Genomic DNA, 144,179 nt, shown 5'->3' with positions numbered 1-144,179 from the left:
AGCCAGGAGAAAGCTTGTGAATCTACTCTCTGCAGCAGGGTGGACCCATGCTGCAGTGCAGAGAGGCATATTGCAAGTCAGCATGCCTTAATTGAAGTGACTTATCTGTCTTCATCATAGATGGTTTCTAGATGTCTTTTCTTTAATGTCCCATTTGGTACCAGGAAGAGAAGAGGGCAGCCGTGGATGTGAGAAATTTCCAGGAAAGCATGACAATCTTTCTAGCCACTCTCTGCTACCTGACATTACAGAGTCTGGTGTTCATAAACAGACCTCATTACCTAACAGTCATTTGTTAGGTAAATCTACAGAGAGACCAAAGCTACCCGTTAGGAAAATCCCCACATACCCAATGAGAGGCATGCCAGCCAGATCTCTCTGCGTGGAGGATGACCATGGCCTGATCATTTTGGCAGTCCATTTAACACTGCTATCTGTTCTCTAACGGGATTCTGCAATGAGTAACGTAAGTGTCTGAAGGATGGGCATTTATAAACAACACATCTGCCAGGACAGCACCATCCCTATTCAGAACCAGTAATAAAGACATAAAGGTTTCTGTGTCTCTTAATTTATGTAGGTTATCAAGTCAGCATACAAATGTCCTTATCATCTATGTAAATATCCAGTTCCTTCTTCAGTGATTATAAAATCTTAGGTTTCACAGGTTTTCACAGTACACCAGATTTCATAGATTCACTTTAGTTTCCTTTAAAAGATTCTTCTACAAGAAGTTATGGCCTTTAATGCATTGTGTGTCATTTTTTGATAAGATAGTTTCCCTGTATTAATCAAAACTCCAGAGCATCTTCCAAGAGCTACCAAGCTTCCAATTTGCCACAAAAGCAAATTTTCAAAATGGGTCTCCATTGTAGATTCTCAGTTTAGGCCAGTGGAGTGCTGAAATTCAGATCTAATGCCTGTGTGCAATTATTCCGTGAAATGAGTTTCTGGGAGGCACTTAGTCAAGGCAAGAGAGCTCCAAGCAAAAATCAGGGCTTCAGTCCTGTACTAAATTCCTGCATTTCTTGTGTTACTGAATTTATAAAAGTGAAATACTCAACTTTTCCACATGACCAAAACTTCATTGCATTTTTAATTCAGATGTAGCCTAGTGTTTTATTTTCAGCTCTCTCTAGGAACAAGAATCCTCAACATTTCTAAATCCGAACACTTTGTTGCAATGACTCAAGTGTGTCTTTCATTAAATTGTATTTCCTTTTGGTGCTGTAGTGATGAAGATATTTTCTAGAGTGGGAGGAGAATGTATGTCTTGCACATGTGTTTGCTCTCATCAGCTACACACACTGCAGTTTTCTCAATACTGCTTTTTTTGGTTGCCAAATAATGTTGATTGAAAATTTCTTCTCAGATCTTCTAGTGTGGTGGCCGAGTGACCTGTGGTACAAGAGACAGAGAGAGCTCTTGGTAAGACAGTCTCTGGTGCCAAAGACTTACCGGTTATGGTGAGGGAAAGAAGCTTCTCCCCAGAATGCCATGTTCAGTTATGGCAATGTACCCCAGTGCTGTTTCCCCGGTTGGCTCCTGGTGTTAGCCACCCCCTGTACTTAAGCCTGAGCTGTCACACGCTCGGGGTCATTTGCCTCTAGAACCCTTCACAAGTTGTAGCAATAAACTGCTTTCTGTGGAACGCTGTGCAAGGACCCTTCTCAACTCCTTGCCGTCGGCTTAATATTACTGAAGCCATCCCTGTGTCTGTGTGTTCATGCATGTGAGCCACAGAACTGTAGGGGACTCAGTAATATTCTAGATACTCTTTTTTTCCAATCAGGTCTCCACTGCAATTCATGCTAATTGTCACCTCTGTGGTCAGTTTCAGCAACGAAGGTGATGATTAAGTGGTCAAGAAAGATCAACTCTCAGCTTTTGTGAGGATCACAGTGGGTTTGGGCTCAGGGGGACAGGTACATCTGAGTGGTCAAACTGAATCGTGATTCGAGAGCCTGAGATTTAAGTGGCTTGTCAGGAAGAAAGAAGTGCAGAAAGAAGTAAAAAAATGAGTTAAGCAGGGAATTACTAGTAGGATAAAAACAATAACAAAACCCCCAGCCCATAAATATGGTTCAAGGATTGAGGGATGAGACACAGGGAGCTACATTTATATGGCCTCAGAAAGAAATAATACAGCTAAAAGACAACAGTCTATATATACCTTTATCAGATCCATGAATATTTGCACTATCAAATCATTAAGGAGAGGTTAATAGGTTTAATGGAAAACATGTCAGCTGCTGGGAAATACTACAGAGGAATGTCTGTATAAGCTTGATCATGGAAAGCATTAAATCTAATATCCTCAAATGTTTTTACCTGTGCCCCTTCCACCCCCATCCCCCCTTCCCCAATTCTGTGAAAACATGAAGTGCTGATACAACTGCTTTATAATGCTGTTGTCCTCTTCTGAACATCCTGGCTTTATTGTTTAAATACACAAGCCTGGCTTATACTGTCTAGATCAAATACAAACAGATGCTAACCAGAGATGCAATTTTGTCCTTCAAAACCCTTTCCTGCTGCTTTCCCTTAAGACCAGAGATGTAGTGCAGGATCATTTGCCCCATGTAAACTAAGTTTGAAGTTACCTTTTTCCCTCTGGAAATTTTTATTTACCATTAGAAATATTTGTGATTTAAACTTCCCTGTGTTTATGATTTACCTAAACAGATTGAAGTACCATTTTTAAGCTGTTAATAGCATCAACAGAAAGGAGTTGAAGAATGGACAGCCCTGACACCTACAGGATTCAGGGAGGTGAAAATCTTCTGATCTTTCCTACCCATGCCCAAAGAAGTGTAAAGACAATTTGAGAAACCTAAGCACTCAGTGTAAAGTCTGAATCTGCAGGTGTACTTTACATAAGTTCTTTTAAGATTCAGGGTTCATACAACAAAGGGATAATACTCCTCAATTCTGCAAGACCGCATAACTTGTGGTTTTTAAAATCAGTACATCAGGAGACTGAACCGGGATCACGGCCACCACATAAAATTGACTTCACTTGCCTATTTTAAGACAGAACGGCTGGAGAAGCTGATCTATACAGACTAAGGGATATTAAAGCTGGAAGGGATTGTTGCTAAGTCCATCTGACTTGACTTTTTGCACAGTACAAACCATATGGTTCACTTGTTAAATTCTGTATCAATTCCTTAACTCCTACTTGAGATAAAAAATATTTCAATAACAAAATATAATTTTAGAAATATCACTGAGTGTGGGGACAGGATTCATCCATGACTCAGAAGTTGGGGCTGTCATCAGAAATGAGGGACAGATGGATTTCTGGCTAAAGCAATGATGTGCAGTATCGTTATCAGGCCTGTCCCACCTCTCAGTTCTTACAGCTTTTCTCCTGACTCATAATTTCTCCTTTTGTGCAGATATTTTCCTAGTTATGCACAAACGTACTGCTTTGTTTTTGCTATTTACATTATTCTTCCACTGGTTACATTCTCCATGGTTTGGGTTAATTCTATTGCTTAAAGTCTCATGACAAAGATGATGCTTTTGAAGGACTTCTCTGTTTTCCTTTCTGATTTCCCTTGTTTCCAATATTCACAAACTTCCTGTATTTTATGTTTTAACAATTTGGTAACGACTCACTAATTACTAACTAGACTTTATTGCAAAATGGATCAGAGTATTGATTCCTCTATGGATTAAACTTTAGCCAAAACCCAGCATAAACCCTGCCATTTGCATATCCATGCAACAGTTTGCTGTTTTGTGCTAAGTGAGAACTGACAGCTCGTAATGAGAAGCAGGAAATGAGTATCCCTTGCATTGTCTGACTTGGCTTTTATGGGTAAAAGCTTTTCAGACTTGGATTGTCTCCATGTTCTCAAGGTGAGGTTTCTTCAGAAATAGTTACCTTTTATTTGGTGAGCAATTAAGGTTTTTCTTCTAAGTGCATGCTTAAAAATTATTTCTAAGTCTCCGTCAGCATTTTTGTTGCACCTGGATACCCTCAACACAGGCATCAGAGGTGTTAAAGGTACCACCCTTCAACAGCTCCTCTGGTTAGACTGAGATATTACTTTTGGAAGGGAAATGCAAATTTTTAGATTTTAAGAATCTTTGATGGAGTGACATTTCTTTGGCTTTTAATTTTGTCTGAAGACTCAGCACCAAGGATCAGCGCATCAGGTGCCAATTGCAAAAGATTTTACATGGTTTGATAGGAAGCAGGATAAATGCCCAAGCTGCCTAGAATAGAAAAATATTCTGTACTAATTTTAAATGAAAAAGAAAGAAATTGCACTTTGGTTTGTGTCAGTTTTCCTCCTCTTCCTACCTGATAGAGCTTTATCTGGCAATGGTCTTCAGCCTCAAAGTTTGCCTTTTCACTGTTGGATTGCTGCATTATGCTAAGTTTCCAAGTTTTGAAGTACTCCTATTCCATCTCCAATATGTTAATTTTGCACAACTTGAATCTGGCAAAAATGACATCTTCAGCCCTCATGTCAAAGCTTCAGATGATATAGTGTTTATCTCACACTAACCTTTTCTATATTACTATTGAACATTTGATCTTGGATTTATGGGGCTTTTTTTTTCCGAAAATACTTATCTTAACTCTGCTGACCAAACATGGTACTTTATGTTTATAAACCATAGGATTCAGTATTTCTGCTTCTTGATCAGATAGCCTTGCAGAACAATGTGTATGGCAGCTCCTCCTTCTCTGGCCCAGAGCTGGAGAGGTATGTCAGTGTTCTGCCTCATTGTAATTATTGTCTTCCAAGTAACTTTGGTTTCACTACATCTCAAGTACTTCAGCTGTGGCTCTAAAATGTGGTGGAAGAGCACTGACTGCAAGAGTTTTTTCTTTTATTCCTTTTAGTTTATGCTCTCATGGAATCTCCATCTGCAATTTTGGAAAAGATTTCCATGCAAATTTTAAGCATGCCTTTGAACTTTCTACATTAAAAAGAAGGACTCTTCTACTTTATCACAAGAAATAAAATCTGGAACTGTTGACAGAAATTTCTTTCTTTTTCATTCAAACCCACTGCTGCAGTGGAATGTGGGACACTTAGCCAGGAAGTTATAAAAAATTTAGTGTTTTTCTCCTTCATGGCTTTCTCAGCAAATTATGAAGTTTAAGACATTTGTCTTAAAAACACATGTCAAGTTTCTTGGATTTTGGAATAACTAAATTTTGGTCTCCAACCTTGATGGTAGTGAGGTAAAGATGCTGTATCAAGTCCAGGTGTAGTCAATGGGAAATCTGCTGAGTTGTAGTACAAAACCAGAAGCTGGACTAGAGGTTTCTGTGTGAGAAAGGTTAAGCACGGTAGGGTTTTCAGCTTGCAGAACAGATGTTCAAAGAGGGGTTTGTTAGAGCTCTACACATTCTCCAATAGTGTAGAGGAAGTAGTGTGAAGTGAAAAAATCAGGTGGATGTTTATAAATTAAGAAATTAAAAGGAGAGTATTTTTCATACAATGAAACTGAAAAATATACTACTCGTTGTGGGGGCCCAAATTATAAGTTGCTTCAGAAAAAAATAGACATATTCATGGAAGACAAGTCCACTGAAGTCTACAAAGTTCAAGGATGCGTGTACAATCTCTGTCTCAGGAATTTCTAAACTAGAGATTGCTAAAATCTTGGACGTTATAGTAAGGAACTGTCACTGTAGACTAATCTTATATATTTTTGCAAGTTTGTAATATTGGCCAGTGATTTGTCATGGTTCATTATGGTCATATTGATTTTCTGAAAAAATATGAGAAGGGTGATTTTTTACCGGCTGATTCAGTGTAGCTGGGGTTATGCTCTGCTGTACTGTTTTATTTCCTGAATCATGAGCAGATTGACAAGATTGCCTACAAAATAAAACTAGTGAAAACTTTTTTTTCTAAAGAAACATGTTGAAAAAAAACCCCCAAAAACAGAAAGCAAGAAAGCAAGAAAGAATAAAATAAAGAAAAAAACACGAGTGAAATTCAGCACCAGAAGCAGCAGTAAGTCCAGCATGTTACCAGGGAAGCTTCATGATGTGAATAATAAATCCAGAATACAGAATGAGAGAGATACAGGGGAAGTGCTGTATTGAACAGTCTGACTGCTGATGCTCTAAAAAACATAAAAGTCTGCTCAGCAGTGGCTTTGGCAGTCTGTTGCCAAAATTTAGAATCAGATAGGACAGGAGATCACATCCATTTGATGTGTGATTTTAACCCTTCTCTGCTTGCCCCTTAAACACTGATTTCTCTAAACTTAAAAAAAAAAAAAATCTTGCTTATGGTTTAGAGGCATGGACGTGCAAGACACTTATGATTTTAACTGATTGTAGTTGAGAATTACCTCAAGGTATCTTGCTTGGTATTAAGGGTTGTCTAATAGTTTAGATGTATGAACAAAGTAACACAGCTAACAGGTTATTGTGTATCAACTACTGCAGTAATTGCTTCTATGCTCCCTTTTAGCCTGGAGTGGATGAAAAATAGTTCAACTTAGCTGAGATTCTGGTGAAATAAAGTTAAAATAGCTCTTAACCCAACACTAGAAGATAACATCACGCAAAAAGCCTGTTCCATATTCCACCCATAGCACCCACGTGTTCCAGTCACAGCCTGGAGCTGGGCAGCAGGTCTCAAAAGAACAGAGACACAGCTATTGAAAGCTCTACCATTCCCATCAATTTGATGGCCAAGGAATGGGATTCAGTTATCCTGATTACGTATCTACTCATATAATAAAGTCTTACTCGTAAGATCTATAGGACCAGGGTTCTAAGATAAGGAGGGAGGGTATTCTGGAAAAGAAATCTATCTCTGCAATTAGCTTCTATCAGAAATACTTTAGAGTATATTTGGGAGTTCTCAAGGACTGTAATTGCACTTTTGTAGGCTGATCTGAAGCAACAAGCTTCTGCTTTTCAATCTGGCTGACCAAAAGCACCCCCTTTGCCTTTCAGCTGCAAAGGTTCTGGGGTACTGCAGAGCAGGATGGTGCATTTTTTTCTTCTCTCTTTTTAGCTATTAATGACTTAATACAAACTATAAAAAGTGCATCCAGATATCAGGGTGATAAGTGCCTTAAAAGCTCCTGTAGTGATAAATAATTCAGATCATGATGTTTTTCATGAAGCCTTTAAAGTATATTGACTAGAAGCTTACATAAGCAATGAAACCTACATTACACATGCATATGCATATGCAAAAAGTAATGACTAGATGAAGAAACACATCTGCAAGAACAGAAAAAAAATTAACTTCTACATTCTCCATATTCCGTCATTTGTTCACCACCCTCCACTCCCCTCACCCCAACCAAAGCCTGTCAAATCAAAGCTCCAATTCAGTTTAGCAAACAAGTTTTCATGTATGGTAATAGTACATAATAGCAATGTTTGGTGGTAAATGCTGCTTATGGCTGAGGATATTCCATTTAGCAGATTTTTAGACAAACTGGCCATTTTTAAGGGTCAAGAACATGTATGTTGTAACAGAGTGCTTATATTAAAAAAAAAACAAAACCAAAGCAACCAAAAACACAAGCTGAAACCCAAATCTCAACCAATCAAACAAAACCCCAAAAAAACCCCATCCCAAAACCCCCAAAAACGCAACCCAAATCTCTTGTGTTCTTTGGATGTAGTGTTCATCTGAGGGAATCAGAGCTCTTGGACAGTGAAAGGAGTTGCCATTCCAAGGGGCTTTGTAATCTTCAGCTGGATTGGGTAAGAGAAACATCCCTAATTGATGTACTACTGAAGTCCCGTGCCTACCTACAAAGTGTTTAAATTACAGAACTCTTTGGTTAAAATTAGGCTCCTAAACTCACATCCTGGCCATTAGGAATGGATTACTGACTATTACTTTGTGCTCATCTCTTTCTGTGTCCATTTAGACACATGAACATTTCTGTGTGTCTCCACGTGTATGGAAAAACTGCACTTTGCATAAATCATTAAATATTCACTAAGCCTGAAAGCAACAACACTTAATTCCACAGATAGAAATCTGTGTGATTTATGAGAGTACAGATGTTCAGGTCCTGGATCTAGTGATTTTCTTTCTACGCTGTACTGGGAAAATAGAGTGTATATGGATGAGGGTTTTCCAAACAACACAAAACATCCTTTGAGAATGCTTTTCCTTTCTGTGTGCCTCTGTTCACTATCTATGTATCAAGCTCATTCCTACAAACTCTTTACATCTATTATCTCTAAGCAACATATTTTTCTGACTGCCAACTAGTAAATGTATATTTGCAGCAGCTTGAAAAAATGTCCCCTCTCAGCCTTAATACAGTTAATTCTGATTAAAAAGATTGTACATGCTATGCAGGGAAGAAAGATACCCCTATATGCACATGCAAACTCACTCCTTTTTGAGTTGCTGGAATTCCGCAGGGACTGAGTTCTGAATTTGTGGAGGAGTCTGTGACACACCTTCAGCCTACGATGAAGTGGAAGTGAGACCATCTCCTGCCAGAGCCTGGTAAATAGCTGCAGATGCCTTTACAACTATGCTGTGTCTCCATTGCAGATTACAAGCAGGAATGAACAAGAAGTACTCCAGGCATCCTTCACCATCACCTTGCAGGTTTCTGGACATCCTGTATTGCTTGAAAGATGGCTGATGTGATTCTTACTCATGTTTTGGTTTGTTTGGGTTTTTTTATTTTTTTATTTTTACATTGCTTGGAAAATTTACACTGCAGAAAGCCCTCAAAGAGTTTGGCAGCTATTCAACACAAAGGCTGGGATACAACCTCTGTCTCAGGAGGTCTTTAAACTGTGGTGCTGGGATGGAAAGATGTAACAGGGGAATGTTTAACATAGGCATGGTCTTGAGGGCTTGAGGAACATGTGATAGTCCTTGTATTCTAAAGAGGTTTAAATTGCACTTACACTCACTTGAAATCTCCATCAGACATGTGGAGCTGTGAAACAGACAACACCTTTAAACATGAAATAGGTTACAGAGTTACTTGCTGCATTGTCTGAGTTTCCAGGAACTAACTGATGAAAATGGACAACAAAACCCCCGTTGTACACAGTTGCTGTGCTGACTGGCACTGTACATCAGGCTGAAACAGTTAGTCTGCAAAAGAAGTTGAGTAGTTCCTAGTGCTGTACATAGTTCTGACTCTCCTGGTAATTCATATGACTTTTTCCCCATGTTAAGTGTGTTTCTCTTTTATCATATTATGAGCAGACTGTAAGAAGTAATAAAAGTCCAGATGGTGACTTAGATGTCTTGTATGCATGAAGAAACTTTGGAATAATCCTAAACATATACCTGCAGCTTGAAGTACCTGAATTCCAACGAACATATGGCCTCAGCACACTAATGTTCATCAGTTTCCCAGAACAGACATTTTGTTAACATGCTACAAAAAGGATGCCTGTCACTAGAACAGCTTTTTGTGGAAATAAAAGTAGCAGAGAAAGGATGGGTGCAGTGAGAGGGTGGAAGATGTGACGTACACTCAGGCCTGGGTGCGTGGGGCCCCAGCTCTGGACTAAACCCAGCATTCACAGGGCAGCAGACACTTCTCTTGCTCTATTCTTGTGCTGTGTCTAACACGGGGGATTATGGTTGGTGGCTGTGTTCTTACATGAAATGGTAATACACACATTTAAAGGGAAGAGCAACAACAATAATAGAGCCTGTTCTGACCCTTTGAAGCACTTTTTCTCAGACCCTAATTTTTCTGTCTTGATGCGCTTTGCTTTCAACAGTGAAGTTTGAATAAATTAGGACTATTTTCCTCATTCAGGTTTTCTTCCTTTTTCCTCTAGAAAACTACTCCTCCTGCAGTTACTTAGTTTTTTCTTCCTTATTCCTTCCTCCACCATTCTCTTGTTTGTTGTTGGGGGCAGTTGGTCTGTTTGTTTGGGGTTTTTTTTGGTTCTGGTGGGTTTTTTTTTTTGGTAGTGAATGGATTAATTCAGAATTTTTATGTGCAGAGTTCACAGAGTTCCTAGGTCGTTGCACAAGAATATTTCCTGCTCATGCAGTAGTCACTGTATGCACAGAGATGCTGGTATCGTGGCTGTCCTCCTGGGGATATATTTTCTGTAGGAATACTTACTAAACGTAAATTTACTTTTGCTTCACATACTCCCTTGCAGTGTTCCCCAGCATTTATGATTTTAATCAAGATTTTTAGTTTAATAAAAAATAATGATACAATGGGAGACTAAGGGTTCGTTTCAGCACGTGAACTTCCAAATCTAAGCAGTTTTGCTCTTCAGAGCTTATGATTTGATAATTTCTTAGAAGCATCTCTTAGATTCATATTGTCTTCTTGCAGATCATGTCTTAGTCTTTTAGCTTAAATGTTTGTCTGGTGCATCTGTTTTGCACAAGGACTCTTTATAGCTCTTAGAATCTAAGCTATAAAAGGATGTTCTTCTTGAGTAGTTATGTGGACCAATAAATGGAACATTACACAACACAACATTTATTCCTTGTATGAAATAAGTTTAAATTTTTCCTCTTTTTGTTATTTAAAATTTTTACAGCAATTATCTTGCAGCCCAGGAAAGACCTGGACCTGTTGGAGAGAGTCCAGAGGAGGGCCACAAGAATTCTCTGAGCATTTTCTGAGCAAGCTTCAGTGGAAGACTTCAGCAGGCTGTAATTTAATGAGTCAAATCTATGTTTTACCTTTTTGTAAGATTCATCTTTTCACAGTGGTGTGGTCAGAGACACATTTGTTCCAAAAGCATCAGGGCAAAGATCTGACTCATGCTGTTCATGCAGATGCATGACAGAAGAAACCAGCTCAGAGATCTGACAGAAAATGCTAGATGCAGTGTGTTGTGACCATTTCACTTGCACTGCATGATCTGCATGTAGGATCAGTCATGCCGTTCACTTCCCATTTCTTTTTCCCTGAAACTTTCTCAAGATTCATTCTTTTCCTGAAAGAAAAAAGGTATTTAATAATTATTCAGTTCTCCTCCTAGAGTTTATTTCTAGCTTTTTATTAGGAAATTTATTAGTCCCCAGGATCACTGTCCAGTATTCTAGGCACGTTCTCCCTCAGCTGAGTAAAAGCTTGTGGGGTCAATTCACTTAAGAGCATTAACATGACAATTTGAATCCTTCTTCAAGCCACAATCAAAACTAATGTAAGAATTTTTCTGTTGTTAAATGGGGACAAGTAGAGCTTCCCTGCTGACATTAAATTGTGAAATGTTTTGTGATCAGTGTGTGAGTGTGGATTATGTGTCAAGCCCTGTTTTAATAAAAAGTTGTAGAAACTATATTTCAGGCTGTGTAAAGGACTCCTGTAAGGTCACATCAAACTTACTCAAACCAACAGGGATAAGGACAGGTATTTGGAGATGAAGTGACCCTAGACAAATGTGTCTGTGGGTATTTTTTATTGCAGATGGTGCAGTCCTCCAACTGTAGAATAAGAATAATGGACTCAAACCAAGATTAAAATAATATTGCCTGTGTTCAAAACATTAGGATTTTACAGAGAACCATATGATAATATAATACTGCCCTCAGGTCACATTCTGGGGGGAAGGGAATGTGCAAAAAACAAACACAGACTAGATAGCTGTTTTTAGTCACGAGATTCATCTAGTTTAATTTAAATCTCCTAAAAGTTCTGTGTCTAGGCTAGTCATCCAAGGCAGGACTCAACTAAGCAGCTGCTAACTCCTACACTCTGCTATAAAGGGAACATGGGCTGACTAGCTCAGAAATGAACACCTACACTGTAGACTTCCAAAGGTAGGCAAGGTAAATCTTAATGCTAGTCTTTCTATGAAATCAGTGGAAAGAGAGAAGCACATTTTCAGGTAGCTTTCTTGGTAACTTCTAACTTTTTCCCACCACTTCACTTTGAGAAGAGATTTACAAAGTTTTCTGTCTTGAATGTGTTTCAATGGAACAGCAAAAGGAACATCCTCAACACAGAGTTTTCTTGGGAATGAATGAAGTCTCCTGACAGAAACTTTAAAAAATGAGTTTATCATGGAATTCAGGTTAGAAGGAACTTCAGGAGATCTTTAGTCTAACCTCCTGCTTCAAGGAAAGTCAGCCATTAGATCAGGCTGGTTTACTCAGGGTTTTTTCAATCAATGTGAGATTGCATAACCTCTTCTCTGGTCGGTTGTCCTCATTTTGGAAAAGTTTACTTACATCCAATTTGGATTTCCCGTGTTTAAATTTGTACCTATTGTCTGTCATCCTCTCACCATCCACCACTGTGGAAAAGTTATATATATATATATGATGATATCTCCTACTCATAGGTAATAGGGGGATGCTGCCACCTGCCCACAAAGTCTTCTCTTCTGCACACTGAACAAGTGCCCCCACAGGATGACCACTCCCACTCCTGAACCTCTTGGTGGCCCCAGTGAACTTCCTTCAGTTTCTTGGTATCTGTCCTGTATTGGGGGTCCAAAGTTTGATGCAGTAGCATAGATACAATATTTTGACAAGTAAGGAAAAAAAATTGCATCCTCAACCCCCTGGCTGTGCTGTTAATACAGCCCAGGGTCCTATTGGCCTTCTTTGCTGCCAAGGCACACTGCAGGCTCCTACCCAGCTCATTCTCTGTCTGAATAGCCTGATCAGCAGAGCTGATCCCCAGCCTGTCAGTCCCTAGCCTGTACCACTACAGGTGTCTTTCCTTCCCTGCTGCAAGACTTTGCATTTGTCCTTACTGAATTTCCTGTGTGGCCATTCCTCCAGACTCTCTATGTCCCTCTGAATGGAAGTCCTGCCCTCATTCTCTTAAACTGTTCCCACCAACCTTATGTCACTTAAAAATCCCATGACTGTTATCCCCCTCACTTCCTCCAAGACACTGATAAAGCTTGGGGCAAATGTTCAGGATAACAAATTACAGTCTTGACTGTCAAAGTTCACAGTGAGAAACTGGGTCTCAGCATCAAGCAAATCTAATTTTTTAAGATATGTCCAGACATCCCTATTTTTGCTTAATGCCTATTTTTACTTCATGCCTCCACCCAAGATTTTCATTGCAGGCACGTGAAAGCATAGCATCTTTCAAAACAATATAACTTCCCAAAGAAGAAATTGGATTTTTTCTGTGGAAGACAAAAATCTAATATGAATTATGGCAGTTAATAACATAGAATGGTATAGGAGATACAAAGGGTGTACAAATACATAGGAACAATTGATGACTACCACACCTAATAGAAAATAAAAGAATAATATTATATATAGAAGAAATTTCCTTCTTCTTATACAGGGTTATTTTTCCTGTTGAGGAAATATGTTTGCTTTGGTCAACACTTTGGTGTTTTAATGACAAGTAATCAGTCACAGCCTTCCCCTTGCTGGCTTAGAGCCCTGGTTCATTAGGCAGTGTTCCACTGCTCTCTCTTTGTTGGACACTTCTACCTGCAAGTGCTAGTGCTACTTCCTTCCCTAGGCTGTCTTCAGGGTTTTGTCAGCCAAACCATAAACAAGCTTAACACCATTTGTTTGGTAAGTTATTGTATGGAATCACAGTGCTGTGTACTGATACATCACTAACAAACTTTTTAAAGCATGCGTTTTTGGAAGGAAACGTTGCTAACGGGTCGAAAAGGTCCCAGACTATGGATCTGTCCACTGAAGAGATGAAAATCCTGTCCGAGTTTGACAGTAACACCAAGGAGTTACCAAGAAGCCAAATTTGGTGCAATAAGTAGGTATTGGAAAGATAAGAGATATAATGCATATATAGCCCTAGACAAAATCTATTAAGATTTCTCCTTTTATTCTTATTTTCTCCTAGTACTCAGGCTGTCACTACCAACTAAAGACTGATTGCCATGACTCTTCTCCATCCATCCTTCTCTCTGTCTAGTCAGAGAGGTAAGGCATCTGTGACCTAGTTAACTTTCTCAGAGCAAAAGATTTGCACCACTATCCTTGCTTTGAAATCAAGTCCTTGGGTATGTTAGGTCACTTTCTTGGTACCTCTCAGATGAGTATTGGCTTACTGGGAATCAAATCATCTCCCTTCTCATTAAAATGAATTCTCTGAGAATTCATTTTATGCTTTCCCTCCGAACAAAATATCAGAGCAGAGCAGGTGATTTTATCATACACAAGTTGCTTGTTTCCTAGGAGACCTTCAGTCTAAAGGACAGAAAAGAAGATCAAGGCTGCCTGGCCCAGGTGGCACTTGCCTTTTGTGCTATCAGAGACTGTAGATCCAACAGGATTGACCAGAGGTTTGCTATGGCTGTTCTGCTGCAGATCCTACCCTCTATCTTGAAGACTCAAGGCTGAGAAGCTACATGAGCCACATCAGTATTGTGCCTGGGACCACTGAGTGCTGAGGACCCCTTTCTCCTGAAATGAGACCCTCTGCTGGAAAATGACAAAGGTCTCAGCATGGACTAGGACACGATTGCTTTCCTTAGTTCTTTTGTATGTCTTGGGGCAGACAAGATGATCTGGGGCAGGCGAGGCATGTTAGGGAGCATGCCAGGTTGCATTTAACCATGTGGAGTCAGGCTTGGGAACTTTCATATTTTAGATTGACCCTTGGTACACCAGTAGCTATGGTTATTCTCAGAAAAATATTTCAATGATTGAAAATTACTTGGATTTCTTGTCTTCTATGCTTTATTATTATGGAGCAGACCAAAGGAGAGGACGTAGGAGAAAGGTAGGGCTTGCAAATACTTGGATATTATATCCTGCAATTTAGCTTAAATTGGCAATTTACCAATGTGAATACCCCCAAGTGGGCCTTAATGCTGGAGTGGGTGGTTTAATTAGCACTATGCTCCCATTTATAATTAGATTTCTGTTAGCTCAGTTTGAAGCATGATTTCATAATACAAAATTATTTTTAAAAATCCTGTGGGGATATTCCTGGTAAATTAATACTGTGGACTTTGATGAACTGATGCTTTTAATAGACTGTGGTATTTGCAAAGAATCTAAATCAAAGCAATAATACTACCATCCTATAAAAGTCACTTCCACAGGATAATAAATCCACATGCAAGAGGGAAGAAAAGTCATAGGATTAATCCAAGGAGAATCTGGACTGTGTGCTTCTCTATTTCAATTTGGAAAACTTGAAAAATTTAAATCTGGTCAGTAATTTTATTTTTTTAATAGAGTAGTGTTAACCTCAAAACAAAATTTTGTGTTCACATTCTTCAAATAAATTTTTAATACCAAATTAAGATATGTCTGTGAATTTAAAACATAGAAACTAGGACTAAAAATGAGAAGTGGGCTAAATTCTATACATTTTAACATACTGTTTATCTTCAACAAACTGATTGTGGTTAAAACCTTCTTAATCTGTTCTATACAATTGGAATATTTTCCTTTTTATTTTCATCTGATTTTATCACAGTTGCAGGACAAGGGTAAACTGTAGAATGATAAATCTTTGCAGAAGGACCACAGAAAAGCGAACCATGATTTTACTAGAGTGCAAGGGCAAATTCATCCTTGTGCAAGGGGCAGTGATGGAGTGAACTCCTCTCAGATAAAATGAGCTGAAGAAGAAGCAATAGCTGCAGTATGCACCAGTGAATGTTTGATGGGAGGTCTGTGCTCAGTTTGAGGTGCTGCATCTGGAGGAGATACTGCCTTACTTTACTTGTAAACACATGGATCTGGGCCAGGAATGATACAGCCAGCTGCTTTGCTTCAAGAGGAAAAGGAAGTGACTTGCAGCTTTCCTCTGCACCCCAAGGACAAACTGAAGACTTAGGAATCTCATGAAGAGAAGTTGGGGCTTAACCTTTTCTTCCAGAAAGAACCCAGGTCAGAGGTGAGGTCTAATGGGAAAAGCTCAAAGACGGACAAGTCTTGAGTCTACTTTACTCCACTTTTCCCAGAAAAAGGACTGTTGAAAGCCATCTTCTCTGTAGATTGGATTCCTTCTCCAAAGCAAGAAAACTTAAAAGCACAGCCAGGTTCCTGCCATCCAGGCACTCTCCACCTGGTCATCCTTGCTAACATCACCACCATGGACAGGCAAGCATTACCTGTAGCTCTGTGTCAATCTGAAAGCGAGACAAACATGTTTTTGGTAGGAAAAGCAGTCATTAAGATTTTATTTTTGGTTGCTTTCAGCCTTGAGTAGATTTAGCAGTATGAACGATCACATGGCATTTCATGAGGTAAATTAGTCTGTATTTCATTTTTTGGAGAGAGAAAAGAAGAAAATGTCAAGGAGAAGAGAAAGTATAGAAGAGAAATCTCTATTGTGTATTTTTATCACCTATTAACTGTTTACCTGACTTTTTTTAAAGCTTTTGTAGAGACTCAATGAGAAAAACAGACACAGCCAAGACAATGGGAGACTGAACATTTTCTATCGCTTGGTTTTTTTATCAAAATAATCTTAGTTTAAAGGAGCAGTGGGAGCCATTTCTTACTCTGGCATGAAAAAAAGAGGACTGAGTAGCCCTTGGAGATTAGATGGTCACAAATAGTAATATAAATGCTAACTAGTTATTTAAGAAATAGTAAAACAAATGTTGAATTATTCTCCGTGTTCTTTATCCTCCAGAAGAAAAACCTTACCCCTTGTTTCTTCCCTTCTTACTGAATGGTTAGATTAAATATGTATTCCCAGTGCCATCATATATATTTGAGCCATTGCTGCTAAACTGATGATGTTTTAATGAACATAGCCATTTTGAAGACCATCACTACTTTCTGCAGCCACACTGGGGCTATGACGTGGTCCAAAAGACTTAGACAAACATTAGAGAGCACTTCAGACTTGCAGAAGCCATTCTTAATTATGTTACAACCTCTGTCATATTAATGACAACAGAAGATACTGGCCAATACAGGCTTGAACTGAGTGGCAGATGCTCAGCTGGCATAAATTCTGACTCATACCTGCAAAAGTGTCTGCATCAGAGCTGTTTTATTACTTCAGCCTTTTGCTGACCTGACTGCTGGGTCACTAACATATATTTAAAACTCAAAGTGCAATTTCATGTACAGCTGGTACAGTAAGTCCATGCAGACCAGGTAAATTAAGCTTTCATCTCAGTGCCTTGGAGCAATAAAATCCCCACTTACATGGGCCTAATTAATAGATAAATAAATTACAAGACCTGAAAGGATATTATGATTATTTCACCTCATCTTCTGTCTGTAAGAGGCCTTGTGGATTTCTAGAGTTAATTGTTTATTTCCCAGATGTTTTGAAATTTTAACTCCCTGTTTGATCATCTGTTTTCATGCAAAACCCTATGGTAATTTCTTAACCTTAGAATTTCTTAACCTTAAATACTTCATAAGACTTTGCCGCCATTTATTTCTTAAACGTCTCTCCCAGTTTTCTACAAGAAAGTTAGCCAATTCTTAATTACTGTAGTGGATGCCTCCTTGATATTTTATAGCAGTAATTTGATTTCAAAAGTTCAATGTCATATCATACCTTTTGAAATCAAATTGAAATACATCTTATGTACTGTGCTTATGAGCTTTTAAAGTTTTGTAAGTTCTGATGAACAAAATGTGTCATTTTGTTTAAGTACCCTCTCTAAATCTGCCAGTTTCCCAGGATTCATTAAAAATCAACAAAGAGAAAACTTCTTAATTTTCAAATCCTGTGCATAAAAATTATATAGGTGTGCTGATTTAAATATATTTAGTAGTAGTAGCTCTCTATATCCTCTTGCATTGCTGGGAGAAAGGAAGGTACTGAAGGACCACCAGGTGCTGAGAACAGAATACATTATCTGTTTTTTCCAAGCAGAGGATAGAGAAATATCTATTGAACTTATATGTCCCTTTCATCTTTTTATCAGTGGTCCTACTTTTATTGGGTAGGAATAAGCCAGGGCTACATTCATGTTCTTTTTGTTGTTAAAAGCTCTTTCTGATCTGCTAAATTTCTCCGTCTAGAAATTATTCCCTTGATATCCTTTTCCTCCCCCTATCATTTTTCTGTAATTGCTAGTATCTATCTGAGTTACATTCATTGTTATCAACTTTTATTCTTTCTGTATTCATTTCATCCTTGTAGCCCCTTCATCTAAGTCAGATTTGCATTAATTTCTTTTAAACTATGGTCAATAGAAACATCACTGTGACAGAGACTAATAGTTCAGGAAAAGTGTTGGATTAGATTTTGGTTAAAATTAGCTGTACAAATGTGGATTCTGCTGAAATCGCAACAAAACAGTAACATTTCATTCTTTTCTCCCTATGATTCATTCTTGTGTTTTAAGCTTTTAACTACCAGGGCACACATGGAACAGTGCACCCAGGAAATCGTTATTTTGTGGTGTTTTCCAAAGACATGGCTTGCTAATTCAAAGCATACCACAGTGAGCTTTTTCAGCTCCCTGCTATAAGTTCATTTGCTTAGAATTCAATGGATTAATATTTTCTGAAAACTAATTAATATTTTGCCACCTGACCAAACAGGTCAATTCCACTAGGACACCTTCACTTCTAGTGACAAGGTAGAAGAAGAAATTAAATGGTGTTCTACTGTGTGACCTTATGAAAAATAAATAAATATTGAAACTGCTGGCATTAAGACCATACACTTAATACATATCTCACCATCATGTTTACTGCTCTGTGGCAATGTAAACTTTATTTAAATATCCCCCTGAATTGCTGGTGAAATATTGGCATTCTGTTTGTGGGAAGGAGCTGCTTGCTTTATTCCACAGATGTTTTCATGTATGGAATTCACAACTGAAGTTTCTGATTCAGTTTGTCACTCTCATTCAGACTGTACTCATAGGCAGAGGCTGTGTTTCCTACACATTGCCATAATGGGCTTTGTTTCTGTTGAACATTTGAATGGTAGTTATCAATGAATAACTATTGCAATATCCTTTAACATGTCTCACAAGTGACAAAATTGGGAAGGTTCCAAGTTTCAAATAGTAATAATAACAATAAAAATAAAAATGAAAAATAATAATAATAATAATAATGTGCCTAGGTATGAAGCAGAGATGTTGTCTATCAGTTTTAAAATGGTGAATAATGATGGTGAGAGTTTTTAGGTGAGTGGACATCCAAGCTGTGGCATTCAGAACCACACTGTAGGTCTGAAGAGGTTCCAGGGATAGAAAGAATCTCTCTACAGATACTGTGTAGATGGTGTACTTAAATTTAGCTACTCCAAATGTCAGATGTTTATCTGGTAAAAAATAATCATATCTTCTGGAAAGATGTAATCCTTTCTGGAGACAGCAATTCAAAATGTTGACAAAAATGTCAGTGATGTTTTAAGCGTTTTTTGACAGATTATTTTCATCTGGGTTTTTTATGCATCTTTAGCCTAATGCAGTTCTTCCCAGCAGAGTTTCTCTCTGTATATTTGCAAATTAAACCTGAAAATATTGAGACTGTGCTCAAGTTGAGTGCAATGAAAGACTGTGGGGGAAACAGCTAATGCAAAGTAACTTAGTGCAAAGTAATTTGGGGAGCAAAGCTTTGCTGGCTAAGAAAAAGATAAAAGGAAAAAGCAAGAAATCTTATTTCAGCCAAGCTCATTTCTCTGTCCATAATTTAAATCCAGCATAATGTTAGAGAATCATAATAGATAACCAATACCTGCTCTGCACTCCCTCAGTACTTGTAAATGGCTCACACATTATTCCATGTCCTGAAACCTAAATCTGAAATTCAGACAGTGAATGACTCAGGCTTTGGGGATTGACTATTGGTGGGGGAAGAAAGGAGATTCAGTGGGGATATAAGTGCATGGTTGTAGAACCAGTATGCCTTTTCCTCAAGGATTAGTACTTACAAAAGTAAAGTAAAATAATGCAATATAGCCAGAAATGGAACCAGAATCTCTCCATGTGCTTGGTTTAGTTCAGACACTTCCCAAATAATTCTAAAAGACTTCCTGTGAACAGTGGACTGCTCTTTGTCTTGCCATCCCATTGGAAAGATGTATGATGCAGAGGCTACTATGAAGCATGCAGTTTTAAGGAGGGTAAGTGATCTGTGTCAGGGTTGAAGACCATCTTTTCTGTCCATTTTTAACACTTTCTGCATGAGGCTTGTTCAAGTAGAGAATAGATTTTATGAGTAAAAGCTAACACTTTTTCCTTCTTGAAATTCCTGTTATCACCATTGTATTTCTCTGGGTGTGGATGCAAGTCATGTCTTCATCTTGCGTAGTCAATGGCTGAGGACAATCTCACTGATGTAATGGGAAAAGAACAAGGTCCTCTGTTTGTAGAAAAAGTATTTATTTGCATTCATTCATTCTTTTAAGGCTGGTAGGAGTCTTTATTCTCTTAGCAACTGGCACTGGGCTGGGATGTAGCAATAGGGCAGCAAAGTAACTCATTATTTCTACAACCTATGGAGTTATCCCTTTAGAAAAAAAATACTACAGTAGGACAGAAAACTACATTCCTGTTCTTCACAAATTTTGCATTATCTGAAACATTTTCATCTTCAGAAAGAGAGACCAAAATTTAAAGATGTATGTCAAAATGAAATTCCAGAGTACACAATTTCAGAAATGCTGTAAATTGATATTCCTAAAAAAAAATCTGCTTCTCCAAATTCTTGAAACCTACTGACTCAAAGTGGGGCTTTTTTCTGACCAACTTCATGGTGCTCAGCCATGAAGTTACAGGGGTGGATGACTGTTGTTACCTTCAGAGTAATTATCTCCCCATGCTGCAGTGGTCACATAGCCAGGGCCATGTGAGGCAACTAGTGCCTGGCCAGTAGCCAGGCTGAAGAATGGAAACACAGAGTTCCTTGTACTTTGTTCTGGATGGTGGCTTGCAGGGTGACCAGGAGCCCATCCCCAGGGCTCTGAACACAGTGGCAGCAAGACTGGCAACCCTGTACAATAAACTCATCTCACTGCTGATGAAAACATATTTCCTGAGCATAAAAGGTGTGCAGCAGTTCTGGGAGGCAGATATCCTAGAAGTTTAAAAGCCCTGGACATCTGAGCTGTGCTGCAGTCCTTCAGGGAGCATCTCAGCAGCTGGGTGGATGAGTGAAGGAGAGGCAGAGAGCTGGTGAGTTTTGCTGGTAGAGTTGTTCAACTTGGCACATTTCTGCAGGACACTTCACTTTCAGTACACTTCACTTTCAATGGACTGTCATTTTTCTGACTGAAGTCGATTTTTTTGAAACATTTCTGACCATCACCAGTCAAATCATCATGAAACTCCAGTCAAATCATGAAACCCCAGGAGACTCAAAAGCGTGGCTTTTTGCTTTGTGGGAGAGGTTTATGCATCTTGCTTGAATCAGAATGACCTTTCTTACTTGAACTTGCTATGCTGCAGATCCTCTGGGTCCTATTTGTACCTTCCTGGGACTGCTCTGCCACATGCTATTTTTCACAGAACTTTGTACTAGAGCTTGTATCTGCTTTGGGGATTTATGAACCATCTTGCAGCTCTGACCACACAGCTGTGCAGAGAAGTTGATGCTTTGAACAGTTGCCCCCAGACAGAAAGCAGCTCTTTCAATGGCTGGTGATCGCAGAATAAAAGAGAAGAAAGCTGAGAGAGGGCCAGCAGAGGGAGAAGTATTAAAGCAATGAGGAGAAAGTAGAATTTTGCTTTCAACACATCCACATTACTATTCACTTAAGAGAAAAAACAAAACAGAAGAAAACAAAAAAACCAAAATCCAATCATTAATTCATCCTTTGGTAATTTGGATGTCTTACACCAGAACTCAAAACTGATCTCTGAAAGAAGACAGTGTTCTTCTAGCCCCAAAGCACATATTATACTAGTGCCAAAAGGGTAAACACATTCCTTTTGAGCTTTCTGCTTTTGTTTTCAGTAAAAGAAGACCCACAGAGTGACCTACAGTGTAAGTTTTCTTCCCTTCTCAGCTATTTCTGAAGTTCCATTTCCACTGTGAAGCCAAATAACAAGATCTTTTGCCCTGTTTTAGGACATAAAAAGAATAAGCAAAAAAAAGAGCAATGAAAATTTTCTCTGAAAATAATGAATTTTCATTCTGTCTGATCCAGATCCATCACTCTGAAAGCAACAAGTAGATTTTGTCTGTGCTTTACAGAGCTCCCAAACATGTGACTCCTCCAGAACCCTTTAGAAAATGCCATATATCTTTCTTAATTAGGGAATGGAAACTGCAATACCGTAGTTCCTGGGTACTCTGCTTGAGTAGAGGGTCTGGTTGGCCTCATATTCTGCTTTCTCTTGAATAAATTTCAATCAAATAAATCTAATTAAAAGCTGAATTTCCTGCTCTGCACCTGGCAGCTAAAAATATAAGATACCAGGGACTCAGTTTCAAATATTAGCTAGATTTAGTGTTGCTTTTAATCTGAAAGAAGATCTGGAACTGGTCTCATCCTCATCAGAGTGTGTTAACTACTAAGTCACCCATGTCTGGACATTTTGGCCACTCTTCTCACATCAGAACTGAAGCTTTCTGTTTGGAACTAGAAACTTTTCTGCAACTGCTCTGTTTTTAAAAAGTTAACAATAACCACTCATTTATGAAAGGATTTATTTTTGTTTCAGGTATGAACAGGGACACACTCTGAAAGATTTTCACAAATGAGAATTCTCAGCCACAGCTCTGTCACAGCATAGAGAGGCCACTTGATCTAAAGTACCACTCAGACCAGCTTTATGCAGTATAAAAGTACCACAGACAATGATGAAACAAGGCACAGTTAGCAAGGAGGATGCTAAAAGGGTTGAACTGAAAGAAATAAGCCACCCTGCTGCAATCACATTTCTATTCCTGGATTAGAGAGGGGGTAAAGAAACAATAATTCACCCTGACTGGTTGTGTAACCTACCTGAGATGATTTCAGGGATCTTCACAAAGTTGTATGGGCATTGCTTGTAACCGTCTTTAAGTATAGGACACACTACAGCACAGAGTATATGTTAGACTAACAAGCACTCAATATCACTGAATGATGCCAATTTCAGTGTCATAAGTTAACATCAAAGTTTCACCTGTGAAATAATAAAAGTTGCACTGCTTATTTCTTTTAGTGCAATAAAAAATACTTTTGAAAACTCTGAAAAAAGAAGTGAATTCCAGTAAAATAAAATAATATTTCAAGTGAGTTTGATCAGCTAGTCCATTTGGAATTGTTTTCCTCTTAAAAATATGTAGCTGAGAAGATGGAATATTTCTGAAGATCGTATTAGTTAAATAAACATTAATGAGATCAGTGTTGTTTCCAACACTGGTATTCATTCAGCTCAAGAACAAATACATGATGTGGGATACATGCAAGGAACATAAAGGAGCAGTAATTTTAAATGAACAACATACTCAAGAAAATAGTGATTTCCTCACAGATAATGCCCAAACAGAGAAAGGGAAATTGAAAATACATTACTGAAATCACTCAGCCACTTCACTCTTTAAATTATTTAGAAGTTCTATAGATTTGTTTTTCAATTACCTTTTGCAATCCTGAAAAGCACACATAAAGGTATATTTATCCCCTTCTTTTTAGTCAAGAGTAGATTTTATTCTGCAAGTCTCTTTTGTATTGGTTTATTTATTGATTTATTTATTTGGGTGGCTGGTTATTTACCTATAGGTAACAGTGGAAACCCGTGCTGAAGAGCTAGTTTTGCAGTTTTGAAGAGGTTTATATATATTAGTCATTTATGCATCCTTTACACCCAAGCTCCATATTTATCAAGTAGCTGCTAAAGTGACTATACCCCCTTCACAGAGATTACCTGCATCTCTTTCTCTGGATGTTGCTCATGCCACTATAACATCCTAAGACCCAGAGATAGATTTCTTAGGTCCTCTGGCAGGACTTCAGGTACTTACTTTCTTCCTTCCCATAGCACAATGAATGAGTAAGGCTATCAGATGGACCGTAAGACAATTGCCATGGCATTAAACAGTCCCTGGGGTTCAGGATCCAAAAAATACTGATCATTTCCAGGTATCCTGGGCCAGACTTCTGAAAAGCTGTGAGAAGGATGAAAAGATTTTAAACACTTTGTGAAGAATGCTGACATGAATGAACATAAACACATTTAAAGATTCACAGCGCCCTTTGTAAAGTGGATGCTGCTTTTGGAAAATGAAAGAAGACACAGATATTTACAAACATAGATGGAGTATTATCTGAAAACAGTATCTTTGTTACTGGCACCTTTGGCTTCCTGAAGTCATACCCCTGTGTGTCATTCATCATATCTAATTCCAAGGCCGCTTCTGTGCTGCCTAGAAAAAGTGAAAAGAAATCCCTTACTTTGTAATTAGTGTGTGAAAATGCATTGGAAAATATTATAAATGCCAGTCAGATCTCCTTTATAATAAAAAAGATCTACAGGTTAGAACATGGGCAGAAAACAACATGTAAACTAAATTATCTGGAGAATAACATTTCAAATCCACACCATTCAAGTGAAGACCAAAAAGTGAAAGAGAAGCAAGACTGAAAGACTCCTAGAGATGGCCACAGAGAATAAATTAAATTACTTTGTATTGAAACAAAATGGCATTTAGAATCCATGTGTTTGGAGGGAAAGGAAGAAGGAAAGCATAAGCTGAATTTGCAGATTAATCCTTGCCTGCTCTTTGCTGCACAGCGTTTGTGGAACAATTAAGTCCCACCTTGTTTTCAACTCTAAACCTGAGAATATCAGAAAAAGATCAGCAGACTGGGCAAAGAATAAGAAAGAATAAGCAGAGACATTTAATCACTTCAAGTTTGTTAATCCTCTTCTGCTTTATTCACTCTGAAATCTATGCTTTAATTAAGTTCTTCCTATGCACAGATTTCCAGGCAGCCTGACTTTTAAGTACTTAAAAAGGCATGAAAGAGAGGGTCAGTGCAAGGAGGCTGCATCACCCTTGGTACTGAGGGTATTCTTGTGCAGTAATTTCTTCGTTGTTCGCTGTCTGTTTTACCACGGATGGTGTTTGTAAGCCCTCATTCACACTGCTTGGAAAGGAAGACCTCTTGCCAGAGGAGGCAGTGCAGGGGTTTATTGCTGCTGTCACAGCTCCTTCACCCCGGTAGGATCTCCATCTTCCCTGTGGACCATAGCCTTCTTTTGGGGGAGGAATTATATCAATATGGAAGCTCTGTGGACCTGTACAAAATGATCCCTTTATTTTTAGAGCCTCCTATGATGCTTAATTTTTTGTGTATCTGAGTATTTGCGAAGCATTCTGAGCCCCTTGGGTTGAGATTTTTGCTGGAAGTAATAAAGAATTTTCCATGCTGTCTCTATCTCACAGTGTGCCAAAAAATCCTCTGTGGTTTCCTGTGGTCTGCAACACAGATTTTGAGATAGGCACATTACCCAGAGTGGGGTAAGGTGGAGGCACAGTGGCATCATACCAGTAGAGTGGGAAAGTGCAAGAGAAAGCCTTTGGCACTGTGGTTAAAAAGGTCATGTTAAGTAACCCCAGGAGACAGATGCACAGCACCATGTCAAGAAAATTACAGCCAATGGTGCCCGCTGGTGTTACCTTTATTGTTTATAAGGACACTGTCAGTTTGTGTTTATGTTCTTGTCTCTCAGTTTTGTTCCAGCATATGGGTCCCATTTTAAAACTAACATTAAAGAAGCCCAGAAACGAGAGGTGACACTCCCATACACGTGTACACACACACACAAAATAAAACCTGGCAGATCATGACACATGGAGTGTCAGCTCTTAGTTATCAGTTTTCCGGCTTTTTATTGGTTGTAATAAGACCTTCAGATAACTTAAAATGTGAACTTCTAATCTTCCTTTATGTGTGTCTCTGTTTTCATGCTTGCATAAATAAGATTCAGACTAAAAAGCAACACATTATGTATGGCAGTGATAAATAAACACAGATACATCTTTTCCACAATAAGGATTCAAAATCAGTTGGCTTCCTAAAATATCAGACACATGTGACTTTTAAATAAGAAGTTGTTAGTTGCATGTGGACATCTTCACTTTCTCTGTGTCACTGATGGAATTACTCATGCTAAGGAAGGGACACACACATGTAAAGCACATGTTAATGTGTCATAAGTTAAATTATACTAGAAAACAGAACAGCTAATGTCTGTTTAAATCCGTCCTTGGTCATAGATACAGATGGTGGGAGCTAAATAGCTTTGACCAACATATAATGAACTCAAAATGTCATTTTCCTAGCTATTCATAGTCTTTTTGTGTGGGCTTAGAGTGCTGGGCAGTCTTGCTGTCAGCTTTGTGACACAGAAGCTGACTTAGGCGTAGTGATGAGAAGGGCTAAGGAACGAGCATAAATCTCATAGGGTAAAATAGTGGCAAAATGTAGTATGAAATTCAAGTCTTAACTTGTAGGATTAGTGTCAGATCTTATCTTGTGTTCACTTTACAAACAAAAAATATGTGCCATGGGAATAAAAACAAGGGTTTGATAGCTGAAGCAGGGGCTCCTGCCTGTGGAGTACTTGGAAGTTACAGCCCAGGGTGCTATAGCTCAGTGTGTGATAAGATCATAAGACCCACCAAGAGAGTAAAGTGTGTTTCTCCAAGCAGATTAAATAGAGCAGATGTGCAGCTTGAGAAAGAAGGTAGCAGCTGCTTTGCATTCTCTCACTTCTTCAGAGAAGACACTATGTTAGCTCTTTCTGTTTAATTGATTAAGTGGGCAACACTGGAGTTTTGGGGAGAGAAATCCTCAGAGGCTCACCTGTGTTGATCACGAATTACCTGTTCCTGTGTCTTCATTGGCATCTCTGCAAATGGACTCCACGGGTTCCAGGGGAACTCTGCATTCTGGCACAATCCATTACTTCTGCCAAAACAGTGATCTGTGATTTAGAATAGATGCAGTCCTAGGATGGCAAAAATGCTGAGGGATGATGTAGGAGCAGAGCACCTGCTGTTCTTCATGTAAGTTCTGAAAATCTCATCTCTTCTACCTTGTGAAAGGCAGAATGTACAGTTTCTGTGGGATGTTTCTCTGACCAGGAAGAGCAAATATTTCCTAAAGCTTCTAAACATTGAAGGAACCATGAAGATCCAAATTTTGTCCCTCAGAGCAGTCATGGTTAATTCTACATTAAATCTGAATCTTTGGCACAAAACCTGGGTGTGTTCAGGGCCCAGTGTGAATGCCTCAGCAGAGCTTGCATGGTTTTTTTCTTGGTTCAGTGCACGGGATTTTTTGTTTTCCAGAGGCTGGCCTAGTGAATCAGAAAAGCCTTCTCTTAGTGCATCTAGTAGATTTGCTCTGTTGGGTCAAATGGTGAGGATTTATGCCTTTCATGCCAGATTTTGCATCTCATTGATGACCTTGCTGTCCCTGTATAGGTATCATACACACTCTAATGTAAATATGAGGAGCAGGAGTAACACTGACCTTTATTTCTTATTCCAAACCATACAATCCTGGTTAGAGCTTTTTGTCAAAACTGGCTGATGACTCACTGCTGGGTTTGCTATTACATGTCAAACGGGCTTAGACAGCTTACATCTAAACTATGGGATACAGGAATATTTCCCAGATCATAGGTTCAGGACCTCTGTTTTCACACCTTTATTTTGGAAAAATAATACTTTGTGTGTTCAGGAGGACAGTAAGGATGCTCCTGCAGGTCTCCCCATCTGTGTTGTCAGAGGACGTTCTGGATGAAGGATTTTTTTAATGAAATATAATCAGCTCAATCCTATAAACTTTGCCTTGAAAGATCTTGGAGGCTTTACCTTCAAATGGCACACAGCATGGTAACTTTCAAAGCTGTAGCAGTTTTCAGTCACCCCAAGCTCAGTCAGGAATTATTGAATAGGAATTCATAATAAATGGAAATAATCTGTTCATTTCACACCCTTTAATTAGCTCATGAGATCAGGAGACAGCTGATCTGAAATGCAAGTTGTGGTGTAACAGGAAAATCAGTCTGGTATTTGCATGTTGTAATAACTTTGGGAGGGAGCTAAAATATCCAAAGGATTAAAAGATCTTATAATAGTTTAGTCAAATACAAGAGATGGTACCTGGAAATTGATGCAGCCAGTTATTATAGTGAGAGATAGGGAGGTGGAGAGATGAAAAAGAGCTTTCAATTCCTGTTATTAACTTTTGCTCAGAGTTAATAATTATTTGAAAAGAAACTGCCTTGAATCAGTGCATTCTGCACTGCTGGCTCTGGAGCTTTTAAAGTCTGGCATTTGGCATCACTGGTACAAAGCTCTATAACATTTAGCCAAAGGATTAAAAAAAACCCTCGAACACTCAGAGAAGTGAGGAGAAGGAGTATGCCTTCCATTGGACAGTATTAACCAGAAAGACTCTTCACATATGGCAGAGAGGAGTCTAATTGAACTCCAAAGATTTTGATGGATTTTACAACATTTTTATAAATCAAGATTATGAGACAACACTCATAGACAGACCAGATAAAGTATTCTGTTATGTGGTTTTGCCCTGTCCTTTTCTTTGGCCAGTAGTACAAACTTAAACACCTCTTGTTTTTAAAGAAGAAAAAAAGGTTTGTAAAGTGAAATGTCAACCATAGGTATATCTCCAAATACTTCACTCCAAGAAGAAAGTCAGTATTAGAGGATAGAAATGTCCATTGATTTTACTGTGCAAAGTCCAACTTAGTTATGTGGGAGAGGGTGTGGGAATACTACTAAAACATGGATTAAATCCTTCAGCAACCAACAGTGCATGGAGTTTACATCTTTATCACTTAGATGCTTCATTTCAAAAGCAATATAAGATCATAGAATGGTTTGGGTTGGAAGCGACCTGGAAGATCATAAAGATCCAAACTCCCTGCCATGGACAGGGACACCTTTGACTAGGGTTGCTCAAAGCCCCACCCAACCCAGCCTTGAACAATTCCAGAGATGGAGCATCTACCAATTCTCTGGGCAACCTGTTCCTGTGTCTCACCATACTCTCAGTAAAAAATTTCTTCCTAAAATCAAATTTCTTCATCAAAGCAAAATAATTGGTGTCCAGCATCTTTTAAATTTATGGGTTGAGTTACAAGCTTCATCAGAGTAATCTGAAAAATAGTCTGACCCTGTGTTTCTTCTGCTGGTTCCATGTTTGCAGGATAGGCTCTACCTCCTTTCATCAGGGTTGAATTCTTTCCCTCGCTACGTCTTTCTTTACATGAATCAATTACAGTCTTCTCAATGGATGGTCAGTCATTCCAATTTATCTTTGAAAGAGATGATTATTACGTTTTTTTGAGGATAAAAATAAATACTAGGCATCCATTTATATCTAACATCTTCATCTCATTATTCACACTGTCTTGAAACAACACATTGTAAGTTATGAATTTAGTGCAAGGGAATTCGGCATTGATGAAAGATACTAAAGTGACATCTTAATTTCTTTCTCCAGGAGACATTCATGTCAGGACAGGTTTTTCTTATAACTTTTGCTGATATATTTCTCATTTGGATATCTACAAGACTTGAAGCCTCTTCCCATTTATATAAGCGTTAGGAGGCTACAAGAGGAGCACCATTGTGCTTGGGGCTCTCTGATGTGAACAGACAGTGAAAGACAATCCTACAAGAGATAATGACAAGTAAAGGAAGGCAAGAACATCTTATACTGAATCCTTATAATCTACTCTGTGTTCCTGTGCCCTACTCTTGTTCCTGGGTCAGTGTTTTAACCACTCCATGTTTACCTCTTCATCTCTGGAACTTGAATGCTTTCAGGTTGATAGCACTGCTCCCTCATTGCACACATTAACTGCCTCTTTCATTCCTCTTAGTTATTACTTTTATTTTATCACTGAGTACTATTTACTTGGACATGTTCAAAAATGCTGGTGATGCCATCAGTTTTCAGTGACTGTCATCAGCTGCATCAGCTGAATGTAGGGAAGAAGTCCATGGAAAAAAGTAGAGCTGTACCTCCTTTCTCATTGTACATACAGTCCTCTGTAACCGTAAACTGTCTTCCTTCCTTCCTTCCCTCCTTCCAGTGAACTGAATTTACCTTATATGTTATAGGTCAAGGCCAACCTTGCAAAAAATGAATGTGATTATGGATTTGCATCATGAATTGGTCTTGCAGCCCTGCACATTTGAAACTATGATAGAAGGTTATATAAATCTGGGGATATGGGGAAAAGGAGGGTTGCAATTTCTCTGATGCAGGTGACAAAATAAGAACATAGAGCGGCAAGCTGTGTCACGAGGGTTTTCCTCTCTGCTTTTGGATTAGTTCTCAAACAATATTAGCTGTGTAGCGCATTAGATTGATATGGAGTGACATTCTCTCCATGGGCATAATGTTAGGTTTCAGGAATCATTAATAATAATTGTGAAAGAAACATGAAAGCAACCAATCCACTTATTTATAATCTGGTTGTTTATAGCTTCCTCTGTCCCGATCTCTTTGATCAGTCTTTTGCTGTATCATGGAATTGACTCTGTTCCTTGAGGCAGGGGTTACAAACCAAAGCCAATGTTGGCATGACTGTACTGGGCCTGATGATATTGTATGATCTGAGAATCTGATGGAAGGAGTTATTTATAAACTGCCTGGAATACTTTGCAGTACTTCAAGCAGGATGATTAATTTATCATTGAAAAGGTTGAGCATTGATGTGAAATCAGCAAGGGTATAGGCTTAGTAATATATTATAAATATTGATGTGGAAGCCAGTGCGTTCCTGACAATGGGATTCCTTATCACATTGTGCTGTCTGCCTCAAACTTCCATTAACATTCTAAAAAAAAAAAAAAAAAAAGGGAATTCTAAGAAGCACCCAGAACCTCTCTACTTTCCTTTTCCAGAATTGGCCATGTTTTCAGCAGTGTCCTGAATGAGAGAAAACTAACTCAGATTTTAATTGTTATTTATGTTTATTTATGCTCTTTATGTTTATTTCTGTAGTTTGTGAGGTGAAGTGAAGATTTGGCTGAAAGTCAGTTTGCTTTTGATGAAATGCTGCACTTTTGCCGATATTAGGTATTATTATTTAGACTCTCTTCATTACCTCTCAGAGATGTAGCCTTCCAGAATCCATGTCTCATTGATCTCTTGGTCTTACAGAAGTGGAAACAAAACCACAGGGTAACTAGGAGGTTTGTGGAAAATCTCAAAGTGAAGATTGTGTGGAAAGAACTCCTTCCTTATTTAGACCCTTGTCTTCCAGCACTTCGACTTGGTCAAAACTTATTGTTTAGGCACTCTCAGGATACTGCCCGGTTTGTTGTTGGTTTGATTGATTTATTTTTATAGTTTCAGCAGTGTGAAGTACTTTTCCTTTTTTCAGCAGCTTTTGTTAGAACTCCAGATGTTTGAAGAACTTAGTGCACAGACCTTTTGCCATTTTGTCATGATGACTAGTCATTCCTTTCCCAGAACCCTAATGAATACCAGTGCAGTTTATAGGGGTTAAAGTCATCTCTCAGTTTCCTACACAATATCATCATTCATTTCTTTCAACTATAAGCAACTCTGATTTTTAAAGAGGCATTAAGAAATGCCTTGATCTCCTGTGTCAGACTACAAACTAATCTGCTACCTAGGTTATTTACACCTGGGGGTACAAGAAGTTACCTTTCTCTGTTGCCACCCTTTTAGAACCTACTTATTCCTCTAGATTCCTCCAACCAGCTTCTTAGTCTGAGATTTATTTTCCATTTTGTTGACTTCTACTGGAGCTTAGGACAGGAAGAGAATTCAGCGGAATTCCTGGTTTTCTTCTTGCCTGTTACTAACCTGGGGAATGATCCTGGTTAAGACTGAATTAGGTCCCTCGCTGTGCAAACCTTAGAGATCCTGATTAATTAATTTGTTTGTTGTACAGCTTCTGGTTGGATGGTTGGTATCTGAAAGTAGAGTCCAGCTGCAGCATTTCCCCCAGCAGTTGTTAGAGGCTACAACTCAGTGTTTTAGCGCTAGAAACTCCTCAGATTTCAGTGTGTCAGAATGAGGTGAATCAGCAGGAAAGGCAAATGTGGGAAAATGAGGTGTTGACTGTTATTTCCAACTTGAGATGAAACTGTCTTGGTCAAACAAAGCATAGGTGGAGAGGAATATTCATTAAGAGAAAGAGACAGCAGGCAGACCACAGACCTGATTTATTTTGACCTTATGCATTTTGAAGTCAAACAGCAGGAAATCCACTGATGTGAGGAATCTCTTTTAGCATCAAATCAGTTTATGGGGCCAAGAGCATGCAGGACAAAAGTAAACATATAAATTCTCTTTCTGTTGAGTAAGTCTCCGTACATTCAGCCTTTTCGAGGATTTCTCAGGTCTTTGGAGAACCAGATGTTAAATATAGAGTAATTTAAAACTTCCAAACAATGCCAACCAGTTTGTGTCATGATTTAGTTAAAGGGATAATGTACGGCTACTTGACCTGTCAGCTAAGCATCTGTGATGTGTTCACACTGTTGCAAAAATTGGGATATGTAAAATTTTCTTAAGAAAGGATGTTCTGTAACATTTGATCTTTGTGTAATCAACAAGAACAGAGATTTAATCTGTGAAACAGATAGCAGCTAACAAGCTCTAAGTGATGTGCATGTGTTAGAAAAGCAAATTGCTTGTTGGCAGTATTGCCTTGTTAAGGTTTAGGCCTGGATGTGCTTCAATGATCTGGGACCTAGGGAGAGGTAAAGGAAGCTTGGGAAGAAGGATGCCCACTGATTGTGGACACAAAGAATGCAGAATTTACAGGTTGCAAGGACATCTGGCAGAACTCACAAGATAAGAAAGAAACTCATAAAGCAAACTCAGCAACTGTGCTGGAATCAGCTCCAACTGGGTAAAAGGTAATTCCAGCAGGGGCAGATTGTGACTACCCACTCACAGACAACCAGTCCAAGAAACCCCCTGACCCAAAAGAAGAGAAAAACTGAGCATGTGGATTAGTTAGCATGAGAAGTGAGAGAATCATTAACCAATAGAAGAGAGAATACTAATTAATAAGAGAACTATCTATGTAATTTGTAGCCAATGAGCACTAATTCCTAAAGTGTCTAAATAGTAAAAATTTTGAGAGTTGGCATGCTTGATTTGTGGAATACCACCAAGCACCCAGGACTGCACAACTCTGAAATAAATAATCAGTGTCACTCTTGAGTGTGTAATTATTGTCTTGTTGCACACTGGGTAATAAATTCAATTCTTGAGAACAACAACACTACCCACAGGAATGATACCAAGCATGAGATAATTCTCCAAAGGACTTATTTCAGAAACAAGCCAAGTTCCTGACAATCACAACAGACAGTCACTGAGGATGCCTGGGAGAGTTTGAGCCTAAGTGCAAACTCACTAGTCTGATTAGTGCAGAATACAGACAGTACCTGTCTTTTGAGGCACCTGGTCTGAATCTTTGTAAAGTGGGTGTCCTGGAAAGAATTAATGATAGGTGAAATAGTAAAAGATTTATTATGTTCCCATTAATTTTTGGGTCTTAGCATCTATTTAAAACCTGGCCAATTATTAGCTAATTTGCATGCACAAATGCCTATTTTCTAGGACACAAACAGGTGAATTTTTTTAAAGCATAATCACTTTATTAATGAAAGCACAGAACTCACAAGGTGCTTAGAAAGCTTAAAGTTGGAACAGGCAAAGAAGAAACTGATAACTAGCTCAGACATGAGAGTAGCTCTGAGGGAGAGGGATTTCATTGTATAATTTATGGGCAGCAAAATGAAGAGGGGCTAAAAAAGCAGTGAGAACTTTTGGCTCAATTCCTGCTGAAAACTTAGAAACTATACTCCCCATCTTATTATGGCAAAACAAAACCAACCTAACCATTTAATAGATGATCCCCTTGCTATAAAAAAGCTGCCAGCTTGTATCATTTTGGCTCATGTATTTGGCTTGGAGATAGGAACAGCTGGAGCAAAACTAAAGGAAAAACCCCAAAGCTCTTTTTTCTTCTTTTTGCTCATGGACACTGAGTTTAATTAACTTCATCATCCTCTTATTAAAATCAAGCTCTTCTAATGGGGCTTCTCCTCTTTCCCAGACCTTTTATTCATGCTGTGTTGATACCAAGGAATTTTTCTTTTGGAGGCTGAAGTTATCTGGAGATCTCTCAAAGCACTCAGCTTAAGATTGCCTCTGAGAAAGCTAATACTAAGATCCCATAGAGAAAGAAGCAAAGTCTTAAAAATGATCTTGAATGGAAAAGCTATTTTTCACCTTTAGATAATCTTCCTCTGTTAATTATATGGAAACACTATTAACAGTGTCGACAGGCCAAGGAATAGCATTTTGGGAGTGCACAAGAGCTCAGGAGGCAAAAAGAAACCAGTGGTTTATCTCCACCATCCAAAGCATTATACCCTGCAAGGGGGAGCACCTCTCCTTGCAGCCTGTGTTAGTGACCTGCTCCCAAAGACCTTGGGCATACCTGTGGGTAATGTGTGCTGCCATTCCATGCTTTATTGCTCCCGAAGTGAGGTCACCCAGAAGACACCCTCAGATATCCACGTCACTGCCCCAATATCTGAACAAAACCTGCAAAATATCAACGGGCACTATGAGTAGCACTGAGTATTTGCACAGGGAATTGTATGGACAGTATAAGCTCTCAAATTCTAAATTGGCATTTAAGCTACCAATCATCCTGTAGGGTGATGAGCTCAGTGGATATGCCTATTTCAGTGTCACAGGATAACACAAAAAGGAAATAGTCAAGTTGTTTTCTTATTTATTGTTTAGAAATTCTTCTATTCCTTTTTACTCCCTGAATACAAATCTTCTATTTGTGGTCTTCTACCTGCAAATGAACATGGTTTATTCTTCTTGCTTGCTTGCTTGCTTTTTTTTTCAGACTTTGCTTTATTTGGGAAAAACAGTGTTTCAGCACTAAAATGAGTCTTACATTGGGCCATAAATTCTGTCAAGACTGTGCACTTTTATTGCTTCTGCTCCTCTCTACCTGAGCATTAGCTGGTCTCTAACTGGGATTAATGACATGGCAGGGTCAAGATTAAAATAGAAATCTTCACCTTTCCTAAGTTTTGCTACCTCTATGGATACCTCATGTCTGACTGTGTGCACATGATGCTAATCTGATAAACCATGACCTTTAAAAATTAGCTTTTCAATGATTCCAAAGTGAATAAAAATTTAAATGAGAAAAGGCTGTTCTGACTTTAAAGTCATTGATGTAAAAGGGAATTAACCCTGGGAAGGTTGACTGTAGAAAAAGTGGAGCTGGGCAAAAAATCTCTGACTTACTCTCATACTCAAATCTTTTTAGGTATCTGCAAGGGAGTACCTCGTGCATTTTTTTCTATTCCAAATATGTCAGCAGAAGTATTTGAGATATTTTTAGAGAACTGGCATGCACTCCTATGCCTGTAAAAGCAGGTGCCTTCACTATCTGGTCCAAGTTTTTAAACATTATCAAGTCTCAGGACATTTGTGAGTATTTAGCACTTTGTGAAAAAATCACACCATTTAGGTTTGCATTCAGTCTTCCCACACATATCTGTACCTGCTGTATTTCGATGCACTCTGCATCATGCAACTGTTAAAAATCAGTGTGTCAGTTCCAGTCACACTGTGATCCCTGGTGAACAGGGGAGGTACTGTGAAGCTCATCTTTTGATTATAAATACCTCACACTTAAGACTGTTCCCATATGTTTTGGTGATGTCTGACCTACTTGCTTCCAGAAATGTCTCAACTGGCTGACATGTCTGTTTATTTTCATATTTTCTAGTCACATTCTTGAGCTATTTTCTTTTTTAAATAAGTGTGCCCTGATGTTCCTTCACTTATTTTTGACTGAGCAAACTTGCTATGCTTTTTCTGTACCAATCAACCCATTATAATTCAATATGAAATCGAAGTAAACGCCCTTCTTTTTAAGAATTTGTATTTTGGCACAGTCTTTGACACAGTAATCAAGATTTCAGTTTTGTAGGAATTATAAGAGAATGAACCAACATAACTCCCACTTAAGGTAGGAAAAGTTTTGGAGATTGAACATTTTGCCAGATGGGACCCCATTTCAATATTTTTTTGGCACCTCTAAACTAGGGTTAGACTTGTTGGTTCATTGCACATACTTTAACTTTACTAAAATCATGTGCATTTGACAAATCTCTATAAAACCGAACACTGTCATCCAGAAACTGTAGAAATATTTCTATTATAGAATTAATGCTATTAGAAGTTTATATCCATATTTTGAAAGAAAATGAACTGAAAGTTTAAAAATACATAGAAACAAACTTTTTCTTTATAGCAGCTAAGAGAGTTTTAGCATACGCCAATGGAAACGTCATAGCTGTATGTGAACTACATTCTGTAGTGGTTCTCCCTCAAGATCACATACCATCCAGTGCATATCATTGGGAAATCCTTACTTGGTCTGGAGCAGACAAGTCAGTTGTTTCATTAACTTGGAATATAAAAAATGTACACTTTAATTTTTGTCTTCCATCACTTCCCATCCTGTCTCTACTCCTTTTGTGTTAGGGACGCCACCAAAGCGATTCAGACGCTGTTTGGAAATGGAGACAACGTGTAAATGTGTTTAGATTCAAAACAGACATAGCACATACAAGCTTGTTATAGGACCTGACTAGAAGACTCTTGAAATGAAATGAGTACATGGTCTTCACTAAAGTAGAATTTGTATTTTAAAGGACATGCCAATTCTGCCATGATATTTTCCCGCTTTGCATAAATTACAAATTTTGAAGTGAAGAATTCACAAGCAGATTAATACTGAAACGTTAGAAGGTCTGTATTAAAACCAGATGTCTGACTACTAAATCTTAATAATTGATTTTTCTGAGGTAACATCTATTCTAAATATGTTCACTTTTCTCTAAAAATAAAAAAAGACAGCAGAGAACCAAGTGAGAAAATCAATATGAAATACCTAATATTTTCATCAAATCACTGCAAAATTCTTTTAGAGGAAGAATGAAGTCAAAATCAAAACATTCTAGAACAGACAAGACAGCATTTTCCCAGTGAAATACTACTGAACATTTTCTGATTAGCACTTGTATGCAGCCTCACTTCAGTTACAAGAACAGCAGAAGTGATTTAGCTCAGTTTTGTTCCTCTGTAGCACAATGTGTCTTATACCTTTAGAAAACCCAACCAACAACCCAAACAAAAAACCCCTCGAAACTAGGCTTTCTTTTGTTTAAGAGATCAATTGTCCTGGGAGTGATTTCATCAATTTTCATTTCCAGGCTCTGTAAGTAACTTTCTTAAGTCCTAAAATAATACTTGACTTTTGGAAATAGAATGGACTGAGTTTGTTAATGTTTGCAAATCAGATTGAGACTTCAAACCAAAATCACTTTCTAAGCACTAAGTATTATATTTGACCGGAGTCAAAGTTAGAGCTGAGGTTAGATCAAGTGGAAAGTGAATAAGCAAAGCTGAGAATACAATTTTCAGAGAAAATGCAGGGTTTATTTTTAGGATAAGTAAGTGGAGAAGATTGAAATAAACTGCAGGATTAAGTAGTTACTGAAGGAATTATCTTTGTGCTATGACTGCTTTTGATCTCTTCTCATTTTAACACGGACAAAAAAAATGACAATTCTTTTTAGCCATCTACTGTAACAATCCTTTACCTTCTGAACCAGCTGCTTGGAAAAGGCAAAACACATCACAGGCTGGAAGCTTTTGCAGAAGCACCCAATGAAACTGAGAAAGTTGCTTTGGACACAGCCATGATTGACTGTGGTTGGAGACTTATCCAGAGGCTTCCTTTTGGCACTTTGCTCCTTGATATCCAAGTATCAGTGCCACACATACTGACTGCTGAAAATTACCATACTCAGTCTGAACACACCTGAGCTAGGCTGATCCTAATTTACTCATTGGCACAACTGGGTGGAGGAGATTATGTTACATTTTACATTTCCCCTACTCCTGAGCTAATCCAGGAAGGGAAATTGACATTCAAAGAAACTGATTTCTGATTTTGGTATCAGCTAGAGCAGTCTCTGCACGGAAGATCACAGAATCTTCATTTCTGACCCCTTCCCAATTTTGTTAATTGCCTCAACTCAGATGGTTACTCAAGTTCTCTACCAGAATTTGTTAATATTGGGAATCTTCCATCAGCTCTTTTCTGTTGTACCTAGTGCCTTTGTGTAGTGTTGGAATTGTAGACCTTAGAATATTGACAGGTATGGATATGAAATTCAGTCTATGCCTATACTGCGAGTGAAGGTGTGGTTACGCAGTGGGTGGGAGCTTCCAGTTCATTTTACCATGACTTTGAAAATCTGTATGTCATCTAACCATCAGTCTATTTAATAATTTCATTTACAGATGCATCAGTTAGCAACTGTTTGTTTTTATTTCTTTAACAATACAGTTTGAATGCCTTTATAGTCTGACTCCTTCTTAATGAACAAAATAAATGCTCTAGAGCTTTAAAAGTCATGGGGCCAACAATTTTCCTTTTTTTTTAATATGTGTGGATATATGAGTGTATTACAAAAACCAATTCATTCTTTGGATTTGGCATACAGTGAGATGATTTGATTTGTTTTTATTGCCACACGCTACAGGCAAAAAAAAAAAAAAATTAAAAAAAAAAGGAATGTATTGTTCCTGGGATAGGAGAATGCATTTAAGTAACAGGTAGACCATTTGATCAGGGCTGGCATAATTCCAAGCAGGTGTTATCTCAAAAATTGAACGTTTTCATGTTTGCTGCTTGTCACTCTCCTCAAAACAAAACAAAAAAAACAAAATAGAAAAATTAATTTCATTACCTCAATGCATTTTTTTGTTTGCTTGTGGTTTTGGGTTTTTTGCTTGCACTCCAGGGCTGCCAAAGTACAGTTGCCTAGGAAATGTCAGTTGAATTTAAGTTATAAGTCTAAAACTGTCAAGATCTGTTGGAGAGATATTTCTAGAAGACACACACAACAACCAGTTGTTGTGTGTGAACCAGTGGTTCTTGCCCGATGCTGTAAGACTCAATGATACTGGACTCTGGTGGATATTATGGTACCTTCCCCTTGCCCAACTGAATCCTGTGATTTTTTAGCAGCTCTAAGGCCTCAGGATCTGAAATTGTGAAAGGGACAAAGGGGCTTGAAAAATGAAAATTACTTTCTTGGCTGAATTTTAAAAACATTCTTAGAGTTGTGTTTAAGACAAGATACCTTGTCAGAGATCTAAAACCAGTGAAACAAATATGTTGACAGGTGGGATTATTAGAGAACCACTGTGAGTACCAACCTGAAATCTTTGAGGCATGAAGAGGCCTGAAAGCTGCCTTTTTTGGGGGGGCTTTATGGCTTTGACTGACACTGTTGAAAGGTTTTTCTTAACCCATTTAATCATCCATTATTCCTAAAACTCTTATTATGACAGTAGTTTCTCAAGTGTGGACAAGGCATGCAGGAACAGATGGTGTGCATGTCAAAATGCTTATAACCTAAGTGTGAATATGCTGTTGTGAATCATCTCAATAATAAGCCACTGTCTTTTTAGAGCTGTGACTGTCACCTGTTATTGAGTGTGCAGCTGATTTCTGCCTGGGCTACTTAATTTATTATCACAATAACAGTGGGAAGATTAACACTAGAGCAAAATCCACAGTTTTCCAGAGGCTTAGAAGCTGGAGTCAAACCTTCCCCTACTACCACTCCAGAACACAAGCAAAATTTTGTCACTAGTATTTGATGTATTGGGATAGTGAAGGCTTCAGAAATTTCAGAGCAAACCCATCAAATCCACAGCCAAGCTTCAACAACATGAACTCCAAAAGAATACAACTCATGCCAGAGTTCCAGAGCCTGTCTATGACTGGGTCTTTGGAAGTTGATGAATTGTTCCATGAAGTACAACCCCTTCTGCTCCTTCAACTTCCTTTACATTACATACTTCCTTCTCTGCATTTTTTTTTAATCCAAAGCATCATAAAGATATTGAACATTTTTGAAGGCAGTCTTCTCTGCATTCGTCTCACCTCTGAATAATTTATTAGACTCTGATAAAAAGACAGGCAGTTACAGTGCCATTTTACATGCATTAGTGACACACAAATAGTAAAAAGATAATGAATCTAGAGACTCTTCACTGAGTTTGATGATACCCTTTCTCATCTGTTTCAACCTTGCCAGATGTTTTTCCTTTCCTTACACTTGAAAAATAGGAAGTACTTGCAAGTCTGTGTGTTTTCCAGTTTAGACTCCAGTTATTCTTTGTTTTTGTCTTCTTTCAGCCAACAGAACAGAACCTTTTTATGGTTTCTTATGCTGAAAACAAATAATTTGAAACTAATTTTGAAAATCCATTATAATTGTTTCTACCAAAATATGCACAAAGTACACAAAGGCACACAAGCTGTACTCTGAAGATGTGCTCAGACCCAGAAGAGACCTCTAAAAAGCAGCACTGTGAAGAATGCAAATGTGCAGATAAAAATATTAGGTAAGTGCCTTAACAAAGCAGATTCAGTGTTTCAGAGGTTGCCTTATTTCCCAGCTGAAGGACTGCAATCAATGAGCTTCGACAAGAGAGTTAAGACTCAGAACATCAATACTGATCAAAACATGTGAAAGGATAAAAGTTCTTTTGAAGCTACTTTTCAATTGATTTTAATCTAGACTGCAAGAGAACAGAATGAACAGCTGATGGCATGTGTAGGAGACTTCTCTGAACTATGGTGACTTCTTTACTGCAGCATATGGCTTATTTAGCCATTTTTGTTTGGTTAGTTATACTTACTGAATGCACATCCATATTATTTCACCCAATGCAGGTGTCAATCCTATGTGTTTAATAACAGGTCAGGACACAAACAACATCCAGTATATTTTGTGGCAATTGAACGTGAAAAAAAAAAGACAGCCTGCTTCATTTAAGCCTTTGATCTATTCCCAACTTCCATATCTCTTTTGATTTTTTCAGGAAAGATTTAATACACTTATCTTTGAAAAAATATGAGGCTCCAAGAGAAAGGAAACAGACAAATGACCTACTATACAGACTCACTGAAAAACACTCAGTCTGCATCTACTTTATATTGAAATGCAAACAGAACGCAAGATAACACTATTCCAACCGATAAAATCTTTGCACCACAAAAGTGCAGTTTGAATCTTGAGTTAACTGAGAGTTTTCAGCACCCCATCTCATTTTCTTGCTGTCCATCCTGATCTTTGGTCACCACAGTGGCCTTTCACCATTTTCACTTTCCTAAGATCTGAAGGATTTCTTGAAGCTCCCTGAAATGAATGGGTCTGACATCCCCAATAACTTGACTGAGTTACTGTTATCTAAGTTTTAGACCTTTGTAAGTTTGATGCCTCTGCAGGAAAATTGTTCTATAGAGAAAAGAAAGACAGGTATAAGGGCTAAGCAGGGCTGGCTTTAATCTCATTGAATTCACAGTGAGTGCATTAAGATCAAGATAAATCAGACGTAGCCCTCCCCTTGTAATATCCAAGACAATTGTGGCATTAAGGGTGAACACAAATCTCAAATCCTGACTATTTTGGCACAAAGTATCTAGGAATCAATCAAATAGCAAAGTAGCTGGAGACTGATAAGAACTGCAGCCCTGACTCCAAGCCTCTTGCTTAGAGTGGCATTTAACTTGATGAAGTGTTCGATAGATCAGCTTTGGACAATTTAATTTCCCTGTATGATTTTCTTCTTCCTGAGTGGAAGAAAAAGTTTCTTTGGTTATTTGAGCAGAATTTGGTTGTGAAACCTACTCTTTTCCATTCACAATATTCAGGAGGACTGTGGATGCATCTAGCCGTGCTAGCAGCTAGATGTGAATTACAGAAATGTAGTGTTTGGGCTGTAACTTGGCTTTTGAAATAGCACCCACATTCAAATGAGGGTTTTATGAAATCTCTGACTTCAGTGATGGTGGGGATTTTTTTATATTGCACCTAATAGGTGGAGTGAATTATCTCCAATCTACTATTGATTTCCAACATGAAGCAGCCAGGCAAATCAGATGAGAGCAATTTGCCAGCTGCTGTTGAGCACTAAATATTAGTCCCAAAATGTCATGTTTCTTTGCATGTTTCTCTGGAAGAAGCTGTCAATATTTTCAGCAGGAGGCTGGTTCTAAATTCACTTCAGTGGCCAGGGTTTCCTTGGGGCATTTGGCACCTGTGAATTAGCAATTAAGTTGCCCCTCGAGAACGCACACCCAGCGATTTCCAGCTATTCCTTTCTACCTTGTAAGTGAGAAATTTCCTTGGCTTGTTAGCCAGTGTTCAAACAGCTGAGGGAGAATACTCTAGGTAGAAATGAAGCAATGGAGGAAGACTCAGTGCCATATGAGAATCAAGACATTTATTTTTCCTGACATGAGCCAGCGATTTAAACAGTACGCTAGGCACACATATTGAATTATGGTGCTAGAGGTGTGACAGAAGCTTTGTAATTGTTTATCAATCATTTAAAAAATGCAGCTCGGTGTCTGATGAAGGTTTTTGGAAGGTTTGTTCTTAATTTATTGCAGTTCTCAGCTTGGATTGAGAGAATGCTGTAATGCAGGGGCACATTTTCCCTTGCCTACCACCTTTTCTCAATCTGAATTTTGTCTTACAAGTAATCTTTTCGTCTTAAGTAATCTGAGCATACTGCCTCCATAAACATCTTCTCTTGTATACATGCTTTATCACCACCTATCTTGCTGTTCCTCACTTATGAATTTATACCCACAAAAATGAGTATTTTCCATGCAGCTGTCCACTATATGAGAGTATGTTTTCTTTGGCGAACTCTGAGATAGCAAGGGGAAGTGACCATAGGAAAGAGCACATCACTGAGGGAACATCAACGAATCTTAGCCCTTCTCTTAACCCAACAAGGGGCTATAGAAAACAGGAATTTAAACATAATTTTAAAAATTATCCTTTTTTCTTAAGTCTCTCCCTACTCTCAGCCTATCCCAGCCTTTTCTCTTTCTCAGAAAACTCTTGCAGCTTGAACACGAGAACAGGTGCCTCTCAAAGGAGCTCTTGAAAAGACATCTGGGCCAAATTAACCTAACTAGGAGGAAAGCAGCAGCACAATAAGCAGGCTATCTGCTTCCAAGGTTGTGTTCCTTGTCAACTACTGGCATTAAAAGTTGCTAATTGAGTAGTGGAGGAAAGAGGGATAATGTTTGTTGCCCCAGAAAAACCAAGCTTTTCAAGATATTTCAATATCGGTAAGATTTTCAGAAATATATCTTTATTTTCCACTGGAAACAGAAGTGATGCACGGAGGTGTAAATATTGCAACTGTAGATACCAAAATATAGTTTCAAAATATGACCATTTGCTCTGTAGGAGTGTTAGGAAGCTGTTTTCCAATGTGAAATGCATCATCAATTGGATCAATATTTCATGTAAAGGTAATCTTGTTAAACTTCATCTATTTTCCAAGCACCACTCAGACATAAGGATGTCTGAGAAATAGAATCATGGAATCATAGACTGGTTTGGGTTGGAAAGAACCTTTAGAAGTCATCTATTCCAAAGTCTCTGCAATGAGCAGGGACATCTTCAACTTGATCAGGTTGCTCAGAGCCCTGTCCAGCCTGGCCCTGAATATTTCCAGGGATGAAATATCTACCACTTCTCTGGACAACCCGTTACTGTTTTCATCTTCATCATAGAAAATTTCTTCCTTACATTTAGTCTAAATCTACCCTCTTTTAATTTTAAACCATTACTCCTTGTCCTATCACAACAGCCTCCGCTGGAAAGTCAGTTCCCATCTTTCTTATAAGACCCCTTAAGTATTGATAGGCAGCAAATAGAGGGGCATCAACTAAGGTATCAAGGGAAACAGCAGAATAAGCTCTCATTTTGCAGTCACTTGGGTAGGGAGGCAAGGTAGAGCATTACTCTGTCTATCTTTTACTGCTGCTTGGTTTCCTATGCCTCAGAGCCAGTCTCATGGACGCCAGGGCTGAGCTGAGCATGAAGATCAAGCAGATGCCATATGTTTACAAGTTACATGAACTTTTACATTTATATTGCTACATAGGAATTACAGTTTCTCCTTGTCTCCTCCAAAATGCACATGAGGAAGGCCATAGGAGTAGCAATGTAGGTCTTATGTGATTGTGAACAGGATCCAGAAAGTTTGAGGAGCTAAAGACCTGTTTCTGCTGCCCAGTTCAAGGTCTGGCCACCTGGTTCTGATGGTCATCTGGTTGAATATCCATTATGGCAGACCCCAGCTCTCTGTTATTGAGTTGTCTTACTGTCTGGCTAGAATCAGCAAGAGGCTTTGAAGCAATTGGTTGAGCCTAAATCTATACACAGGGATTCCAGGGATAGGAAGGTAGGCAATGTTTTGATGGTGTTGTTGTGTTCATATGCATTGACAGTCTCTGCTCCCAAAAGTCAAATTGGTTCATAGCCTGAGAGCATTTCTGGGCTCCTTTGCTTCTTGATACACAAATTTATTCCAAAACCAAGAAGGGATTTTTCCATCTGTGGTTGGAAAAGGGACTGTGTACCTCATTCTCTGGCCATTTTACTGATCCAATTACCTCATGTATTAGAAACCATACATGAATAATAAAAATCCAACTGGGCCAGAACAGACTAGATGTCTCCTGGAGCTGTATCACTGGGTGGAGGTGCATTTGCTGAGCACTCCATGCATAGCATTTGCTAAACACACAAGTTGATCTGCAGACATTAATCTTCTTCATGGCATCATATTACTATAGAACTGTGGTGGTGTCAGGGACTGCAGGGCCAGGTTCCTTCTACATGTCAAGCTTTCAAAACAGTATCAAGCCTATAATCAGGCTGGCAAAAGTCCAGTAGCTCTGTGTTTTCCCTTAACACTCTTCTGTCCTGCAAATCCTATCTCTGTTAGGGGGTCCCTGGGTGATCCATAAACAATGGGAGTACAGTATTATCTCCTCCTCCTTCTCGCCACATGTATTACTACTTTCAAGAAGGGTTTCTAGAGGCCCTCTAGAAGAAGAGGAAGAACCACACTTGTGTTTCTGATTTACTTCTGATTCATCTCTGCATTTTCATTTCATTGAAATAACAGTGAGGAGGAATGCCTTGCAGAGAACTTAATATTAAAAAATTATTGCAAGATTAGAAAAGGTTTGTCAGTTGAAAAGCTAATATGTGCACTCAGTCTGAATTCTGTAGAATAACCTTTTTCTCATTAAGTGTAGCATTTTAATGAATTAAATTTATATCTGGCACTGCCTTGGACTTTACTGATGATAATTTGCTTAGAAGTCAGACCTTCAAGCTATAGGAACCACACACTGTAGTTAATTAAAGCACATTAGTAACACTGTTATTAATCAGAAATTATAGTATTACCCTTGAAGCCTCTTGCTCAATATTTACATATCAGCATTTCAACTAGTAATGAATTGACCTTCCAAATAAATATAGCCTAAGACAATACCATTAATACATTGTGTGTTAATATTCAGTGCATTGACTCCTTTCTTGTAACTGATCTACATCTTCAGAAATATATTTTTAGAAAAAATGGAAAAAATGTTATCTTGAAATATTTGGTCCCAAGTAAAGAACGATTCCAAAATAACTCCTTACCACATTTTAACTTCAGCTTCAGAGGCTCTTCTGTAGCCAAGTGAACCCAACAACATCTCTATGTTCTCACAATGAACCACATCTGTTAGCATGATAGCTCTTGGTCATGCAGCCTTGGGAAATAAAAGGCAAGGAACTTCTCTAAAATGGAAAGCCTTTCGTGTTAAGAAAGTAGCTTAACAATCTATTAGGCAAGAATTAAAATAACTGAAAATAAATTCTTCTTTTCCAAAGTTTTCTTCCAAAACCTGCATACAAACTTGGAAAATCATCTGAAAACATCACAAAATTTTCATTTGAGAAAGATCAAACCTGAGATCCCAAGACATCCTCTTTAAACACAACAATAGTTAAGCATCCAGCTGTAGAGGGGAGGGGAAGCATACCACTAAAAGGTAAAGACTCTCTGACTTGCTGAGTTTTAAAGTTAAAATATTGGATTTTCTAGAATGTTAAAATGGAATCTGTCTCCTCTTTATCATGTTTTCTGCTCTTGAATCTAATTTTTTCCTTTTTTTATTTTTTCCCAGAATGTTTTGGTCTCATATCTTTTAACTTAAGCATTAAACAAACATGAAATGCACTTCTTAAGAAGGTATCGTCTTAAACATCTTTATCCCCAGTAAACAAGATATCATCATCTAAAGGGGGTCCTAAGTTCACACATTAACTCTATTCATTTCCCAAGTGATTCAAATAACATTTCTGTTTATTTCATATGACTATTTCTTAGTGCAACAGCCTGTATTTTCAATAGACCCTCTGATCTATTTCTACTGCTAGCTCCAGCTGTTTTGCTGAGATCACTACTGTCATATGAAAAATAATGAGGATTCTTTAAACACAAATTCAAGCAGTCTTATCCTAATGGCCAATACTATATCAAACTTACTTTGGTCAGAATAGCTGCTCCTGCAGATTGCAGGAATGGTGAACTTCCCAGTTCAAGAACTGGGCTCTCTTGTGAAACTCCATAAAATCTGATTGAGGTTTCTTATACACAACTCTCAATTTTAAAACAGTCTGTCTTTTCTTCATCTTTAATATCTCTTTCTTTATGTGCCCTCTGCTTTTACGTAGTTTATTCAGTATATCTGTCCATGTCCCCTCCACTTAATTCTATTTCTTTGTAATTTATTGTTTATATTTTGTTTATTTTATTTATTTAGGGTTTGGTTCATTCAGTTTCTATTAAGCATTTGTCACTGCTTGAGTCTTTGCTTTAAAACGTGATTTACAAAAATGATTTCAGGCTTTGTCTTGTCCTCCTTCCTCCCTCTTTTCCTTATCACTGAGCAGAAGTATGCAAGGATATATTGCAACTAATTCATCAACATTTCTGGGTCTACTTGATAAGAACATAGAAAGCAAAGTGAATTTTTACCATCACTCTGTATTTTTTAAACAAAGAAGGCCAAAATTCTCTTATCTCACTGTTCTAGATTCAGGTAACAAAGTTCAAAAGTGTCCATAGCCCATTTTTTCCTTTTATCAATTCCTGTCTGTTAATATTCTGAGCATCTTCAGCTAACAAAACTTAGCTGAACATATGTTAAAAATTTAGAGTGTTTGTGTCTTATAAAATCCAGGCCTGTAGAGAACTCCAAGTGTACACAAATCTAAATTTTCTGTAAAGGCAAGAGTAACATATTTGAGGCATCAGGGACATGATTCAAGAGAAGGGAAGGAGAAAAGTACAAAAGGAGTTTTCACTGTTGGGTCATTGAGAAGCTATCTCATATTCCAGGTCACCTTTTAAGGAAAGCTTCAAATACATTCAGATTCTCTGGTATTGTTCTTTTTGGATCTTACATATGCTTTCAGCATATGTACCTTCTTCATTGAAGACAAAAGAACTTGAGATACAAAGAAATATTTGATTTTTCAAGAGATTTTCTGTATGTTTCAGAAATTATGTCGGCCATATTTTCTTCTCAAGTCTTTCAATGCACAGTTTTTTGAGTCATTAATGCCTTTTCTTCCTTCTTCCTTACTTCAAAAGTAACCTACAAGATTTTTAAGAACAAATATATTCTCCTCTTGAGGTCCTGCCGCTGTTGCTCTGCAGGGTCACCCAGCCCTGTGCTGTGTGGTTCAATACAAGGTACAGGAGAAGACCAGGAATGCTCAGAGGATGAGGGTCAGGTCCAACTGCAGTCCATGGAGAACACCCATTCAAAGTTTGATTTCAATAGGTCTGAGCTACAAGTGCATTACTGCCTGTTTGTATGCTCTCCTTAGACACACCACTCATACCACAGCAAAGTGAAAAAACCCACATGAATGTTTATTAATCTTATTTCAGGTATCTCTACAAAAGACATTAAGAGAAATCAGAGCAATTGTTCTGGTGCCCAGGTGTCAGCTCTTTCTGTTTCGTCACAATTTTCTTCCTGAGCAGCCACCTCTGCTGCTGCTGGAACAGTTTGGTACCTGGAAGCTATTGCCCACACCGAGCAGGCATTATTGATTTCAAAAGTAAATAGAGGGAAAACCAAAATTCAAGCACAGCTGTGGGTGATATCTGTGTCCCTCCTAGCCACACTTTCTTTATGGCAAGGGATTTATATTTCGTTCCCTGATATTAAAGTCTCCCTTGTCACCAAGTTTCAGTGGTGCTCAAAGTACATTTTTATACTTTAGGGATCTTTCAGTCATGTTTATATAAGGTTTTATTGTAAACCTTTTCCTCTATTTCTTCTATCCCTATTCCTAGTTTATGTGAACAACATACTACCAGCTATTGAGTCACTGACATTTAACTTTTCTTCTTAAGGCTGCTGCCTGCTCCTGGAAACATGCAATATAAGCAAATAACTGACAAATCAATCTTTCCCTTGAGATAGTGGTGTAGAGGAGTTTCTCATTTAGAGAAGCTGAAGACTTGCCTATAAGGACTCAGACTCAGACTGCGAGCTGGTGTACTTAAAATATAAACAAATTTCATGATTTTTAAACCTTTTTTGTGTAATTATCCTGGATTCTGGTTCCTAATGCTGAGCACCTGATGTTTAACAGTAAATTGTCAGAAAGGTTATGTGGAAATTTGTTTACTTCTACCTCAAGATACAGTCTTGAGAGGAGAGGCATCTCAAAGGTGCATGTTCCTCAGTTTTCTGAGTATTATTTTATTCAGACTCAGGCATCTATTACCCTAAGTCCTTATTCTTAAACTGCAGACAACCTGTAAACCTCTAGGCTTCTGCTTACAACTTTCCTTGGCAATGCACCTAACAGAGAAGAAAGCATTCCTTTTCATAAAACACATATTTCAGCCAAAAGTCTCATTACCGTGTTGTATGAGCACTTCAGCATTTTCAATTCTTGTACTTCTGCCCAGGAGGAGCACAGAAGAAGTAGTGGGGCAGGCTCCTGGCAAAACCCAATTAATTTTGTCCCAAGGATAATTTCACTCTTTAAAAATTCATGTTGAAAGATGAGCATCATAATATATAACAAATGACTGCAAATAGAAATACATTTAAAATCCTGTTTGATTGGACAATGTTCTTGACTGTCCCATGTTTTTCTGCAGTTCAACCATTTGGCTTATGCCAGTTTGCAATTCAGAAGGATGCATACCACTTTCTGATCATAACAGCCATATTATAGAGCTTTCACTTTATGATTGGCTGACTGTAATTCATTTCAGATGTAAATGCTTGCAGAGAATGCATTGTAATCTTTCTTTTTGTATGAGCCTTCAAATATGCAGGCTAATACATGTATTCTGCATGAGTATTAATTTCAGAGGAATTCAATCATTGAAGTGCTTATGGGAAATGATCGCAGAAGTGCATTGATATGAACATGCAGGCACTATCTTGAAAATGATGATTTGATAAAGACCTTCTCATTTACAACCTAAAATCCTTAAGCACCTCAGCTTTTGCCAGAATAATTTTCTGACAAAAGGCTTTCTTTTTTAGAATGGATAATAGACTTAGGTTTCCTATTCTTATCTTCAGTTTCTGACTAGTCTCCCAAGCTTCATAATTTATCTTATCTTTCTCTGTCTGACCCAACCATTTTATGCAGAATGGCGTAGCTTCAGCTAGAGATACTGAGAGGTCACGGCTTTCTTTACCTCCTTTCCCCATCCTCAGACACGTTACCCAACTTCAGAAATGAATGGTTGGGAAGGACCTAACTTCATAAACCTTAGCCAGGAAACAGCTGTGTTTAGGCATTCAGGAACACCTAAAAGAGCAACCAAGACTATTGTTCTGCTCACTCATTTTCATGCTACCATTGACACAAACTTTAATATTGTTGGTATGAAATGGGAAGGTTTCAGTGGGGGCAGGGTGAAAGCTGTACTTTATACTCTCACCAAGGCATAGAGGGGACTTCCCTGTATGGTGGATGTTGTTGATTTCTTGTTTAAAATTAAATACTGACTGTGTCTAGGCCCTAGGTCTACAAGAAAGTTCACAGCTGTTGAACACAGGTCAGGGGAAGCACTGCCTTTCAGCTGCTAAAGCCTTTCAGATGTTAAAATCTCTCTGAGATGCACTCTAAGTAACTTCTTCCCTAATCATTTTCCTCAGCTGAGTTCTGCCTTTCTTCATCTGACTTATCACCTTCCTTGAATTAAATTTCAGGTATCTTTATTTCCCTATGTGTTATTTAGGTCGTTTTGCTCTGATTTGCTCCTGGAAGTCAAGCCATCTACAAACTGTTGGAGGGATAAATAGTGCTTCATGGAAATTCTCCTGTGGAAATCTGGACTCTTGAGGTGCTTCTGCTGGTGACTGTAATATGATCCCTTCCCTGTGATTAGATTTCCCTGGGAAGTCTTCCGTTGGTTTTAGCTTCAGCAGTCCCATGAGATACAGCAGAATGGAAAGGTTCGTTGGAAAATGTGGGAGGTAATGTTCCATCACCTCCATATTTCCCAATTGTTTTACAATAAAGGATAAAGCATTACAGTGCATCATGCTATTACATTGTCATGTTTTCTCTGGTGCTACCACTGCACGGTCCATAAATTCTTGCAATGAAAAAGGACTACTAAACTCTCTGTACAGACAATGTTAAATTCAATGTGTTGCCTTCCGTTTCATCTCAATTATCAACAGCTAAATGGCTGCAACCAATTCTGCATCTTCGTTTGCACTATCCAATAGCCTGATTTACATCAGTAGCACCAGCACAGAATTTTAGTTAATTGGCACTTCAGTAGCTAAATGGCTTTTCATTGTCCTAGCAAAACAAACATGTGTTTATGAGTTTTTAACTAAAACTGTAAGAGCTCGAAATGATACTTAGTTTATCAAGCAACAAAATGGTTTTCTATTACAATTCACCTTCCATAATGTTACACAAAACACTGCTGTATTCTTTGGGGGAGGGAATAGCCTGTAGTCACAATAGTGACAGGAAAGTTGTAGACACCTCAAAGAATCTTACCCTGTAAAACTGTTCCTTAGATAATTCTGCTGTACAGTGGATGTGAAAACTTCTCCCTGTGAGTAGAATTAATTCCTCTGAAGCTGTGCCGTTTTATCATAAATACTTAGATGCATTGTGAAATTCACTTCTTTTTATGCTCTGTTTAAGTCCTGCTGACACCCAGAGGGACCTAGAAATAGCTTCTTAGCAGTAAGATAGTGTTTGTTTTATTGCTACAGTGTTGCCTAAGGGCTTATGCTATGATGGAGCCTTGTTTTTACTGTCACTTGGTATTGTTAATTCCAAGCATCCTAGGATGATGAGTTATGCCCTTGAAAATCATAAGATAGTCTTTAAAATAATGAGTTTAAAAACCATAATAGTAACATGCCTCAGGGATCCATTTTTTGAAATTAGAGTGGATGAGAGTCCAGAGTTATTCTCCCATAAAAAAACTCAAAGCTTACGTTATCAAGATACAAGTGTGATATATTCCTCTGATTTTGGGAGATGTGTATTTTGAAGAAAATATCAAACTCAGTGAGGCCTTTTTGCTAGTAGATGTATAAGCATATCCTTACCCCGCTGCCTGGTGGAAGGAAGATTGAGAATGCAGTGTCTAAGGCGTGGTTGAAGCATGCAGGCAGTCAGGGTGAGGAGGGGGGACAGTGGAGCAAGTGGGCCAAACTCTGGGCTTGTGTAGGTGAGGAAGTTCCCACTGGAACTACCAGAGACAGAGCAGTCAGCGTGCACTGAAGCCTGGCCAGCTCTGTGTACAGCTCCAGCACTTTGGATGCGACACTCACCTTGTGCAACAGCTACCTGCTGCTTGCCTCCAGAAACCAGCCTTGGAAGCATGTCACAAAGCTCAGTCCTGCCCTCAGCCTAGGGCAATGGAACAACTTAGCCAGTGTTCTTCCCTGCTCATTTCTGTGATTACAAAGAAAAGAACAGGCACATGCAAGGAGCAGAGGGTGGTCCATATAAGAGAGATGCATGAGAAGGTGAAAACCCGCTAAGAAACAGTGGATGTGTTCTATAAAGAATTGTGATAAGTTTAAAGAGTTAATGAAGAGAAAGGGTATATGTAAAGATGGAGAAGTGGGGAGAAATGAACATGCAGCAATTAAAAAAAAAGAAAAAAAGCAGAAAAAGACATTAGAAACCCTGATTAGAATTCAGCACAGACTTAAATGTTCTGCAAGAGGCAGTTGCATAAACTGTATAAAAACCTCCTCAAGGCATAGCTCAGCATTAAGTGACTGATAACTGTAATAATGACCATTATTTCAGTTTTCCATGTCAGCATTCAGAACTGAAGAAACAGTCCTGCTTAGAGCTACGGAGTACTTTAATGAACTCACAAAAGACAGAGTCAAGAATCTCATTTTAACTTTGGGGAGAGGCAGTTTAATATCCTTCACTTTTCAGAAATGATAGAATTTCACTGAACTGATGACAATTTCTCAAGCTGGTGACAACTTCAATGAAAATCAAAGGAAGCAGATAAAATTTTTCATGAGAAAACAACTAAAACCCCAACACTCATGGAAGATTTTGGTGCCAAAAAAAAAAATAACACTGAATTCTCTCTGAATCTCAAGGGAACACTTAATCAGCCTTCCATAAGCACTACTGAAAGATGCATAGTAAAAATCCAGTACAACTCTTTAAAATCTGTGCATCAATGCCAGGTCAAGGAAAAATGATCATGAAATTTTGATCCAGAAATTTTTCAACTTAAAATAATATTTGTCTAATTGGTTTTCTTCTGCATTTATGTCTTTGTTTTGTTTACAGTGGAATGTAAAAAAGTTAAAATTGAAAGGAAATGCCTCAGATTTTCCATCTTGAAAATGAACATAATGTGAAGGAGTGTTACACTTGTAGGCTGGGAGAGCAACAGCTTTGAGTGATTTATAGTACATCCAGGGTTGCATCCATCTATCCACCACTGTGGGCCTTAGTTTGATGTTGGGAAGGTCCCTGTTGTTAGGCCATTCTTTCACCAACACACCATGCTTCACCAGCAAGAACGTGATGGCAGTGTCAGGGTTTTTGAATCTACTTGCATGGGGTGGGTTCAGTAAAGCTGTTTCCCAAGATTTTAAGGTGGTACCCAATGCTAGTACAGTTTCCATTAAAAGATATTCAAATGCTGTTATGTTGTGGTATCCCTTTCTGCCTCATAGGCTTCCTCTCCTGCAGTAGTGGGCTAACAACTGCATTAGAATTTTTTATCAGTTCCTTTCTGTCATGCAAAATCAGGAAACATTTACTTTACGGGTGCATTTGTTAGCAGTCCACATGTCTCTGAAGCACTAAAATGGCCCATGTAGATATCTCATGCTGCTATTCCCCTCTGACAAGGCTCCAGATCCTATAATAAAGTGTTTCCTCTAGCTGAACTTCTGTGAGGCTTTGCTGTAGTCTCACAACTCCGGTAGTCACCATCCTTCCAGCTAACCTTCAAGAACAAAATTTTGTTCAGAAGCAAAGGAGTAAAAATGCAAATGATATCTGGAGACAGTTTTTAAATGATGAGACTGCTTTCCCAAGAATAAATTATGCCATAATTCAATAAAGGCAAACATGGGGGAAAAAACCCCGAAACAATAGTATTGACACTAAATTAAAATGAAAAGATGACACTAAAGCTCCAGAGAGAAATATGTAAATTCAGTGGTATCTGCTTTATGGCTTCTACAAGTGTAAATCAGTAGTATCTATGTCAGTATCGCTGAAGTCAGTCTGTGGACCTGGAGTGAGAGTAGAAATTTTCTCCATAACATTTCAAATTGGTTATATTGAAACATTTCTGCAGATGTTAAATTTATTTCCTTCCAATTACCCGTGGGTAGGAATCCACAGGAATCTCAAAGGATTGATTGGAAAGCCAGTCACTATATTAACTAAATTTATCCACAGGTATGTCTCAGAACAAAGCTGTAGTTTCAGTTTTCTGTGACTTGTCCAAATAACAGTAGTGTAACAATTAAACTCTATAGGAAGTAGAGAAGTAGAGAATTGGAGCTGTGTGTCTCTCTCTTAGTTCTAGCTTTTATTTATTTATGCACTTATTTAAGGAATTAATTGATTTGACCTTCAGTTGAATACAACAAGATTTCTCTTAAATCTTAGTGGGCAAACAGAGGGGATTTTGATTAAATTTTTCTCAAGACATAACTTCATTCTGTTTTAAAAACTCTACATATCTTCTCAGTTTACTCTGACATTTCTACTTAGATTGAGTCAGAGAAGCTAACACTTCACAGAGTTGCTGCCACCACTGGCAAGCAGCCATCTGGCTGTATTGAAATCACTGCAATTCATGATGGAGATGTGATTAATTCATTCCTCTTGTCCATCCTGACTCATGGAAGGCCTTCAATGATTTACACTACTAGAAATGTTTGGATAGATAGATACAATTTAAAGTGCTTGGCACACTGCTTTGCCTAAAAGTTGGAGCTCAGAGCAGGGTGGGAAAAAAGTCTGTAAATTGTTCATTAGAGAATAAACCAACTTTTAGTTGGCTGAGGACAATTTTTTCTCTATTTTGTTTCCCATAAACATTTTCATGTGTAAGCTTTTGTTCTCATACCCACACAAAAGGAAACTCAGAGGCGTCCAAACAAATGTGATGGCATGACAAGGCTCAACCACTCGAAAGAGGCTGCTTCTGCTGTCTTGGGTTTTCAGTGGGAAGTGAGAAAGGGTTTTATCCCTTTTTCTTCACAGATAGGATGAATGCGGGGTAGAAATTTTTACAGTGGTCTTTTTGCTCTTCCCCAAGAATAAAGAATTCTGAAGAACTTCTGCTTCCAGTCAGCCTCTGTCATAAAACAGACTGAGCCCTTCTGCTGAGGGACTGCTGAGGGTTGAAGAACAGCAGGTACCGATCACTATCACAACAATGCACTGTTGACAATATTGCACCAACAGGGACTCTGAGACTCCCATCCAGGAGATGATTCAGCAACTGGAAAGCCACGGAGTGGTCAGCAAGGCTCACAGTTTTCTGCCCCCAATCAATAAAGCTCCAAAGTGGGAAAAGTATTATTCCATTCACAAAATCTACTGATATTCCCTTTCCATGTTGTTGGTCAGTACTACCAGTTTCAGCTGGAAACATTCCAATTCTCTACCCGTGTGTTGAATATTTGTTGTGGCAGCTCTTCTCTCTTGACTGCTGCTTTAGAGCTCCAAAAGTAATTCTGCTATGACTGAGGCCTTACAAGCAGGACAGAAGGAACAGGAATACTGCAAGGTGATTAACTGAAGACATATTCAGATCAGTAGTTACTGATGGAGAGACTCTTATTAAGTAAATTCAGTCCCTATTAGCACAAGTTATATTCACTGACTGGAATATTATTTCTACCAATACAATTCCCATTATTTTCTGTTTATAAAATATACCTACAACTGAAAATTATGATGTCAAGGTGCTATGAACACCTTCCTTTTAAAGTAAGAGAGACAAAGCAAGATGTGAAGTTTACATCAGAAAAGGTACGAAGTCTATGCATTGAGCTAATATGCTAAAATGTGCAAAAAATATTCTGAAAAAACGTGCACTTTTAGGCTACAGAGGTGTGAGCTCTACTTGCAACTGCCTCCAGTGACAGACCAGCTATATGACATCTCTCAGTTCTAGAGGCCTTAAATACTGGTGCTCTTTTGAGTGAAAGACCAACTCTGAGAAATAGAAGTAACCTAATCTCAGTTGCTGTGCAGTTTTATGGGTTTTATACATGCTCTTCTGCTTCAGCATTCCATGTGTCACATGCAGCTGGACAGGGGGTAGTTGCTCCAGGAGCTGGAGTTTTCACATTTAGATTTCAGGCATATCCTGAAGAATCATGAGGTTCTGCACACAAAAGCCATGCTTGCAGCCCAATCCCATTGCAATCTCAGCTCTGGCTGTGCAGCCATAAGGAGACAGGAACACAGGCGCCCTCAGCCTACAGCTTAAAACTTTATTGTGTGCGATCCCAAAGTGTGCAAGAGAAAGAGCTCACAGCTTTGTGCTGTAAAAATATAACCTGTGAAGTGAGACCTTCTAGGTACAACTCTGTAGACAGTGTCTGAATCTAGGTGTGATTGTCTTGGACTCTCTCCTTGCTTCATTTCACAGAGCTGCTGAAGGGGGAGAACAACAACAATTGGCACTTGTTCTGGTAGCTGTGACAGGTACAAAGAGCTGGATTTGAAGAGAATATTATCTAATGATGTGAGAGGAATACATAGTAACACGAGTTGTGACTCTGTGAGGTTTCAAGTTTTTAGTTACACAGTGAATAGTTAATGGTATTTATAAAATCAGGATAATTTTTTCAGCTGAAACGTATTATGCACTGTAGATTTACACTAGAAAGCAATGAAGGCATTATAGATGAGCTTGTTTTAAAGCATTACCTTGGGCTGAAATGGAATAGAAGGATAAATACAAAGGAGCACTTAGCACTTGTTAAGTGAATGTGAGGTTTCTCTTGTCTGTCATCACTTGCCTGTTGCAAAAACTGTGTTCTGAGTTTCTGGAACTTTGAAACTGTTTTCAGAAAAAGACTTCTGCCATTTGGCAAGAAGCACTTTAATCTCTGCTTGTTGTTTGACCATCTTGTAATCAAATTTTGGATATTTCGTACAATTCACAGACTTTAATATAAGCTTAATTACGCAAATTACATCTTCAAATGCATACTTTAAAATTTCTAGTTACCATTTTTCTTCTCATATTACAGTCTGATACATTAATTTACAAAAACATAAATATTTTATTTGTGACTGTCTATCTATCACCAGCTTTTTATTTTTGGTTTTTTTTTTCCTTTTGCTTTTTACTGATCTTCATCTGTATTGCCTGATTGTGCCTTTGGGATCTTCCAGGATGTGAAACAGTTCCCTGTCATTCTCTGTGTAATTTCCTTCTTTCATTAGATTTAGCTTGGTGAGTTACAGGTTTTCACTGTATGAAACTGAGCCTTCAAAAAGTCAATGCATTCCTTTTTGGTATTTAATTCTGTGTGCAAGTATTGAATAAAATGCAACCTCTTCCTAAACAGAGGTATACTTTGTGCCCTTATCTTGGCCCCCTTTTGTATCTTGTACTTTGTTTAAGCTTGTTGAAAGAGAGACAAAACAAAACATGCAAACACATGGTATTAGGAAGTGTAGATGCATGGTTTGCAGGCCAGGATTGCTTTTTGCTGGTTTTTCAGCTTGTTTTTCTTTTTTTCCCCTTGTTTTTTTTTTTTTCCCTGAGTATGTAATAAAATCCTTTATGATGAATTAAGTAATTGACCATTTATTGTAAGACATACTACCACTAGAATACAGATTGCTGCTTACCATGTCTATTTTATTCGTCCAAGTAAAAGACAGAGCACTGCCTCCTCTGTGTAGTCTTCTACTTTTCCAAGCTATTGTACTTCAAGTTTTTTGAACTACAGTTACAAAGGATATCAAGTTATCAAGGATATTGACCAGCTCTCATGTGAAAAAAAAAAACTTCTAATGCCAAAATAGTTTGTGCTAGTATATAATAATAGTGTCTTTTGGAGCTAAAAGATTATGATTTTCAGGATAATCCATCAGTGTTAGTGTTATCAAGGCTGTCATGAGAATTGTTTTAGAAGTAGGATCTTTACATTTAGAGAAAAAAAAGTACCATTGATTAAAACCAGAATAACTATATTGGCTTTGATTGTATAAATTTTATTAATGGCAGGTTCCCTTTGTAAATGAAAGCCCACACATGCATAAATAGATGCAGAAATAACCAAAGAAATTAATTTTGCCTAGTATTAATGACCAGTCTGACACAATCCCAATTCCAACACAGACAGCTTTACAAGGATCAGTTTCTATCCTGAATTTTGAAGACATCTTTTCTACTCTCAGTGTTCCATCAAAGGAAATGTGTATCACAGACTGGGAAAATGCAAAATTCTTGGAGATAAATAGATAAATCTGATGACTTGTTTGGAAAATATGATCTATGCCAGTCCTATAGGAATACATTAGTGGTTGATAAAGTTCTTACTTTTTGTACTCCTGACAAACTTTCAAATAATTGCACTAGAACATGAGTTTGTGATGCATAAAACCTGCACATAAACATTAATAGTAGAAAAGCTTCTCGGCTCAGAAAAATCCACATTGAGTAGTCCACTTCTGAAATATGTCACTTCTTGCCTTTTTTCTTTCTTGCACTTAATCTGAATGTGCATATGTGGACATAAATAAGTATGAAGGGTGGGGCAGGTTCAGGAACACAGAGTTTGGAGCTGGTAGATGGAATTATAAAGTTTGTAACAGTAACATTACCATGGATCTTCTCTCTGTAAGAGCTTCTATAAGAGACACTGACAAGGACTTTTTCTGAATTCCTTCTTGTTTCAATCATTGTCTAAATTTTGTAATGTACTAACAGTGCCTAAAACTGAATACTTGTCAGCTGAAGATCACAGAACATTTGACTCAGATTGCAAAATCCCCAGACAAAAGTCACTTTAGCTTCCATTTAATCCCTTTTATAAAACAATATAAATTTGTATCACATGCTAGTCCTTCATACTAGCTTAATTTTGAGGAGAATACAATGTGTTCAATTCAGATGTCATGTCTATTTAACCAAACCTGCAAATGAAATTTTAGGAGTAAATTTGAGTTAGAAGATAGAATGTATGGAGACATTGTCATGTTCTAGCAACTCAGTGTAGCACAAACCTTGGCTTCCTATCACATCTGGGAAAGAACACCTCCAACAAATACAACACCTACCAGTACTGAAAGCTCTGGATATTTCCTGACTTAGAGGCCTGAGTGGTATAATAATCTATGGCACCTGAACATTCCTGATGGCAGCACTGTGATCAGGAAGCTAATTAGCTAGGAAAGGGAAATATTAACTCATCAGTTACTGATTGCTATCCCATTATGTAAGGAAGCAATCATGCAATGGAAATGTACGAGCCTGGAGGATAGAAAAGCCCAAAGCAATTTTGTGAGCATAAATTGGTCCAAATACAGGACAAAAAGAACAAATAAGAGGTCAAGTCCTAGCACTGAGGGGCATGCTGCACTCATGAATAACCTACGTGTTGGAAGTCAGTGCCTGCTAGTGAGAGAGGAACCACTGCATTAGTAAATCAGTGACCCATCTGTAATGGAGAAAGCTGCAACAAAAGTGAGTGGGTAAATTGGAGCCTCTCAGGTCAGCAGCAGCAGGTTTCCCTCCCCAGTGTTCAATAATAGCAAACAGAGAAAGTGCTTCTGGGAAGTTCTCTGGCTGGTGTGAAATTAAAAATGAAATATTTCTTTTTGCATCTGTTTTTTGTTTGTTTTGTTTTGTGTTTTTTTTTATTATTATTATTTTTATTTTGCACTTGTGCAGACCATAGGTGGAGAGAAGCCTTGCAAATATATTCTTCCTTAAGAGGTACTTTGTGTTACATCAGCTGCAAATTTAGCCTACTGATATCAATGGAAATGTGACTTACTTTGGAGTTCTGCTCTGTGGTGCTGACTCTAGTAAGAATTTATGGCTTGTGAGAACTGTATTTAGAATTAGTTCTTTACTTCAGAGAGACATTCTCTTTCAGTTGCACGTTATTTATATATACTTTAGAAGTGAACAAATAACATCTGTAGTATTTTTGGTATTTGTAAGCCTTAGAAAAACATGTAATGATATAACTTTCCATAGGCCAACAACTGTAGATTTTTATCTCTCAATGAGATTTAAGTCAACCCTCTAAAAACATTCTGCAAGAGTTACCTAAAGCTTTAATCTATCAAAATCACATACTGAAATCAACCAATATGAAAAACTAAATACGTTAAGGGTTGAAAGAGGTCTGTTTACTATGCTCACTGTTTGCAAACCAGTTTGTATTTACCTTCAGATTGAAACACTGCTCCGGATTTGTATATAGTGATCTATATTCTTACTTTCTATGATTTTGTAAATGGCCATTAATATTTACTCTGATAAATATTAGTCCGATTTTGCTGGTTTTGATGATGATAGCACTTCCTTGCTTGAACATACAATAATAATATTGATGTGGAAAATATCATTTAGTGAGAGTGAGCTATATTGATAGAATATGAAGAATATTTGCAATTTTACAAAAGCATGCAAGACGTACTCTTCATGTTTAAACAGTATTACTTTATATGAAGCTGCACATAAAATTACTCTTCAGAAAACTGGGAGAAGACGATTTTCTTTCAAGAGCATGTAACTGATTTCAGAATAGCATTGAATGTTACCATAGAAACCAAGCACTTCAATTACCTTCTGAAACTGATAAACAAAACAGGTTGGTTGAATGATAAAACCCAAAATATCAGAGTTAAATAATAAAAGATAAGTTAAATAATAAAAGATTTATTCCAAAACAAATTGTTTGCTATGGGAAGATGCCACTTAATCTGCCACAAACCTTTATTTGGGAACACAGCGTATACAGTCCCACCTGTGCACTTCTGTAGGCTGGACTCGTGGCCTACACTGCCTGGAGGGCCACAAAAAGCCATTCTGCCTTAGCATGAGAGCCCTTGGCTGATAAATCCTCTCTGCTAAGCATGAAATCATAATGGACTGGATGAGATTTATGGTGTTTAGGGCTAAGAATAGCCCTTTGTGCCACATCATATATGAATTCCTTGAAGAACATTAGGACCACTTTTGATAGGTTTCCATTGTGGAAATTAAGCACTTATAGATACTTCTTCTTACCCATTTTTACTCAGTCTCCTGAGAAGGAAGGACTTTTCTTGTGCCCTGTGGTAATGTATCTGCCAACAAACAGTTGGATAAACTGTTCTGGAAAGCAGACCAGCTGGAACTGAATGGTGCAAATGAGAGACTGCCACATGCTTTTTGGTTTTTCAGAAAGCTGAGAATCTGCACCAGTAACTTATAATAAATCAGAAGCAAAAAAGCGCTTCAGCAATAACATCACACACAGCAGAGGGAAAATAGAGATGTGAAAGTCCATCAACACTGCAGAAGGATTCAGAACAAGATGGTAAAACAACACAAAGGAGTTTCAGGCAAGGATCTCAAGGAAAAAAATATTGTCATCATTAATAAAATGAGAAAAAATGCACTTGATTTTTTAAATACTTTATTTGCATTTTAGAGAAAGTAAATTCTGTATTGTGCCCTGTCTACAGGTAGCAGGACTTGAGAAGAAACTTGAAAAGATGGTTTCAATGTGTTGGATGCCATGAATAAAGTAATTAATACAACCCACTCACAACTGCAACTTTTCTTGAATGCTTTTGGGACTAGGATAGGGACTGAAACACAAGAACAGTCTATTTCTGGGAGGTCTTTTACCTCTTAGTCCACTCAGTCTTTCTTGCATTGTATGGCCATGCAGGAATTAATGTCCTGTAGTAAAGGTACTTGGGGGGAAGCTGGCCTCTTGCCTTTGGAAAAATCCACCCTCCTTTGCAAACTGCTGCTGGCTCAGACAGACCTCTGAAAGGGAATCCAGAAGCTGGCTGCAGCCTGAGTTAAGTGTCACATAAGGCTGCAGATGGCTTGTGGGCTGAAACACAGAGTGCTGTTCCATTGTTAAGTGCTTAATTGATTTGCAGGGTAATTTTGGAATGAGAGTTTGAACCAGTCACTTGAAATATTTTCATTTTTCCTTAAGCAAGGAAAACTTTGTCAGCATTTAGATTTTTGTCTTTTAAAGGTCACTGATGAGTGGTTGACCTGTAAGTGGAAAAAAATGCATATCTTCAGGTCACTAGCTTTCAGATGAGGCCATCTGCTTCAAATTGTTGGGGAAAATAGGGCAGAGTCTCTTGCTGGAAATTAATAAATTTACTGAGACATACTCAGGAAAGTTTATTTTGCTAGAGGGAATAAAAATATTTATGATCTCATCTGGAGATCACCTTCTGCCTCAACCTGGAAAGACTCTAGAAGCAGGCTGGACAAAGATATTGGAGAATAGATTCCATGGGAAATCCTGCATTGGATGGACTGGATGATCTAAACATCTGTATCTCTAATTTTGAAGTATCTATGATTTTCTCATTAAGATCTCATTCTAGCTAGTGCCACTACAGAAGTAAAACTTACTCTTATGTGTGTCTAATCTTCCTTTAGAATTGTGAATGCTCTCTGCTTTGATCTTATAAAATAGATCAAGTGAAAGGATGGGTCAGTACGTTTGTCTACAATTTACCAATCTATTAGATGCTTTTGTGGCCCTTGTTGCAATTGTACTCGAGAGTCCCATATCATCTCTGTGAGACCAGAATGTTCTCGCTTTCTTCATTTCATCTGTGACAATGAAAGGTCACACAGGACTTCTATGACTGCACAAATCTCAGCCTTGGGCTCTTGAGCTCCTTGACCACTTGCCCATCACACTATTTGCAGGTCCTGGAAGAACTGCACACAAGTGTTGGACTAAGAAAGGAAATTTATTTTGCTTATAATTCCAAATCCCCTACAAAAAAACTAAGTACAAACATTTTTCAATGTGTTTCTGTTCATGCCTTTATTATATTTTATTATTTTGGGGTGCAGGGAAGTAAATAAAACATGCCTAATTAAGTTATCCATTGCGTTTGCAGAGATGAATGTATGACTAATGAAAATTAATGTTATTTTTTGTTAGTAAACCAGATGCATGTTGTTTTTAGTAGCAATGGTAAGCAAACATGGTGCTTTGAATCAGAGTTCTGACATAGCATAAAACCAATTTCAGGACTAGAAAAATCATGCCAGCATTTTCTTAAATAGAAAATCTGTCTTCTGGACTAAAACGTTGTGAATGAAATTGAGCAGAGGGTGCATCATGAGAGCATCCACACCCTAGGAAAATAAGCTGAGGAAAGGGCAGAGAATTTGGGTGTGTAAGAGAAGTACCAGATGTGTGAGAGGTCTGCAAAGCCTGAGAGTAAGAAGGGTAACTACATAAACTGGAGGAAAGACATGAAGACCATTGAAAAACAGGGTGGCTTGCTAGTTGCAGTAGTTAAAATAAAATGTAATTTGGTAACTGCACTGTGGGAAGAGGGACTTGAGGAAAGAAATAGTCTGGGGCTAGAAGGGTCAGACAGCAATATCTCGGGTATCAGTCTGTAGACAAAAATTCCCAAATGGATGGAGACCGGTCCGTGCAAGGCTACTCCCTGACACAATACCTGAGTATTCACACTGAAAGAGACATTAACAAGCTCTTGGCTCAGGAGCGGGCAGGTTTTGGGTGTTGCTCTTGCTGTCTCTCCTACAGAGAACTGATCCTCATGTTAACGTTAGGCCTCAGATGGAACAGGACTGGGAGTTCTTCCTAGGTTGTACCAGTCCCTTTTCAACTGTGTTCTTCGTGTTGCCAAGGGATTTCCCTTTCTTAAACCCCTCATTTTTACCTGAATCTGGAAAAGAATCAGGGATTCAGGTCTAACTGTCTTCAAGTGCCTGGACAATGTATAGATGGGACGAATGTCTAAGACCCAAATATCATCTTCATTGACCTCTTGAACTCTACTTTTACTCTCTCTCTTGTTTAGGTGTTTCTCAGCACCCCAATTCCTTGTCTGAGAGTGAGGTGTACAAATGTTTAATGTATTACCTGGAGAGAATGATGCTAGGAGGAGAACTGAAAACCACAGTCAAGTTTTCTGTTACTGCAGGTCCTGCTTGTCTTCACAGAAGCATAGTCCTAAACTAAACTAATATGTAAGAAACGGCAATATCCCCAAAATCCTTCAAAGTACTGTGCTGCAGAGAATTGTGGCATCAGAACTCTACTAATGGAGAAGCTGTCTCCTCTAGCTTTCACTTCTGCTGAATGTTAAATCTAGTCTAGACCTCGCCTTACACCTGGGAAGCCATTAAATGGTGGAGGTGTTTGGCAGGAGTCCTGAGCTATGTCTCAGTTCATAGGAACATTGAAAGTAACAGTGGGGGTTCTGACAAGGAAAAGCCTGGAGCTATAGTGAGAGTTCAATCTGTCACAGCAAGCTAGCGGCTACTGCTAGGTTTCTTAGCCAGGGGAAAACAAAATAGCCCAGAGGCTCTGAAAGGTTCTTGCTTAGGTTTTATTCTTTTTGGCTATTCAAACCCTGTTGCTGGCTTTCTCATTCTCCAAATTCTAACCCTTACTGGAGACATAATGCCCAGCTGCTACTGAGGCTATAGGCATTCCCAGATAATTAGTGGGATAATTCTAGTGACCTCCCCGCATTTAGTTTCAAAAAACCTTTTAAGCCCTCTGTTCCTCTGCCTTGTTTTCCCTTCAACTAACCCTTTCCCCTAAAACAAACCCTACCCCTAGGTTCTGCCTCTGTATCCATACTCTACATTGTTGGAAGAGGAATTCTAACTGCATTCTTTAGTTTATTCTAGAAGAGATTTTGCATGCAGCATGAAAGTCTTTCCCAGCTATCTCAATGCTCTTAATTCTAACCTCTCTTGGAGGCAGCAATATTTGACCCTGTAAGGTAGAAATTCAGCCCCTGCAGTAGCTTTTCAAAACTGTCTGGAAGATATTTAGTGAGTTAAAATGTTAGGGAATATTTGTATTTTAACAGTGTCAAAATGCTTGCCTGCTACCTCTGGTAGAGTATCTACAGGCAGGTAAAAGCAGTCTCTGGCCCAAACAGCTTAATTTGAGTAGACGAGAAGAGCACGGATGATGTGATTGATCTTATCTGTCAACACTGACAAGAGAACAGCCTGGAGAAGAAATGACTGCAGATGTTCCCTGTTCACCACCTATCACAGGATGAAGAGCAAAGGCATGTATAAGGGGCAGCTGCACTTGTTCCTTCCTCACACTCATCCTTCTCCACATAGACATTTCTCCCAGTTGTACGTTTGTATTGGGAATCAGTCTCTCCAGCACCAAGCAGATTTTGGCAGTAATGGAAAAAACCCCAGATATTAAAATGCACCCAGAAAAAGACAGGCAGTCTATGCAGAAATAAGTAACAGCAGAATTATCTGGGCATGAATTACAACCTCTCTTGGCAGCAACACTGGGGAGTGGAGCATCAATCAAAACAAGATCAGCCATACCCCTTGGATCTGGAATTCCTGACAGGACTGACTGGTGCCAGACACAGCTAGGCAGACAACCATTCTCCTAGTAATGTAGCCCTTTTGAATAAAGCCTGTATCTGTAGGCTAATGGCTTGAAATTGCTCAGAGATTCAGTAAAAGCTCTGAGGAGAAAGAGAAAATAATAGTAATTTAGATAAATGATAGGAGTCTCCCCAGAACAAAGGCACTTTAATACAAATGTGTTGCCATCAATGGTGATGTGTGTACTCTGCTGTAATTAGACATTTTCTACTAAGGCAACACAAAGCCAGCTGTTTGGCCCATTGTGTGGGCCTCCATTTGCTAAGTCTCAGTTGCACATATGAGGCATCAGGCCCAAAAAACTGACTTGATATTGAAAATATGAAATCATTCAAAAAACCATACAAGAAAATGGCAGAGGGACAGACTGGCAATCACACAATGAGCTGATTATAGAGTGCTAATAATAAAAGCATCATTGTTAAATTACTGCCAGATGGACTAGGTACAGTTACTCGTGAGACACCTGGTTTACTGGGACATGAAGCAGCTCCAATCAGACAGAATACAGCTGCAGGATGGATGAATCCAGGCAGTCACTGCGGGAAAACACACATACTATGTGGATTAATTACCAGACAAGTGTGGCATGAACCAAGTCTGCTTTACCAAGGTAAAAAAAGTGTTGTAATTTGCATATTCTGTGCTGGGTTACTTCTACTGGCTCATGTTGAGTTCCTGTAAAAAGCAAAATCTGCAGAGATCTGGAGGTTTGCTGCATAGATTATATAATACACTTTGACCTGGGTTATACTCTGGTGTAATCTGTCATAGCTAATCTTATTTCTACCACGTGAGGATATATCTCTGTATAACTCTGGGTGTTATAGAGCAACGCTGATAAGAGCAAGGTCTATCTAAATGCAAAAACCTTAACTACACTCCTGTATACTTAGTTATACCGGTAGATTGCATCTACTACTGGCTGTGTACAGACGTTCTGTAAACAGCATTGCTGAACTCTTGTATATAGCAGAGCAACTGCAGAGGAAAACACCTGCTGAGTCCTTGGGTATATCGTGCTCATCCTCTGAATCCACCGATCTAATATCAATCTTCATGTAAAGGGAAATACAGAGGATGCAGTGGAAAAAAGTCATGCCAAGGTGAAAGTACTTTCAGCAAATTCTCTTCTCAAAATATATGCACAGCTTTAAAGTTATTTCCTCTCAGATGCACTGAAAGATGTCCGTACTTATTGCATTGATTTATACTGTTTCAACCTTCCTATCCTCAGAAGAGCAAATCCTGATTATGTCTGGTACAAGAAATAAGAGTCAGATTTTCCTTTCTTCTATGTGTTTTGTTTTCTTTGGGTTTGAGCAATAAAGGAGGTATGCAATTATTATTACCATGTATAATGAAATGATACTGTGAATGTCATTCCCTCAAATATCTTTTGGGAGGAAGAGGGAACCAAAGCAGAATAGTAATTTGTGTTCTTTGCCATTTAACAAATGGTTCTTTGGAAGGATCATATAGTAGCACTAATGGACTTTGTTGTCAGTTTGCACAGTACGGGTGAATGTCATGCATTCAAATCAGGAAGTCACGGCACACTTTTCTGAATTTCATTATTTTGCATTCTATCCATGTTGCATCTAATCACTATTAATTTTTCTTAAGAAAATAATGAGAAGTTAAGGTTACTATTTAGAAAAACATTCTGCAGATAAACCTTTTTTTTTTTGTCATGAACACCACTTCATCTCAGCTCAGCATGACCCAGTACCAAACAGGTAATGCGAAACTAGCCCATGAGGACCTTGGAGCCTGTGTATTTAGAGCATGTGTTCTACATTTCCAAACTTGCTGAGAACTACACTAGGAGTGACCTTGACTTCTTGCTCTAAAGTGAAAATTTTCTCTTAAATGATGTCTTGGTAAAACTCACCAATGTAAGATAGAAGCTGTACTTGTTAAGCAATGGGAAACTGTGAACTGTGAGATTAAAGATCAGAAATCAAAGAAGTACAGGAGAACTGTACTGACATGCAAACAACAGGTTGCAGTGAATTTTGGACTTCAGCTACTGAGCTTCTGTGAAAGTCTTACAGCTGATTTGGAATAGAACCTGAAATGGAAGTAGAATGGAACAAGCTGAGCTGGGTGGCTATTTAAAAAAAAAAAATACCTTGAAAGTGTACAAGGTTAAAATGACCCAGGAACTGGCAGTCAAACAGCATTCAAGTGAATTGTGGTTACTTAGAATCAGGGCTTATATTGATGTTTTCAGGCACATTTACTCTTCTCATCTGGCCATCTGTTGAGAGGCCATTGATCTCTGAAGGAGATCAAAAGAGATCATCCAGTTCTGACTTATGTAAGCGGAAGATCAACTGCCATGCTTTTTGAAAGTAAGGATGAACAAAAATGCCAAAACGCCAACTCTCTGTATTTCATGTTCTGAACTGTTTTTATGCTTCTACTGTGAGAAAGAAAAGAAACAGCAAAGAAACTGATATAACAAAAATTTTAACAAACTAGAACAATATCTATTGTCGTAGACAATGGTTTGGTTGGCATATAAACTTATCTTACTATTAGCTGCAATTTATTTTTCCTCCTGTTGCAGCCATCTCGTAAGCCTGCAGGTAAATTCTTATGATGGATCTCTGATTCTACTGTGATATTGTATTGCTTTTTGAGTGCGAAAAACAAAAAAAGCCCTGTGTTATGCAAAACCAAGAAATAAAAGAGCAATAAATTACATATGCATATCTCACACTAGTAGCTTTACTGGCTGTGTATCATGATTTTGTAATGATCACACAGCAGTAGACATTCTTATTATAATATTATCCTAAACCCTCTGTGACTAGCAAAGTTTTAAAACCCTTTCCTCACATGAGAAGAAGAAAGAGGATGGGGGAAGTTATGTTCCTAATTGAACCATATGCTAAAATCTAACCACTTTTGGCAGTTAGCTGTAACACTGTGGTCTCCAGATGCCCACATTTCTGTCATTTCCTCTATGCATCCAGCTATTTACACCTTTACTCTTAACATTTATGATTTCAACAAGTACTTGAGTATCCTCTTGACCTTATCTTCTCAGACTGACTTTGTGGATGTTCTTTGAGCCTGCTGAAGGAACTATCAGCAGGAAGAAATGTCTTCCTGTCTCCTTTACCAGAGTCCAACTGTTACAGCACTTGTAATTTATGAGATATGGGTTCATATACCACTTCAGTATATTTTGTGATAAGGATTTTAACACATAGCCCTCCAGAGGTGCTGTAGAAGCCTGTTGCGTGGTGTATCCTGAGTCCTGATTCTTCCACACAGTTCTTCCTCTTTGTGCAAAGCAGGGTCTGAGTTTGGGAATTTTGTTTCTGATGGACCTCATATAGTACCATTTAGAAACTTGAGGAGTGGGCCCCCAGAATCTCATGTGCAAGGTGCTGCACCTGGGTCGGGGCAATCCCAGATATGAGTTCAGGCTGGGAGAAGAACTCACTGTGAGCAGTCCTGTGGAGAAGGTTTTGAGGGCTCTGGTGGACAAAAAGCTGGAATTGAGCCAGCGGTAGGCACTTGGAGCCCAAAAGGCTGACTGTATCCTGGACTACATTAAAAGGGGAGTAGCCATCAGGTGGAAAGAGGTGATTTGTCTCCTCTACTCTGTCCTCATGAGAGACCCAAGCTGGAGTGTTGCATCCAGGGCTGGGGTCCTCAGTGCAAGAAAGACTGAGCCTCTTGGAGTGGATCCAGAGGAGGGCCATGAAGATAAGCAGAGGACTGGAGCACCTCTCCTATGAGGACAAACTGAATTGGTGTTGTTCAGCCTGGAGAAGAGAACGCTGCAGGGACATTGAGGACAAGGCCCATTGAGGCCTTCCAGACCCTAAAGGGAATTTATAAAGAGGACAGACAGGGAGTTTTTACAAGGGCAGATAATAATAGGACAAGAGGGAACTCTTTTAAACCAAAAGAGGAGAGATTTAGATTAGGTATTAGGAAGAAAATCTTTACTGGGGGGATGGTAAGACACTGGAACAGGTTGCCCAGAGAAATTGTGGATGCCCCATCATCTCTAGAAGTGTTCAAGGCCATGTTGGATGGGGCCCTGAGCAATCCAATCTAGTGGGTGGCTTCTGAGCCCATGGAATGGGGCTTGGAACTAGATGATATTTCAAGTCCCATCCAACCCAATCCATTACATAATTATGTGATTTTATGATATCATGCTGAATACTAACATCCCTAATCCTCCCTCCTGTGACACTAGTTCCAAGTACCTATCTGGTGGATTGAAATGGATGTAGAGATTTTTTTTACAATAGACAAGACTTACCTCAACAATGAAGTTGGAAAGTGCTTTGAAGTAAGTTGGTCTCCTTAAACATGGCCTAATAACCTCTGAGTAATCAGCAAGAAGAGTGGGAGAGAAGCGAGACACCTTTCTTTGAAGGAACCTTGACACAATATAAACCAAACACCAAAGAAGTCAAGCTTATAAAAAAATATTTCCACGCTGGATTTTAGGATTTTTTCTCAGAAAAGATGCATTCCTTACAGTTATGTGTCTAAAAAGGCACATGGCTGAGGACTAAATTCTGGTCTCTTGGCAAAATCATGGATTTGGCACAACATATCCGTTATACCCACCTAATTTTGACCAGCAGTTTCAGCTGTGAATTCCATGTTTGTATTTACCCTAAATGGGCATGTAGTGTCCCAGAGCTGACTGCATTTTCGAGGAGAAATCCATGTGGTTTCACACATAACTAGATTCTGCAATTAAGCACTTTCAGGGCTTAGTGTAAGGTGCATGTAAATGGGAGAAAGGAAGGGACCTCTGTGACCAGAATAAACTGCCTCAACTCATCCTTTGTCTTTTGTGTAGCAGGTACATGGGTGAGGAGAGACAAGAGTTTGGGATTCTGGTCAGTCTCAACACAGACGAGAGAGAGGCACCTTGTTGACCTTCTGACATTGCACCTGGAGCCTGGTGCGGCTTTGCTGGCTTGGAATCCAGCCCTTGCTTTGTAAATCAGCTCAAGCCTGCTAAAATTTGTGAAGCTGAAAAAAAAGACAAGACAGCTGATATCTCTATGTGTTATTTACTACTTATTGGTAGCATGGGGAAGAAGCATCAGTGAGTTTCTGCTTGTTAGTTTCTCCACTGTCAGCTTGTGTCAAGGATCTCAAGTGATTGAATCTTTCAGCAGAGAGCTTTGGGCTTCATTTGCCACTGACTGCTGGTCTAATTGCCTTCCAGCCCTGGACACAGGGAAAGTAGCTTAGCACAAGGATCCCAGGGCTTAAAAAACTGAAGATGATGATGACAGCCACACTGGCGCAGAAAACAGGAACTCCCAGATGTCATTAAGAGCTCTAGATTTCAATTTGATTCCAGACACAGCCTTCCTCAAAGGTGATGCAGTTGTCTTTATCTGGACAAAGAATATTTCTCCTTATGACAGAAATAACATCCACCTCAACGTCTTATAAAGCACAAAGCTTCCAGCCTGAGAAGACATGCCTTTGTGAAGGTGAGTTGTCATGCCTCTGTGTACATTGCCTAGAAATCAGAATTACTGAGAATTTATTGTAGATGAAAGGGACAAAAACATGCATGCTCCCTCATTACTTCTTGTCACCAAGTCAGCCTGGGGTTGCAGATTGAAGGAGCAGAAATTTCACTTAGAAACCTAGAGCTATTAATGAAATTTGCCATGTGATTCTTGTACAAGACAAGCACTTGTGGCATGAAAAATCAGAGAAGAGATAGAAAAATTGCGAGTTCTTGGGCAGTGGTTTGATCTTGAGAGGAGTCACGACAACGCCACTACTGACACCAAAGCACATCCTGACAGCATCTCCTCCAGCCCTGGGGCTTGTTGAGGCAGGCACAGGCAGCAGTTGCAGCAAGCAAAGCTGTCAGCCAGTCTCTCTCTCCCAGTCTGGGCTGGACCTAGTGGCTGGAAAAAGGTTTAGCCTCCCTCAGTGGGAAAGCACACACTTGTAGATGTTCAACTGGGCTCCAGGATGCTCAGCTGCCATGGGATCTCTGTGGGATCGTATAAACCATAAACCAGAGGTGCCACAAGTGAGCCTGCTCCAGTGCTGCTACCAGAAGCAGCTGGAGCACTGAACAGGGGCCCCTCTAAGCTGAAAGAGAAGTGGGGTTGACAGGATATGCCCAGGGAATGGAAAATGTGGGTGCTTGCCTGAGTGTTTTTAAAAGTTGACATCAGAAATTAAAAAAAAAAAAAACCTGAAAATTTGGTATCAGGAAGTTTGGGGTTTGTATCAGAGCAATAGCATTTTATTATAATAGAGCAATGTGGTTAGTTTTAGTTATTGTCTATATTTTTAATCTTACACTTCATGTTTTCATGGTTTGGGGAAGGAGGCACATAACAGTGTTGATCAACAATGATGACTAGATTTTTTTTTTCACATGCTTAAATGTTGTGATTATCAGAAAATTTATGATGCTGGTCTGTAGGGAAAAGTATGAATTTTTAGTGTTTTAAGGAAATGCTGATTTCCAAAAGAAATTGTAGTGAAATTTTTTCATCTGGCCAAACTTAATGTGGAAGAAGACAAAGTTTGGATATTGAATAGATATCCAGAGTTGATAAGAGCTAAAGGATAGGAGGATGGTCTTTAAACACCTGAGGAAAAACACTGTGGAGGAAAACAGAGATGTAGTCCTACAGCTGTCAGAATTTTAGGGAGAAATGATTAGGCCGAGAAACATTTAAATCACAGAAGAAAAATTATTGTGATGGAAAAATAATGAAGAATTGCTGTGCTGGAGATCCGGGCTTCCAAAGTGTTTTTGATGAGCATAGGAAGAACTGACTAAAACATGGAGAGATCCTGGAGCTTGTTTTGTCACTAAAATGAGCAATACGACTATTGCATTACTGTACACAAGTGGTTTCCCAGTGATTACCTTTCGTGGCTGATCTTGCCAACATTGCACTTATATGTCATCTGCAGCTCTAAAACCCCTAAAGAATGTTAGAATGACATTTGGTGCAGAGTTTTAGTCACTGGGGAGTTACATCTCACTACCTGCCCCTTTTTTTTGAAATGATATTGGGATTACATGTTGGCTGATCTAAGCAAGTGCTGTTCCCAGATGGATTTCTGCCCAAAGTTTGCAGGAGTTTGAAAGAAACAAGACATAAAGGTCATTCTGTTCTTGCTTTTTTCCCTTGGGTGGCAGATCATTGAGATCATTCACCTGCACTGATTCCAGATAAACAAACAGTAGAGACGTAATTGTAATGAGTAAATACCTGACTTGTGTTGCAAAGGACTGCAAATTTTTACTCCAAGTTTTACTGCAAATCAGTAGCTGGGAAAAATCTTTGATTGCTTTCTCCCTTCAGCTACTAATAAAGGGGTTGGAAGAAGATATAGGGCTAAAGGACTGAATGAAAATTTAAAATTACTGATTTTTGAAAAAATGTGACAGATTTTTTTGAGGAATTTAGTAATACACAAGTTTTATTGAGAGGAAGACTGACAGACTGGTTTTTGTATGTCTGCATATATAACAGTTTTATTCTTCCTTGTCTTTTTACTTGAAATTTGCATAAAGTTCTCTGTGGGATTTAGATAAAATTCTTGAGGGATCTTTTTTTAGCAAACTACACAATATACACATAAAATTCCATTTCTAGCTACTTTTGAGTGCTTCCCTGCATTTACCAGCTATGATCATGTGGTGTGTGAGTATCATCAGTTTTTTCTTATTTTTTTAAAAAATAAACTGAATTGAAATTGATCAAAATTAGCAACAACTGAGATTAGCAGAGCCTTCCAAACTGAATTCTTACTATTTCCTGTAAGTGTCCTGGGGGTTCTTTTTTTAATAAAAAAAAAATTAACTACTTTTCAAGTAGTCTGTGGTGCTTATTTTATTACAAAGGTAAGAACAATTCAACATAGGGCAGTGAAGCAAGAGTTTTAAATAGAACTAACTGCGAAACTTCCAGTTTGCTGACATAAATCTTGGATGAGAATTCCTCACAATGTTGTTCAAAATTCCATGGGAGAGCTTCAGTTTGTTCACAAGACTTCTTTCTTGATAGAGAAAGCAGTGAAACAGCTCCCTGCCTGCTTGTCTGCCAGGTGTGAAGTTTCTTGGTTTGCCTTCATTCTTTAGGGCTGGGGTAGGTCAATCTGCTTTTCTATAAGTGGACGGTGAGGGAATAGACAGAGACAGAAAAAGAACTGGACAGTGAAAGAAATGGGGAATTAAGGCACTGGAAGGGAAGACTAAAAAGACATTCTGCTTTTACTCCCCAAGTGAGGGAAAAAACTTCACATTTTCTGTCTTATTTTGTAAAATGTTGGTCTGTGAAAAATGTGTACTTGTTTGTTTTGGTTTCTTGGGGTTTTTTTGGTTGGTTGGCTTTTTTGATTATTTTTGTTTGGGTTTTTTTTTTTTTCTTTCCATTCCAATTCCTGAAGATTCACTTTGAATTATAGATTACTTAGGTCTAATGATTGATAATGAGATTACCTTTGTCTAATGATTGATAGGGGTGGGATGTGAGAAGTGAAAGCTGTTGCTTTGGATGACTTGTGCTTAAGAAGTCTGATGCCATTAAATGTGTAAATAAGTGCCAGCTGTGTTCAAAGCTTTCTGTAGGTGCTCTTTGTATCAGACTGGAGTCTGAGAAAGCATAAATAAGAACACTAGAAATTATAATTGATAGGGAAGCCAAAAAAAAAAAGAGTTATTTCATTTGCTTTTATAAAAGAAGTTTTAAAACCTGTGGAAAAAGTAGACTCGTTTTCCACTCGATTAACCAGAACAGAGATGAAAGTGGGAGGGGAAACTGGGAGCTCTAAGACAATGTGCAAAACTTCCTCATCATAGCAGTAAATATTAAGAGACCTGTGGGTGTGCATCCTTCTCGTCCCCAGGATTGATTCATCTGGCAGTTTGTCATATGCCGGCATGCTACAGGCTAAGATGAATAGAAACAGGAGTGTGCTCTCCCCTGTAAATTTTCCTGAGGGTAAATAGTTCTGTTTAAGAGAGATGAGGTTTGCAAGGATCCAAGGGGAATAGGCTTTATTATGCTGTGGCCATCATATTGCTTGGGTTGGAAGGGACCTTTACACATCATCTAGTCCAACCCTTTGGTCATGTGGAGGTCCATCTTTCTTTAGACCACGTCGCTCAAAGACTCGTTCAGCTTGACCCTGAACACTTCCTTTGATGTATAGATGGCTTTTATTGTTATGACAGCAGCTGTGGCTCCTATGTCTAGTAGTTCTCAAACCTAATCCTGGAAAACCAGCAAGGTCAGAGCCTTGGTTGCATATTCAGTTTAGGATTGATTATAATTCTGTGTGAATTGTAATGCCTTCTGAATGGTGAGTTTTCCCCATAGCAAAAATGCTTTTAAAATTGTTGCGCTAACATTCTGTAATTATAAAGGCAAATGATACAGATGCAGAACATACCTGGCCAGGAGAAAAGGGAAATTGTTGTGAAGTTAAATGGGTAAGAGGAACATTTGAGTCCAAACTTGATGCCTTGGGTCTCTGTGAGTTCTTCAAAGCAAGTTCAAAATTTGCGTTGGTGGTGAGGAGGAAAATAAAGTAAAAGGAACAATCTGTGATTGTATCACAGAATTAGTATTCAGGAGATTTGGTTTCTTTTTACATGCTAGTAAAAAATATGCAATTTAAAAATAGGCAAATAATTCCCCCTGGTACTAATGTCAAGAATAAGACTTTAGAGAGGTGCTGAGAGTCTTAAGAAATTGCTTTTCATAAAGAATATCAATGCCACAAATGGGAATCTCACTTTATGATATAAAGATATGATCATTGGAATTAAAGCAGAGTGCTGGAACTGGAAATTTTTTTTGCACTGATAATCAGATTTAGCCAAGGAAGAGATAGAAGGAATATTAAGCATTGAGAAAAAGCGCTGAGCATTAGTCACAGGACATTCTGATGAATTGTCCCTAGATTCCAGTATTAAGATTAACAATTGCTGAGAAGGAATTAACAGCTTGCTTTAGCATATAATTATTTACTATTTTATTGGTAACAGGTCAACTAGTCCAAGGTTCCCATGATCCCTCTCACTTATAAAGTACCTTGGGGTTCCTGCTGACCCAAGAGATCTCTTAAATACCCATCAGTGCAGTGAAATCATATCAATGAAGTAATGAGTAAGTCACCACTGCCCCTGTTTCAAATGCAGAAGACAAAATAATCATGCAGATTTCTTCCCAGATAGGTTGTCCATTCTGATAAAACATTTCCTCTCTGGGCCTTTGCTCTTTCTAGTAATTGAGAAGGGCAATTAGTCTTGTAGGTACTATTGCTGAAACCCAGAAGTTGTATATTATGTCCCCTGAATTTCAAACATACAACTAAGATTTGTCTGTCTAAAACCCCAAATGTCTTTTAACTTTAAACAGACAATGCGTTCTCTGCTCTGCTTGTTGTGCCTTTCCTTGGACTGACAATTGTTAGTTAAAATTATGTCTTTCATTCTGTGTTTTTCATCCTTTGAATTTAGGCTTGTGGTTTAATCTAAGATTCTAGTGATATCTTAGGCAATTTCGTAAAATCTCTTGGTTTTAATTTCTTTGCTGAGAGTGAAGCTGAGCAAATGTTTTCTTGTGTGCTTGCTTTTTCATTTTTTCCTCAGGGGAAAAAGCAATAAGAGTGGGAGAAAAAAAGATTAATCAAATACATTCTGTTGAGAAACTTGACCCTTTGGTATACAATTAGAAATATCCATTTCAGGAAAAACCCAAAGGTATTTGGCTAAACCCTGCAATTTTTAATTATAAACTTTGGGATTAAAATTGAAAGACTGTTTATATCAATAATATTTATCAAATGCTGTACATTTTCCATTATTTTTTTAAGTAATCTAGTGTTTGAAGTGCAGATGTCATGGTGCTGCAATCTTCTGTCTTAACAGGACAGAGATCTTTCGATGTAGAATTCATTAGATGTGTTGCATGGCTGGCGAGTCTGACATATAAAAGAGTACTGAGCCTGAAGAGGAAAAAAACAAGTCTTTTCTCTGTTTCAGCTCTAATTTTCCCATCCTTTGAAAATGTTGCTTTCAACATTTATCATTTTTATCCAGCACTGACTGAAAATATTTCCTTTCTCCTAGATGTTTTATGGCTTTTCTACTTAGATTGCAGAATGTACCAAGCTCTTGATCTCTGGCCTCTGTGTCTGGTGGTCAAGTAAAGAAAAACAAGCACACTGTAACTGGTTGCCAGAATGGAGCATCAGGAATGATGTATTTTGTTAGGATGCCCCAGCCTGCACCAGAAAACAGATGCCTTGACTTGTGCATTTGGTTCATTTCCTGGTGCATCCCATGCCGGGGAACAGGTATTCCCTGACAGCCCCGCGCATGCGGTGTTGATTTATGTAAATGAGTGAGAGAATTAGAAGATAAAAATTAGTCCCTTTAAGAAATCTCATTCTGTATTTCAGGATTGACTTGGGAAATAAGCCCATTGATCCGATCTTGTGCTTTTCTAAGCTTAGAAGTATCAAAATGATAGAGGACACTCTGTTACTTTCAGACTCTGCCTGTTTCTTATCTGTTATATCTTTGCCATTAGTTTAAGATAGATGGCTAGCACAGGAAATCTTCATGGGCCAATTTCACACATCATCTATTTTAAATGATAGAAATTGTTAATTTCTTCCCTATATGCCTATACAATGGACATGAATAATTTCTCTGGATATATGTATATATGTACTTAAAATAATACTAGCAAAAAGGCAAAGCATTTCTAAAAATTATTTTAAAAAATACATTTAAAAACACAGCATAATTTTTATTTCTAAACCACTTGAGATATTGCTGCTTTCCCTTGAAATATTCCAAATTCTTCCCCTGAATGGAAGCATGATAGCACTAAATTAACATCTTTTTAATTCCAAGTCTTCTCAGAGGGGACAGTGTAGGCCCAGGATACTCTCTCTTCTGCCTGTTGTTTGTCTGTCTTCATGTTCATAACATGTCTACAATACCCTCTAAATGGAGTGAATGCATATTGCATCTCTGTGCCCAATCACCATGTTACACATGTATTTATTTTCACCTCTGTGTTAAACTCATTTCTGTATTAACAAAATCCAAATTTATGCTGAAATTCATTCTTGCACTGTTTTTCCTCAGAAAATGGCCATTCTAATAACCTCTAGTGGGTCTGAAAATTTTGAAACATACTTCTCTAAAAACTGTACTTCTGATACATTCTGACATTTTAACACAAACTAGAGTCATTCAGAATATCTCTTCCCTTTTCTTGCTAACATAAAAACATTAAATTAATCACATTCAGTTACAGCTGGTATTAACCTTCCAGAAGTGTTCTTTTTAAAGGGGAGAGAGAGAGACATGAGTGACTTCTACTAAATGTTTTCTTCTGTATGTCAAAATCTTCTTTTGAAAATTAGAAGTGCTAAATTAGCAATTTTGCCTGTTTTCTCTTAATTTTAATGTTTCCATTTCTTCATCAGAGGGCTGAATTTTCCTGTAGTCTGGTTTTTATAACCCGCTCTAAAATAAATAATTCTGTGTCCTGTGAAAATACTTTTTTTTTTCATTTTTGTGGTATGACATTCTTTGAGCTGTTCAGTGAAAGGACTTTGACTTGGCAACAGATCTATCTTGTAAAGTAAAAGCAAATAAAATATATATATGAAAGTACTAGTGTCTGTGATCAGAAGGTAATCTCTCTGGAAACCTTTAGGCTAACACTAACTAGAGGAAGTTGTGTCAGACCATTTAGTGGCCCCAGATAAAAGAGCTCAGACACAGGAGGAGATGGGATAACTTTCTATCAGAAAGATGAACATTTTCCTGTTCATTGAAATTGTTTGAGAATTAATTTCTTTTTCATTTGTTTGTTTGCACTGGTTTTAGACAGAATTACATTATGTAGCTCTGTGGTTGCCAATGAAGATATATTGCCTTGTCCAGAGAATTTGACTCTCAAGGTCTGATAAGCACTCATAGTAATATTTTCCTCTGTTGAGAATCCTTGTCTTGCTCCACTCTTCCATAGACTAAGTTTTGATAGTGTTTAGTAAACATCACTGGTGCTTGTTTGGGGTATGTATAGCTTATTCACAGTGGGATGGTGCTAAACAGATTTTTTCAGAAGCAAATGACATAGGAATGATCCAGGAAAAACAACTCTTCCGTCTGGATCCAAATGTTGTTATGTACAACAACTCACGAAGGTAAAGACTTTAAACTTTGGATTCCTGAAAAAATCAACTCAGAGTCCTTTTCTAATGAGACAAGACATGATTGAAATTCAACAACAGTACTTGTAAATCTCACTCCAAAATGTCATGCAAACAGCTTTGTGTCCTCATGCTGCAGTTTTAATTTAGTATCTGTTCTCATGGCAAACTGTTAATTCAGATTACTCTTCCTCATATCTTACAGCACCTTCTAGTCCTTCACTGGTCTTTTAACCCTTCAAAATGAGATCTTTGCGAATTGGCAAATTCTTGTTATCCATCCAGGAAATCATTCCCACAGCCAGTAAATATTTGTTCCTGGAGAACATTTGGTGTTTTGCTGCCACTGATATGCTGTGTGTACTTTGCAGCAAATGACACCTGATTTACAAGCAGCTGGAGTGGAGCCCAGGTGATGCACCCTCAGGGAGCACTTCTGTGGAATGGAGCCAGTGTGCAGTGGCAGGGTGGCAGAGCGACCTTTCTTCCAGGGCCCCTGGTGCCTGCTGACAGTGTGAGTGATGCCCTCTCCAACCATCCCTTGTGACTCACAAAAAAAACGCTGGCAGAGGCACAGCTAATCCATCCATCACAGCTCCAAAAACATGACCTTGGCTGCTGAGTAAAAGGTGTTCTTAGATACGGGTTTGCAGCTGCTAATGCTCCATTGGGGACTGCGGATTATAGCTCTGCGACTGGCTAATTTGCAGTACAATTGTTTACTATGTGTTCAACACCACAGTGCTTCCAATTCCTGAAATTCTATGACAGTTCTAATATTTGGAGTATACCTTAAAAGTATAGACATTAAAAAAATGAGGAAAATTCGTGTTAATATGGAGGCAGGAGGAGAACTCCTAGCTGTCATGGAAATTGAAAATATCCCAAGAGTGTCAGGAGGGATTAGAACTCAGAAGCAAACAAACTTATTTATAAGACATTATCACAACCAGTCTTTCGGTGGGGATTGCTAAATGTTATATAGATTGATTCTGGCTGAGTGCTCCACACTATGAAAAACAGCAAAACTAGGTGAGTCCAGTTATAAAGATTTTACAGTCTTGTAAATGCTCAAAAACAATTTAAAAATCTGGGAATTAAAAGTCTGTTGTCTGATTGTCTCTGTGGCAAAGCAATTTATTGTGTTATGTGTCTTGTACTGATTAACTTTTATTCAATGGGAAGTAAAAAACACTGAAAGCTTTTTGAGCGACAGTATGAGCACAGTGATTAACTTTGAAAGACTGTCTCAGCTGACTCAAAATGGAAGCTCCCACCCAACTGAAGAACAAGATTTGTCTCCCTGTTTAAAGGCATTGCAAAGATAATAGAAAGGTAATGTTTTCTTTTGGTCTTCTTCCCATTTCACAGTTACATCTTGTGAAAGGCTCGGGATATGATGTGAATAAGCAACTAATGTTCAGAAATTTCTCAAATCCCTTTGATGTGGATATTCAATTGCAGTTATCTCCTGAGACATCTTTTTTCTTCAGGTGTTAGCACAGCTGGAAGTACTTTAAGACCCTCTTTCTTTGTAGGAATTTTACAGCTACAGCCACAGAATTTAGAGACAAAAGGAAAATTAAAGGGAAGAACTCAGGGAACATTATCAAGGTTTACTCCATGGAGTTTCATGGGTAAAACTTACTTTGTTGATACTGCCTCAGATACCTGCACATTCCCTTTTAGATCCTACAGATATTACCCTGAGTTTCGTCTAGACAACTCCAAAGGTATTCTTAATGGATGCTATATCATATCAGCACCTTCCACTAATACAGTACAGGAGTCACTCTGTGATCACTGCCTTTCTGCCCCTCAACAGGGAGAATGACCAAAATTTTGAATTCTGCAGTCCTAAGGTCAAAGGATCTCAAAAATATCTCCTACCCCTACAGTGTGAGACACAGGGTTTTTTTAAGAAACATTTCTTTCTTGATATCTCACAACTCTCATGCAGAATCTCAGCTGCAGATGAAAGTGCAGTTAAAAACAATTTCAGGTAGTCTATCACAGGCTGCCTAGCCAGAGGAGGAGAGTTTGAGTCTAGGGGCTAGGGGATGGTTCAGGGAACATGATTAAAGGAGATGCCCTCCTGCCAAGCAAAGGCAGACAGTCTTCCCAGGATGGGGAGGCAAAGGAAACACATATCTCTTTTCCCTGAGGCGTCTCTACAGACCTTGACAAAGCATGAGGCAGCCTCTTCATCACTCCTTGGGAATAGCTGTAGGTCTCTGTCATGTTTGAAACAATAAAGTTGCAAGAGAAAAGATGTGAATAGCAGAACTAGCATGGAAATGGCCAGCAGCTCTTTGAGAGTCATTTTACACATTCCACAGGAAAAAAAAAAATTGTAAAGGCAGATAAGAAATGTCATAATTAAGAAACTTTCAAAGCAAAACCACAAATCCAAACACCACTGCCTGAGTACTCAAATTAAATATACTTACTATGCAAATAAAGCTTATAAGCAACATGGTTAAAGGGACATTCAGGTTTCATGACTTTGCAGGACTTATTACATTTATTGGGTTTTTATTTAGTAGCTACTAAGACTAGTTCTTTTGGCTTATCTTGGCAGAAATATCCTTTATTCCCTCTGGCTTGATCTCAGGAAGGTTCTTGTGAAATCACTCTTTGATTGTTTGCCTCTCAAAAGTGGCAGTCTTGCTTCCCATGAAAGACATGTACCATTTTTTAATGTGAGCAGCTCTGGTATTTCTGCTGAGAAGAGGATGGTGGTGTCTCATTGAGAAGCTCCCCATGGATTTTGGTAGACTTGTAGGCAGTATATCTGCATATTTAACCACTTGTTTTTCTCCTTTCCCTTTAACATCTAGATATTCATGGAATCATAGAATAGCCTGGATAGGAAGGGACCTTAAAGATAATTTATTTCCAACCCCCCTCCCATGGTCACGGTCAGTTCCACCAGACCTGGTTGCTGAGAGCCACGCCCAACCTGGCCTTGAACTCTAATGGGACATCCATGGCTTCTCTGGGCAACCTGTTCCAGTGTTTCACCACCCTCACAGCAAAGAATTCCTTCCAAACATCTGATGTAAGCCTACCCTCTTTCAGTTTGGACATGTCTTCTTGTCATACTCCGTAGGCTTGTGAGTTACTCTGTCATATATCACTGTGAAATACTGAAAATCCCAGAAGCGGCAGTACTGGGGGTGCTTCTGGTTGTATCACATCTGTATAAGTAAAGTTTAGGAATCCAACCAGTAATAATTTTTAAACATCTTGGCCAATTTAACAGTAGGCTTTACCATTAAAAAGTGGATTAAAAATCCTTCAAAATGTAGTCACCCAACGTAATTTTTAAACATGATTTTGTCTGCACAATGAAAAAGTATGCTGGGTTCATACTGGAATGATGTTAGAAAGCCTGATTATTATTATTATTATTATTTTCATTCAATTAGTATGAACAATGAGATTACTTTCAATTTTGTTTATAGCAAATTTTCTTTTTTGGTTGTTACAAATTCTCCAAATGCAGCAATGTTATTTTCCAGGGAAGAAGAATGTTGGTCTTTAAAAATTAAATTGCTTCCACAGAAATTTCGCAACACATTTCATGGTAGCTTTTCCATTGATGTTGGATGTTGTAATTGCTCTTTCAGTGTTAAGGCTCTTAGCATCATTGCATTAAAGTTATTTGACTACACTGCCTAATCAGAAAGAGAGCACAGAATGACATGTTCATGAACTTGTGATTTTTTTTTTTTTTACTACAGCCCTTTTGTGATATGGAACCACCTAGGGCCTTTATTCTCTCTTTTCTTTTTTTCTTTACCTATTTTAAATATTTTTATTTCCTTAGAGTAAAAATCTCTTGAAATTCTGTGTATTCTATATACGCACCTATACTTATATATCCACCTGTACTTATATATCTGCATTAGATAAATTCATTAAAATTATTTAACAGGCTTGACAATATTTGACAATACCTATGAGTTGTGAAAGTTGAGTGTGATTAACTATTCTGTCTGGAGTTGAATGCATCACAAATTGTTTTTATCAGTCTAGAAAGAGAAAAAAAACCCCTGCATTGTTTTAGGGTTCAGTTTTCCCTTGTCTAACATTGACTTCTTCTGCCTTTTGGGGATCTTTCTGCTTCTGTGGTATTTTGAGATAGCATCTGATGAAGACTGACATAATTTCTGACTCAGTGAGAGTCATCTAATGCCACAGAGCTTGTGACTTTGTGTCATATCAATTTCCAGGTAAGTGGCATAGATCACCCCTTCCTCTACTATGCTGTTATTAGGACAGTTATCCAATAGGAGTTCTGACTACCAGGAGGACAGAAGGTCAACAAGTCAGCCCATGTGCTATTTCATATACATCCTCTCTACAATCTGATTTTTCACTGGAGAACTTGACATTTATTTTAACAGCAGTAAAGTTTTCTTAAGTGAAACTGCTGTTTGACGTTGAAGGAAATAAACCTTTTTAGCAAGGTAAAATGCTATTCTGAAAACAATTTTCATCTACTCAAATGCTTTTCTTCTCTGTTTTTGACACACTTATCACCAGAGGGGTGTTCAACAGGGTTAGTTCTAAATATCCTCTAAATATCTTTTAGAAATCCCATATTACCAGCTTGTTTTTGTCATCTGAGACCAGCTTTCTGAAATGCAATATAACAAACCCTAAGGACTAGAATTTTCCCCCAGAAAAAAAAAACAAACCCTCACAATTTCAATTTTCAATATAAAATTTGACCGCAATTTTGGTAAAGGAAATAACAGCCTTTACATGTCTAATGGACTAAATGTTCCCACCTTTTTCAACAGAATAGCATTTTCCTGGCCTCTATGATTTTCTGTTGGTCTATTCTATTATGAAAAAATATTTTAAGTGATCCTCTTTATGGTAAAAACTCATTCCCTTCTGATTTTTATATTGGAAGATGTTCTAAGGTTGATGTTAACATCTGTAACAAGTCTAAAAGTGTGATGGGAAACCAAGAAAACAAGCACTGGAAAGGAGACCAGCTTTCTTGAAAGAGAAAAAGCTCTGATTGTGCAGTACAAGAAGGACCTATGAGCCACGACCTCCACCACAAGTCTGTGAACACCTGCTGTTTGTTTTTTCATATTTATTTATTAATTCTGATTTGGTCTCATGTTAGTTTTGCACTGACTAGCTGTATGAACCTTGCCTTTTCTGTCAAGATAAAAAGACATATATTTAACAAAGATACATGTAGGAAGTCAAGTGTGAAGGAAATTAGGAATTCTCTTGGATTTCCCCTTAAACAGGAAGTATTTGCAGAGCAGTGTATCTTCTTTGCTACAGATGATGATCAAAAAGCAGTAAGATCAAATTCACTCTAATGAAATCCTGCTACTTCAGTAGTCAATTTGTTCAGAATTAATCAGGTATAATAATAGCATATTCATTATATCTCATCATGGTAATTATATTTAGGTGTTTAGTTTAGCACTAACTTGCCTACAATGAGGGATATAGTCTTGATTTGGCCAGAGAAGTGCCTGCTCCCTGGTCCTGGGGCTGCCCCATGGGTGCCCCTGAGCTGCTCTGCTCCCTCCCTACCATCCTGGGGATCTCCCACAACTCCCCCAGCTCCAGGATACCACTGGCCCACACAGTGCCCTCACCCATCGGAGGAAGTTATGCTCTATGGTGACAGAAAAAAAAATATTGATGAAAGAAAGGTAAGATAGCCCCATTAAAATGTACTGTTCTGTGAAGATTGTTTCCAAAACAGAATGTCTTTGAAAGTTTTTTTTGTGTCTGACCCTTTCAAGAAATTCACAAAATAGTGCCTTTTTCTTGCTGTCATTTTGAAATGTTTTGTTCCCTGTATAACATTAATTTTCTTTCAAAATGTCCATTCTTTTAGCAAATAATTTAACTGTAAGTGGTCAATTAGAATAAGAGCTCGTTTACAGACATTTCACTAGCTTACCAGTTAGACTGTGCATTAATTTTTTACAAAAATGCAGGGGAATCATCTGCAAATATTTGTATGCAATGTATGAATATTAGGGAAAAAGGCATTTAGTTCTTTGTCAAGGCACTGTAATCATGCTGAGAAAATGTGATCTTTTTTCACCAGTAGTTTTGAAAAAGTGTCACTTTGGTTGCAAAAGGTTAGAAAAGCCTCACAAAGTGACCATGGAGGGCTCTACAGTAAGTACATAAGGAAATATTCACAAAACCTGTATTCAACCTATGTTGCACAATTTAGTTTTGCATATTGTTAAATGCTACTTCTGGTGAGGTTGTAGATAACGCCAAAGAGTAACCCTCGATCTGTAGGATGAATCTGTCTGCTGTGTGCTCTGACTGCAGAGTCCCAGATCCATCTCCATGCTACATGATCCTGCTCAGGCTGTCTGTTCAGAGATAAGGAATAGTTCCTTGGCCAGTTGTAAGCCCTATCGGCTAATATCTGACAAACCACTGAGTGGTTTTGGTGGGTGAAATTCCTTCCTGTGTACCGAGTCGGGATGAAGTCTGAGTGCAGGTCAAGATTTACCTGCATAAGATAATTGCTGTTTATATAAGTACTGGCTAGCTGACATGACAGTAAAATTCAATACTTATATAATATCCTATAACAGCAATAAATATCTGCATAAAATTGTTTGTCCAATGGCTTCAGACTGCCAAATCAATAAGGCAGCAGGAAAATGGTGAGTTAATTTACCTAATAAATAGCTTTGCAACCTTTATCTCTAATGACCACTCCTAATTTAATAAACTGTAATCACAGAAAGACAGTGTGATAAAGCATCAGAGGAGAACATTATAGATGCACTTATCTGGTAATTTTAGCCAGTATGAAAATCTGCAAGTAATCAAGCTACAGTGTTTCAATCTAGATGGCAGGGTTTGTTATTCAGAAGCATAACTACAAGCACTGTTTCTGTTCCTTGGGGGATGAAACAAAGATCCCTGAATGCTTCCTACTCTGAGGTGTTTGTGTATTGTAAATGAAACACCTGTAGGATTAGACAGTTTCTGCTTGCTTATATCTATGAAGCAAAGCTGGGCATCCATAACAAGATTTTAAAAACTGGCCAAAGAAAAGCATATTTGAGTTTTTTCCTTTAAATGCTCTGGAGATAGGAACCTGACAACTTGAGCAATTTTCAGTTCAAATGCTGAAAGAAGAGTTCATGTTTCACAAAGATGAGTAAGAAGTTGTGTCCTCTCTGTGTGGCACATTTAAATTAAGGAACACAAGATTGCTTTCTCATTCTAAGGTGTTGGTCCTTGAAACACCTGACTCCATGCTCAAGTTCTCATCATTTCCTCTCGTGTTCTTTTCCACAAAAAGAAAATTGTTGATTTGTTTTAAAGGGACTGTGTTGTGCTCAAGTAGATCATTGCCTGATGCTCTGGTGTCCTGATATGGCCACATCAGCAGCTGAATTTAAATGTAGCCACAAGTAACCTCATAAATGTCCATTTCCAATGCACCTCTCCTATCTGGACCCCAGTTACACCACTCTGAGCATGGAAGTATCACAGAAGTGGCAGGGCTTTTTTTCTTTTTCCCTGTATCCTCCTTAGTAGAACCATTTACAGTAAAGAAATGGAACAATATCAGTGCCAGAATAAGACAGTTTGAATATAACTGATGTTATAAACAGAGTGGTAGTGAAAGTACATGCTATCAATGAATCAAAATTGGTAGTACTTTCATGCCAGTTACAAAGGAAGAAGAATTCATGAGCATGAATGGGTCATGGTAAATTTGAAGGACAAAGTAAAAATAAAAGTGCAACTGTCAATAAAACTTCCGGATAAGCAGCTGTCAATCTTCTTAGGAGAGTTTGTCCAACAAATCAGTAAAGATTTCCCTTTAAAACCAACTTAATTAATGTACAAAAATTTTAGGAAGTTTTTCCCTTTTGAAAGAGCCTTTTTGTTGTCTCTGTGTGACTGTAAGGTCTATGAGTGGCACTGAGACTGTGAAATCTCTGGTGCAAATGAAGTGGCACACCGTTAAACATAACTATTAAATTATTTTCTTGGGAGCTGTTTTTGATTCATGTGGAATAGATTAAAAGTCTGTTTCAAATCCCACAAGATTTCCCATGGAGTATAATTATACATGAAACAGAATAAGAAATGCAGTCCAACAATTACTTTAATTAGATGGTAGTTACTGAAGCTGTCAGTGTGCCTAGTCCTACAAAGAACTTAGAAGGAAAAGTTAGGTAATGGAATTGTTGATAAATGTTTGCACTTCAGAGGAATTAATTATCTGTGTAAATAAATAATGGGCCAGAAAACTGCAGTCAGCTGATGGGATCCTGCCCTTCATCGTCACTGATGGCATAATACCTATCTCAAAGACCAATTTTCTGCCTTAATAAAGCAGCCCTCAAGGGCCTGCACTGCTCCCTTTGAACAACACAGCTTTCTGCAGTTTTATGGGGTCTGAAACTTGTAATAGGTCTGAGCTCTAGTAACATTATGAGCTTGGCATCGGTGACACTTGAGATTTCTTTTTTGTCTGCTAGCCATTTTGTCAACAAAATGAGTTTGACTACTACTGAATGCAATAGAAAAGGTAAAGATATTAATTTTCTTTGACCAGCCAACATTAGTTCTACCACAGACACCCTGTGGAGCTTCTGCCATTGCTCTGAAGCATCTGCTGGAAGAGGAGGTCAGTGTGGGTACAAATATTGCTGCTAGCAAGAGTTTTCCTTGCTTCTTTCCAGTCCTGTGAGATATTTTTCTCTCTCAGGGAAGATATTAGTAGAGTTCCTTAACTATGAACAGCTGCAACCTTGCAAAGCCTTTGTTTATAATACAGTAGAAAAACAGTTTGACAATGGATGTTTTAGCATTTTAGCCAATCACCCCGCGGGGTGGCTGATCCTTTGAGCATTTGGACCATGAAGAAAATAGTCTATAAAAGAGTTGTAAAATAATTAAATAAATCAATCTTGCTGCACAATTCCTGACTGTTGGATCTCTCTTCTCCTCCCTACCACTGTGGGACGCCATGATAGGTCAGGTGGGAGGGACCAATTTAGTTCTGGACTGGAAGTTTTTATGCTCCTATATAAACCTACATGTATTGGTACAGTGGTACACAAAGAAGCTCATAAAACAGGAGGTCAGAGTTGTGTAGCTGGGGGCTTGCAGAAACACCGCAGCTCTTCAGAACAGAATATGCATGCTTCTCGCCTCCAGGTCAAGTTTTAAACTCATTTTAGGTCAAAAAAGTATTAAAATTCTCTTAGCTGATGATGCAGTTTGTTTGCCTTGTTGTGTGTATGTTCTCCATGGATGTCTTTGTGGCATTTTAGTGGACAGTCCTGGCTGAGAGAATGGCCAAAAGCTTACTGAACCATGAAGGTCTTCCATATTATTCCCCCAAGAGGACAACCAAAACATTGTCCTTGCATCACCAGAAACAAAGCACACTGAAGGTACAGGACAGGAGCAGTACTACTGTCCCTGCTCCTACACACCTGCAAATAAGCTGTGTTGTGTGTGAGGTGTAGCAATGGAGACAGGAATGGACAGGAACTGTGCTTTTGATGGTGAGAAGGTATTGATTTCCAGCTCTAGGAAGGGCAGAGAAAGATACTTGAGTGTGCTCTCTTCACTTTCCAGGTTGTTAAATGCTATCATCTCGCCACATTCCTAAAAACACCCCAATGCCATGCCTCAGATTGATCTATCTGTCAATCTTCTAGATATAGATACAGATATAGAAGCTTTAGATTTGCATGCTGTGGATCCAGCTATTTTCACTCTGCTGTTCAATCAAAGCCCAACAAATAATGCACTATAAGCTTAAGGAAGCAGTTGTCAGGCGATGATGCTTAGGCATGACAACATTTCAGTGGATTTTAGCTGTGAAATCCAAGTTACTAGTGTTGAGTTTGTACAAAAACAGAGGAGGGAAGAGTGCCATAAGAGCAAATATTCCTTGGAGAATACATTTGATTCTCAGCTGTAAGCATTTTGGAGAGATATGTAGTTGAGGAACTGTTCTTGACAGAGACAATAAAGCAATTCCCAGTTCTCTGAACAAATACCCAAGATTCAATTCCACAGATTGCAGAATCTTCCTATTTTCCTCTCAACTTAACTGAATTAATTATGGTTCACAGTTTTAGTGGATGAAGAAGAAATACCAGAGTAAAACCAAAACTCTCACTGCTTGCTTAATTACACATTACATCTTCGTAGACAAGAAAATCTGATTCTCTTCAGGGAGGCTTTAAGGCATGTAGAAGTGTGTGGTTAAAGAGAAGGAAATGTATTGGCCCCCTGAGCAAATGATGAACAAGTGAGTATCACTCACAGATTTCTTTTCCACGTATCTCTTCCTTCCTCCCTCACACCCCATCCTGATTAGGGACTTGATTCAGGCAATAAATATATACATACAATTTGCATTTTTTTTCCCAAGAGTTTTAGTTTGCAACATTAACAGTGTTCTCTTCCATGGTAACACAAGGAGAATTTCAGAAGTGGGGTTTAAAAATGGTATTTAGGCCTCTGATTTAAGTTACAGATTTTTAAGGATACTCTGACGCGTAAGTGAACTCAAATATGATATTAAAGCTTTACAGATAGTTCTTTTCATCTGTGGGGCAGGAGGTACACCCTGCACTGCGGTGTTATTCTCAAAGTCTGTTATCTTAGCACATGACTGGAAGGGCTCCAGGGTTCCAGCTGACTGCTGGGTTCTGAACTCCTGCTCTGAGTACTTAGCCAGCACATCATCAACTAGTGCCTATTCTTGCCTTAAATCCCAAGTGCATTTTTACGTAGTCATTTCTCAACTTTTTTTTCTCAGTTTCTATAAAGTTTCTTGGAGCTGTCCTGGGTGCAAAAGGTTTGCCAGATTAAGATTTGAGGTGATTGTCTTCATATTCCAGTGCATCGTCATAGCTGGTCATTTGAGATCTAGGCATGAAATATAGTATCCGTGCCCAAAACCCCAGTGCAGCCATTTGAACACTTCTAGCTTCACTGTGTCACCAGGGGTCAATCACCTGAGAAAATGCAACTGCAGAGTTCACTGTGAAGCCTCCCCACTTTTATATACTGACTGCCCACACATAATATATGGAAGTCCGAATGCGGATCAGGAGGAGAGGAGACAAGGAAGGAAGGGCTCAGAACAACCTTCTGTTGCAACAGTGATGCCAGCATCTCCCATGATGGGGAACTGGGTACAGCAATTGCTGGTAAATAATTTCACCAGGTGAAATTCTACCTCTCAACTACCCCATAAAGGAGTTGCTGGGACTCTCATACCAAGAGGTCGTTTCTGATATCGTGGCACTTTGCCAGGCAGGCTTGGTAGAGGAAGCCTCTGTACCAAAGTGTAGATGTACTGATGACCTGATATGCCACAGGCATGGCTTTACAGGAGCCAGGAAAGAGTAATGGGTGTTAGGCAAGTTGAAAATAAGCGTTCATAAATATTAGACAAAGCAAAGAAGGAAATAAGACCTCTATTTGGGGAAAAATCTTTTGTCTTGTGTTGTTGAAAAGCCTGTGTTGAGATCAGCAGGAATTGGTGAATGGATAGGATGAATTGTCCAAACTGATGAATGGGTAGGATAGAACAGGCTTCACTTCCAGCCAGATGTCTCAGTAAGTTCTTTATCTCTGTTCCCTCTATTTCTCCAGGGCCATTTAACTCCATTCTCCTGGAGGGCACTTCCTGCTGTGGGATGTGAGCTTCAGTGAATGGCAATGAGCCCTCATAGTTAATACCCTTGTTCTCTGCAAGACAGGTGGGATTTTTCTGACCATTGGATGGAGTCTGAGGGAAGGCAAAGGTTACTCCAATTACTTGGAAGCCATGTGTTGCCTGCAGATATTTTATTTCTTCTGAAGATCTTTACATTTTTAAGTTTGGGTGTCTTTTTTCATTTGTCTTCCAACGAACAATAACTGGTGATTTGTGGAGACGTTCAAACAGACCCAACTCCGGCTTTCATGAATTTTTCAGCAGATAAGTTCAGGAAGAGTTCTAAATCCTACTTTTTTCTTTTGTAGTTAGTGGTTTTTTCTACAGGTTGGAGGGTGAGGAATGCTTCCTTTGCATTCCCCAGACTTTTAAGAAACTGTTTTCTTCTTTGCTGTGCAATCTCTGCTTTTTATTTCTGCCTCTTATCTGTCATTTCACAGTCATTCAATAGGTGCAATATGCCTACCCTTGCTTCTAAAACAGTCAGCTTCCAAGGCAGGACAATACGTTGAAGAACAAAATCAAAAGCTTACTATTTGGAGTAGACTGTCAAGGGAGAAGTTGCTTCACTTAGCCCAGCCAGGAGTCAGCAAATTCTGAAGGCAAAATGAAGTCCCACCATTAACAAGTTGTGAAATGTGCAGGCACACCCAGGAAGGTTCTCTGTCCTACCACTGCTGAAAGCTGAGGGGAAGTGTAGAGGAAAGGCATACTGGATCAAAGGAGTCAGGAGCATAAGCACTGAAGCTCCCATCTCTTTGTAAACTTTATCAGCCACTTAAGACCTAGAGCAGGATTGTCTGAGTGTTCCATATGTTGTGAATTGCACATTTTCATGGTTTAGGAATGGAATTTCCCATTTTAGCACTTCCATTAAAAGGCCAGAATGCAAGGCACAAAAGACAGAGATCACAGGTTGAGATAAGAACAATTTACTGGAGAGCGCAATGAGATAACAAACCCAACAGCAACAGCAACAATATTAATGATAAGAATATACAAAAGAGGGGATGGCTCACCTGTAAAAATGCTCACCACAGACCCTGGACGACAATGAACAAACACAGATGGCTTTCCCCCTCTCCCCCTCCCACCATGCTTTTTTGGACTGGAAGCCACAATGTTTTTCTTGGAAGTCAGAGAGTCCCTTACACTGACAGTGATATACATGGTCTAAAATAACTTCCTAGTCGTGCTCGATGACTCCAGGCTCTGCCTTGTCACGGTTCACTGCAAAAAACTGACTCTGTCCTGGATGGAACAAGGGCACACATCATAAGAGCTGCACGAGTCATGGGCTCGTGCATGAGACAAGCAGAGTTTCATGTGCACTGTCCTTGGTGGAAGGGAAACACCATTGTCTTTTTCTTCTCATCTGAGAGTAACATCTAGAGTTATGGCCAGTCACAATGTCATAACCAGAATTATGCTCTGGTGTTGGGCATACAAGGGGAGATGTGGAAAATGGCTATTCTATCGGTCAGTTGAATTGGAAACATTCTCTCAACGTGTGTATGTTTGAGAGGGTGGATCTAAATGTGAATATAAGCTCTGTTAAAGGAACAGCTTTCTCAAGAAAACCCTTGAATTCTTAGCTTCTAGGAGTTCACCCCCTTCTTTAAGTAAAATGGGAAGGTTTTTTTGCCTAAGAAGTATGCAGCATTATGAGTACCCTTGAAAACCTCTAATCAGTATGTTCTCTGGCTGTAGAAATCTTTTCAACAGTTCTTCCTACAATAAAGTGGCCTTTCTCTCTCCTTCCTTCCCTGCTTTTTTTATAATGACTTAATAGCAGTATGTATGAATCAAAGTTTTTCAAAGAGGTGCCTTAATTTTGGTTAAAGTGGTTCCCTCAATAAGACATTGAGTAGCGTTATTTGAAAATCAGTTTTATATACTATAGTGTAGGTTCCCATGTCAACTTCTTAAATGAGCTGTTCCTATCCTTTTCTTCCCAAGGATGGCCAAATAGCCATGAGGTCAAGTGAGCTGCCTGCTATGCCACAACCTTTGATGTTGGGCATTGGAGAAAGAACTTCTACCTTGCTGGGTGCTTTTGGAAAGTGAGACCTGGAATAATATGTAAACCAGCTAATTACCAAGGTGCTGTGGATTACACAATCTTCAAAACATGTAGGTATAGCATCATAAGTTTTCCTACTCTCTCCCTCAGTTGTCGATCAATTCCAACATGAATTTCAGCGAGCTTCTGCTGTGCAGAAAATAAGATGGAAAAGGACCTCACAAAGTCAATTGATCCTTCCTCTGAGTCCAGTGCTGGACCAGCTAAACTGCTGGAGGCTCTGTATTTGCCAAGGCAATCTGAATCAGTGACTTGGCTAGCTTGGGTTTCATAGATCGAATGAAAAATGCTGTTACTCCACCTCCTCTTCTGGATACCCTTAGATGCGTGTCAGCCCTCCCCTTTCTCAGCTACTTGGAAACTACTGTCTAGAAGGAAATAGGGTGCCTGTGACACCAGAGATGGAGAAGTGCAGAAAACACCCCATACTGGGATGTGGCATTGGTTGTCTTCCTGGAGATGTAGCTGACAGTGTAAGGAAATAAAGATTATATTAATGGAATTCTCTATTTTTCTATGGATTGTTTTCGCTTTGGGGCTTTTGTTTTGTTTCATGTTTTTTCTTCTTCTCATCTCTCCTGACTTGCCTGTGAAGCTCTGCCCATTCTGCAGATCTCACTATGCATGTGTTTCTGAGCAGAAATGGAAGTGAATGAAAGGAGTCATGACATTATGTGTTTACAACTTCACTGTTAAATGCCAGGCAAGCACACGACAGAGCGAGTGCCTTGTAGGCAGATGCATTCACTTGAACTGCATCTTCCTGTCACTACAGTTATCAGAGCTTTGTGATATGGAAATGTGAGAAAAACAACCAAAAAAAAGGATCTTAGGGATGCACTAGAGTGATTTAAATGTTGATAGAGACAGAACTGGTTTTGTGTTTATATGAAGTCCCCAGAGTAAATAGAAATGTGACTCAACTCTACCATATTCCTTGCATGAATAACATTTGTCTCTTTGTTAATAAGTCTGACATTAAATTGTGTGCTCTTTCTTTCTCTCTCTCTTTATTCCTCGGAACTAATAATACTGCCCCTGGAAGTTCATTAATGCTGGCATGTCTCTTTGCTTCACTTTTGTAATGCATGAGAACACAAGCTTTAAATAAAATCTTTGTGAAGCACTTGCACTTGTCTGAAGATAAAAAGCATGTTCCTACATTTGCATTACAAAGAAGCCCATATAAGCATCTTCTTTCTCTGGCACCCTCCTTCCTCTGGGCTTGTATCTGACGGAAAAGGCAATTTCCAGCTAATCATTCTGAAAGCTTGTCATTTGTGTCTGTAATGAGGGGAAAGAGTTTTTACTGTTGATTTTCAGTGGGCATTAGGCAGTGGTATTTGTTGCAGTTCTATGAGATAGTTCAATACACAGAGACACTACCAGGACCTCTAAATCCTCTATGCTCTGTACACAGAGGATTGCTGTTCCAGTGGACGACAATAGCTCAGAATTTTTAGGAGGGGGAAAACTGGTCTCAGAAAGGGGGGGATTTTACATAACCTGTTTCTAATGTCAAAGTTTATTTCTAGTTATGTTAGTAGAAAACTGAGATTGTCCTCCTTATGACAGGGGAGTGACTTTAGATCAGCCAGATAACTGCTCACCTGGACGTGATGCTGGGTAGCCTAATGTAGGTGATCCTGCTTGAGCAGGGGGGCCAGACAAGATAAGCTCCAGAAATCCCTTCCAACCTCAGGTGTTCTGTGAAACATATCAGAGTTGTCTGGAGCAATTCATGTTCCTGGCAGCAGGCATTTAGTGACATTTCAAACTGTATGCATTAACAAGTCTGGGATCAGCTATTCATTTCTTAAAAGCAGAATTTTTTCCTTTGATCCTGGGTCAAATCTTTGTCTGTTGTGCCAACACATACTTTTATAGTCTAAAATGGGACTGTAATATCTCCTAAATATCAGGAAATCAGGCAGGAGTCTTGTGCTAGTACACACACAGGTATTACCATCAATACTGTTTTATTTTGGCACCAAACCTCTGAGAACAACCTCTGTAAGAGGATGGTGTTTATAGCCTTGGGAACAATTAAGATTTGCAAAGTGACTTTAGTCCTTCAGAAAAGAACTATTATGATGAAAAGGATCTTGACTCATAGCCTTAGGAGAGGGACAGATGATAAAGACTACAGGTTTGGGTGGGAGGAGTGAGAAAAGCATCCTAGAGCTTACCTGTCCAGTACAGAATAATGGGCACTCTGGTGTACATGAAGAGCATCCACCTGGCATATCCTAAATTGGAGATACCCTTTGGAACACTGAATCTGCCCTCATCTGCTTGTACTTTTAAAGGGACTGCCAAGAGGATCAGCTGTGCTTTGAGATATGAGATTTTCAGGATTAAGAGAGATTTTGATCTCCACAGAACAGAGGAACACAGTTTAGCTGGGATAAGAGCTGTCAAGGTCATAGCATTTCCCAAGATTGCAGCACAATCTGGCTGTGTTTGTTTTAGATCATTCAATTCACCAAAACAGCAGTCGCTTAGTTTAGTCCTCCTGGCTGCAGAAAACCCTGCAGTGCCCAGAGGCTGCAACCAGCAGTAGTAATAAAGCTTCCTGAATGCATCTTTCAAGGTGTGCAGCCAGCTAGTCCTTGAAAGGTGCCCATGTGTAGCATCATGGCACAGCTCATGCTTTTCATATTTAATCATTTTATGACTAATTAATATGGTCATTACCACAGTGTGACGGGAAAAGATGATTATTAAAGGTTAATGTCATTGCTGCTTATACCGTGCCTTGAATTGTTACAGTTTTTTCCTAGGTAGTTAATTGTACTGATAAGTAGCAACACAGTTACATTCAATAATGTATGTGTAACTGTGCTTATTTGTCCCTCTGTGGGGCCAGCCACTGCTACAACAATTAGAGAGAGAGAGAGAGAGATATTAAATCCACAGTGGTTTTTCCGTTTTGCATGCTCATCTGCTTTCTGCTTCTCTCATGCTGGGTCAGCCTAGAAGTGAAGCTCCAAAGACACATGAACAAGACAAAAAGCCTGTGATATATTTATGGGTCAAAAATACTGTTTACGTGTACTGACAACCTTTCTTAGGGACTGGGAAAGTTCCTTTCATGTATTTTTCCCCAACTATATTAACTATAGAGTGAATTTCAGTCAGGATTTCAAAATATTTGAATCTTATGAAAACCTATGGAATCAATTGTAAAGCAAGGGGCTGCTGTGCTTTTTCTGCCTTGACAAGATCAACTATTACTGAACTGACAAGAAGTAAAATGTCACAAGTAAATGCACTCTTCCTTCTCTGTTCTCTATGGCTGCAGACTGCACTCTGTGCTTGGTGAGGCCTAAACAAAAAAAACTAGTTGATTGGCTGCCAATCACTCTTAGGCGTAGCTGAGGTCTAGATTAAAGACAGAAAATGTTAGTCATTAGCCCAGATTCAAGTATTCCTACTAGTAATGCAGCCAGGTCACAGATGGCAGACCTAAATAACTGTTTGCAGCACCACCTTGTGACCTAATGCCTAAAGCAATGTCATGGGACCTGTGCTGAAAAAACAAGCCAGGTTCAGTCTCCTGACAAGAGAGGAGAGATGCCACGTGTAACTCTGATGCCTGACCTGGAGGTATTATGAGAATTTTGCAGATGATAGTGAAACACAGACCTCATAATATCAACAACATGTATGTGGAAAGAATGGCAGGCTCTAACCTACATGAGCCAAAATTTCACGTCCAGACACGGGTACTCTGCAGTGCAAGTACTAAAAGCATACTGAAGTTTGAGCTGGGTAACAAAAAAATAGCAATGCTGGTATGTATGTGCATGTTCAATATGGGGTTTTTTGAGTGTGGAATCAGGATTACACAAGAGGGTCATATTGCTAAAACTGTGAACAGTGTTGGAAGTTCAATGACTGGAAAATTGTTTTGGACAGATAATAGCAAACATTACACCATAGCTGGCCAAAGAATAGTTAACAAGATTTTAATTGAATATTTATGCTAGTAATTTGTATCTAGAGGAGTTAATTCATATGAGTAGAGATCACAGGTTGTGATTTTCTCTGGTTTTGTGTGTTAAAGTGTAAGGATTCTGTATAGTACATGCAGTAAAGAATTGAGACACGTACAAGACCTGAGCAGAAGTCACAGAAGCTGATGGAAATACCTTGATGATTTACACAGAACTGTGGATCAAATTGTATAGCATGAAGCCACTTTCCCTGTAGGAAGCTCCTCTTAGGACAAATTAGTGATGGAAGAAGCTTTGGAGAGTAAGGGTAGTGTACATACAGTGGAACTGTACATACAGCAGTCTCCAAGCAAACCCTTGGGAAAGTTTGTGGAGAGTGATTATAGTTCCAGAAGATTGGAAATGGGCAAAGATAGATCCTTCTTTAAAAAGGGTAGGAAGAAATGACTGGGGTGTTTAAGTATTAATGCCTGGAGATCAAATACTGGAAGATCAATCTCCTGGCAAACCTTTAAGGGCTGAAGAATATGCAGCAAGTCTTTGCCATGAGGAAGTCATATAAAACTACGTTGTGTGATGGGTAACAGGGCTTTTTCAGAGAAGTAGATACTGTATATCTTCAGGTTACTGACATTTTCTTCAACAACAGTCACATAAACAAGGTTGGAGAAAATAGCTGCACAAGTGGGAGTAATAATCAGTGGGTCACAAGTAAACTGAAAGATCAGTGGTATACTCTGTGGTTTTTTATGTCTGAAACACTGGATACAGTGTTTCCATGAACTAATAGGACAATGAAAAAGACAATCATGCTACTGCACTTGTATTTAACTTCTGTCTAGAGAGAGGACATGGTGGAAGTACACTGAAAGATGGATTTAGAATTCAGAAAAAATTGTGGTAATTTGCATTAATGAATTAAAATAATAGAGTACTGCTTCATAAGGACAAGAATGAGGCAATATCCTTCAGTAAGTATTCCTAGCTGCACAGAAGTGAACTGGGGAATAACTGCCATTGAGGCAAGGGGAATGGTAAACTGAAAGTAATCTGGCATAGTTTACTGAGGTGCAAGTAACATATTCAATATAAGGATGTATAATCATAAATGTCATCTGCAAAATGTTCAAGGTAATCCTCCCAATGTGCTCCATTCGAGGCTGGACTACGCTGTGTTCACTTTTATCCATAATGTTTTAGGGGAAATGTGGACTGTTTGAAGAAGATCTAGGAGGGAGTAAGAGTCATCTGAGAGTCATGATCTTGGAGGAGAGGTCGTAAACATTGAATTAGGAACAGAATGGGTCAGCATCTGTCTGGGATTGTGTTTGTATTTTCATCCTACTTTGGGGAATGTTTTCAAGTAGAAGACTTCATGACTGGCATCTGTATTTTCTATGACCTTAAATCTGTGACAGATTGACTGTATGTAGGATTTACAGAGTTGGATACAACCATACTTGCATGTCTGTGTGTCTTGTGACATGGGAGAATCTTCATACTACTACAAAAAATTCGTCAGTGACAATTCCATCCATTTTACTATCTCACTTCTATTAAGTTTCTTATAGCAACACAAACACCTATAGAAACAAATAATAGGCAAAAAGAAAATAAGAGAAGGAAGGCAGGAAATCTCTTCCTTTTCTTCTGAGAAACTCAAGTTCATGCAACAAAAAGCAGGGAAATTTTGTTTTCACTAACTTGTCATGATGAAAAATAATCTTTCATCAGAACTGACCACCCAATCTTGTTTTGCATTGGCAGGTAGAGGATGGAATGAACCTTAACGATAAATGTATTCCATGACTGTAGACCATAATTAAAAAGAAAATTAACAAAAACCCTGCAAGCCAAATTACAGGAGGCAAATTGATTAGAGGTTCCTTTCCAGGGGATTTTAATTTTCTGATTCCCGCTGAGAGAGATGAGGAATCATGAAGGGCTAGCTGTACTGAATGCTTCTTTTAGCTGACTGAGTTGTAAAAAGGTTAGGAATACAGACCATGTGACAATTTTGAAATAATTTCGTTACGAGGTTGCCCTTGCTGGAGTTATTCCAGGGAGCCCTGTGGCTTTTCATGATCAGCAGAGAGAGGAGAGGGAGATCTCCAGGCTGAACTAGAGTGAGCAGATGCCTTCCCTCTGGTGTTTAACTTAATTAATTGATGTTTGTTGAAATAAAGCCAATTAACCTGGCTTATCTCTTTATCAATCATGCTTCTACTTCTATTATTCAGTTGGAAAAATGGCATAATGTATTTTATGGCAGACAGCAGGAACAATTAAACCCAACGTGTGCTGCTTTGCCTGCAGCAGGCTTTTCAAGGGAAGAGGAAAAACAGATGTTGTGGTGTAAGATAAAGCCATCAGGCTTTTTACTTCAACTATTTTCTGCCTCTGAATTCCTCTAATTCTTTTTCATTCAAGGGTGAAGAGTAGTGGGGTCATCATACAGTCAACAGTTTTTGCTTAGGGTCACAGTGAGCTAACCCTGATTTCTGGACTCCTTGGTCTCAAACACCCGTTGTAAATAGAAGAAAGCAGACCATAATCCAGTGACAGGGGTCATCAAAGGTGATGTACTCTGAAATCAGCTGCACTACCCATCTGCAACCATCAAAGAAGTGATTGGTCATGTTTATCACAAACAAATGCAAACGAAGTCCACACTGCTGGTCATGGAACCTGGTATAAGATACTCTGCTCTTATCTTCTGTTAGTTATTTCCTACAGAAGTTTTTACTTTCCTGTTCCTATTTAGACACGCTGATGAATGTAGATTCAGAAAAAAAGTATTTCCACTATATAGAAGCACAATCACGATTATTTAAATCTAGTTTCACCTTAATTTAACATTATTATGGGTACTTAGGTGTCTTATGCTCCTCTACATGTGTACTGGGACTGAAAACCTTTAGGTCTGGTTTGTATCTGGGGTTTTTACTGTTTGTCATCAATCACTCATTCACTCCCCTTACCCCCATATCAGGAAGGAGAATCAGAAAGAAAAGATAGACCTCGTGGCCTGAGATGAGAATGAGTTAATAATTGAAAATATTATTATTAATAATAATGATAACAATAACAATGTAATAGTAATGTACTAATAATAATGATAAAGAGAGTAACAGAACCCAAGAGAACCAAGTGATGGACAATGCAATTGCTCACCACCAAACCCAATACCCAGCCCATACCCAAACCATGACCAGCCCCCTTCTGAGTAACTGCCTCAGTTATGGGGCATGGCATTCTATGGTGTGGAATCTCCCTTGGCCATTATATCTGAAGGAGAGGTGGGAAGAGGAGCACACCACTTTCTTTCCTGTATTTAAAGCAACTGTAATTCTCCTGGGATGAAACTTTCTATATTTGTGGATTTAGGACATATTTTGGTGACTTTGTGCTTACTGGTCCAGGTAGCAGCTACTTGCTCTGGGAACTTCAGTGGATGCTTGTTACTGTTGATTCATAGTTATCCCAAAATGCACTCAAAAATTGCACAATAATATTCTTACCTAGAGAGTAACCATTGACTAAATATTGAAACAGCCACTAAAACCTGCTGAAAAAAATTGTTCTGTTCAAAACCTATCACCAAACATCTGCTTTCTGGTCATGAATGTCATACATGGATATCTGTGCCTCTCCAGAATGGTCCTTTAGCAAAACTTGAACTTCTTCATAGCAGGATTTCTTTTTTATTCACTTATAGGTAATTCAACCCTTTCATTTTGATTTGTTAAGGTATTTCTGGATTAGTCAACTGTTTTGCACTTGTCACTCTGATTGGACACCTTGAACTTTCTGTAAAAGAATACCAAGAATAATAAGAAAGCAACAAAAAGCAACAAAGAAAAAATAGCTTCTTTCAATGCAATTTTAGATGATATAAGATTGCTTTTCATCATATCAGCAACATTCAGTGTTTTTGGTTTCATTCTCATGCTAATTTTCATATAAAAAGATGAAACAGAGTGGGGTTTTATGTGTTTGATTTTTTTTTTAATTTACCATTTCTAGGGATGTGTTTAGGAGTAGTCCACAACTTGTGCAATTTCCATGAAGCACTCACTATACATAGATTAAAAGCATAAATCAGTTAGTCCCTTTTGCAAAAATTCATTGCTAGCATATCAAATATGTCAGTTACATTAAAGCTGATCTTCTAGGTTTCCTGAGAAAAATTGTTGAGGGATTTAAAATATTGCTATCATTTCCTGCTGTTTCTCATATTAGTTATAGAAGCTTTGTTTGAAATGACCATTTTGAAACTTTTCTAGGTTGCTTTTTTTAAAGTTTTTAAATAAAAATTTGTAAGGGCAAAAATTATATGACTGAATAGCACAAAGCCATGAATAATTAATACTCTGTTACATAGCAAATTAAATATATTGAGGACTGTCGAAACTCAGTGCAAAGAAGGGTATCTTAGAGTCATAGCCTCCCCTCATCAATCCCAGTCTGTGAAGCCAGACATTGCTCAGGAGCATGTTTCACAGTGTCAGCTGGCTGTCCCTGTTCATCTAGGCTTTTGTGGAAGGGTTTCAAAGACCTGAAAATGCAATATTACATGGTTTTCCTCAAGGTTTTGCACACAGAAGCTCAGATACAGATATTTTGACATGTTCTCATGGGGTGCAGCAGCCACACGCACATTAAATCACTTGTCCCACTCCTTTTCTAAACCTTGTGTTACGGTTAAAATACGTGTGTGTTAAGAAGACTCAGAGCATAGCGCATAGCGAGGTAGGCTGTGGTCATCCATATACTTGGTTGTGATTATCCAGTGAAACACAAGCAGAAGAATTTAGCAGCCAATCTGTGTGCAATGCCTGTGTCTAACAAAGCGTGTTTCAGGCAGCACAGAGAGCATCAAGAATGAGAACAGCCCACAGGATCTGGAGATGTCCTGGTGGAAAATACGAAGTGCTAGGGGGTACAAGGATGATGAGGGTTTGACACTGTATTAACCTGCTGGTGCTGGAGAGACTGCCCAGAAGGTGACACTCATTCACCTGTGACCCTGTCATTGCTTTTCCCAAATGGAAATAAGGAGAGATGGTTTGTTGATCTTAGCTATGGAAGAGTCTTTTGTTTCTTTCTCTCCTCCCAATTTTTTTTACCACTAAAGTAATTTTGATAGTAAGGTATGGCATCAACTACTGACCCCACTAACAAAGCTTTGTTAGCTTTGTTATATAATCCTGTCCCTACCCTCATTAACAAAGTGTCTTAAGAAGATATGGTCCACTATAAAGTATATTTAACAAAAGAAGTGGTTTTGTTTTCACTATCAAAGAGGAACTGGTATTGAATAAAATGTTCACAATGATGATCACTTCTATGTCATGATAGTTTGGTCTGTTGAGTTAAAAGGGATTAAAAGCTCAGAATATCCTTCCTAGTGACTGGGATAAGTAAGTGCATTTTCCACGTGGAGCAAATAGTCTGAACTGGTTCAATTTGAAAGCAGGACACTGCAGACAATTCAAAATACCTGGTCAGCTGTAAGAATTTTCACCTTATACTCATCTAGTAGGTGTCCACTATGTAGGCATAGTACACTAGGCTTTTTGATCAGCTGAGGTCCAGAAGCAGAAGAAATAAAACAGTGATGGCTTTTGTTTTACTGATAGTTTATTCTTTTTATGCTGTAACCTAAGCATCTGAGACAAACATTAAGTAATTGTTAATACTGGTAGTGTCTGAATCCCCCAAAAGGGCTTGAAGACCACCATAGAGAAATCATCAAAGAAATAACAACCTAGAATGAGACGTTTGGAAACTGATATGTAATAGAAATGCCCTGAAATACCACATCATATAATATACGATAAGCATATTGTTGGAAAGATAAAACTGTTCAAAGTCTACATTTGCCTTATCTTCATCATCCATTCCTTTAAGTCTACAGAAATCATAAATGGGGATAAATCCACTTTTTGTCCATATCTATAACGGAATCTATGACACAGCTAAGCTCAAGGGCTTTGTGAAGCCTGAGGAGGAGGAAGTTTTGGCTCAGACAGAGCTTTAGTTAGGCTGTGTGAGATCTACTTCAGATGTGTAATAATTCTCTTAGGAAAGTTGTGCAAGCCCAAGCACTCAAAACTTAATTGCTTCTCAGGAGAATCAGTGAGAACATGATGCAAAAGGGTCTTAGCCTCTCTCCTTCTCAGTAGGACTGGATTTTCTTCAAGGCATTTTGGGGAAGAGTCTAAAGTACTTGAGAAATGTGCACACAATACATTAAAGAAGTCTGTGATAGTTGATACCATCACCCATGGGCATCTTCACAAAAGTTAACAATTCATGTCCAGAAGGTGTTTTGTCTGTTTTTTCTCTGGGCATGCATCTAAGAGGAAGTGAAAATAGTGTAAAAGTGTTGGTTGTTTTGGTTTTTTTTTTTGTTTGGAGGAGGGCTCTTGTGTAAAATCAACAGACTTCAGAAGTAATAGGCTTATATTAGATCCTCCCTTTGGCAGGCTGCAGCTTAGGATATGGATACAACAATGGGACAAGCTGCTGCATGAATCCTACAGAAAAAGTTGTTGAGATTATTTATTCATGCCTACTAATACAATTTGCTAATACATCTTGCTATGCATGTGGAACATTGTTTTTCATCTATTTTATAAAGCAGAGATGTGTTTCAGTCATAGGAATGTTATCATAACTTTCATAAAAATGCAACGAAAGTATTTCAAGTTTTTCACTACAAGTTCCTGGGAGAATGTGATGATACCTTTGACTTCAGAAAGGTAAAAATCAAATGAACATGTACAGTCATCCAGTAAAGGGAACATTTTGTGACTACATCTTGTTTTTTGATACATTTCATATAAGGGAAAAAGACTTATACAGAGCCACAAATCTACCCTGAAGAGATTTGAAATATAAGCTGCATAAAAAGTGATTTCACAGATTTCAGAAATTGTGGCAAGAGATTAGCAGTGCACGGTACAATGGAATGATTATGTATCTCACAAAAGAGGGAAGTGAATGAGTTTGATAGATAGAATGGCAGAATGTGGAGCCGAAGTACTGAATAGAGAATCTATATCATCCCCCAGCCCGACACAACTGTGAGATTATCCTCTGTGTGGAGGTGTTTTATCTTAAATCCACTGGGTGATGATGGGGTTTCAACATCCACCATTAGAAAATCACTGTATTTTTCCACTTGCAAAATATGGAGATTCTCTTCTCATTTCTCTTGTTAACATCACCTCCAGAAACCTATGGTTTTTTCCTACTGATAATTATATCTCTGTCTCTCTTACACTTTTGCACACATATCTTGTTCTCGTTTCTTTCACATTCTGGTCTCCATTCTTTAAATCAAGTATTAGATGTTAAAAATAGTGCTTTGGTTACTTACTTTTTAATACTGACTTGCTGATAGATTGAGGTCTCACTGCAGTTGGAGCTAAGGTTCCAGCTGACTGTGAAAGTAGAAGCCTTCTAAATGACTTATAATCAGATTGATTTAAAGACCAATTTTCAGCAGTCTAAGGTCCCTAGCTGAACCATATTTTCATGAAGTGAAAGCACAGTACAGCACAGTGCTGTACGTTTTTAGATTTTAATATCAAGTGTTACAAATTGCTGGACCTTGTGCATTTTGTAGGATATGACCATCCCTGTACCGCATTAATGGTATCTGATTTATTCCAAAAGAATATCTGAAAAGTCTGGCTGCTGATCATATAAATAGGTAAACTTGCCTTTTATTTTTGGTGAATTGAATATGTTGCTGAGAGAAAATTTTTAGGAGACTGTTAGAGTATTACCATGTCAGTGTGAGGATATTGTCAGAGTGTGAAAAGACACATGTACGTACACCACTGACAGCATATAATACATGATGCAGAAAATTACCAGAACTTTAATCTTTGATATCTTAGTTAAGATCAAGGTTGATCATTTAATTTCTAAGTATCTTCCTAACTTGATTTTTCTTTCTCTGTCATGTCTCCATGTTTTCAAGTCCAAAGTAAATCAAAAGAAAATGGCCAAAGAAATACCTGGGTTTTATGTCCAACATTTTTTTTAGCTATCATTGAAATAACATCTCTTATCAAAAGAGTAGCTTTTAAAGTCCTTAAAGCTCTTGAAGGAAAAGGTTTCTGCTAGCCACTAGAGTATTTCTCAAAGCGGTTTGTACAGAAGCAGGCACCTGTCACAATAGTTTTAGAATGAATGTCCAAAGGTATCAGATGTAGCACTGAAGCAATCAAAGCAGAGTGCAACAGAGCAATGAATCCACAGGGAGAATGGGGAGGGATTATCACTGCTCTTGCCTCTGCACTGTCTTCTCAATCAGGATTGCACAGAAGGCTCATGATGTCTTACTATAACAGTATTGGCTTCCATTCCAGGTGTGAGTAACCTTGGATGTTATCTCTTGAAGATAAGCATGGTAGTTTAACTGTCAGAAAGTCCTCAGAATAGAAAAATTCCCAGATCACCAAATCTGGCTTTCAATGATTATGGGTAACTTCATTGCGTAGCCTTTCAAGAACACGATTTAACTGCTTAAAATTATTACTTTTGTCCTATTATTGCTATGGAAAGACTGTTTCAGAATTTTGCTGGAAACCTGATTTTTGGCTTAGCCAGTTTACATCCATTTTTTGTGCTTTAACTTAAAAGTTAACTTGTTGCTTTAACAGAAATAGTTTCTCTCTTTCATGAATATTTACTTTGTGTATTTTCAGCTTTCCTCAGACTCTCAAACAGAGGAAACCAAGGCTAGAAGATGCTGTGGCAGGTTGTTCAATTCACCCTCATGTTTAGTGAAGCTAAAGGAGATAAGCCCATCTTGTCAGTCTCAATTTGTCCTCGTAGCTCTTTTCAGACTGGCCTTTAATTTCAGCTTCCTTGGATATATTCCAAAGACTGTATCTGTCTCCCATGTCCACACTGTGATGATGTCTTGCAGTCCTGTTATAAATGACTAACACATCCACTTCTTGACCTTTTCCTTTATGCACACTGACACCTTGTTTACAGCAGAAGTTCTGTTACTCCGAGGGCATGGCATGCAGTGAGGGCTGCTTCATCTTCTACCTGAAACCACCGGTTAACCTAACTCCTGCTATTTCTCACCTCCTCTGTGACTGGAGTGCCTTTCAAATACAGCCCAGTAAGAGTGGCTCAACCTAGAGGCTAGGGACAAAGACTTCCAAGATCTGGGCTCAGCTTTACTGTTACTTCCAAGATCTGGGCTCAGCTTTACTGTTATTTCAGTGAATGTTTTCAGGCAAAAGGGTGATGGTCTACTGTAAATCACATTCATTTGCTACTCTTTCTAAAGTGTTTCTGACAATTGACATGAACCTCTTAAACATGAAGTGTTGTTGAAGAAACACCAACTTGATCATGGAGGTGTTATTTTCTTCAACTAGGTATAACAATGACTGAAACTACTGCAAGAATTTTGTCACAGGAAGCTCAAGAGGCAGATAATATCAAAATGCTATATAAGAAACTAGACAGATTCATGGACCCCGTATTCACAAACAAGACACTGGAGGGGATTAACAGGGTTATGACTTCTATTTTTCTTAATAAATCAAGTGTGGATACTGGGAAATACAAAGAGAATGGATTAAATGAAAAGCTCAGGCTCCCTTGATCTCTTAAAGAGTATTTAGCTAGATGCACCAGTGGTCTGATCCAGAAGAGCTGTTCTTATACTCTCAGAATGACTTGCAAAACTACACATTAATAATAACTGTCAATACAGCTATTCTTAGATAGTTGTTAACAGTTGTCTGTCATGCCCATTTTTTTCAGTAAAGAACCAAGATTAAAAATTTTCCTTACTAAAATGATGAAAAATAGAAATGGAGATGTGACATATTGAATGTAGGGACATGGATATGTAGGGTTAACATATGGAAAGTTGCATGTGGAAAGAGAAACCTGTGCCAAATCTCATATTGAGTACACTGACCTGTGAGGTTTTTTTGGATTTTGGTTTGGTTTGGATTTTTTTTAAATTACTTGTCCTCCTATGGATTTTTCAGTGGCAATTTATCACCATCTCTGGTGACCAGAACATAGACTTTTCTGTCTTGAATTGCAACTTTAGTTACAGATGGAAATCTGGTTTTAGGAGCTGCCAAAATCTTTATGTTTCTGAAGATAATGAGTCAGTCATACTCCTTGGAAGCAATATGCTTATGCAAAAGTCTATTAGTGTTTTTATTATCCATAAAATTGCCTGTTCCTGCATAATTCAACAATATTTGACTGGATGACCTCCAGCAGCCAAGGTAGGTCTGATGCACGTGTTATAACTGTGCTCCATCATACAAATCAAAGATGCTCTGGCTTAATTCACATCTTCCTGTTCTATTATTTAATACTGTATTGCCTTTCCCCTGATGTAATTAACCTTTCATCTCCAAGAGCTAGAGAAGACTGCTGCTTCCAGCTAAGTGCACAAGTCTACTTCACCCATGTATTTTTTAATATAGATATATAAAAATAGTCTAAACACTAAGGCAAGAAATACTAAAATAAATTTCACTTAATATGAGGAATAAGGTGAGATGTTATAACTGGGCAATTGTAGACATTTAATAACATCAAAAACATCAGTTCTAGTACCAAGAGAAAAAGTCATGGGTAATGGATTTAAGTAAAGGGTTTACAAAGCAGTACTTAATTTAAAATAAAGCAAAACAATTGTGAGTTAAACACTGATCATGAAAAGACGCTAATTAAGATGTACTAATGATATGAAACTTAATTCTCATGCAATTTATGCACAATTACTCCTGAACAAATATTTAATTACATTCCCTTTAATACCCTAAAACAATCTTCCCTCCTCTCACACTGTGTCTCTCTATTTCTAGTTGTTAGGTAGGAATATGTAAGCTCTTAATTGGCACGGAGTAAGAATGACAGGCATTAAGGGAATTGAACACAGTTATATTTTTAGTTCTTAAAAGTTAGAAGGGAAATGCTTTACAAGTGGATGACTTGAGGAGTGTGTAGTGTTTTTACAGACTAATTGTATTAATTAATTGAATTAATTAGTAGATATTTTCAAAGAGCTTTTCAGACAGAGATTGCAATGTAAGCACTATGTTGATATTATTATTATTGAGTGTGGCAGATGCTACACTCCAGAAGCTGGGCTGCCAAAACCTTCAGCAGAAATGGTAATGATTCAAGAGAAACTCAGAGAGAAATGCAAGTTTCTTACTTCAAGTCCCATTTCTAAAGAAAAACAAATGAAAATTATTGTCTTCGTGTTTGTGTGTAAAATCCAGTGACCTGATAGGTGAGGCTGTCACAGCTCCACACTCCCTAGCTGGGCATGGATTCCCAGTAGGCACACACACAGAAATGCACATATAGAACCCATGTATAGACAACTGGACACACAGATCAGCACGGACAGACTAATCAGCACTGACACAAGCATAAGCAGCCTCAGCAGTCTCATCTTTTCTCCTGTCTGGCTGATCAGGAGGAAGGTCCATGAGTAGGAGATATTTGTACCATGTGTGTCTGTCCAGCAGCTGGCCTTTGGCAGTACCTGCGCCCTGGATCCCAGTCTCCCCAGATCCCAGCACCTGGACATAGGAATCCTGGAGGTCCAGAGCCCCTCTCCAGCTGCTGGTATAGCCCCATTTCTCACAGAAACACACATACACAAATGCACATGTCCATACAGAGAGGTCACCAATGACTGGGCTGGGACTTCCCTGGCCCCTCTGATGGCCAGCTCCTTGCATGGCTTCCCCCTCAGAAACACAAGCACATCTGATTGACAGGCCATTTCACCAGCAAGCCTGGCTCAATATTTGCTAAAGCTCACATACTCACTCATACATTTGTATTCCCTCCAGCTGCTTGCACCACAGACACCTGGGCCTCTGACCCTGGATCCCACTCCAGCTGTTGGCACTCAGACCCCCACACACATATGCACACATAAGAGAAAAATCCTTAGAAAGGGAATTCAATAACATAAACCAGACTCTGCTGAGAACCATGCGCAGTCATAAAAGTGCACTAAACAGCTATCTGTGTACTGGCAATCAGCCCCTTTTATACACATTTTCCTCTGTTTTCCCATGCATGTTCCCAGACCACCTAGATCCATCCCTTTCCTCACCCTGGGTTCTTCACCTAAGCATCCCATAATGAGTCTTGTGGAGTCCTGAAATGCTTTTCCCCTGCATCCCACAATGTGTCCCATACTTCTGACCAGTGACCCCCACAATCTGAAGGGTGATCCAGAGAGATGGGAGAGCACATAGACAGATGGGAGAGAACCTGGAGAGAAGGGAGAGCACCCATTAACTCACCTTGATGGGTGTCACCCCTGGACCACAGAGTGGAGCAGCATCTGGGGCCACTCTGACAAGGGTCTGAATGGGTGCCTTTTCCTCTGAATGTGTAATCTGGGTTCTCTAGGCAAGCCTGCAATGTACCAAAATTCCTGTGGTTTAGGGTTTAGAAAAAAACATTTTTTATTAAGAGTGTTGGAGAATGCCTTTAACCCAGAGGTTTGTGAAATTTTCAGATGAACTTTCTGAAGGACATCCAAATTATTAATCTATATGCAGTGTGCCTGAACTCAGCTGGGCATTTCTCATTCTGCATCCAAGAGATTTTTCTTTCATGTTTTTTTATGCATCAGTGTTAATGCATAAAGAATCCAAACGATGCACTTTGGTTACAAAACTTTTTCACTTTCAAGGTCAGCAGATTGTTTGGATTTCTCAGACGTATCTACCACATCCTTGCATTTCAGCTCAGTGATTGAAGTCTCAGATCATTTATTGCCAAAACCTGCTGTAAAATTTGTAACCTGAGAGATAAGATGGAGAAGTGGAGGCAGTCTTTGCTTGGACACATGTACCTATTGGTAACTTAGCTGTCACACATAAAAAAGAACTCAGAGTTACAGAAATGTCCTTCAGGAGAAGACTGAAAATTGAACTTCATGGTAGAGACATTCAGGCTGACCTTTAGGAATGAGGCATGCACAGCATGTAGTGGGACCCACTGCACAAACATGAATTGCAGTTTTGGACAATACCAATATGAAATACCAATACAATTTTATACAGTGAAAACAAAAATTTTAGAATTTGTTCCCTAATAGTTTTTTTTCCTTTCAGTGCTACTGTAAAGTTAATTCCCAGAAAAATTGAATAACACTTTTATTCATATATTTTTATATATGCATACATATATACATATATATGCATATATGGATAAACAGAGAGGAATGAAGGGTTTTATTTCTTCCAAAAGCAAGAGAATAGCTTTGATCTGTAACTATGACTTAAAAATAAAAAAATGAATAAATGAAAGAGAAAGGAGGAAAAATCTCCTTTTCATGTGGGAGGAAGTGTTTGCATATGGCAAAGCAAATCAGAAAGGGCAGTAGAAGCAGCAGACTTTGGGAGTCTGCTCATCCCAGCAGGGGAATTCAAATAGGTGGTGTATGATCTCAGAAACCAAGATAATTTTTTTCCTCTGAGACAGTGTTTCACATTGTTAATACATTTATTTCTCTGCAGACCCAAGATTTGCCCAGTTATCCCTGGAGAAATAATTATAAAGGTTGGTCCTACAATTTTAATATTCCACCTGTCCTGAAGAAGCTCAGTGGAGGCCTTGGAGGGGACTTGATATAATTCAAAAGAATTAATCCTGCAGTGCAACAAATGCCCTGCAGAAATAATTTAAATGGAATTTTTGAAGGTCTAAGTGTCCTACAGATAGCTTTGAAAATCTCCACCCCATCACCTCTGGTGCTGGAGAGACAACGGTCCTTGTAGCACACATGCTTTTCTGGGACAATAGGAGACTTGTATCTGGTAAAAAGTAAATAGTGGGATTTTTGCTATCATATTAGCTATTTTGCAAAACAATTACATTTGAGAAAGTATTGCATTAAATCAAATTGCAGTGAAATACTTCAGATGGATTTTTGCATCTCAGCTTCTGAATATGATGCATTCAACAAGGGAAAAGGAAAAGTTGTTTGGTTTTAACTTCGGTTTGGTTTGAACTCAAGCTGGAGCTCACGTGTGGTGTAAGCGGCAAACCATTCAGTGGTTTTGTACTTTGGTGTCCTGCCAGGAAGATGGGAGGTCCTTTTGTCTGTGAAAAGGCTGCTCATGAAAATGTATCATTGACCTCTGCTCCAGGACGTGCCCAGGCCCTACAGAATGTGATGGCTAAGTGTATCCACAAAAGGTAGGAGAGTGGGGAACAGAGAGTGGGAGAAGAAAGTTGCTTCCATTGACAACAAGGGGGAAAGAAATAGACATGGAAATTGTGTTTAACAAGAAAAGAATCAATGATAGATTTTTCCCTGGGGATAGGATTTATCTGGACAAATGCTAACATTCGCAGCATAGATATCCATAGCTGAGCTGGATGTTGTAATTAATCTTCACTGTCACTTGTGTCCAGTGACTGAGGAGACTGTAGGGAAACTGTTCTCAGTGCAGCCATCTGTACTGCAGATGCTGAACATTACACGTTGAATACTGCTGTAATTTAAGTCTGTTTTTGCAAAACTCAGATGCCATGTGCCAGAGCAGAGATACTGCACACAGAATCTCAAAATAACAAAGCACAGAGTAAAGCCCACAGAAGTAAGTGGGGCTATCTAGAGAGGCATAAGAGGGCCATGGACTGAGGTTGATTTAAGACAAGCTTTTTAATGAGCAGAAAGGAGACCTGCTTGTGTTCCTTGTTCAGCTTCAGGACTTTGTGTTCACTTTTGCTTCTCTTGCTCTTTAAGTGCAGAGCTTTATTAAGCTCCCTGACAGACCGGCACACAAACTGACTAAATAGAGCCCAGAAGTAATTTCAATCTAGATTCAGCTAGTTTGGGAAAAACTTCTGTACTCTGCTCACAGTAAAGTTCTTCTCAGTCTGGGAGGTGACAGAGAACCAGAACTAAAAACTGAAAGCCATAAAAACCTGAAAATATTAAAGTCTTTCTATCAGTTGTTCTAATCAACAAACAGTCAGTATAATCAACAAAATGTTTTTCTGAGTTGTTTTGTTCTGTGTTTACTTTGAAAGAGGAAGAAGAGGATGAGGTGCCCTCACTAAAATGGATCCTGAATAAAACAATTTCAGCTGCTTGAATTAATGATGCATTTTGAAAGTAAAATATGTGGCAAAAGAAGCCTCATAATCTTAATTATTGTAAAGCAGTGTTTTGGGCTTTGGAACAATTATTTTATCTTTTCACATCTCAAAAATTCACAGAATACTTTTATCTTTCTACATGCAGCTCTTTTAAAATCTTTACCGCAAGTCCTTTGAAGTGCACTCCAAATATTTTACCACTTAATTTGAGAAGGAAATGTTTTCTTGGTAGCAAGACATCTGCTTTCCATCATATTGCAAGCAGCTGATGCTAAAACATGAGAGAGAACATTTCTGCAGTAGAACTTGCTTGTTCTTATGAAAATACACCCTTTGGTAAATGCAATGCCCTCGGATGATGCAGTTTTTGTAGCTACGTTAACTTGAATTATTTGGGATTTGATTCAGTGCTGTATCATTCTGTGTACAAACTGCAAAAATGTAACACTGAAATCACAGTTAAGTACAAGGGCAAAATGAGCAACAGAAAAGAAAAAGAGACTTTGAAAGGATGCTTTTCGTAAGTTGAAGAGAATCACTGGATATTCCTGATATTCTTTATAGACTTTGCCCCATCAACATGACAAATCCCAATTATAACTTACTTTCTGAGCAAGAGCTTGTAACTATGCTTATTTTTTTCTACAAGCTTCAGAGAGTGTGGAAACCTTTACAGTGCTAGAAATCCACATGTTCAGATATGCGGTATAGCTAAAAAACTCATCTGGTTATAAGGATTGATGGAATCAATGAAGTCCCTGATTAAAAAAAAAATTTAAAAAGTGAAGTAATTCTTCAGAGGTCAGCATAGGACTGACATAGCAACCATGAGTAAATTTAGCTGTAGAAGGGTAAGTCTGACCAGCTGTCAAACCACAAGATTCTATTGATACTAGAAATGCATATGGCCAGTTAACGCTGTATTTATATGAGATGTTAACTTCCACTGTAGAATCACTTCAGAAGAAATCTGCATTACATGGCATTAAAACAAAGCCAGCTCTGTGTGGAGCACTGCACTGGTGCAGTATAAATGGTGGCAGGCACTGGTTGAGTGCTGAAACTGAGTGAGTAACAGCAAATCACAGGTCTTAAAAAACCTTGGTGATAATATTTTCAAAGAAGATGCTTACTGTTGTAGCTACTTTTCACAAAGCACATTTTAAAAGAAGGAGATCTCAGAAGAAACCTGCAAAAATTCATTTCTAATAAAGCTCAAAATAAAAGGAGGAAGTTCCCCAATAACAGTGATAGTAATGCCACATATTTTTTTAAATGCAGTGTGTTTGCTGCATTTTAAAGATCAATGAGTTCTGTGGGAGGAATATGGCTCTTTATTGATAGTGTCCACACAACTGAGGCAATTGTATTTAATTATGAGAAATCACTGACCCTTTTCCGGTAAAAGCCTAAAGGGAGATGGAGTTGTTCTGTTTTATGTAGGCAAGAAATAGCTTTTCAGACAGAAACTCTTGCTGTGTTTGTTAATAGCTTTTTTACTTGCTCCAGAAATGAGAGATTGACTATGTTCCTTGCGCACTCTGCATGTATGATGTCCACCTGTCTCTGACCACCTAGGAGGTTTTCTGGCTGGATTTAAAACCTGTGTGAGGTTCTCCTCATGGGAAGGATGTTTGCCATGCCAGGAAAGAAGGATGTGGTGTTCTGATAGTCTGGCTTTTCCTGGGCTTGTTGTATAAAAAGAACCTGTACAGGTTTTTTTCCTTCTGGTTTCTAACTGAGCGCTTGGCATGGCCCTGTGCCCAGTGTGAATTGTCAGGTTCACCCCTCAGTGTCCAGAATTCTTTGGGACCTATCATAGGCACTAGGGAAAGAAAATTCTGACTGGAACAGGAAAGGGAGGGAAGGGATGGCAGGTGCAAAAGGCAGAATTAGAAAATCAGGCTTCTCTGCTTAACTCTTCCATTACTTGTGGTAAATAAGCATGAATGACTTTTTCAGTTTCCATTTCGGTTTCCAGTGTGAAAACAGAATCAATAATATTCTATCATAGGGAAGGTGCACTGTGGCGCTCCATCCATTTTTTTTTCCTAAGGGCTCATATTTCGCTACTAAGAAGGCAGCCTGAATTGTCTGTTGCTGCCATGCAGTCACCAGGCAGCTATGCAAGCATCTCTGCGCACAGAATTTCAGGAATTTCAGAGGGAAAAGTACAGTGTGTGCAGACAGTGGGCAGACCTGCTGATGCTCTTGAGTGGGATCAGTGTGGGAGATTACTGTTTTTCCTGATAGAGACAATGCAGGCAGTGAGGCAATGGTCTAAAAAAAAAGGTTCCCTAGTCTAACAGGATCCCAGCGCCTGTGCACAGATGCACCAGCTTCACAAGGAAGGGAAGAGGAAAAACTGGACAATATCAAATCAGCAGCAGTAGCTGCGTCAGAGACCTTACCAGTGAAACATGGGAATGACTGCTCTGGGGCATAATTCCTCAGTGGATGGGGATGATCAGGGAAGCTGTCAAAAAACATTTTCTGAAAGGCAGTGCAGTTGATTTCCTGGAGGCCAAGCAATTTGAGTCAACACAGCTGCAGTTGAGCTTATTTTCTGTCTCTCTATCCACTTCATATGGATCCAGATGAAAGTGGGCTACAACTGCTCTGTTTAGAAAGTATTGCTGCTTTGGAAGGTCGAACTCACAGCATTTTCACAGAGAAACTACAAAAATCCAGGGAAGGTCATTATGAGTTCCTGACTGAATTTCTCATTTGGGTAAGACAAGCTGAACACAAATTAGGAGTGTTGGAAGCATGCCTCACAGCCTGAGTCACACAAAAGATTCCCAGCGTACAAAAACTGGCCTTCTCAGTTATAAGCAGGGATGGGTTTATTGTCTGAAGTAAAGAACGTTGAACCTGTTTGACAAAGAAATAGGGTGGAAAGTATTATGGAAACTGCCTAAATCATGATTGTGGACTGTGCTCTCCTCTGCCCCAAATGATCCAAACAGCCTTTCTTTTCAAAATCAGATTTTTCATGCCACACACATCTGCGGATGGTTTAATCTAGGCCATCTGCCACATCTACATTTCATTGTTGTTATAGTCAGTGGTAGAATACTGTCATCTCCAGGTAAGGGTTTTGAAGTTGGAGCTGGAGTGAGATCTGACTGTGGCCAAAGTTGGGTCATGTAGTCTGAGCTGATGGTTGGAAAAATTTCTGTTTAATGGGAGAAGCTGGTGGTACTGTAGGTGTAATGGCGCTGACAGAGTAGAACAACACAAAGTATTCTGAAGTGTCTTCTTCACTGTGAATATACTTTGTTCTTAACATGGTCCCATCTTCCTCTTTGTTTGAAAATCAGAAATTAATTTCACACTTTAATGCTCATTTAGTTCAGTGCCACAGTGTCTTTCTGTGCAAGGAAGAAGTAATCAAATAAGAAAAAGGCACTTTTTAGCTTTCCCTGAGATGGGACTATTTGTCACTTCCACGCACTGTCATCTTCCGAGTGTGTGGAGGTGACAGTCCAGACCCCAACAGTGTGTTGATAGGAGCTGAAGGTAATGCATATGTGCCATGACTACAAAGTAGATCTGTAATCTAGAAATCAGTATTATCTAAATAATAAGAGAAAATTCATTTAATCTTGGTGTAGTGCTGTCCACCACACCACTCCACATGTCTCTGTATAAATGATGGTTTTTCCTTTGCTCTTTAGTGGAATGGATAGGACACTGAAGATTATAGGACCACATGTTTAACTGTTTGGGTTTTATTTTTCCCTTGAAGACCTGGATTCTTTTCAGTGATATGTATTTGAAATGCCAGCAGTCAAAAGATACCTTTTCCTACTGCAGTGGAGGATAAACAACACAGCCCAGCTTGGAAATGCTTTGGAGCAAACAGTTACTAATTCCTGTTACTCTTAGGACTAGAAGCCCTTACACCAGCTCAAACTATGGGCAAACCACACTAAAACTCTCTATGGAGAAAGAAAGCAGCAGCTGTCTAGCGGCAGAAAGAGGAAGCCAGAATATTACATTTGGCATTTTCAGAGCTGGTGAGGGTAAGGATGTTTAGTACTGAATCTAGGAACTACAGCCCGCAAGCACAACTGTGCTGGGTCAGATCTACACATATTTTAAGTCCGTATCCCATCTCTAGGAGCTGATGCAGATCAGAATAGTGTTGGTATGGGTCACTTCCTGGAAAACACCCACCCAAGTGTCAATAAACTTTAAGACTTGCTGAGTTGAAGTCTGTATCTAGACCATGAGGGTTAATAGACCCAGAATGACCTAGTTGGATAAATGTGTTTCACTGCTTTTGAACGAACCTTTCTTTGATCCCTACAACATCTTACAACACAATGTTCTGCAGGTTTATTTTGAGGTATGTAGTGAGTTTATTTTTTTGTTTGTAGTAAAATTTATGTTTGGGTATTTTATTGCTACAAAAATTATTGAATTATTCCTTAATTCATCACTTTACAATTAATCACTTTATTGTTATGGACTTACTCATTAAGACTTTTGCTGATACCTGCTCTTGTAGGTCTTAGAAATGGCAAGGCTAAATTCTGTCCAAGGTGGCTCCTGTGCATCCAACTGGCCAGCAGTGAATGCGTGCATTGCACAAGCATGGAGAGTGGACTAGGGCTTGGAAGCACCTCACATTAGTCATTCAGAGATTAGAGTGACTCGTATCCTCAGGAACAAACAGCACAGCTTTGCTTTCAAGTGACAAGTCTTTCTGCTTCCCTAAAGTTGTTCTGAGCTGGAGGGGGCAGTTGCTGAGGCAGTCATTAAAAATTACCTTACAGAAGGGTTGAAATGCTGGCAATGTCCTACTGTCCCAGGGGCAGAATTAGAGCTAGGACGCAGAAGTAAATTCACATGCCTAGAAAAGGAAATCAAACACCAACAATGGTTTAACACTTACAAGTTATAGGCAGTTATGTCTATATTCTCTTCTTGCCACCTTCCCTTCCTTTCTTACCATTATAGCCTCAGAACAGATTTGCTCCCATTTGCCTCAACTCCTGGTTTAAAACCACAAGATACTTCTCAAAATCTTTTCAAACCTGGCTAAAATATCCAGGCTAAAAAAGGAGCCTGGATTTCTCCATTTTTCTTTACAAAAATTAACAGGAGAAAATATTACTTCCATACATCCAAAGGAGGATCTCTCTCCTTTGATCCAGGAAAAAGTCAGTGACTGGGAGGAATTTGCAATAAAAATGGACATTTTCCCCCTCCCTTACTAAGCAGAAAAGATATCCTCAGCAAGCCCTGTAGGATAGGCTTTCAGGTAAGCATTCTCTGTGTATCCTGCCAATGCTCTTATTTCTAAATACGGTCCGTGTTACCTGCTTCCTGTTTCCATGGAAGACAAAACCCGTATCCTGCTGACTTCAAAATTGCTCCTTCCAATCATGTGCAATGAGAACCACTCTCAAGCCCACGATTTTGCTGACAGTCCATTATGCACTTGGTGGCTTTTCGATCTGCTCTACAGATCATATGAAGCCATGAAGCTATATGGAAGTATAAGCAGGATAAATTCAGCATAGTTTCTCATGCTTGCAGCAAACGCCATTGTATGAACAATCATTTCCACTACAGCAGCAGCACACTTCCCAGGGGAAACCTGCAAAGTGTGAAAGACCTCCCACTCATCCTGTTATCCATGCCCTTGTATTGATTTCTTCATCAGTACTGCAGCTCTGAGCTACTTCAAATGCAGCACAAAGCTGAATCTCCTCTTCAGCTGTATTTCTCTGACAAAGGACCCTATTCCAGACTGGCAGATTTAGACGCTAATGAAAGCTGAAAGAAAGTGTAAAGAAGGAGCTCTGCTCTTTCTTAAGGCTGGTATTTATCTCCACAAAGTAAAGCTGTTATCCAAACACTCCCTGTATACAGACTTAGGTCTGAATTTTCTAATGGCATTATTTTGGTCTCATAGCATCCTAGAAAGACAAAAAACCTCTTCCACAAAAGACGTGTGATTGAGAATATCTCTTGAGGAACCATAACAAATGGTGAAGTTTGTAACCGCTAGCCTGTAAGCTGTGAAAGCAGCTCATCTCTCTAACTCAGGGAATGTAAACCAGGTGTTATGGTCTTTTAAATTACAGCCAATTATTTGGGCACATATAATAGCAAGAATGGAGGAGAGCTAACTGTTTCACTGCAGCTGCACTGGTTCCCTTATGCTTTAAAACATCAGACTGATTCTATATAGATTCCCCTCCTACTTGTGCTACTGTTTTGATAGTGTCTCAAGCATTTTAAGACTCATTGTTTATGCATCATAGAGGATTAATTCTTCATTAATTTGTTGAACTGTAAATACACATACCCATTTCTTCCAGTTCAAAAACATTAAGCTGTCCATTTTTCAAGCACCATTTTGTTAAGAGAGGACAACACAGAAAGTGAGCTTAGGTTAGTTTTCAGTAGATCATATTCCTTCTTAGTACAACTGTTCCCTAGCCAAACCTAGTTTTCCATTTTTGGGTGTATCACTTGTCCTGCTCATAGAATTTTGAGTCCTGTTCTCAGCTTATGTCCCTCTGTACAGCCCTGTTGGCCCAAACCTATCAATTAAGCAGATCCCTGCTTAGGCTGCAGAAACCTCCTGTGGTCTGTAGCCCTGAGCAGCAATTCCTGGGCTGTGTGAAAGCAGGGCCAGGCAAACCTTTCATTTGTGGTAATAACAAACCTTGTGAGAGGAGCCAGCACTCCCAGTGATTCATGGGGCAGCACTAATTGTACTGGCTACTCACTAATGAGTTACACCCTTGGTGAGAGATTAGCCCATAAATCACTGTGGGGAGGTCATTTTTTTGATGTTAGTCCTGCCCTTTTTGCCAGCCTACCCCTCCCTTTCTATTCTTGTTTTTTGGTCCCCTTTTTTAGATAAACATCACCAAAGGGAACAACCGCAGTTGTTGGTCTGCTCTCATTCCTTGCTCTTTCTTGTCTCTTCCCCAGCTTCCAGAAATTTCCACTTCACATCTTCTCAAGTGTTAGCTTCCAGTGAGTGTTCCCTTCAGCTGTGTCTTTCACCCATGGTGTTCAAAGCCATTTACAAATACACAGGAGTTCAGGATCTAAACCCTTCTACCTGCCTCATTTTGTAGGTGGAGAAGATAGGATATAGGTGACTAAGGAAAAAATTTGCCCAAGCTCAGGACAGTTGCAACTTTTGCACCACAGCCAATGATGTGCTGGTAATTTGTACAGACTAAACTAAACTGTACAGGTGCTTTGGATGCTGATTATCACACATTTGTAGGAGAGTAAATCTTGCAGTCCTTAATAGGCCAGCCTGTACTTATTTGCCTGCTCATTGTATTTGTTTATGTAGTGCCCAGAGGCTGGAGAGGAAAAGCTGTTTCACACTAGCACATAAAGGCAGATGCAATTCACTTGATGCATTTCAAGAGCCTTCTCTGAGCTGGGAGGTGCTCCTCCTGGGCTCTTTATCCAGGCTGGAAGCAGAGACTGAATGTACTCACAGGCAGGGCAATCTCTTCTCTGACTGCCCTAGTGGCCTGGCTCCCTGTGTGAGGCCACCATGACCAGACCTGCTCTGTTCTTCTTCAGATACTATGGGGCTGTGTCCTGGCCAGTGAGGGCACTGCCTTGCTAGCTCTGCTGTCATCCTCACAAAGAAATCTGCTCTTGCTGCTCCTTTGGAGGTCGTGTTATCAATCAGTTCCAACCTGTCATGGAATGGATGCAACAGGAGCAACCTCCTTTAGAACAATGAAGACAAAAGAATAGAGAATTTCTAATACTCAAAGAGCCTGTGGAGTCAAGACAAGTCGTGGGTTATATGACTTCTGACAAGCTATTTCCGGATTGTTTTATATCTTTCTAGTCTTCACTTGAAAACTTTACAGAACATCACTTAAACCTTGCAAGACCCTGATTAAAGGCTCAAAAGCCACACATCATTATCACAGGAGCTTAGCAGAGATTCTAAGCAGCTGTGATCTCTAGAGCTGTGGCCACACGAATTCATTGAGACATTGATAAATGATTTCTTCTGTGTCAAAACAAGTCTGTCTACCTGATGACCCCAGATTTTCTGTACTTTGAGTGGTTCATAGTGTAACCACAATGGCTTGATTGAAAACTGGCAAGACTCAGATAATAATGCAGATGCATTTTGCATTTTCCTATTTGTGAATCTTTCAAATGTGAAAATGAGCAAAATCACAGCAAGAGTCTAACATAAATATTTCTAATGAAAATTTTGTTTTGTTTTGCTAGTTGTTTTTAAATAAAAGCTTAAATTTTGTGAATAATAAAGGACCCCAAAGTAAACAGCTGTGTGGTCTACTACCAACTCTCTGCTCAGTCAAATTCGTGTTTGCCAAGCAACTCAACTTTTCCAAGGGAAAAATATAAGCATTGCCTCCCAACAGAAATTACATGTATGATAATTCTGCATGTAAAACCTTGTCTGTGAAAAAAAGGTACTTGCAGATGTAATAATACTTTTGCACATAAAAATGTATGTGTAACTAAGTATGCACAAAAGTTTCATTTAATTAGCTATTTGGGTAGGTCAGCATTAGTTTATTACTGGTAACCCTCTATGTTATTCTGATATTACACATGAGAACAGAACCACTATTAGTCTATCTCTGTTTCCACATAAACACTTATAAATAACAAATAGAATTTCAATTCTGCTATTAAAAAATACCAAGGAAAATAAGATAGTAATTATATTAATTAAAGCTAGTAATTCACTTCATTAGCATGGCAAAGAGACTTAGTATGAGATAAAAATCACTCATACAAACAGAAGATGTATACTTCTAGAGAACCATTAACACTTCATAACAAAATGAACAGCAAGGGACCAAAATGAAGGTTTAAATATAAACTGAAAGATAGCTAGAAAGAATATGAATTAAAAATGCTCTGAATAACCTCAGAAATGTATCCTCATTCCTGAAGCACTCACATCCCACCTTCCCTGCAATACTGTGGGGTTAGAAACAGCTCCAGTGAGAAAGAGATCTCTTCTATTGATTGGCTCCCATGAAAAGGCTTTTGGAAATTGTCACAAATATTGTTTAAAAAATCAAATAAACAAAAACCCCACCAAAAAGCCAATGAAAGAAGCCAGCTACCGGACAGCCCAATAAAGGACAAAGTGAAAAGACACTGTATAACCAGCTTGTCTTGGTCACATCAGATCCCAGTCCAAGCAAATGTTGGCTGTACTGGGAGCCAGAGCCTAAACATCAGGACAGCATTGTTTTCCCCTGGAGTTTTCCACATCAGTCTTAAGTTGAAAAGTCCCCAATTTAAGCTGGAGTCCTGGATCTATGTTGAACTATGGTCTCTGAAACTTACTACTCCATTACACTGGCAAAAGGCATTAGTAGGCTTCTGTGTGTTGAAAACTTTGGGAGTACATCACTAATTTTGTTTCTAGGAGACCTTTTAGCTTTGATTAGCGATGGTCAACTGCTTCACATATATCACTGTAATTAAAAGCTACTGCTGCCGGTAGTGGTGGATATGGAGAGCAAGCTGCATAGACGTGCTTTTCTCTTACCTGGTCTGTGAAAAAAGCTGCAGAAAAGAGGTCGACAATGTCACTTTGACTCTCTCGGACCTTATGGAAATACAGTTCATGGCATTGGTATCATTCCTCAACAAATATTCTTGTTGCACAGACAAAAGTTAGTTGTCCCATCAAATCAAGGTGTGGAAAGCTCTACAGGCTATAATATCCTCATGATTAATAAATCTGTCAAAGTCATCCAGAGCCACAAGCAGATCCCAACACAACCTATTCAATCCACAGCTCATTCTTTAGGGAACAGTCAATAAGCTTATATTCCACTCGATGTTTCTAAGATACACTAGGGAGAATTTGACCCTAAAAATCACATCTAAGCTTTCAAAAAATCAAGTAGTTCAAAATCAAATACAATTCCCTGGTGCTGTAGGAACATGGTTTGTCTTGTAATACATTGTTCTAACATACATCCGTTTTACTTTTTAGCACAGGAAGAAAATATAATATACTGATTAGGCAAATACACTACAAAAAAAAAAAGATCCTGTCCATGATAGCTTTTTTACTCCTAAAAATGTACAAAGACATCATTTTCCATGCAGATGTGCACTGGGGATTCTGTTCACTATTGACATGCCTTTAATAGTTGGCAATGAGGAAAACTACCTTGTAAATTGCCTCCCAGTCTTATTGAAATAGCCTGATACAAACTGCACCCTAATTGCTAAATTAGGACTATGTGCTTTGCTGAGCTAATTTTCTTGTTAAATGGGCACATGGTGTGGCAGTTAAGGGCTTTTTATCAGGTTATTACAATGAAGGATTGTATAGTTTCAATGTAATTGAATTTTAACGAGGACAACTCTTAAGCAAATACACCTCCAGAAATGATGCAACACTGACAGTTATGCTGAGAAACTGAAGATGACAATTCAGTGGAGCCTGCTGGACCTAGGGGCCTCTTTAGGGCTTAAATTAAAAGAAGTGAGGAGTCCTCTTATTTTTATATATATATATTTTTAAGCACGTTATTCTTAGCCCTGTCTCTGTTCCTGGCCCAGCCAGAAAGTCCAGTGGAGCAGAAGAAGGTTCCTGCTTTCACTCCCAGTTATCTCAGAACTGCTGAATGGGACTCTCTGCTCTAAAGTCTGACTTGATTTTCATTCATTCTCTCTTAGATGCACTCAGGTAATAAATTCAGCAATTAATCAATTCACATTCAGCAGTCTTATTGGCAGAAACAGGGAAAGAAGCACATAGAATGCATTGCATAAGTCTTGCCCATGTGTGATGAGAATTGGCTGAATTCAGTGCAGTCTGAATTCTAGTGGTGGGTTTCAGGTGCTAAAGCTTTCCTGGAGGAGCACTAGGTGTGTTTTCTGTACCTAGCAGCAGAAGATGTCTGACTTCTCCCAAAGACACAATTTCTTGCTGAGGACTGAGGCTGTGGGAAATTACTAGGACTATGGAAGAGAAAAATATCAGCCTTGAAGTATGTTCTGATTAAGAATAAAATAAACCTCTCTCAGCTCTGATGATTGTTCATCAGGGGGAGGAAGATACACGTGGTATTACACAACATCTGTGATGGGATGTCAAAAAGACAAACCAACCCAGACATATACACTTCACTGCCAGAAAAGGAAACCCTAGAAGGCTGGGCTTACAATAGCATTACTTAGCTACTCTGTACTTGTACTAGATAGCATCAGTGTGGGGCAGAAAAGTGGCATATGACTCATTTCTGACAAGCAAAATAATTTCCAAAATGCTGTGAAATGTAACGCAAATGGACAGAGATTGGGAAGTTCAAAAACCCTCGAGATGTAAAGTAATCAGTGCATTAGGTGAGGTGTCCATGTTTGTCAACAGGGTTTGCAGCTATTTCCACTTATAATTTGGAAACAAACCAAGCAATACCGCAAAGAGAAAATGTCTTTATAAGCTCTACAGTTATTGTGTTTTAATTGCTGGTAAATGCCAGCTCAGATAATGGCATTTGCTGTGTACCTGTGCAATCACAGTGTGCTGGAATGGGCTAATGATTCCAGAGCAGAAGGCTGGCCTGAAGCCACTGCACGTGTACACCTTAATGAGGGTCTCGTGGGGAGAGGGAGGCATTGAGCAACAGACTTCTGAGACTGTAGAAGCTGTTGGAGTGGAGAAGGGATCAGTGTGGGCTCATTTTACGCACTGGAAAGATGCATACACTTGAAGGATGTTTGCTTGGCAGCTGTCTGCCTGATGTGCACACAGACATAAAACTGGCTGCGGTGTCATGATATGCTCAGATGCAGAAATAAGTGTGATAACAGTTACCATAATGAACATATTGGACACTGCTCATTACATCCTTGAAAAGCAACCAGACCCAGCTCTCTCTGAACCACAATGAATTCAACATCAAAGTGCTGATATGGAAGAAAACATGCTGATGGCAGCTGCTTTTATCTTTACATTTTCCATTGCTAGACTACATGCTTGCTGAGAATAAGGGATTAACCCTGTCCTGGCCCATCCCTAACCACATGGCTCTAGAGACTCCTCAAAGGAGTGGAGCTCAATGATAAGAGAGGTCCTGGGGAGGAAGTAAGAATATACTCAGAATTGATAAAGTGATCTGACTACCTCAGGATTACTTCAAATATTAAGACACTTTCAAACACCTAAACATTAAACTAAAGGTGGTCCCAAATCACAAAGCAGCACCACCACTTAGTGATGAGGACACCAGGGAGCCCAAATACTTTCCGTGCTACTGATGGATCGTGCACCCTAAAAGAAGTCCTTTCACCACTCACTGTCCCTCTTTTCTTCCTGCTTAACTGTTCAGGCACATGCTAAGGTTCAAGCTATTTGCCTATGTGACCAAGGTGCAAGTGACACTCTGTTCAGGTTTAGAGAGGAATGAGGGCCTTCTGTTCTCCCAGTGTGCTATTTACATGCCACTTGCTATAACAGGAAAGTTTTTATAAATCTGCCCAGTCAATCTGTCATTTTATATTCTGGTAATAAAACCTCCCTAGGTCCTTACCAGCTTTCTTAGGCTCCTTCCCCCCTCCTCCCTTTGCTTCTCATGGCCCTTCATGATCCACCACTCTTGTCGGGTCCTTTTCCCAACTGTGTTAATCCTCATCTACTCCTAATATTTGAAATAGTGAGTACTGTATGTGCTAGTGAAGCTCTTTCTAGCTTTCTGGATCAATAATTTTCATTCTTAAACTTCCCAAGAGAATAGGATGTGTAGGTAGATATGGTATGTCTGATCTGCCTTGAACCTGTTTCTGTTTAGGTTCCCAGTTCTTGATATGTCTACTGACTCCTAAAAATGAACATTGAGCACATGCATAAGCAAGAAGCAAAAACCAACTCAGCAGATGGTGCTGAGTGTTCCTTTGGAGCAGAGTTTCCGATCTAGACGATGTTTGCAGGAAGCATCATCATCGCCATCTGAAGGCTTTTTGGTGGAGTGAATTGAAACTACAGTGTCTAGAAGGTATAATCTCTAACGAACCTACCATATGGCAGAATTTGAGCCTGAGCCCTGCACCGTAAGTCACTGCTGCCAAACATCATGTTAGCACAATATCCTTTCTTTCTGTCAGCTGTAGAGTATAAAGTTTCTACTGATGCAGTGACTAAAAGAGAACACCATGTTGACATTTACTCTGATTTGCCACAGATAATTTAATCAGAGAAACAAATGAATATGTAAGGAGACTAAAGTAGCCTCTTAACCCTGAGAGTGCTCTTTCCAAGAGGAAGAATTAGACGTGTCAATTCAAGGCTCTGTGCTAAGTTTGTACTTCACTTACTTTGTTGGTATTTCAAAGTGACACTCTAAAACCGGAGATACAACAAGCAGTTAACTATAACAACACAGCAAAGGCCTGCAGAGCCGTTCAGTCTATAAACTCATTTCCCAAAGCACACACACCTTTTGCCTTCTTTCCTGTCCTGTGCAAGTGCCATTGCATCAAACATGTTGTCTGTATTATGTTGTTGTAGAAATGAACTTTGTTCTGTTTTGGCAGTTTGGTTACACACACGCATTTATCCTGTGTGTAATTCTGGATTCTCACTCCGGCTCAGTTAGAGTTGGAGTTGATCTGTTGTGCTGCAGAGAGGGACTGGGGGGAGCAGCTGAACCTCACAGCTCCTCACAACCTTGTTCTTCTCATTGAGCTCGGTCTTTGGGGGTCTGCTCCACTCTCATATGAGGCAGGAGTGCTAATCAATAACAACATCTTTGCTGCACATAACAGCATATGCTATTCTTTGACCTCTCCTTGCCCAGCTAAATAAGAATAGACATGTCTACCAATTCATTTGGTGTCAGTTTTTAATCTGTTGTATGTGTCTGGGGACAGATACTTAGTACTGAAGAATTAAAGTTGGCAAAAAGCTTTTGCCACTATGCCACCTCCTTGGTGGGTCTAACCCTACAGGTATTTGACAATTAACGTCTTGCTGCTGGCCTAGTTTAGGGTCATTACCACCTATCATTACTTCCCACCTGTGTGGGATAGATTCAGTTGATGGTTTGGGGGGTTTTTTTGTGGGGTTTTTGTGTGTTTTTGTTTTAAATTTTTACTTTGACTTGTACTTGTTAGAAGATGAACCTAAACCTTCAGTGCTGTCTCCAGTATCTCAGAGGTGTTGGCCAAAGTAAATACTACAAGGTTTTTAAAGTCCCCTTTGCACAGGGTTATATCATTCCTCTGTGAAAGGCACCAATAGTGTATGAAAGACTGATTTCAGACTAATTGAAAGAGAAAGGAACATGAAAGCTGAAGTTTTAGTCTGAAAGGAAGTTTATTGCAAGTATTTCTAAAAGACTTGGGTTCAGGCTGGTATGAAGGTTCAGCTTAAGCTCAGATCTAAAAACCTTTGCTCAGTTCCAAATATTTCATTAAGATAACTTCAAGAGGTCTCTGGTATGTTTAATACAAATCTGTTTGCATTTTGACTAGCTAGATGTCTGGGTATTTGAATGGGACTAATATTTGTGAAGAACACCAGAACGGGTCCATTTAACTTAAATAACAGTTTTGGTGCACTGAAGGTCCCTGTTCTCAGTGAAGAAAAATTTGTCTCTCTACCAGAGGGCCAGTGTCTTCAAGCATCTGCAATGTAGCCTGAAGTTGAGTCCTTCTACAAGGTTGCTGGATACTTCCTCCTTTTGGCACAAAAAGTGATCCTCAAGTGTATTCAAAATTTAATTTTGTGTTGTGAAGAAAACTCAGACAGCCTGTTCAACTTCTGATAGAAGGCTGATTGATGTGTTTGGAGACATTACTTTCCTGGTCAGGAAAGTATTTATATATTATAAATCCTGCTTTATCCAGTACCATTTATCTGAGAACTGAAAGCAAATATGATCAGTGTGGTCAGTAGAGACGAAGTTGCCCTGCGTTTGTTTTAGTGTAATGATGGGTGTACACAGAACTCGGACCTAAAGTGGGTTGGGTTTACTTTCAGAGACAGCTCTTTCTCCTCATCAGGAAGGACACTCCAAACTGGGAATGTGCTTTGTTTAGTTTAGTTTTAAAGCTGAATGGGGTGAAGACTGTTTTTGGTGCTTCAATCATTTGAAAAATAGGTGCTCTATAAAATGCTAGGCCAGGTTGTCACATTCATAACGTTAGTAATTTGAGAGGAAAAGCACAGATCATGCCTTTCTTGAGAGTTTTACCTTCATACAAGGAAAAATTTGATAATTTGGACCAGTGTCATTTATTATAAAGCATTAGCAAAGCCTTGTGTACTATTGATGATAAGGAGAAAGAAAAGGTACTTCAGACAAGATTCTGAATGACCTCTCATGAAAGAAAAATCCAACCCCCCTCTTATTTGTTTTCTCACTTTGTTTTAATATTTTTCACCTGAATATCCCAAGTATATTCTGCCAAGATAGAAAAAAAATCTTCCTAGTAAAAGGGAAAAATAGCATGCTGTCTTTCCAGTTTTTGGTTCAAGCACCCCAGACGAGCAGCATTAGTCACAAGCCATTTGAATGGATAGCCTGAACAGCTCTCTGGCTGCAACTGAGCAGGTGCTAAGCACTAGAGGCAGAATCGTGCAGTGCAAAGAACAGCAATCCTGGCAAAAGCAGAATAAATCCCCTAGCCCCCAGTAAATATTGTTTGCATATATAGCTCACCATGGTTGACTAGCAGGAGGAACAAAACATGTGGAAGACTGTGCTCTTAACTGAGGGTACACAGCTTGACTTAGATAATAAAGGATGATGCTACAGGATCTGGAGCAATAAACACCATATTTTAATGAATAATTTTTTGAAATAACAGAACACAAAGTCACTATAAGGGTTATCTGTTTCCATCAGCAATCTGTTGTGTTTGTGGCTGTAACCTTGGCCTGTATTTGTTCCCATTATCTTTATGCCAGGAGATTTTAGAGGGGTTGCTATGGCTTGTGATTACAATACGCTTGGAAAACGGATGCCTGCTAGCACCTTTGCACCTAAAAGGTATAAAATGATTAATTAGGAAGGTAATATATGGAAGCAGGCAGTCAGAACTCATTTCCTTTAGTCCTCCATGGGTGATCGATGAGAGGGTTCTTCAGGAGCTCCAGTAATCTGTCTGTAGTCTGAAGCTCCTTCTGAGTTTAAGAATTTCAGAAAATTCAGTGGAAGTTCACTGTAATATGGTGAGTAGTTCTCACTTCTTCTTTGACCTAGTTTAAGGATTTCTAAATTTTTTTATTTGATGTTGTCTTGGTGGGATTTAATTTGGGATCTTTGCGTGTTACTGAAAGGTTTGCTGTTTTGTCCAGTTAGATTAGAAAGCTTGGTTGCCTTCCTGATGTCAGGAAAATTTATCCACTAACAGCAGAGGTTTATGTCCAAAAAGGAGACAGAGGAGTCCTGTAACTTTTCTCGAATAAAGGGAGAGGTCATGGGCATTTCCCATGGGGTCTCTCAAATTGTTAAGAGGACTCAGCCTCCTTCTTATCCTAATTTCCGGGCCGCATTTCCCTCTCTCTTTCCCCATTGGCTGAGGTACTTGAGAGGTACAGACTCCCTGAATCGCTTAATACAGACCCCTTTCTAATGTATACCCCCCCTTTTCCTTTTCCTATGGAATTCATGGTTCTTCCCATTGCTTCTTTCATCTCTCAGTATCTATCCACCAGCAGGCCCACAGTTCGTTTGTAAAGACAAATCCCTCTCACTCCTTTCATCAATCAGTGGAATTCCTCCCATTGTTTCTTTCACCTCTCAGTATCTAGCTTTTACCTATCAGCAGCCCCACAGCTTGTTTGTAAAGACAAATCTATCTTGTTCCTTTTGCTGAGAGGGTGTCCCCGTTCTTTGTAGCTGCTAAGTTCCACAATGTGTTGTCAAGCGTGCAACATGTGCTGTCTTTTCATTCCTTTGGCCAGAAATTCTTACTGTTGACTCAGGAAGGAGGAAGTTTTAAATGCAGGAATTCGCTGTGGATAGCTTCCTTCTCCAGAGCATATGGTCTGCTCTTCCTCCAACATCCCCAGTTTGGGGAGGGGTGAGCAAAGAGGTGCTGCTGTAATCTGTTGTCTAGGCTCACAACAGGTCTTAACGGAGAAAGGATGATGTATTTGCTCAATAAGGGCCTCATTTTTCTGTTGTCTTTGTGCAAGTTGTCTCTGACATAGGGCTGAGCTGTCGTGTGGAGTGGGAAGAAAGGGAAAGTGGTCCTTGCCTTAAACTAGATGTTAGGGTGAGTAGTTACAGAGGGCATATGAGCTTAATATCTCCTGCACATAGACCCTTGCAATTTGAAACAGAGTGAATGTGTGTGATGAGGAAACAGTATTTTGCCCAGACCAGCTTCAGTGGTAAGCAAAATAAAAAGTCTGGTCTATTTACAGAACAGGAACTTTGTTATTTTATTTTTCTTCTCAAGGCTCACACAAACTGAAAACCGTGGGAGTAAGCATTGAGAGGGCTGGTAAGGGAAAAGCTTTCCCCTATTGCCACCTGGGAAGGAGGGAAGGAGATTTGGGGTAGGTTTCTTTTTTTTTTTTTTTAACTGTTTCTGAGGGTGAGGAAAGAGGACAAGTGAGGGGTTTGGTTTTTTTGTGGTTGAAGGGCAATCTATTCTTCTTTTCCTTCAGGCCCTGCTAGTTCTGAATCCAACCTGAGCCCGGAGATGATAATAGAGAGCTTTCACATGCAAATGTGTCAATTTACTTCCACAATAGCAAACCACAAACCACTGAGGGCTGAAAGGGAAACCACTGCAACCCTGACAGTTCCATTGTTCCAAAACCACTCTGCTCCTCAAATTCAGGGAAGGAAGTCTAATCAAAGGCCATTCAAGTCACAACCACAGGACTTGCCTTCCTCATCTCCTTGATGCTTCTCATCTTTCTCAAATCTTCCTTCATAGTAAAATCACTGACACGCTCACCTGGACAGCTCCATTTTACCATGTTACATCAAACTGGCAGAGCTGAGGATGTTTTTTCCATGGCCTGAGAAATGACTTTAACCTTCTCACTCAGTGGTGTCACTGGAGCAAAGAGAAATGGAGGGCAGGGACATGCATTTATCTCCATGCCTTCCTTGTGTCTCCGACTGTAGGGAGATGCATTTCAAGAAGACAGGCAAGGTCCAGAACTGAATGCTTTACTTTTAGGTGTTATTTACAAACTAAATGCAATACTTTCTCCACACACATTTAAATAGAAATGAATAGAATGCTCTTCATAGACTATGACAATAAAATCTTTGAATCCTTTCCTGAGAATAATTTTGCTCTTTAATGGGCTTGCAAATATAAAGTAGAAAACAGAAGTTCCTCTTTTAGACCGTTCAGTTTGACCCCCTCAGACAAGCTGAGGTGAAATGACAATTTTCTCTGATGCAGTGAGAGCTCATCACATCATAGAGTCTTTCTCAACTCTAGAAGCAGACTGGCAGCATGAATGTGGCAACCAAGCTAGACACTCATGCCTGGTAGTGTGGAAGTGTTTCTAGGTCTAACATATGTTGGGCCAAGACAGCAGAAAGCGGCTGTGCTCAACATATCTGTGTCGGTGATTAGCAGGGCTGGAGCAGGCCTGTGCCCATCCAATCCCCTCCACAGGTGAACTGCTCAGGAAAGGGCAGGAATGGAGGAAAGAGGAAAAAGAACTTCTGGGAACTCTACAATGTCCGGTGTTGCAATGCAAGTTCTAAAGCAGACAGTCCTTAATGCTCTTAGAGGGATTTGTGTGTTTCCAAGATCTTTGCTTGTGTGAGGAGACCTCTTGCCCAAAGTAAACTTTAGAGTTAAGGAAGACGCAAAGAAGAAGGTGCCTTTACTGTTACTCTGAAGCCAGTGCTCAAAATAACGTGCACAATAATAAGCAAAATACGAAGTCAGCCTTAGTTTCCCACAGTGTAAGTAAACCCTGCTGATGGAGGATTTTACAGCAATGCCTGTGGGTATCCGTTCTGCCTGTGCATTGCACATGTCTTTGTGGATGAACCTTGAAGTGAGGTCAGCAGCCAGTCTTCTTCTGGGAGGTTTGGTTAACATGCCACAATAAAAACACAAGAGAACCCATCTGGATCTCAGCTGTGGTCTTTTGTTACTGCATCTTGAAAACAAAGCTAACGCTTTCAAAGTCTTGAGTTAAGTCCTCGGGGAATTTTTCTCAATTGCTGCAATAGGACACCTCTCAGATCAGTGTCCCTCTGGGGTCTGTGCACCAGAGAATTGTAAAAGGGGGAAAGTAGCTTCAAGCTACCTTTTTAGCGTCCAAGTACCCACCAAAACCAGGAAGCTGTTTTGTTATGTCAGACGTTGACAAGCAGGAGTATGACTTGTAATTTTTAAAAAGGCAGCTAGTGAACAGGGGTGGATTTCAACTGCATGAAAAAATCTCACCTTTATTCACGCAGGAGCAGACTTATTGTCATCAGTGAATGTCTTATTTCCTCCTACTGGAAGAGTCTTTATGAGAGAGAAAATATTTGAGAGTCAAAGTGGTTTAGAAGGTGATTTCCTGGTGGGCAGCTCTAACACTTTCAAATCACCCATCATATATGATTACATTTTCCTTTATTGCAGTATATTTATTTGAAAGTTTCTTTATGCTGAATTTTTGAATAGAATGGCCTTTTTTAATGTAGATCATAGTGTACCTACAATCTATGTATAGGAAATCTTCAGTATGATAAGTAGTTTATAACTGTTCCTCATCTAAGGAAATTCTATTTCTAACAATCTAAAATACCTTTAAGGCACAAACTTTTTCAAATCCAAATTTTCTGCCATTTTCCTCTGGCCTGAGATCTGCAAAATATTTGTAGAGTCTTTGTTTTATGTGTAAGGGAACTAGTAGCAGTTTGCCTGAGTCTGAATTAACATAAGCAAACTTACCACAATACTTGAAAGCGTCCTCTACTTCTGGAGGATTTCTTCTGTCTTAGTTGGTATGGATTGTGGAATTTCTACAAATTCTTTTTTTTAATTAAAAAAAGTGAGTTACTTAAAAAAAAAAAAAGATTTGCTGCCAGTTAATTACCAGGAAATGGAGAAGCATGTGCTACCTGCCACAATTAATTAGTCTACTGGTGACTCCCTAGCTCACATAAGCCTGTATTCTAATTATGTGGAGACAGTGTCTGCCATGTAGCATTAGCACCCAACCACTGAGGTGTACATGCAGTGCCACAGATTTCGTCTGCTGGGTCAGCTGTCAGAAACACAGATGGTGAAGACCCATGAAATGATCTTGTCCCATCCTCCTGGTTAGCACTGATTTTCTCACCTTTAAGGACTCTGTCCAGCCTGCACTTAACCAATTAAGGAAGGGAAAAAGAATGTTTCACAGTTTCAGAGGGAAGAAGTGCATTTTAATTTTTGGGCCATGACCTTGCAGCTATGCAGTTCATGGGCAGTTTATCAGTGCTGAAAACAGTGTAATAATCCTACAGCAAGGAAAATAGTGTTCCACATAGAATCCAGGAGAGGCAAAGCTTTCCAAATATGAGATGAAATGTGGTGGTGGTTACTACAGCCAGACATATTGCTGCCATGTTAAATATTTGTGTGTTGGCTCAAGGAGCAGAAAGCAGAAATCTAAAGTAAATACATTTTGATTTATTTTTCAGATCTCACAGATTTTAAATTAGCATTATGATTTCAAAACAGGTAAGGAGCAGACATAAGTCTTGGGTCTAGGGGACTGATGGTAATCAAAGCAAAATGTAATCAAGTGTTAGACTCCCAAAGCTAAATAAGCAAATTGAAAGTTTAAAAATATTTAAGTTTTGCTTTTTGATAGAGGCTGGATTATGCTGTTTTTCCCCCCTCACATTTAACTTTTCAGCTAATGCTGACAACAGGACTCAGTATTCATATTCTAAGCTGACATCATTATGTCAATCAGATAAACAGCACACTTCTAGCATTTTGGGAAGCAGAGGGGAAGAATCCTTGTAAATACAAGACCCAAACTGTTTTCCAAAGCCAGTATATTTTGTCCCACATGGTAAACAAGCCAAAACAACCACCCAAAACATATGAAAAAAGCTCGCCTTGCTCAAATGCCACTAGTCTGTAGAGTTACTGGCTGCAATGGTAATCGCTCCTGCCTGGCAACTGGAAAAGTATGGAAGGACAGGAGCTGAATAAAACTGAAATTTATTTTTCATTGCCTTTCAACTAGAATGAGTGTCTGTGCCTTTATTGGATGCTGGGTACTCTTACTCTGGCTGTATCAGTTCCAAAGAAAAGCTGAAGCTGGTGCAACAAATAAAAGCAGCCCTTATACGTCAGCTGCTGTCAGTCCTTTGGGTGTCACAGAGCGTTTTCTTTCATATGTTCTTATTGATGTTGTATTTAACCTCTTAAGTGTCTATAATGAGTATCTCTTGGTCATTTAACTGGAGAATAGAATCAGCTTCTGTCTTGATACTGACCCCTAAGAGCCTTTAACTGATGCCTGGGCTGTTCACAGAATCACAGAATATTTTGGGTTGGAAGGCACATTAGAGGTCTTCTAGTTCCAACCCCCTGCCATGACAGGGACACCTTCCATTAGACCAGGTTGCTCCAAATCCTGTCCAGCCTGATCTTGAGCATTTCCAAGGATGGGGCATCAACTACTCCACTGAGCAAGCTGTTCCAGTGCCTCATCAGCCTTGTAATGAAGAATTTCTTCCTAATGTCTAATTTAAACTTAACCCCTTGTTCTATCACCCCATGCCCTTGTAAAAAGTCCCTCTCCAGCTTTGTTGTAGCCTCCATTAGTTACCAGAAAGTTCTATAAAATCTCCACTGAGCCTTCTCTTCTCCAGGGTGAACAGCCCCAGCTCTCCCAGCCTCTCTTCATAGTAGATATGCTCCAGTCCCCTGAGAATCTTCATGGCCCTCCCCTGGACTCAGTCCAACAGGCCCATGACCTTATGTTGGGGGGCCCATATCTCTATCTTTCTTCATTTTTGGCTATTTCAGTCCTACTGTCTTCTTCAGCCGTGACTTCATTTCCATCCCTAATCTATTATACCTTTTATGGTATTGGATTCTAGCCTTATTCCCCATTGTCTTCTATTTAACTCTTGACATGTGGCTTGTTCTCTGATTCCTATATATCTTTATGGTTGCCTTTGGTCTTTATACCTTTCCATTCTTCACATTTTTCTAAATTTAGAAGGGAATGTAGAAGTGTTCTGTTCTGAAGCCTCAGTTGCATTGCGACTGTAGGGATTGGCATTTTCCTCTCCCTGCTTTGCTGGGTAGTCTTCTTTTCTTTGTGCATTTGAGAATAATCCAGGAGTATACAGCTGATAGCCCAAATCTACTGTCAGCTGTGTCAGGAAAACAAAGATGAGCAGTGAATGAAAAATAAACCCCTTGAAGCCTCTGGGGTTGCCTTTACTTTTATTCTGAAGATTTTAAAGGAGAAGAAATAAAGCAGAGATTTCAAGGAGAGCTCAGAAAGGCAGTTTCAAATCAGAGAAGGAAATACAGACTTAGTGATGTGGTGTTCTGCTAAAGGCCTTAGCAGTGGCTGGTAGTTTTCTTGGAGAAACTTGGCCGGACAATAGTCAGATTTGACTAAAGCATGGATAGATTGATCTGTTTCATTCATAATATTTCTGAAGTACTTAAGGGAATTGTATCTGACATGTTTAGTCCTTCAGAGATAGTTCAAGTAGCCCTAAAATTAGTCAAATCTACTTCTACCACTGTGAGCAATAAAACATCTGAATATTTGTGTGTAACTGCTGTGTAATGTGTCTGTTTAAATAATGTGGTTGCTGTTTACATTTTGTCAGTGGGTCTGAATATTTAGTCAAGTGTCCTCATACTAAGGAGGTTGGAATTGGAAGTCTCTATAACTTTCTAGGCCAGTATATGTGAGCAGATTTTCATTCCTAAAAAGTGTCCAGTCAGAAGTGAAATTAAAGGTAATTTTCAGGGATTTAATTAGACAAGAGCAGGGCCAGAAATCATTCCTTTGGGGACCACACACCAGTGGGAGGGAAACATAGGTTCTTTGACATCAAAGCTCTGTATTTTTGTTAGCATATCATTCTACTTCATAGTGAAAAGCTGATATGCAAGTACCCTGTGGGATCTTAAGCAGAGTGCTGGGTAGGCATAATGGTGCTTTGTCGGCATTAGTTGGAATTTTCATGTTGGAGGAGCAGAGGTCTTGCTCACAGTCAGCTTCACTATGCTGACCCATCTGCTTTTAAGCAGGCAAGTAATTTCAACAGAAATATCAGTTTAGAAGGCCATCCTTTCCTGAATCTCCCAGGCTTTCTGTTACTGCTTCCCTAGTTCAGTTAATGGGAGCTCTCCAGAACTCCTCCCATGCAAGGTTAGGAAGGTTAAGTTACTCCTCATTTGCCTCAGGAGCAAACCCTACCTAGCTGCATGCATGCTAATAAATTCAGTGTGCTTGGACAAGTTTGTAGGCATGGAATTCATCTGTCAGGGAATGACTTTTTTCCTCATAATTGTGTGCTCTTGCAGCCTCTGCACATTGCCTGTGCAGGGGTGTATGTGGGGAGTGATGCCTCAGATGCTGAAGAGGCTGATCAAAACTTGGGCCCCATATATGAAAGAGCTAATTAGCAAGGGGCAGCAGTGTGGAAGGGACTGTTCCCATTGATGAATAATGAATTCTATAACTGTATTTGTCTTGGAAAATCAGCTGGATCGTGGAGGGGTTTTTGCTATAGATATATCCCTTATGTGCTATAAACCTGAGGCTATCATTCATGGAACAATTTTCATTTATTGCAGCATTTATACAAAGCTTACCCATGTTCACATGCTAAACTCCCACTAAATTACTGAATTTTGAATGAGATTCAGTTACTTATAATCCCATGACTGTAACACAAAGTTGAGTTTGTAAATATTCTCTCTACAGCATATGCACATCACAGTGGAAATGATTGAAGCAGAACCTCTTGAGACGCTTGCTCTCAGGCTTGTGGCCACTTGGAATTGCTTTTAAAACAGGTTATTTATCATTAGCATCCTCTTTTCTCATCCTTCCTTACCCATCTTTACTTTTCCTTTTTTCTTTTGTTTAGTCCTTAGGCATTGGAATAGGCTGCCAGGGCTAATTAGAAACATGCAGGCAAGAAATTTACCTGCCATTCAGAGCTCTTTCATGCCCACTTGGAACAGGCTCATTAGCCAGAAATAGGCACTGCCATTGCAAGGATGCAACATTACTCAGGTGTCACTACATAAAGGGGAAAACAGTACCTGCTGTAAATAAAACAGCATGAAAGATGAATATTGTTAGGTCAGTTATTCTGGCCCCCAGGAAGTTTTTGTACATTGCTCTGCTGAACTCTACGTTTTTGAACTCTACTAGATTTTAAAGATTGAATTTACTTTAAATTATCCAAGCTGTCCCTAGGGGGAAGATTAAGATTATTCCTGTAATATTCTTAAATCCCAGCCTCTATTTTTTGAGAGATCCAGGCTCCCAAAAGGAGCTGAAGCACAAACAAATACTTCAATAATAATTGTAGGAAGTGCTACGCACAGTTTCATTCAGGTTTATCTATTTATGTTGCTGGTGCCTTTGGACAGAGAGCTTGTCATGGTTTTAAAATAAATAAAGCTGTCCTGTTTGTGATATGAGCTTCCCTGCTGAGCAGGAATGCATGAGTCAGCTGATGACCAACTCAGTATTTTTCTGCAGAAAGGTTGTCTGCTGCTGGAAACTGTCATGATACTAGTGGATTAATTTCAGTGAAGTTTCCTGAATGAATGCTTTACTGGAACTGTCACTAGGGAGACATGAAAGATGAAAAAATCAAAAGGAACTGGATATGGGGAAGCAGTGGAACTAAAAGAAGAAACAGCACAGCTGTGTAGAGCTTCTTTCAAATTCTGTACTTTCTCAAAGGTTAGACCTATTTGTGCCTGTCAGTTGGATTCAGTCCCATACATACAATTATTTTTGAAGTTGTTTTCAAGGAAATATTAAGGTTCTAGTTAGCTGAAATGACCTCAAAATAGAAACACAATGCTTCTAATTTTATGTCCTAGAGTTTACTGAAGAGGTATTTGTAGACACAGCCAAATACATATGTGCCAAGGATCTAGACTTCCTCATTTGAACTATCCAGGGGACAGTAGTTTTCAAAATGCTAATACTGCCTTGAATTGTATCATTAGAATATATTCTATTCCAACAGATCAAACAGTATTTAACAAGTAACTTTTATTATCTCATTAACATGCACTTGAACTTAGATTGAGTACAGTCTAAGTACAGTCTATGTGCATGTACTCTTGCTCCACTCCAACAGGAAAAAATATTTCTTTAGAATGAAAGAAGAGATGGGCAGCATAATGTGTAGTCCTATTCAGGAAAGAAAATAGTCTATTGTTTCAAGATTTCATACTCTATCAACCCAGTGTACAAGTTTATAAGCTCTTTCAGCTGCATTTTGCATCCCTTCATCAAGGTACAACTAGAAATGCAACTGTCTTGTCACCTGTTGGTGTTATCATCACAGTTCTGCAAGGAGAACATCCATCATGATACTGCTATATGTGTAGATATTGTATGTATCTGCACCTCATAAGACTAAAATGCAGGCTGATATTTGAACTACTGATGTTAATATGCTCTTAAAATTTTGCAGCTTGCCTTGTTGTTCAGATTTGCCCATGGTAGTTTAATGATACCATTGTAGCTATCTTTAAGGAAAAACAAGCAAAGCCCTTGGATGTGTGATTTCTTTCTACAAGTGTTATGACTGTTAGGTTTTTCTCCCTTAAGGAACTGCTTTAAGTCAAAATTTAAAAATTAGTCTTCTGAGGCAGTGGGGCTCAAGAGGGTGGTAATACCACATGGTGGTTTATTGCACAGGGTCAGCAGTTCAAGTTCACCCAGCCCAGCTCATTGTCTAAACACATTAAAGAAAATGGAGTGTCTCTGCTCTGCCAGTTAACTCATAAAATATGCATCCACCTCACCACAGCTACTAATTGTCTCCCTCCTGGTTGTCAAACTCAGTAGAGAGGTTGAGAGGTGAGGGAGGCCATGAAAAATGAATTACACTCCCCTGCTTGTAACAATCTCATTAAAGCATGTTATCCAGAATTTAGGTGTATGCAGGGAAGGCAAATCCTTCACCATTGTTGCCCTTACACCAACAGTCAATATTGCTCTCTTGATTTGTTAGACTAGTTTGCCTGTAGGTGTACTATGTTAAATAAATATAAAGATCAAATAAATCAAATAAATATCAAATAAATATAAAGATACAAATATGAGATCAAGCATAAATGATGTGTTTGTCCACATGACTGAACAGTGGCGCAGGTCCTGGAATCTTGTGGTCAGTGTGGGTGAGGAAACCACTCAGAGGCAAATATTCAGGTTAACGGTGTGAGGTCTCAGTGTTCTGCCCTGCAACGGAAGAAATGCTTTTCTAATTTGGTTTCAGACCAGACCAACGGGGTTCATCCTATTATGGCAAAACTAAATATTTGTGAGCAGTTTGTGGCAGGCCTGAGTAGAAAGAATTTGGTGTAAGAATGGAACAGAATATTGCTGCACTGGTCAAATAAGATTTATCTAATCAGTACTCTCTTTTTAGGTGTAGCAGTACAAGGTGGTTACAAATCAGCAAGAACAGGGCGAACATTTAGTACTTCTTACCTCATTACTTTCCAGACCGCTGATTTCTTTTAGAACATGACTCCCATTTTTCAGTGCATCTCCTAATCCCTAATGATTTTTTTTGGAACAGTTCTTTATTTGGCACACGTCCAGTTTGTCTTCTTTTGTCCAGGAGTTTCACAGGTCTGCTACCTGTAGTAAACCACACTTTTCTTTGCGTTGGACATGGCTTCTAGGACCCCAGTTTGGTTCCTGTTAGTTCTTGTGGTGGAAGAGACAAGGAGCACTCAGTCTTAATGTCTTCTTTGTATATCACTCCTGATTTATGTATTAAACCCCTCTCAGGCCATTTTGTTTTTCAGACTGACAGTCCTTTAAAGAGAGGTCTTGACAGATGCAAGCAGATCTCAGATCCTGTTTAGTTTCTCTCATGCACTCTTTGCTGCACGCTCTCTGTGTTCCTCTGCCCCTCTGCAAGTGCATCCTGTGAGATGAGGTGAGATGGTTTGAAGCACATGCATCAAATATGAAGCCTTGACTTTTGCTTCACCACTGAGGGTTAAAACTATTTAATATCTACTAAGCAGCCTTTACTTGAACTCTTTTCTCCCTGGGCAGATGGGTTATTCCACTAGTATTTCAGACAGGCTAGGATTTTTTCTTAACTGGACCTCTGCATGCATTTCCATAATCAAATAGATGCAAGCACTGGTTTGGAAGGCAGAGCCTTCAGATCCTGATGTGACTGCTAAGCTAAGCAGAAGTGAGCTGACACTGAGATTCCTGAGCTTTCAGTCACAAGCAGGTTTCTGTCACTTGGCACTGGGGCAAGCAATGAGAAGAGTGCCGAATGTTTGGGGGCACTGGCGGCAATCGAGGCTTCTGCCTACCGCAGTATGAAATGGCCGAGACAAAGCCATGTCTTTGGCAGGAGTTTGCAGACAGATACAGCTTATAGTTTTTGCCTGAATGATGAAGAAAAGCAGGAGAATGGGAGTTAAGTTCTTCATTTCTTCCGCGACTTTTTGCCGTTCACTTGAGTAACTCGGGACAGATCATTTCCCTCTCCTCTCTACCTTATTTTCTGAGTCCAGTTGATGCATATTTATAATGTACAGAGTTTTTACAGCAGTCCAGTGATAAGCAAGCAGAAAACCACAGATACTACATTGCTAAGCAAAAGGAGAAAATTCTATAGTTAGGTGTAGAGCACCTATGTGTGCAGTATCCTGTCCTTGGTATTTCATGGCTGCTATATAGGCTTATTTTTTGTCTTAAAAGGAAAGAAAGAATATATCATGTCAGGGACTAGACAAGCTTCTCTTTATTTCAAAGAAATTAAAATTGCTGGTTATTTCCTCCTCAGACATCAGGACTTCATGGGCTAGGTCAAGATGCAGAGGGATGAAGACGGTACAATTCAGCTTAGTTTGTATCCTGATACTTTGTGAATTTACATTTATGAGAAGAAATAGGAGAAGAGGGAACTGAGACTCGTCAGAGCTATGTTCAAACAAAGCAAGAAATTAATAACAGGAATCAATCTCCTCATGCAAAACATCTGCAACCTATTTTGAATTGACATTTTGAAGGCTGACTTTCTGAATAAAACTGTCACAGTGGTTCTTCAGGGAAACTGGAGGTTTGGAACGTAGTCAGGATTCAGGCTTTAAGAATGGAGAGAAAATTGCCCAGAATGTGGGATAGTTTTTGTCACGTCCCATTTCTGTCCTAATTCATACTGATCACGAAGGTCTTCAGGGGATTTATACCCCACCAATCTAAAAACATCCTACCTGAAAGAATCTTGTCTTTGTTGTTATTGTGGGACAATGATCTGACTAAAAAAAAAAAAAAAGAGTTTTTAATTCTCTGCTGTTTTTTATTGAGGAAAGATCAGGTGCTGCTTAGCTTTCAGTGTTTATTTAAGAGTTGTGGCAAAATAGCCTTTTAATTTAACTGTGAAATGCCAAATCTTTGCTTGCTCAAGGAAGAAAGAATCTCTGGCATTAATGTTTGAATTCATAATAATGCTTCATCTTATGTTTTTTTGTCTCTCAGCCACTTGAGACGACCTCTTATGCTGCAGTCTGGTGCTTTTCTAGACAGAAAAAGTGGTTTCCTCCCCAGATCCTTAGATGTAAATTGAAGTGAAGAACTTAAAAACTCTTTGAATAACACTAGTCTTGCAGAGGCATCTCTGCTTCATGACAGGCATCAGCAGTGAGGTGGGTGGAAACACCTCTATTTTTTTTTAATTCAAGTTAAGTGGAGAAAGATGCTGCCCCCAGCCCCCTCTTCCCAATCTAGAAGTGAGCAGCACAGTGAGTGAAACTTAGGGAAGCTGCTACACTCTGCCAACTGGCAGCAGACCCAGAAGACTTATGCAATTAGTGAAGTTTCTTCTGAGTCATCTCCTCTGCTCTCACATACTCAGCACCTGGTGTCTCTGTTTTGCAAGTTACTGCAGCCACAAGGACAGTCTGGGATAATTTGCTGAACTGCACAGGCTGAGGAGCAGGCAAAGTTTGAAGCCAGTAAGATTTAGGCATTCTTCCCATTTCTACCTGTGCACCCAATCTCTGTGATTGCAAAGATAGGTGGGGTACCTTGTGCATACAAAAACTTGGCAGCTGCATGCCCTGTTGCAGCAACTGGACTGGTAAATCCTTGGACACCTGAAACATTAGAAAATGCACACAGCAGAGAAACTCCGTCCCTCAGCCATTCACAATGTGTTGATGACAGCGGATTTGTATTTTCTAGGTGTGACAACTGTAGCACATTAATAGACTAGGAAGTAAAATAGCTTCCTGAATATATTGTTGTGGAAACTCCTGGTTCATTTTCATCCAATTTCTCCATTAGAATATAGAATTTTCCTGTAATTTGCACTAAGATATGCCTTTTTTGGATCCAACAGCAGTCATCAAAAGTTTTCTTTAATTAGCTTTCTAGACCAATTACCTACATTTTTTGTGTCATTTGCTCAAGTGTATTGCCTAAGGCTATGTTACCTTGCCTGGAAAGGATTTGTAAGAAATGGGACATAAGAAAGAATGCTAAAAAAAGCCTAGAAGTGTTGAATAAGGCAGGGGGAGTAAAATGAAAGTGCACTTCAAGGGCACGCAAGGATATATTTGGCAGCGTGTCCATTAACCAGGCACTTCACAAGTAACACCAAACAAGGAATGGATCAGAAGACAATATTGTCCAGGCCAATTAGGACTGGTTTTTACAAGGATGAGTTGTTTGCAGGGAGCTGCCAAATGGCTTGCTTATTCAAATTGGATTAAATGGCTCAAATGCCCATGACTACTGAATTTCCCTTGAAAAACTGAAGGAACCACTTGGAATCTCCTCAAGGGCTGTCCTTGGCCTGAGTAAATTTGCTTTCAGTCCATGTCCAGTCAGTCCTTTGGCAGTATAGAGCAAAATAAAACAATGTGGCTGCTGTAAACCATAAATGTTGAATGCTTCAGGCTTTTGAGAGGTGTCTGTGTTTGAATGTTTGAGATATCTTCTAATAAAGTCTTGATCCCTTGGAAAGAGGAGAATCTGGTCATGGTCCAAAATTTGAGTTTAGGTGCCATTATCCAGACATTTTGGGGTGTAAGAAGAACCAGAAATGCCTTGGCAGCTGTTCTGCATGGCTGTATGAAAAATCACTTTATAAGCAACTGATTATATTAGGAGAGGGCTGCACACAAACAAAATCAAATTCACCTTTTGTTTTTTAATGTTTTTATCTAGTATTATCTTGATTCTCCAGAACCAGTTTAGCTACTAATGGACTTTTTTGCTTTTCATTTCCTTTCAGAGTTTTTTTTGACTGATTGAGGTTTAATATCTCCATATTTCTACATAAAATGTGCCATAAAATATTTATATATCTGTACCAACTACATATGCAGTTCAAGTTCTTCTTTCATAACTTCCACTGTAAGTAACCCCTAGGCAGAGCAGTGCCTGCAAGCTATAGCTATGAAACTGGAAGAAATGTTATTTGGCTGCACCTCTCATCTCTTATCAAAGCAGTAGGAATTTAAAGGCCATCTCATTACTGTTTTCAAGGTTCAGCAGACATTTAGCAAGAATAAAGATCAGTTTTTTTAAAACAATCTAATTCTCCACCTGATTGCTCTTTGTGCTTGATTTGTGCACACAGCATAATAATTTCATTAAGGGTAATCAGTAGTGCCATTGTTACTCAGGCAAAGAAAGGCTACTGCACTATGGAGAAGCTCTTCCATAGGAGTCATGGGAAATAATATAGCCCATAGAATATTCCTGTGCTGTTACAAATACCGGAAAAGCTCAGGTTAAAACTGCTAGGATGTGCCAGAACACATAATTATTAATTATAAGGTATGGTGAATATAGCCATGGTCAACACCTTTATTAGAAATCAGTGCCTTGTGTCAGGATCTAATTTGCCAGTAATTGGTACTGTGTGTCACTGATACATGCCAATACACGTATTGATTTAACATGTAAAAGTGAGATGAAATAGCAAAGTAAATCTCTTGGGAATGAAGGACCATGTGAAAAATCTGTAATTGATGTAATTTACTTGTCAATATGGTGCTTTCTATCTGCATTGTTAACACTAGGACATGTACTAGAGGCAATGTAGGCAAATAACACTAACAGAATAGGTAAAAATGCCCACTTTTCATTTGACAAGGTTTTTATTGTTCAAATTGGCTATTATTATAATATTAAATTTCAGAAAGAAACCCAGGAAATTGTAGAGAGAAAAATGAGGTTTTCTTCTGAAGAGTTCCATTTTCTCTGTATTTTAATCAAGCTTTTTTTTTTAATTTTAATTTTTTGTCTCTCAGAAAAAATCCAGTGGAATTGAAAAACCATTCTAAATTTTAAAAATGTTTTGGTAAAATGTAGTCATTACCAGTACTGTATATAAACTGAGGGACGAAAAAATAGCAAAGTAAACAGAAATATGACATTTGCCCAAATATAGGCTTCTCATCTGTTTTGTAGCTTGTGATAAGAGTTTAGATGTATGATGCAAGCTGTAGCAGTCTAGCAAAGCTTGTCTAGATAATAATGCCCAGCCTTTTTTATTTGCTGGTGTTACTAAAGTAGCGAAGATCAAGGGTGGTATTCAGGCCTCCTTATTACTGGTATTTGACATAGCAAAGACATTTAGAACTATTTAATTTGGTAATTCTAAACTTTGTTTTAAGGTAAACTTTTTTCACACATTCTAATTGTGAAAAGAGGCTAAAATTCATACAAAATGTGAGTGAGAACACATTGTTATGGGCAGGTTACTGCAGGTAATGCAGTCCTGTGTTCACTTTAAACTGAGGAGTATTAGGCAGGTAACCATCAAAGACTACTTTCCCCACCATTAGAAGTGTCTGCTTTAAGAAAACCTTTCTGCTGGTGAGCTGTGCAGTCTTTTCTGGCTCTGCAGGGTTGCTACAGCTGAATGCACTCATGCATGTGCTCTTGTTCCCAGATCTTCACAAAGTGAAATAACAGCCCCTAAACCCACTACCTTGTTATTCATACTTGTCTTTGCAGTGATCGTGCCTAGCCCATACCTCATATTCAGCAGATCCCAAAGATCTGTCTGGAGAAGCAGCTGCCTATCTGAGCACCTGGAGACCTTTCATCCCTCCCTGATCTCCCAGCTGTGGTGGGACCAATGTGGGGCAAGAAGGGTGCCTTACTGGGATACTGGGTCAAAATGCAGATATTTGGCAGCTGCCATGGAGAACCCTGCTGGAAGTGCTCTGCAGAGTTAACAGTGGACAGCAGAGCATGTTAGCACTGTTAGTCTTATAGAGGTTATCTCTCATAACCAAGGGTCAAATGTAAACCCTAAAATAACAAATTTATGAACAATACCATGGTAGTTGTTCATAAATAAAATACTTCTCTTTATTATAGATTGCAAGGTCAGACCAAAGTGCATTTCCTCAGTGAGGGACACACAAGAAATTTGGGTCTGTGTGAAAGAAGGCTTGGTGGGAGTTATTAGGCTGAGGTCATGTTCATTTCCTGAAGATAAATGTAGTCAGACTGTTCATCTGAACAATCTAGAAACTCTCTCTGAAATGGCAGAGTACAACTGACAGACCATTACATGGTAAGTGTGCCAGAAATCCTGCCTGATAAGTCTGGATCTTTATATATGCCCTCCTGTGTAAGCATTAAAGAAAATGCACTGATACTGGCATCTGCAGTGCTAGGATGGATTTAAAAAAAAAGAAAATACATAAAAAAAAACCAAACCCAAAGAAAACAAACAAAAACCCCTCAAACCAAACCAAAACCGAGTACTATTCCTAACAAGCTACAGTTTCTCTGCATGAAACAAAAATCAATATGCACTTTAAACAGGCATGAGCTTAGTGGTACTACTAAAGGAAGTAGGAAAAAGAGTCCCCAATTTCTTATTTTGCT

The sequence above is a fragment of the Corvus cornix genome, chromosome 3 (assembly GCF_000738735.6).
Source record: "Corvus cornix cornix isolate S_Up_H32 chromosome 3, ASM73873v5, whole genome shotgun sequence".
Lineage (NCBI taxonomy): Eukaryota > Metazoa > Chordata > Aves > Passeriformes > Corvidae > Corvus > Corvus cornix.
Note: the sequence above shows the minus strand (reverse complement) of the source record.